General features: G+C 46.1%; 10 protein-coding genes and 2 non-coding genes across 28 annotated transcripts in view; 7 read left to right on the forward strand and 5 right to left on the reverse strand.

The window, feature by feature from the left end:
- The first annotated feature begins 8,547 nt into the window (after window positions 1–8,547).
- Window positions 8,548–21,229, forward strand: trpa1a (transient receptor potential cation channel, subfamily A, member 1a). The gene is made up of 26 exons (XM_072711704.1): window positions 8,548–8,693; window positions 9,074–9,249; window positions 9,920–10,027; window positions 10,165–10,273; window positions 10,432–10,577; window positions 11,246–11,382; window positions 12,089–12,137; window positions 12,781–12,880; window positions 13,420–13,520; window positions 13,691–13,860; window positions 14,365–14,529; window positions 14,846–14,960; window positions 15,313–15,479; window positions 15,781–15,871; window positions 15,970–16,029; window positions 16,127–16,225; window positions 16,788–16,858; window positions 17,052–17,208; window positions 17,661–17,747; window positions 17,919–18,088; window positions 18,273–18,402; window positions 18,643–18,825; window positions 20,086–20,154; window positions 20,518–20,616; window positions 20,863–20,903; window positions 21,001–21,229. Exons 1-26 carry the CDS (start codon window positions 8,597–8,599, stop codon window positions 21,227–21,229), a joined length of 3,126 nt encoding a protein of 1,041 aa, XP_072567805.1. The 5' UTR covers window positions 8,548–8,596.
- Window positions 21,230–21,608: 379 nt separating this feature from the next.
- Window positions 21,609–28,363, forward strand: lactb2 (lactamase, beta 2). The gene is made up of 7 exons (XM_072710986.1): window positions 21,609–21,806; window positions 22,206–22,369; window positions 22,644–22,767; window positions 22,857–23,035; window positions 23,750–23,898; window positions 24,537–24,624; window positions 24,934–28,363. Exons 1-7 carry the CDS (start codon window positions 21,685–21,687, stop codon window positions 24,975–24,977), a joined length of 870 nt encoding a protein of 289 aa, XP_072567087.1. The 5' UTR covers window positions 21,609–21,684; the 3' UTR covers window positions 24,978–28,363.
- On the reverse strand, window positions 26,502–41,351 carry LOC111861137 (uncharacterized protein C8orf34 homolog). Of its 6 annotated transcripts, none has more exons than XM_023845485.2 (15): window positions 38,938–39,266; window positions 38,683–38,830; window positions 36,994–37,116; window positions 34,074–34,202; window positions 33,589–33,617; window positions 33,240–33,382; window positions 32,928–33,088; window positions 32,653–32,788; window positions 32,360–32,433; window positions 32,065–32,129; window positions 31,299–31,401; window positions 29,741–31,023; window positions 27,847–27,941; window positions 26,967–27,034; window positions 26,502–26,584 (listed from the first exon to the last, which is right to left on the reverse strand). In XM_023845485.2, exons 1-14 carry the CDS (start codon window positions 39,052–39,054, stop codon window positions 27,001–27,003), a joined length of 2,640 nt encoding a protein of 879 aa, XP_023701253.2. In that variant the 5' UTR covers window positions 39,055–39,266; the 3' UTR covers window positions 26,502–26,584; window positions 26,967–27,000. The 6 variants fall into 6 exon arrangements, 5 of the variants coding, with proteins under 5 accessions (XP_023701253.2, XP_023701254.2, XP_023701257.2 ...); XM_023845486.2 differs by lacking the exon at window positions 26,502–26,584 and adding an exon at window positions 40,472–41,351 and having other exon boundaries at window positions 26,966–27,034; window positions 38,938–38,982; XM_023845489.2 differs by lacking the exons at window positions 26,502–26,584; window positions 38,938–39,266 and adding an exon at window positions 40,472–41,351 and having other exon boundaries at window positions 26,966–27,034.
- A 986-nt stretch (window positions 41,352–42,337) lies between these two features.
- LOC111861136 (centrosome and spindle pole associated protein 1-like) lies at window positions 42,338–54,101 on the reverse strand. 4 transcript variants are annotated; one of them, XM_072710984.1, is made up of 26 exons: window positions 53,966–54,101; window positions 52,486–52,609; window positions 52,179–52,260; window positions 51,809–51,927; window positions 51,057–51,391; window positions 50,621–50,704; window positions 49,852–49,931; window positions 49,531–49,627; window positions 49,201–49,258; window positions 48,677–48,948; window positions 48,462–48,571; window positions 48,247–48,331; window positions 47,960–48,026; window positions 47,741–47,882; window positions 47,361–47,486; window positions 47,103–47,215; window positions 46,832–46,981; window positions 46,602–46,745; window positions 46,265–46,372; window positions 45,883–45,949; window positions 45,572–45,698; window positions 45,315–45,454; window positions 45,086–45,129; window positions 44,771–44,834; window positions 44,599–44,693; window positions 42,338–44,421 (listed from the first exon to the last, which is right to left on the reverse strand). In XM_072710984.1, the coding sequence occupies exons 2-26, from the start codon at window positions 52,588–52,590 to the stop codon at window positions 44,209–44,211; spliced, it is 3,027 nt and encodes a 1,008-aa protein (XP_072567085.1). In that variant the 5' UTR covers window positions 52,591–52,609; window positions 53,966–54,101; the 3' UTR covers window positions 42,338–44,208. The 4 variants fall into 4 exon arrangements, with proteins under 4 accessions (XP_072567085.1, XP_023701250.2, XP_072567084.1 ...); XM_023845482.2 differs by having other exon boundaries at window positions 47,319–47,486; XM_072710983.1 differs by lacking the exon at window positions 53,966–54,101 and adding an exon at window positions 53,676–53,928 and having other exon boundaries at window positions 47,319–47,486.
- Window positions 54,102–54,460: 359 nt separating this feature from the next.
- On the forward strand, window positions 54,461–54,543 carry trnal-uaa (transfer RNA leucine (anticodon UAA)). The gene has a single exon. It is a non-coding gene; the product is annotated as a tRNA-Leu (tRNA).
- A 9,054-nt stretch (window positions 54,544–63,597) lies between these two features.
- LOC111861148 (serine/threonine-protein kinase Sgk3) lies at window positions 63,598–72,761 on the reverse strand. Of its 2 annotated transcripts, none has more exons than XM_023845504.2 (17): window positions 72,537–72,761; window positions 70,743–70,920; window positions 70,170–70,253; window positions 69,585–69,657; window positions 68,893–68,968; window positions 68,576–68,651; window positions 68,450–68,496; window positions 68,114–68,171; window positions 67,759–67,842; window positions 67,600–67,659; window positions 67,198–67,310; window positions 66,734–66,770; window positions 66,106–66,192; window positions 65,772–65,867; window positions 65,241–65,396; window positions 64,721–64,810; window positions 63,598–64,532 (listed from the first exon to the last, which is right to left on the reverse strand). In XM_023845504.2, the coding sequence occupies exons 2-17, from the start codon at window positions 70,818–70,820 to the stop codon at window positions 64,362–64,364; spliced, it is 1,386 nt and encodes a 461-aa protein (XP_023701272.1). In that variant the 5' UTR covers window positions 70,821–70,920; window positions 72,537–72,761; the 3' UTR covers window positions 63,598–64,361. The 2 variants fall into 2 exon arrangements, with proteins under 2 accessions (XP_023701272.1, XP_023701271.1); XM_023845503.2 differs by having other exon boundaries at window positions 67,528–67,659; window positions 72,537–72,759.
- Window positions 72,762–77,101: 4,340 nt separating this feature from the next.
- Window positions 77,102–84,743, reverse strand: adhfe1 (alcohol dehydrogenase iron containing 1). The gene is made up of 14 exons (XM_023845460.2): window positions 84,595–84,743; window positions 84,379–84,416; window positions 84,175–84,221; window positions 84,041–84,094; window positions 83,494–83,648; window positions 83,211–83,407; window positions 82,863–82,940; window positions 82,492–82,597; window positions 79,860–80,012; window positions 79,614–79,712; window positions 79,454–79,532; window positions 77,813–77,909; window positions 77,578–77,735; window positions 77,102–77,468 (listed from the first exon to the last, which is right to left on the reverse strand). The coding sequence occupies exons 1-14, from the start codon at window positions 84,645–84,647 to the stop codon at window positions 77,385–77,387; spliced, it is 1,398 nt and encodes a 465-aa protein (XP_023701228.1). The 5' UTR covers window positions 84,648–84,743; the 3' UTR covers window positions 77,102–77,384.
- Window positions 84,744–99,897: 15,154 nt separating this feature from the next.
- trim55a (tripartite motif containing 55a) lies at window positions 99,898–118,708 on the reverse strand. Of its 4 annotated transcripts, none has more exons than XR_002842172.2 (10): window positions 118,254–118,707; window positions 117,821–117,993; window positions 113,194–113,377; window positions 111,051–111,146; window positions 110,363–110,596; window positions 110,158–110,180; window positions 109,552–109,676; window positions 107,205–107,459; window positions 104,123–104,189; window positions 99,898–100,118 (listed from the first exon to the last, which is right to left on the reverse strand). XR_002842172.2 is itself a non-coding variant. In XM_023845495.2 (10 exons), exons 1-10 carry the CDS (start codon window positions 118,416–118,418, stop codon window positions 100,111–100,113), a joined length of 1,356 nt encoding a protein of 451 aa, XP_023701263.1. In that variant the 5' UTR covers window positions 118,419–118,708; the 3' UTR covers window positions 99,898–100,110. The 4 variants fall into 4 exon arrangements, 3 of the variants coding, with proteins under 3 accessions (XP_023701263.1, XP_023701262.1, XP_023701265.1); XM_023845495.2 differs by having other exon boundaries at window positions 107,179–107,459; window positions 118,254–118,708; XM_023845494.2 differs by lacking the exon at window positions 99,898–100,118 and having other exon boundaries at window positions 103,743–104,189; window positions 107,179–107,459; window positions 118,254–118,708.
- Window positions 102,959–103,453, forward strand: LOC111861145 (corticoliberin-like). The gene has a single exon (XM_023845498.2). It carries the CDS (start codon window positions 102,959–102,961, stop codon window positions 103,451–103,453), a length of 495 nt encoding a protein of 164 aa, XP_023701266.1.
- A 1,006-nt stretch (window positions 118,709–119,714) lies between the features above and the next one.
- On the forward strand, window positions 119,715–119,800 carry trnay-gua (transfer RNA tyrosine (anticodon GUA)). Its single transcript is given in 2 exon segments — window positions 119,715–119,751; window positions 119,765–119,800. It is a non-coding gene; the product is annotated as a tRNA-Tyr (tRNA).
- A 2,764-nt stretch (window positions 119,801–122,564) lies between these two features.
- Window positions 122,565–136,397, forward strand: LOC111861152 (high affinity 3',5'-cyclic-AMP phosphodiesterase 7A-like). Its single transcript, XM_023845509.2, has 14 exons — window positions 122,565–123,259; window positions 123,420–123,570; window positions 130,117–130,177; window positions 130,939–131,028; window positions 132,707–132,858; window positions 132,943–133,006; window positions 133,123–133,218; window positions 133,374–133,474; window positions 133,560–133,691; window positions 133,889–133,980; window positions 134,097–134,241; window positions 134,417–134,513; window positions 134,637–134,717; window positions 134,845–136,397. The coding sequence occupies exons 1-14, from the start codon at window positions 123,219–123,221 to the stop codon at window positions 135,003–135,005; spliced, it is 1,464 nt and encodes a 487-aa protein (XP_023701277.1). The 5' UTR covers window positions 122,565–123,218; the 3' UTR covers window positions 135,006–136,397.
- Window positions 136,398–137,820: 1,423 nt separating this feature from the next.
- Window positions 137,821–139,359, forward strand: part of LOC111861123 (armadillo repeat-containing protein 1-like) — a 4,620-nt gene continuing 3,081 nt past the window's right edge. Inside the window, exons 1-4 of one of the 5 annotated variants that reach the window (XM_023845456.2) lie at window positions 137,821–138,020; window positions 138,558–138,787; window positions 139,003–139,094; window positions 139,247–139,359. The exon at window positions 139,247–139,359 is cut by the window's right edge and continues 74 nt beyond it. In XM_023845456.2, coding sequence (XP_023701224.1) covers window positions 138,626–138,787; window positions 139,003–139,094; window positions 139,247–139,359 — 367 coding nt within the window. In that variant the 5' untranslated portion in view covers window positions 137,821–138,020; window positions 138,558–138,625. The other 4 variants (XM_023845454.2, XM_023845455.2, XM_023845458.2 and 1 more) reach the window with 4 other exon arrangements.

A 139,359-nucleotide genomic window follows, 5' to 3' on the forward strand; every position in this document is an offset into this window, starting at 1 on the left:
GAGTGAGTAAGTTCTAGAACGATGGAGCTGCTTAGGTCCTCTGTTTCTGGGGGTTTAGGTTCGATCACTTGGGGCAGTAGCCCTCAGTATTTTAGCCCTGAAGCCGATCTTCCTTCAAAAACACAAAAAAATAAGTTAAGGCCCAGTTAGCCCCTGATCTTTTCAATAGCTAGAAACTCCCCCGCTCTGTTTTACGCCCATCCCAGGTGGTGCATGACCCTAACTGGCTTATTTTTGCAAAAGTGGGAAGGAGTATTGTCTGAGTAAAGAAAGATCTATTGATTATCTGCCAGGTGGAGGGAAAATTATAAGGAATTATTGTCTTTCCATTTGATACTGCAAGGCAATATGGGCTGGACATGCAAATTCTCCCTCTGCCTCCTGGTCGGGCTGTGAGGATGTTCCAGGAGCATCTGGGAGGGAGGGAGGGCTTGCAGTGCTCATATTCCCCCCCCCCTAATGGCTTTGCTGGCAGGGAGCAAAGAATGGATTATTCCGAGTATCCAGTTTCCCTCCGGAGTATCCTCTCCATCCTATCTGACACTCAGCAAAGGGGATCAGAACGGAGGCTTGCTCTCCATTCAGTTCTCATGTTGACGAATTGGCTCTCAGGCTGAGACTCGTCCTTGTTTTTGACAGATTCAGTCACTTAAACAGTTTTTCAATTCACTCCTGCAGCATCCTTTTCTTGCTCAAGAAAGCGTCATTCTGAAGGCTATTACCGTAGCTATCGCCTGTGGGTTGAGCCCGTGGAGAAGAGAGAGCTGGGCGTGCACACATTGCCCAGAGATGTGAAGTGCGCCCTCTTTTGGAGAGCATGGGTAGACGCTTGTGTCAGCATCGACCCAAAGGTTCTAAATGCAAACTGTCCAAAAAACGCTTTTCCGAATTGCAATGGAAAACTTGAAAACTTGAAATCACACTGATCAATGACAAATGTCATTTGTCAGAGTTTATGAAATGTTCTGGCACTCATTGAAACTATCAACTTTAGAAGTAATGTCCATAGATTTAATAAAGGATATGAAATGCACATTTACAGGAACAAAAACAAGGCCTTTTGATAGTGTCAGTCTACACAAAGGATTTTGGTACAGCATATGTTGAGTTAGCGTTAAAAATCGGTTTGCATTACAGTATTTGGTCAATCTGAGAAATAACCATTTTCCATTTTACTACTGGATTAGTTTAAAATATGAATCATTGAAAAAAATAGAAGCTCCCGATATTTGCATTCCTGCAGTAGCTGCATTTCCCACTAGATGGAGACTGGTAGCGCAGTGACCGCTTAGAGACAATATCTAATTATTCCACAAGTGCCTTATGGAATATTAAAACATATATATGCTGTAGATATAGAATACGCAGCTTCCTATCTACTTATAAACCCATCTGTGCAGGTGAGACTTGACATGTTAATACATGATTTTATGGACTGCAGGGCAGCCTGATTTTAATGTTAATGACACAGGCCTTATATTAATGCACGATTTTATGGATTGCAGGGTAGCCTGATTTTAATGTTAATGAGACAGGCCTTATATTAATGCACGATTTTATGGACTGCAGGGCAGTCTGATTTTAATGTTAATGAGACAGGCCTTATATTAATGCACGATTTTATGGACTGCAGGGCAGCCTGATTTTAATGTTAATGAGACAGGCCTTATATTAATGCACGGTTTTATGGACTGCAGGGTAGCCTGATTTTAATGTTAATGAGACGCCTTATATTAATGCACGATTTTATGGACTGCAGGGCAGTCTGATTTTAATGTTAATGAGATAGGCCTTATATTAATGCACGATTTTATGGACTGCAGGGCAGCCTGATTTTAATGTTAATGAGACAGGCCTTATATTAATGCACGATTTTATGGACTGCAGGGCAGCCTGATTTTAATGTTAATGAGACAGGCCTTATATTAATGCACGGTTTTATGGACTGCAGGGCAGCCTGATTTTAATGTTAATGAGACAGGCCTTATATTAATGCACGATTTTATGGACTGCAGGGCAGCCTGATTTTAATGTTAATGAGACAGGACTTATATTAATGCATGATTTTATGGACTGCAAGGCAGCCTGATTTTAATGTTAATGAGACAGGCCTTATATTAATGAATGATTTTATGGACTGCAGGGCAGCCTGATTTTAATGTTAATGAGACAGGACTTATATTAATGCATGATTTTATGGACTGCAGGGCAGCCTGATTTTAATGTTAATGAGACAGGCCTTATATTAATGCATGATTTTATGGACTGCAGGGCAGCCTGATATTAATGTTAATGAGACAGACCTTATATTAATGCATGATTTTATGGACTGCAGGGCAGTCTGATTTTAATGTTAATGAGACAGGCCTTATATTAATGCACGATTTTATGAACTGCAGGGCAGCCTGATTTTAATGTTAATGAGACAGGCCTTATATTAATGCACGATTTTATGAACTGCAGGGCAGCCTGAGTTTAATGTTAATGAGACAGGACTTATATTAATGCACGATTTTATGAACTGCAGGGCAGCCTGATTTTAATGTTAATGAGTCAGGCCTTATATTAATGCACGATTTTATGAACTGCAGGGCAGCCTGATTTTAATGTTAATGAGACAGGCCTTATATTAATGCACGATTTTATGGACTGCAGGGCAGCCTGATTTTAATGTTAATGAGACAGGACTTATATTAATGCATGATTTTATGGACTGCAGGGCAGCCTGATTTTAATGTTAATGAGACAGGACTTATATTAATGCATGATTTTATGGACTGCAGGGCAGCCTGATTTTAATGTTAATGAGACAGGCCTTATATTAATGCATGATTTTATGGACTGCAGGGCAGCCTGATTTTAATGTTAATGAGACAGGCCTTATATTAATGCATGATTTTATGGACTGCAGGGCAGCCTGATTTTAATGTTAATGAGACAGGCCTTATATTAATGCATGATTTTATGGACTGCAGGGCAGCCTGATTTTAATGTTAATGAGTCAGGCCTTATAGCTGCCTTACATCTGTTTTTGTTCATAGAGCTTAAGGGAAATTAGCCACAGTAAGTACTGAACTTTAGCCTTAAATCTCTGTATAAAGCCAAGTGACAACAGCCACTGAGGATTTGGTTGTTTCTCAGCAGAGAGGGGCATTTCCTATTTCCTAAAATAACGAATAGACATAATCAACAGACATTATGAGCAGAAACACAGAATTGCTGTGAGCTAACAGTGTTAGTCATCGTGCCGCCCTTCAATGTACATAATTGAAGATATTTATAGCGTTTATTGAAGAACACCAATTACTGAGCTACTGATAAACGTAATAGCTGTAAGCGCAGGGCTCTGTTGTGCACATAGTGCAGTGCAGGTGTGACCCCATAAAAATCAGCCCATTCAGGAGCTGATGACATCTGCTGCCTGTTCCTTGGACTCCACAACAAAAATGATCTGAACATGTTTGGTGCATTACGGTAGAACAGGGGTGCGGAACCTGCACCCACACTGGCCCGCCATGGAACAGGTTCCCCACCCCTGCAGTAGAACAACCACTTGGACTCTCTGAAACTCAGAGAGCATTGTACCGACAATGCATAGGTTGTGGGTTCAAATCCCAGGGAGTGCATATAAATTGTAAGCCTTCTCTCTACTCTAAGTCACTTTGCCTAAAAGTGTCAGAGAAATAAATGAAATATAAATGATTTCTAATACATTTGAGTCAGATCCAGTAGAGAATAACCTTTTGAGTTAACCTTAATAGCCACACTCACCTTGACGAGGTTCAGTCTGTAATCAGTCTATTTGAACTTTCTGAGTATGGTTTCTTGCTCGGTCTTGATGTTTGGTTATTCCTCCTATCTTTTGGTGGCTTTCTGTGTGTGAATCCGTGCTGTTTGGATTGGCAGCTTGGATTTGCTCGCGTGCTGACTTGTGGTGCTCTCTCTGTGTTCAGCTTTACTCCCTAAGTGTCTTGCCTCCCGTTCGCCGCTTGCCTGATCCCGTTTATTTGTGTGACCTTGTCACCAGCTATGCCCGTTTCAGCTTGAGTGCTGCTCTACTCCCTCGGCTGCGTAAGTCACAGTCCAAGGCCCCAGTTCTGTCAGAGCTGAGGACTCATAAGTTTGCAGAAGAGGGGAAGTCTGACAGGCAGCACACTTGGACGCGTGGGAGGTGCAGTTTGAGGTGTGATGTTTTTACCTGTGTCCGTACTCCCTGTTTTGTAACTTACACATTTATGTATTCTAACTCTGTACCATTGTCAGAACAGGTTTCTTGTCATGCTTATCATTTACTAAACAACTTTTAACTCGTTTAATCTCAATAATAAGACTATTATGTCACTTTATCTCATAATTTCCAGTCCACAAACCAATTGGTTCATTTAGCCAGATGACATTGTTGCTATTGTTGCTATGTATTGTGTTTTTATGTGGAGAAATAGAGATTAAGATGGTCCCCAAAAGCAGGAGTTTCTTGGTGAAATATTTCACCTGGAACTTGAATTAGGAATGACATTTTGTACTACGAGCCTGGTGATGGACTGGCATTCAATCCAGGTGATGGACTGGCATTCAATAATGGCTTCTAGGTTCATTACGATCTTGTGCTTTATACGCTGGTTGGAAGACATTTACCATCGTCAGTTGCTCTTTCAGTGGCTTTATAAAAAGTGAGATATGTGACTGCAAGACATCAGTCTCAATCTATAAAAAACTTCCCCCAAGCGAATCTCCTTCCCATGGGTGGAGAAATTCCCGCTGTGTGCAGTTCATCTCCATGTGATCTTTTTCTGTGCTGCTTTTCTCCTGTTCCATGGGGTAAAAAGCATCCTCAGCATTACAGCATTACAAGGACCCCAAAGCGAAAAGGTGCTGATATTCTGGAGAGAGGTCAAAATGGAACAGTTAGTTAAATCGGCAGCACCGGAGCGACCATTTTCATGTCAGCCCAGGCTCCCCAGATATGACAATCTGCCCCTGAATATGGGGACATATAATCTTCATTTCCGTTCTCAGATTTGCACTTAAAGTGCATAAAACACGCGTAATATGTTATAATACATCAGGAGGTTAAAAGAACCGGTGAGGGTGGAAGAATCAGAACATCAGCAGAGAAACAATTGAGGAGGGTTAAGACTCTTAATGTGTGATGGTTTCTGGCAAGTTACCATAAACCCCTGATGGTACAGACTTTTATGTTAATTCCACAGCCAAAGATAGGAACCCGATGCCACAGTCTCAGTGGGGGGGGGGGGGGGGGGGTACCTCTACGTAAATAACATTCATACCGCTAATGCATTTGCTCAAAGAAGAGGTATCATTAACAAATTAAATATTCCACGACCGAATCAAGCCGCTTCATGGCTCATTTCTTGCAAAGTGGCCATCAGCATTGCTCTGTCTGCCGGGGCTGGCTGGGGGACACAATGCAGCTCTTCCGCTCGCCCATGCAGTGCGTACACTGCCTGCCGCTATAAAAGCTCCCTCCCACTGCACAGTTGATCCCTGACTCCTCAGCCACCGACTCTCAGAGGTAAGCCCCGTCTCCCTGTCACACATGCTGCTGTCTTCACGGCTGTATAGTCGGGGAAGAAACTTGTTTTAAAACTTTTAACTTAGGTACTGGGTTGCACTTTATGAATTCATGCCCAGTCTTCATATTGTTCCTTCATTCCTTTGTTCCTTATTTTCCCCTCCTCTTTTGCACATTTTCTGGTCTTGAGGACACAGTTCCATCCCACTCTGTCTTAGATATGGCTGGAATGAAAAATTAACTGAGCTTGAATTCGAGCTCCATATATCGTGCCGTTTCCGTCAATGACATTGTCTGCTGGACTCCATCTTGTCCTTAGTGAAATTCCGAATCAGTCTCTTTAATTAAGTTGCCAGCTCAGACTGGAGCGGCTCTTTGGGTAACTTTCCTGTATACTGAGATCTGTCTGCATGTAGTAAAGCGGCAGCTCAAGATCAAACCGATGTCCCTTCATGTCGTATCTGCAGGAGTAAACAGCCGATCTTCTGTTACTGTCACGAGACCAAGGCTCCATCAGCTGAATGCCTGGCTGTAGACCTCAGAGCCTTGGAAGGTGTGGTGAGAGGGATGTTCTGTGTCTACGTTGTCACCTGCAACGTTGTCAACTTCATGACTTCCTGTGTTTGTCAGGTTAATGTTGTGAAACTAATTCATGCACGCTGAGAGAGGTGGGTTTCCGTGGGGCTGTTCTGTAGATCGTCAAAACATTCTGCCAGATAAGATTGATTTGCACTCTAAAGTATAACCACCTAATGATGACGGCCTAAATATTTACTGCTACTGACGTGTCTTATGGTAAAAAATTATTCTGTATGATAACTTTCCTTCTTCATTCACGGCTCTGTTTTCATTTCTCCTGAAACAATAACATTTTTATTGACACAAATGACCCAGTCTCCTTACAATGTCAAAGTAAATGTAATTTAGACAATCAACTGATTTCATGTAAGGGCCAAAATCAGTTTATCTCTGATAAGAAACTTCCTGTGCGCTGGCTGATTTGTAAGCCTCTGGAGAGCCCTTGGCTGTCGTTGGATTACGAGGGAGTTGGTTCGAATCGCAGGATGATTCTTGCCCCAACACAGCTCCAGAACTGCTTCAGCGGCAAAGATTAAAAATACACAAATGCTTTGGATAAAGTCATCATTTACACTAGTGGCCAAAATTGTGGAAACACCTTGCATTTTTGGCATTACGCTTCAAAAATTACTGCAGGAATATTGGCAGTAATGTTTATAAAATATTAAAGAATGTTAATAATATCATACATTGGACAATTAAATAAGTAACTGGAGCTCAATAAAGTTCTGCTATCTCTAAAAATTGGAAGAGTTTCCACAATTTTGGCCAGTTTCCACAATTTTGGTGTAAGTAGCTATATGTATTGACAGTTGACAGCTGCAACTGTGTTTATGGTCACTTCCGCGACCAAAAAGCTGCAATTAAAGCACGCATCTGTATTTGTTTCAAAGCGGAAAAACAAACCATGACTTTTCACTTGATTTAACCTGGAAAGCAATGCAGACTGTTGCTTTGGCGATGACTTTGATGGCCATTTCATCTATAAGCCACATCTCAGTGCATGATGCTACTGTCTATTATACTTAATGATTATGCGACCAAAGTAATGGATGTGATCCTTAACATGCGATGCCTCTAGACCCCAAGTAGACCCAATGGACCCCAGCTACCAATGTGTAGGAGATGAGGAAGATCCAGCTCAGCCTTCCAGTCATGTCTTTGAAGTAAGTACAGATGTTCCTCAACGTATGATAAGCTTATCTCCTGATGAACCCATCAAAGTTGAAAACATCATAAGCCAAATATGAATATGATATGACAAATAAATAACTAAATGATATGTTGTTAAACACTGTGAGATGTTTATGCTCACAATCATAACACTGAACGTAGATGCGGCCATCGCCCCGCATCGGCAGAAAGTCTTTTACGGCATATTAATAGACAGGGAACAGATCAAAATTCAGAAGTTTTCTCTGGTGGCTACTGAGTGTGGATCTTTATTGCACCATCGTGAAATTAAGAACATAAGAACATAAGAACTATACAAACGAGAAGAGGCCATTTGGCCCATCGAGCTCGCTTGGGGAGAACTTAACTAATAGCTCAGAGTTGTTAAAATCTTATCTAGCTCTGATTTAAAGGAGCTCAAAGATTCAGCTTGCACTACGTTATCAGGAAGACTATTCCATACTCTGACTACACGCTGTGTAAAGAAGTGCTTCCTTAAATCCAGTTTGAAATGTTCTCCCGCTAATTTCCACCTATGGCCACGAGTTCTTGTATTTGAACTAATGCTGAAGTAACTATTCGGTTGAACAGCATCCAAACCTGTTAGAATCTTATAGACCTGGATCATGTCCCCCCTCAGTCTCCTTTGCTTGAAGCTGAACCGATTTAGCTCAACTAACCTTTCCTCGTATGACATTCCTCTAAGACCAGGAACTGAAATATCATAAGTTCATTGTCATCATAAAGCGAATACCACCTGTAGTATCAGGCATCAGGGAAAGCAGTGTTTAATGACAGTCAAAAGACTTTAATGTTCAACAGGGTTAGGGTTAGGGTTGGGGTTGGGGTTAGGGTTAGGGTTGGGGTTAGGGTTAGGGAGATGCTGCTGGAGCTCTGGTTGTGGCTCCCCAATAAATATCAAGTTGAATGAAATTAAAAACCCATGCTGGTAGATTTGTCAGTGTTGTTGATTTTGTCAATGTTGACTTGGAGTAGAATCTTTATAGCATCTTCTAAGTACCTAAAAGAGTCCCTTTTCTAATAGTTTCTTGCATGAAGAGACATGTCTCTGTCACAGCAGCCTTGGTCTGTAATGCAGTTTAACCTCCACGCCACCAGTGGGCCCTGTCAGGGAACACAGCAGCCTTGGTCTGTAATGCAGTTTAACCTCCACGCCACCAGTGAGCCCTGTCAGGAAACACAGCAGTCTTGGTCTGTAATGCAGTTTAACCTCCACGCCACCAGTGGGCCCTGTCAGGGAACACAGCAGCCTTGGAGCACCTGGGCAGGCTGTACCCCAAACAGCTGTCCATGCGGGATGTGGGCGGGGCCAGCGCCATGCACTACGCCACCGTGGGACGATGTCAGCGTGCCATGCAGCTCATCGTCAAGGCAGCCGGGGCACAAGGTGAGAGGTGACATCATAGCATGGGGGAGGGGGGAGAAGTTAAAAGGCAGTGTCCGTTCCCAGGGGCGCCGTAAGGGCATGGATGCCCGGCAGATGCAGGGGGCCCGATATTTTACAGAAGCCCGATATTTAACGGGTGGGGCGTCCATCCCATATATGGCATGAATGAAATTAAAGAGCCACATGTGGCTTCTAAGGACCATTCTGAGAAACTGTATGGGCTGTAAATTGTGCAACAAATGAAATACTCAAGGACTATCAGGAAAATGTTCCGTTTCAATGTGACTTCACAATGATAAGAAGGAATGAACTTTGCACACTTCCCTCCTGGGTTTACTGGGGGCAGACAAAACTTTTTTGTCGCTCCCCTTTCCTCCCAGAGCTGGATGCGCAGGATGTTGAAGGCAGCACATCGCTACACTGGGCTGTGGACCGGAACCTTCTAGAGAGCTGTGAGGCTCTGCTCAGCCTAGGGGCCAACCCCAACATCCTCAACGCCACCCTCATGTCGCCACTGCACCTGGCTGTCAGCCTGAAACACAACACCCTGCTAAGTGTGAGTGTGTGGAGAGTGGTGTATCTCATATCCACATCACCCTGCTAAGCGTGAGTGTGTGGAGAGTGGTGTATCTCATATCCACATCACCCTGCTAAGCGTGAGTGTGTGGAGAGTGGTGTATCTCATATCCACATCACCCTGCTAAGCGTGAGTGTGTGGAGAGTGGTGTATCTCATATCCACATCACCCTGCTAAGCGTGAGTGTGTGGAGAGTGGTGTATCTCATATCCACATCACCCTGCTAAGCGTGAGTGTGTGGAGAGTGGTGTATCTCATATCCACATCACCCTGCTAAGCGTGAGTGTGTGGAGAGTGGTGTATCTCATATCCACATCACCCTGCTAAGCGTGAGTGTGTGGAGAGTGGTGTATCTCATACCCACAAGACCTGGCTGAGTACGAGTCTGTGGGTGAAGTCATGTATCTCCTACCCACTATACCTTAATATGTGATATGGGTCATTTTTTTTATTCATTTATGGGATTATGCAATTGATAGGAAGATAGAAGTGGCTGCAGATTGATGTTGAGATGCGATTAGAAGCAGTGAAAGATATGGAGCAGGACTGGCATCCTGCCGACCCACGGAGATTCATCTCATCAGTGTCATTAAGAAGCCGACGGACCTTCAAAGCCGGAATGTTAACATTTCTATCACTTTTGTTCAAGGTGCTACTTTCTAACAAGAATATAGACATCAACCTTCAGGGTAACCATGGAAACACGGCTGTGATGTTGGCTTGCTCTATCGACAACTGTGAGGCACTAAGTATACTGGTGAGCAGTGAGAATTCTGGGTAGAATGCTATGAAAAGCATGTTCTGGGATGCCTTATGTATATTGGCAGCCCAGTATGTAATAAATATACTGGTGAATGATGGGAGGAAGACCAGTGCTGCTGCCGTCCTCTCCAGTTCAGGCACGGAGCGGTCATGTGCCGGCAGAACAAGCTGGGACATTTTGCCATCCACGCGGCCGCCTTTGCTGGGTCTCAGAGGGCCATGGAGGCGATTCTGAAAAGAGGTGAGATACCTTCAGAAACCCACATAGAAACAGGACCACAGAGGGGTCCTGATAGCCTAGGATACCAGTTACAACATGCCTGCAAGTTTTTGTGAATACTGACATTCACCCATCGGCTCCACTGATGTCACTTCCTGTGGTTTTCTGCTCACACGCAGGTGAGGAGATGGGCCACACAGTGCAGGCGCACATAAACTATGCAGACAAGTCCTTCAGCAGCCCTCTTCACTTAGCTGTGCGTGGAGGAAACATCGACGTCATAAATCTGTGTATCGCTAAAGGAGCAAAAATTGATCAGCAGCAGGTAAACTGTTTTCCTGGAGTTCTTCACTTTATATATCCAGTGTTCACTGGAAGTGGCAATATTTCCTCTTATAACAGATGGGAACCACCATGTGTAATATCGATAAAGTCGCTTCGTCTCTGTAATGCAGTGTAACAGACCCACTTCTAGTCTGCAATGCAGTGTGACAGACCCACTTCCTCTCTATAATTCTCTGTAACAATCTCTTCCTTTCTGTAATGCAGTGTGACAGGAGCCACTTCCTCTATAAAATGCAGTGTACCAAACCCACTTCTAGTCTGTAATGCAGTGTAACAGACCCACTTCTAGTCTGCAATGCAGTGTGACAGACCCACTTCCTCTCTATAATTCTCTGTAACAATCTCTTCCTTTCTGTAATGCAGTGTGACAGGAGCCACTTCCTCTATAAAATGCAGTGTACCAAACCCACTTCTAGTCTGCAATGCAGTGTGACAGACCCTCTTCCTGTCTGTAATTCTGTGTAACGGAGCCACTTCCTTATTGTAATACAGTGTGACAGATCCACTTCCCGTAATTCTTTGTAACAGAGCCATGTCCTCACTGTAATGCAGTGTGACAGACCCACTTCCTGTCTGTAATTCTGTGTAATAGAAGTGCTTCCATTCTGTAACACAGTGTGACAGACCCACTTCTTCCTCCTGAAACAGAGTGACAAATCTACAGCCCTCCACCTGGCCTGCACACAGGGGGCACTGGAGGTGGTCAAGCTCATGTTGTCGGCGTACGACAGGGTTGAGGACATTATCAACATCACTGACGGGGCACTGCACACACCCCTGCACAGGTGGCCAGCACTGTCCCTTTTGGCCGCATGACTGATGAATTACTGGCAAAGTTGAATATTCAACATACTTCTTGGTTTTGATAGAGCACTGACACTGACTCATATCTCATCTTTCACAAACTACTCTATTCTAGACTATTCTGCATCACACTGATTCATCTAACTTGGCTGTTGTTATTATAATGTCTTTTTAGTTAACATTCAGAACACAGCTAAACATTTTTACAGATTTCTGAGCAACCTTGTTAAGCCAGATATGTGTCTTATAAATAGACAACTGTCCTTAATTATAAGACCTTACATCACTCTGTGTAGTTCCACAGCCAAGAGCCGTCTAAATGAGTCCAGGTCAATAATTACCACTTTTTACGAGTCTTAAACATACTCTTCATTTCCTGCTGTGCAGTTTATCTTGTCCAGTGTCACAGTGTAAAGGGGAAATACTCTCCAGCACTATTAATGTCTTATCACTCAAACACACTGTTCTATTTTCCATTTAATAAGACAAGTACAGCTAGGCCAGCCGCAGTGTTATGATTCATAATGCTTTGTATCATAAAGTTAAATAAGCAGTGCAGTTCATTATGCTTTATGGTCATGTTTATTAAAATCACTGTCTGTGTCTCTCCTACTAAATCCACACCGGTAGCATTAAAACAAACCTTAATGATCCAGTGTCTTCTCTGTCTGGTGGTTCTGCTCCCAGGGCGACCATTTTTGATCACATGGAGTTGGCAGAGTTCCTCATTCTGAAGGTACAGTGACCTGCATGCACTACAGTTCACCGTGTAAATAGTCCTGCACCAGTACACTCATTCTGAAGATACAGTGACCTGCATGCACAACAGTCCACCGTGCAAATAGTCCTGCACCAGTACACTCATTCTGAAGGTACAGTGACCTGCATGCACAACAGTCCACCGTGCAAATGGTCCTGCATGCACAACAGTCCACCGTGCAAATAGTCCTGCACCAGTACACTCATTCTGAAGGTACAGTGACCTGCTTGCACAACAGTCCACCGTGCAAATAGTCCTGCACCAGTACACTCATTCTGAAGGTACAGTGACCTGCATGCACAACAGTCCACCGTGCAAATGGTCCTGCACCAGTACACTCATTCTGAAGGTACAGTGACCTGCATGCACAACAGTTCACTGTGCAAATGGTCCTGCACCAGTACACTCATTCTGAAGGTACAGTGACCTGCATGCACAACAGTTCACCATGCAAATGGTCCTGCACCAGTACATCCCCTTTGAATCAGATCTCAGGCCAAATTTAAATGCATAACAGAAAGAAATACAGGAAATATATGAAGTGAAAATTGTTTGGCATTAATAGAGAGGCTCAGGATGATGTCTGCTTGCACAGTGATTGGATAACGCCTTTCCACAGGGCGCAGATATCAACTGCATTGACTGTAAAGGAAACTCCCCCTTGCTTCTGGCTACCAGCTGTCAAGCTTGGAGAACTGTGAATGTTCTACTGTCACATGGTGAGTTAAACATAGAGAACTGTAGCCTCCTACAGTCACTGGGTGAGTGGAACATAAAGGACCTTAACTGTCTGCTGTCACATGATGAATGGATCCTAGAGAACCTTAACCTCCTACTATCACTTGGTGAGTGGAACTTAGAAAACTTTAACCTACTGCTATTACTTTGAGAGTTAAATGTAGAGAACCCTAAACCTCCTTGGTGAATGGAAAGTAGAGAAGCCTAAGCGTCATATTGCCATTGGGTGAGTAATACATGGACAATCTTATCCTTCTGCTTTTACTGGGTGAGTGTAACGTAGAGAACCACAAACCTCCTACTATCACTTTGTATCATTAAGTTAAAGAGGACATAAGTTTGACCCAGAGGACCATCTCACTAAGGGCCACAAACGGATTTCCAGCCTTTCAGTCATGGACCTGTGATCTGTCCTCGTGTTAAGGATTCGAATACTCTTCATGATGTCTAGACCGAGAGATTGATTGTTTCGTGTGAATTCCAAGGGAGATTGTCAGTGTCACGTATTTGTGTGCTTCAGGAGCAGATCTGAAAATTAAGGACAATTCTGGCTGCAACTTCTTGCATTTGGCTGTTTTGCAACCAAAAGGACTGAAAAATCTTTCAGAAGATATTCTGCAGGTAATGACAGTGCTGTAGTCCCATCTGTAAGCTGATGTCACTCCTGGAAACGGCCACCACACCTGTCTATAGTCAAATAAATATGGTGAAGAACAGTCAAGGCCTAACTAGACTGTGATGACATTGGTGGTAGCTGTCAGGTCTGGTAGCTTCTGGTTGCTTCTTCATAGCTGGACGATGTCAAGGCCCTGCTGAGTGAGGAGGATCAAGATGGCTGTACCCCCCTGCACTACGCTTGCAGACTCGGCATCCTGGATTCTGTCAAAAACATGCTGGGTCTCAACGTCTCGCTGGGCCACAAGTCCAAAGAGAAGAAGTCCGCACTTCACTTTGCAGCCGAGTACGTAGAAGCCAGAGGACTGTCTGTACCAGGGGTGGGCAGTCTTATCCAGAAAGGGCCGCAGCCAGAGGACTGTCTGTACCAGGGGTGGGCAGTCTTATCCAGAAAGGGCCGCAGCCAGAGGACTGTCTGTACCAGGGGTGGGCAGTCTTATCCAGGAAGGGCCGCAGCCAGAGGACTGTCTGTACCAGGGGTGGGCAGTCTTATCCAGGAAGGGCCGCAGCCAGAGGACTGTCTGTACCAGGGGTGGGCAGTCTTATCCAGAAAGGGCCGCAGCCAGAGGACTGTCTGTACCAGGGGTGGGCAGTCTTATCCAGAAAGGGCCGCAGCCAGAGGACTGTCTGTACCAGGGGTGGGCAGTCTTATCCAGAAAGGGCCGCAGCCAGAGGACTGTCTGTACCAGGGGTGGGCAGTCTTATCCAGAAAGGGCCGCAGCAGCCTTTTTGTACAGAATCCAATCACCAGATCAGCTAAACGAACATGTTTGATGTTTACACACCAAAGGTACGGACGGATCAACACATGCCAAAGGCTTCTGGAGAACATGACTGACACAAAGCTGCTGAACGAGGGAGATGAGAGCGGCATGACACCCCTACACCTGGCTTCTCGTGGCGGACACTTCAAGGTCGTGCAGCTTCTGCTCAGGAAGGGGGCCTTGTTTCACAGGTGGGTGTTACCCTATTTTCATGGTTCAATAAGGGGGATCAATTTATGTGGATAAAAATGGGGAGGAGCCTAGGTACACCCTATCCCAGACATGGTCACAGTCATGCAGATAACACTGCAGTGGTTAGTGGCACTCTATATCACCACTCAAATCACGCATTTTTGTGGGGCCCCCTATTGGCCACAAAGTGCCACTACACTAGTGAAAATGAGGTACCCCAAATGACTTGTAATGTCGGCAGATATGTAGTAACCCATAGTTTTGGCTGTCCCATTCACCAGTCATTCTGGCCTGTTTTTTCACTGCGCTTCTTAGCGATTATAAAGGTTGGACTTGCTTGCATCATGCTGCAGCAGAAGGATACACGCAGACCATGACTGTTCTCCTGGGCTCGAATATCAAGCTGCTGGACAGGGTGGATGAGGATGGGGTATGAGCCAGCGTACACAGACCTTAATATGCTAAAACACATAATATGACTTCACCAGTATTAGAGTATGATGCTCAAATTAGTAGCGTTTGGTCTTGGTGACACATTGACTACAAGATGGGTGCCATGTAACCAAATGGGTTTGATATCGGTGCCAGTATTTTGAAAGTTGTGGGTTCAAATCCTATAATCATATCATTGTTGGGCCCCTGAGCAGGTGCGTTCAACCCCAACTGCTCCAGAGACACTGGCCAGTTTTGCTCTCCGACTGCAAGGTTCCCCTGACTTGTACGTTGCTTTGGATGTCAGTAAATGCGATGTTCCCTGTTGGCCCGATGGGCCGTTGGGACAGAGCACAGCCCTGCATGTGGCCGCCAGGGGAGGCCAAGCCCAGGCGGTCAAGCTGCTGCTGAATATGGGGGCCCAGATGACACTCAACAAGAGCGACGCTTCCTTCCTGCATGAAGCAGTGCATCATGGGAGAAAGGAGGTGACCAATGTCACGATCGAGAGTGACAGGTTGGTGCAATGCAGCGTGGGAAACAGAGCATCATGTGCCCAGGCAACTTGTCAGTCACAAACAGAGAGGACTGTACCCTGAGCTTTCAGTATGGTTTATTAGGCATATAAACACAACCATCTGTGGCCCGAGGTGAATCAGGGGGACATTCGCTCCTGACAGCTTAGACAAAGCAGGGAAGATTGATGCTAGACACTCTGAAAATCATAGCAGTAGAAACGACAGTCCTGGTCTGCAGACTGAAGGTCCTATAACACAAGGGGAGCAGAAGAGACGTTTGATGAAATCTCGGTGTTGCAGATGTGAAGAAGCCCTCACCACGTTTAAGCTGGACTCGACTAAAGGCTACCCTGTGATTAGCCTGATAGAGAACCTACCAGAGTCTTTCAAGGTTTGTTCACATTACAGAGATCATACACGGGATTGACATGAGCCCTTATTGGCATTTGCTTGACAATCAAAAGCTAAAAAGTTCAGTATTTATTTCAGTTCCTTCTAGACACATGTGTCAAGGAATCGGAAGACGACCCCAACAGTCACAATTATTCTGTAAGTTTGCATTTCCTGTGTGGGAGTTGAGACCTTACTTACTGAAACCTTCACTCTACGAGTATGCTGAGTCCTTCGGGTTTCTCTTCACCCACAGATCGAGTATGATTTCCAGTGGCTGCAAGCTCCAGTGAAATTTGTAAAGCAAGACAAACAAAATAAGGCCAGAGCAATTCAGCCGCTTTGGGCCCTCAATGTAAGTGGAGATGTCAGTGATTTTTTTCAAGAAATATGTAACCATTGCAACAAAATATTATTTGGATATAAATAAAATGCTTTGAAATTGATGAATAAGCAGAGGAGCTTCCACCCATCCAGCAGATAGAGTTTCCTTTTCCATATCAACAAATTAGTCAGAAACCTTTATTTATGTCTTGATTTTTTTTCTGAAAGCTGAATCTGTTTGGTCACCTTTGGTTTTCAGGTATTGTGTCTATTTTCTATAGCCAATTTAATCCCAAAAATGTGTTCAAAATATTAAGTCACCATTACTATTTTTCTCCCTCAATCTCTGCTGGAAACCAGTTTGTGCACCAGTGATTGTAGGATTTATGCTGCAAGTATGACCAAAGGACCAGACAGCTGCCTGTCAGTACAGATAGTGCTGGGAGAAGTATTACACAGATCAGAAGTTAGCAAAGTTAGCATCATTATTAGTTATAATGACCATATCTGTAATTATTGCATGTATGTAACTGCAGAGACCATAATCTGCTTATAAAGCTGCATCCCTTTGTGTTTGTTTGTTCCTTTGCCAGACGATGGTGCACTTTAATCGCATAGAACTGCTCACTCATCCCGTCTGCAAAAAATATTTGGAAATGAAATGGTGAGTATAAAGTCTGCACTTCATCATCTTCGCAGATCGACTGTATCTGCAGATTCCAGGTTCTCCACCGATGAAATGTACATTTACATGGCTATTCAAGAGAACCTGAATGACGTGGCATGTGATAAGTCACTCCATCTGTAGAAAGGTTGTGCTTGATGTAATGAGTGTGGGCTCCTTTAATCTGCCACAGGAATGCTTATGGCATCAAAGCACATCTACTCAACCTGTCTGTCTACTGCCTGGGTCTGCTGCCTCTGTCCTACCTCATTGTGACCATGAAGCCCACTTACCAAACATCACCCACTGCCAATGGAACCAACGTCACCATGACCTTTAACTCGAACAAGGTAGCGTCTTTAGCTTTTCAAAGTCCTGACGACAGTCCTCCGTACATTCAGAATCTACCTGCCACGTCTCGTGGTGGTACTGTCCAAGGTAGCCCAGATGTCTCCCCCATAAATTGGACCACTCCTTGCCCAATCAAGAAGCTAAACGCCAAATCTATTAGACATCATTGCAACCAAGCTACACATTTACAAGGGCACACACATCATGGCTGATGCCAAACCACTTCTCAAATCATTCATTTTGTATTTTCCAATTCGTCCAAATTAATTTAATACATTGAAGATTCGTTAATTATGACTCACAATGATTAGAACCTCATTATTATAGGGCCTTATGTCCTTGTGACGCTTTAAATGATGGTCATCAATCAGCCATTACCTGTAGTTTTACAGAAAATCTACCCGAGCATCTTTTCCAGACCTAAACACTATGATACATCTGCTTCCCACAGTCTTTCTTTGCCACCATCTGCATGTTCCTGGTCCTGGCCATGAACCTGTATGTAGTCGGCAAGGAGGTGATACAGATAAGTCGGCAGGTACCAGCCCTCCCATGAGTTTTGGGGTTCTGTGAGTTTTAGGAATCTGTGAGTTAGGGTTTCTGTGCTGTTCGTATCCTTCCCTTTGTGTCTGTACTGTCTGTGAGTCTTTTGCTGCCTGGGTCCCTTGCTGTTTAAGTACCATGATGTTTTTGCTTCCTTGTCCTACAGCGTTGCAAAATCATCCAAGAGATCTGCAATGGCCTTGACTGGCAGTCCGCCATCTTCTCCCTAGTCTTTGTGATTGCTCTTCTTCTGAACAGCCAAGGGACATTTCACTGGAGAGCAGGGGCTTGGGGAGTCCTCACATCCTGGATCAATTTCCTGCTCTACTTGCAGAGGTGTGACTTCCCTTCACTGTTACGTGTCGTCGGCTCACCGAAGTCCATGTCATTGAACATCACTGGCTTGACTACATCATTGCTGTCAATCTCCTTGATTACATTATTGCTGTTAGTTATTATCATATTAGTCATATGGACCTCTAACTATTTGCAGTGTCCTCCGATCTCTGCTTTTGTACAGATTTGAACATTTTGGGATCTATGTGGTGATGTTCAGAGAGATCATGCGCACCTTCATCAGCATCATCATCCTCTTCTTTTTCCTGATGCTCGCCTTCGCTCTTGCATTTTATGCCCTCATGGTCGGACAGGTATCCACACATACAAGGCACATTGTGCAAGTGTTTACTCACACGTCTTGGTGTTTATCTCTTCCATTGTTTCCGAACCCAGTCCTCAGGGACTCACAGATGGTGGAAGCTGGGAGGAAGCTAAAACGTGGACTGTCTGCGGGTCCCCGAGGACTGGATTGAGAAACACTGATCTACTCGATTGTACTAAAGGTAATAGCAAGTATGTGCAGAATTCATGGGGTTTCTTCTGTTTTGCAGAAATATTTTAACAGGCTGGAGCTCTCCGTGATGCAGACCTTCGTCATGATGGCAGGGGAGATAAACTACCAGGACAACTTCCTGGAGCCATACCTCAAGGGCAACCTGCCCTTCCCCTATGATTCCTACATTCTCTTTGTCTGGTTTCTCCTCATGATGCCCATCCTGCTCATGAATCTACTAGTATGTACTATTCTTTTGTCTGGTTTTTTCCTCATGATGTCCATCCTGCTCATGAATCTCCTAGTATGTACTATTCTTTCGTCTGGTTTCTCCTCATGATGCCCATCCTGCTCATGAATCTACTAGTATGTACTATTCTTTTGTCTGGTTTCTCCTCATGATGCCCATCCTGCTCATGAATCTACTAGTATGTACTATTCTTTTGTCTGGTTTCTCCTCATGATGCCCATCCTGCTCATGAATCTACTAGTATGTACTATTCTTAACCCTCTGGAGTCTGAGGTCTCTCAGGCACTTTCAGGGTAGTCTGACATGCCTGGACATTTTTAAACACCTATCTAAAAAATATTTATCCCAAGCGCTACAAATGTTTTTAATCAGCACAAACTCAACACCAATAATCTGAGACTATGTTATTATTCTATTCTTTGTTAAAATCAACTTTAAACATACACTTGTCAAAAGCCTACTTTCAGAGGTGCTGGGAAATTGTAAAAAAATCACATTATACATTTTTTTAGCAGAGACTTTTGAGCTCTGAAGCGTATGGACATAGGTGAATGCGACATCCTGAAATGTTATGTGGTTTAATTACTAAAATGTTAGAACTTTGGAGTGACACTATTTTTTTTTCAGTCAGTGTCCTACACAATGAATATCGATGAGATAGGTGTCATCACACCTGTAATAGTTTGCATACTGTCCATCAGTCTGGAACGTCATTGTCACTGCCCCCCACAGCCATCACTTTGTAAAGGCAGGGTAAATTTTACGAAAAGAGACAATAATAGCCTTTTTACAGTTTATAACATGCAACAGATTAAATGTCGATGAATACAAAGTGCAATCACATTATCTTACTGAAATAATACAAAACAATAACAGTATAATCGCATGATAAATTGTCAGTCCTGATCAGGACGCCAGACTTCAAAACAGTTCCTGTCTGGTTGAAGCCAAAGGTGCACATCATACGCTTTTCACTTCCCAAGAGTTTCTGATTGTCTAATAATATTGCAGCATAGCGGAGCCTATCAGCATATCCTAGCATGCTCGGCTACCAGCATATCCCAGCATGCTCGGCTACCAGCATATCCCAGCATGCTCGGCAGCCGTGTACATAGCCATGTTCGTATTTGGCGTTGTAAATACTTAGGCTGTGTCTTCGGTTTAAGGCTCGAGTTAAACCACATGGCTCATTCACAGAACTGTACTTCACAAAGAGGCCGTACTGCTTCAGTGTCTCTTTGTGCCTAACAGATTGGTCTGGCCGTTGGAGACATTGCAGAGGTACAGAAGGACGCTGTTTTGAAGCGCATAGCTATGCAGGTGAAGCATAATCCGTTGAAGTTTAACTTTATTTCCATATGGGTACAAAATAATTCTTACAGAAAGCTACTGCAGAAATACAATATGAAGTTGTGCATTTAGACCAGGGGGGGGGCGATCTTATCCACAAAGGGCCGCTGTGTATGTGGGTTTTCTCTGCAACTCTCTAATTAGGTCACTAATTAGAGGACTGATTGGCTGAAGAGTCCCCACATCTGGGTTTGAAAAGCTGACCTACAGGTTATCCCAAAAACCTGCATACACACCGGCCCTTTGCGGATAAGATTGCCCACCCCTGATTTAGACAATACACAAATGAAACTGTTTTCATGGCTGTACTGTAAAATTCTGTACTGTTTCCAGATTGACCTTCACACCAATCTGGAGGAGAAAATGCCAAACTGGTTCATGAAGCGTGTCGACAAGGACTCGATCATAGTCTACCCAAACAGAACATGCAAAGTAAAGGCATGTAACCGAAATACTGAGAGAACAAACATCATTGAACCCCTGAACTGAACTGACGCCATTATAGACCTTTACTAGGATATCACATTTATGTATCTCAGCTGAACTCTTACCTAATAAGCCAAAATGACACCATCATATGTAGAGAAATAATGCAATTTCTTTAAACAGAACAAAGCTTTCTGGTTGTGGGGGAAATACAGTGAGGCCCACAGTCCTGTGAGCATATCCCGCTGTCAGCTAAACCCCGTGGAACAGGAGTTAAATAAGCAGAAGAACAGGTGAGGGATTCTTTTGTAGCCGTAACCAAGCCCTTCGGCCCACGTGAGTTTTGAGTACCCCCTGGTGTTCACTGTGGGAAATGTTCGTGTTTTCTAGGCTAAAGCAAATGTCACGGGTGTTGGAGAATCAGCACAGCCTTCTAAAGCTGATCATCCAGAAAATGGAGATCGTCTCGGAGGCTGAAGAATCAGATGGACCGCAGCAGTTCCGTGATGGGCCCGCTAAGAATAAAGTTTCTAAATCTAGACGGTGGGGGCCGGTGCTGAAGGCTGTGATGAAAAGAAATGACGTCGCACACGCAGAGCGTGCAATGAATCGGATGTGACGTCACATGGCAGGGATCACAAGAGTATCTTAGTGATACAACACATCCATACGTATTTAAATTGGACAATGTTATATTTACGAATACGGTGTTGCAATTTTAATTTTAACGTATCTTGTGAAACTTCATGTCAGTGCAAGTAATATGTTTGGTCTTGGTGTCACAGTCGTTCATCGTTTCTGTAATTTCATGCACCTGTCTCAATTGTGATACAAATAAATGCAACGGAAATCTCCAAAACGAGTCGTGTTTATTACATTAACGCATTTTTATTAATGAACTGAAATTGAAACAGACGTGTCGCTGAAAACGTAACTGAACTGTACTTTCCTTGTGTAATGGTAAGCGGATCACATTGGTGGCCACTGGGCGGCGCTAGTGCATCATCGCAAACCTGCCATTTTTCATGCCGTGATCACCCAATACTGACCATTTCTGTCGGACAGCGGCTGAAAATGAGCAGCTTCATTCCTCGGATAGAGCAGCTGTCTTCCCGGGTGGTGCGGGTTTTGGGGTGCAACCCTGGGCCCATGACACTCCAGGGAACCAACACGTATTTGGTGGGGACGGGGAAGAGGTACACAGTCAGCTAGCATTTCGGATAGCTGTGTAGTAAAGAAGTCATTTGTTTTATTCTCTTTTTTTTTGCAAGGAAATGCTTATCTGCTGTATGTATCTTTAATACCGAAGTGTGGGAAACCCGGGGGTGCATCCGGGACACATATAATTGTTTTTGAGTTAATTCCTGAAACTCGCTAACTTGGCTAATCCAGGCTAACGTCTGTTTGTTTTTCTTACGAGATCAAAGTGCGACTTTGCTACGGCATGACTTTACATGTTAGATCGCAGGACCTCCTACAAGATCTAGGCTTAATGTCTGCCAGATCGCACAGCTTACACAATGTGCATGTTCTCTTCCGTACAGAGGTATGCAGCCCCTGCGTTTATTGTACTTGTGCGTTTTCGTCTTGCTCAGACGCGTCCTGATAGACACAGGCGAAGCTGCCGTACCGGAGTACCTGAGCTGCCTGCAGCAGGCGCTGACCCAGGCTGACGCGGCCATCCAGGAGATCGTGGTCACTCACTGGCACCACGACCATACGGGGGGGGTCGCCGACATCTGCAGGGAGTTTGCCCGAGGTGAGCCGGCAAGCCCCCCCAGCTTGGCCCCGGGACGGGTTCACTACACTTTAAACAAGACTCCATGTACACTTGTGGCCAAAATTGTCGAAGCCCCTAGCATTTTTGGCATCACACTTTAAAATCACTACTCGAATATTGCCGGTAACGTTTATAAACAATTAAAGAATGTTACGAATATCATACGCTGGACGATTAACTACTGGAGCAAATTGGAAGTGTTTACACAATTTTGGCCACTAGTGTATACATTTCTTTTTTAAAACCCGTGCAGATTCCGACATGCGCATTAGCAAGCTCCCCCGCACACCCTTCATGGAGGAAGCACTTGGGAATGAGAGGAGATACACCTATCTGAAGGACGGAGATGTTATAGAAACGGAAGGAGCCACCCTCAGGTTAGTCGCTACTCAATGCCCGGTAGATGCCTGCCTGGGGGGTCCTTGGAGGTTGGAGGAGACCAGACGCTCGGATCTTTCTCCCACAGGATCCTGTTCACTCCCGGGCACACAGATGACCACATGGCCCTAATGCTGGAGGAAGAGGGGGCTATTTTTTCTGGAGACTGCATTCTGGGTGAGGGTACGGCTGTGTTTGAGGACCTGTACCTCTACATGAAGTCACTGCAGCGGCTGCTTACCTGCAAGGCCGACCTCATCTACCCAGGTTAGATACCCCGTGCCACGGTGGATCAGGCTGCTGTGTCCAGGACACGCCTGTGTGTGTGTGTGTGTGTGTGTGTGTGTGTGTGTGTGACACAGACTATCCATGGGCTTATGTGGTCACGGACTCTGTGTGGGATATATACACATGCTACAAAAACAGCTTCTTCCCTTAAGCAGTTGAACTCATCAACAAGTCCCCTGACCCCCCTAACCCCACCCTCCCCCCCCCCCGCCGCTGAAAAGTCCCTGCCTCTGTCACACCCCCCCCCCCCCTCTGCTTGCAATCTTTTTTCATCTGCTGGACATCCATGTATTTTCATACTTTTATATTCCAATATTCAGTATAATTCTCTTCCCTGTACAGTAAACAGCTATATCATGTATTATTCTGCTGCTCTGTGCTGTTTTATCCCTTCATTCTATAACTTTTTTTCCACCTTTCCGTCCATCGTCTGAAACCGCCTGTCCTATTCAGGGTGGCGGGGGGTCTACGGGCACGAGGCAGGGAACGACCCAGGGTGGGGCGCCAACCCATCACAGGGCACAGTCTACTTATATATTTTTCTTAATTTATGTTCTTTGTTCTTACATGTTGTCTGTGAATGTACACACCAGGGCTGCCAAAACGAATCCCTAGTACATGCAGTCGTTCCTGCCCTGTGTGTAGCTGTGAGACTGACTGACCGTCTGTGTGTGTTTCTGCTCGTGTCTCCAGGTCACGGCCCCGTGGTCCAGGATGCTCTCGGTAAGATCCAGCAGTACATCGCGCACAGGCAGCTCCGTGAGCAGCAGATCCTGGCTGCCCTGCAGGCGGGAGCCGGCAAATCTTTTACCGCCGCTGAGCTTGTCAAGCTGATCTATAAGGTACAGGCATGCACAGGAAGCGCCGCCCTTTCGACATGCAGCTCATCCACGCAGCTCATCCACGCAGCTCATCCACGCAGCTCATCCACACAGTACCTCTGCAGTGAAAACGCTGCACTGAAATCTGCCTAATTAATAACAGCTTATTGCCTTTTGAATCTATGAGCTGCTGGCTTTCCATGCGGACTTCAGCTTGATGGAACAGTGTAATATCCTGATGGCTCTAAGGCAGAATTATGGAGTTTAATTCAAGATCATTTATAATCATTATTCACAAGGCATAACCAGGCTTTATAAATCCAGATTTTAATGTCAACAAAGGCATGACCCCCTACCAACGTCATATGTAAGTTGAAAGATATAAATTGAGCAGATTGTCTGTGGATAGTGAACAGTAAAGCCTTTGGTGACCGTCGTCAGTTTCTGTAATTGTGTGCGTCAGCATAAACACTCATAAGCACAAGCACAGCAGAGCCTGGTAATGAGGGACTAACGAAGCCATTGTTCCTCCGTCTCTCTCTCCCTCTCTCTCTCCCCCTCTCTCTCTCTCGTTCTCTCCCCCTCTCTCTCTCTCGTTCTCTCCCCCTCTCTCTCTCTCGTTCTCTCCCTCTCTCCCTCTCTCTCTCCCTCTCTCTCAGGAGACACCTCCACATCTACACGGGGCGGCCGAGGTGAACCTCCTGCATCACCTAAATAAGTTGGAGAAGGAGGGCAAGATTGGCCGTGGTGGGTGAAGCCTTGGTGTCTGTGGCATTTTAAGGGGCAGTTTATAGGGTTAATTATAGTTAGTTTGTAGGCATTCGTGTGTTTATATGCAATGTTTTATGTGGTGTTTCATGGTGTGGATGGATTTAGGTGGATGTGCGCTTTATACCTCCATCTAAATGCATCCAGATTAAGAGGTTGGAGGATGGATGGGTTGTTTATAGCATGTTAGGCTCCGCCCCCTGTGAGCCAACATAAGGATGGATTGAATGTGTGGTTTATAGAGTGTGTTTATCCAGAGTGTCCTCCTGACTCCTCTCCTCTGCACAGCGAGCGGCGCGTCCGAAAGCTGCAGGTGGAGGAGCAGTTTGTGAGCACTTCAGCAGCGTCTGCAGCAGTCTACGTCAGTTCCAGGGAGCGTCCATCTTCAGGCCTGTCACCCTCTGCTAAAGCACATCACCTACTGGGCATCTTTCCATTCGGGTTCAGGCAGATGTTTGCCGTTTAGCCTGGATGGTTGATGACTTTACTCCACTGTGGTCTGATGTTCGCTTTGCTCCTGCGAGTGTTTGTCAGAAGGTCTGATGCCACAGGATAATTTTTAAACACAAAGTATGACCTTTATAATATTAACCCGGTATTTTCATAGGTCAGGTTCACTTGGCTCACATGACATGAAAAGATGCATCTCTTTATGGATTTCAGCCCTTTTTTTAGACAGGATGGGATCAGATTGTTTAATAAACATGGTAATTGGTAAATAATCCTCAGAGCTGTAAATCCACTAATAATTTTTTGAAGGTAAAGGAAGTTCAACAGTCAAAAACACTTGTAAATCCTAAAATGACGGACTTGTTCCGGTTTGTTCTGAGCATGTCTGCACCAGTCTGTCTGGCGCACCGTTGCCTGGCTACATTTAAACACGAGACGTGATTGCTCGATAATGGTAGTCTGGGCTGAATGTAAGTGAATGGAGAAAGTACATTTAAACCGGGGCACCCTGAACTAAGCACAGAACTTGGGCCTGTATGGATTTCATGCTTAGTCGCTTAACCTTTTGTATTTCAGGTTCCCCAGTTTAAATGGACTTTTTCTTCGTTCACTTACATTTAGCCCAGACTGCCTTAATTATCCATCTTAGGTTAATTCTAGGTTATTTTCCAGGCTCTGACTGACAGCTATAGGCTAGTAAATAGCTGAGACCCTCCTTCCTAGTTCCGGGAAAATGGCGGCATGTTTATAATCCCCAAGCGGCGTCTCTGAGGGCGTCAGTCCGAGCCAGCCACAGGATAGGAGGACTCAGACAAATGGAATATCATTGAAAGAAAACAAATTCCAGAGACTACAGAATATAGATATGTTTTTAGGATTTCAGAGCCCAAAACCAAACCGAAGCTAAATTCATATAATAAACGTTAGCGGTTATCATTAGCTTCCGCTAAATAATTTTTAGTGGTTTACCAGTTTATCGAATTAAACTTTGGAGATAGCGGTTATCAAAACTGTGCCCACCACTGATATTCTGTACACCCACAGTAAATACATCTTATTGGGGTACAGTGCACTAATGCACTGCAGATAGCCTGGGCCATAGGCCAGCCAGGGACCCCCGACAACTTTTCAGTGCTCAGACCTTTTATTGTTCCTGCACTGGAGCTTGAATTAATGGAGGCAGAAAAATCATATGTTTGCATAGATATGGAAATCACTGCATCGGTGCATTAGTAATGACCATTTAAACATGTATATTTTTGTAAATTGAGTCTGTTTATGTGATATGACAAATATAATGTATGATATTAAAGATATCAAAATGTGTGTTTTTCATGAAAAACACTGGAGTGGAGAAACAACAAAAAATCGTTTCCTTTTTTTTTCTTTTATTGCAGTAAATAAAACCATGCTTTGTCCCCTGATCTGCGAGCTTGACATGCTCAGCTGCTCACAGTGGAGTTAGTGGATCAGTTGGCCCTCCGGTTTCCTGTAGAGGGGATAAAAATGTTAAACACCAAAATGGTGTGATGGCAAGAGCAGAGGAGCCTGCTTCAGCAGGGGTTAGACGGCTGAAATAGCAATGACACCTCCGGACCAGTTTCAGCAAGTCCAACGGCGTTTTATAAATCAGGTTTAAGGGACTTCATAAGCTCTGGGAGTCCGATTCATCTTCAAAGTGCACATTCAGACCCCACTAGTCCCATTTTCGGAGGGAATCTGGGCACGTCTGGTTCAGAGGACACTCAGGGTTTAATGCTACTGAAGCTGCGGCCGTCCCAGGGATTCCGGGCAGCTCTCACTCTCGGCTACAGGGGTCTCTGTGAACTCGGACTCTGGGTTCATGGGCTTGTGAAATGGAAGAGGCTCACCTGAGACAGAATGAGAGGGAATCTGCAAATCCCGCTACCGCCACCCCTGACTGCTACCCAGAGAAGAGCTGCATGCCAAAAATGCAAATATGTGTTTCTGTTTGGTTAAACATTTATGCAAACATTTAAGTGGCTCAAATATTAACTCTCAATAAGACTATTTGCATAGCAAAAAATGTATACACAATTATATAAATCCCCAAAAAAGCAAATGTATTTTTATGTGCATAAATAAGACTGAGGATTTTACTTCCTAGCAGGAAAGAATTTACCCTGCAAATATTTTTCTGTTTATATTTTAATATAAACCAGACAGAAATGGAATTAAACAGAAAATCAATAACTACTTTTCTATAAACCTTGTAATCTTCAGAATGCACTGCAAACCTGCTGTCTGTCTGCACTGAAAAAATGTAAAAGTAACACTTCAGATGTCAACCCACATAAACCTCTTTTTAATTAATCATTTTTGATTTCCTGTTTTAGTCTGATAAATGAAATATGGAAGAAATATTCCGCCTGCTGTCAGGCAAATGTCTATTTCAAATATTTAATAATTCATGTACTTCACATACTTCAAAATGCCTTTTGTAAGTTTCAGTATTCCATGTTTTCAAGCTAATACTGATGGTTTTCAAAAGACCTGTTTTGCACGTACACCTGCAAACACATTTCGGTGTAGAAATTCACCTCCCTGGCTTTTTTAAAGGGCCCAGTGTACACAGACAAACACGGAACATTTCCACAGAGGATGACAAAAACAGAGACACCAGCTATTCAAACCCTGCGTCTTGGGAGCTGAGAGTTGACAGTGTCACCCGCTGTGTAAAACCCAGGAGAGCCGTCTGCATGAGTCTGGAAGTCGAGCGCACAAACTCACGCTGGTCCGGGGCCCGTCATGCCGTCCTCGCTCTCCGTGTCACTGGGCAAAATCCAGGGTTGCTTCATGGCCTGTAGCTGCTGGTAGAATTCAGCCTGTAGGGGGGCAGCATGAGAGCGTGGGGTGGGGGTCCAGCTTTTACATGGCACTCTCGGACGTCTCGGGGAGAGAATACCCCAGAGACCGTTTTGGGAAGACTGTCTTTGGGTTAACACTGGACAGAGTGTCTAGAAAACAGCACAGCACAACCCAATGACTTTGGAATAAATAAATATAAATATAATAAAGAAATAAATATAAAATCTCTAAAAGCAAACTCTCCCAGCTTGTCTTTCAAGATGCTGTAAGCTGTCCCATTTAAATCCCCCTGAGTCCCCACCCATTCATTTATGTCCATTGTAGTGGACGTGTTGTTTTTGCATCTATCTTTTCACTGATGTAAGGAAACATATTTATTCCTGTTGTGCACTAAAGAGGACATGCTTTGAAATTTAAAATAAATTTGAAAAAATCTCAATTGTAAGATGTCTTATTTCCTCCAAAGACAAATGACCTAAAATTGAAAGACACTTTTTTCCTTGGGTCTCAGGCCCTGAACTACATCCATCACAAGATCATAAGAAGCCTACACCCGCTCTCGGTCAACAGAGGGTATATGTTATGGGATGCTAATCATACAGCACACACATATATACACACTGTGGGTCATTTAGAGAACAAAAAACATCCATGTGAACTTCCCACCTAGGACTATTCAGACCTGACCCTAGACCAGGGGTGTCAGACTCCCGTCCTGGGGGGCCAGAGTCCTGCACATTTTTGGGTTTCCCCTCATTTAACACACCTGATTCAACTCCTTGTGCTAATTACCACGCAGCTCTTGAGCTGAATGATTTGTGGTGGAACAGGGAAAGAACTAAAGGCGCTTTTCCACCGCACAAAGTACGGTACTTTTGGTGCTTTCGCTTTTCCATTGACTTCCGGTCGAGTACCAGTATCGAAAGTTCCAGTACCGAAAATGCCAAACCAGCTGGGGTACTTCTTTGGTATTTCAGTACTTAGGGGTGGGACTTGCAAACGTAGTTGCTGTCGATTGGTTAAGAAAATAGCCCGCCGCTGAAACACAAAATACAACCGCCATCTTTTGAAACACAGCAAACGGCGAGAAACAAAATAAAAAGCAGTAGAAACAAAAATATTAAAAAAGTCAAATGGAAGGATGGACAAACGAGGAAACACAGGCTTTAATCGCCATATGGTCGGATGAACAGATCCAGCGGGACTTGGATGACACGACTCGGCATAAATAAGTATTTGCCGTAATAGCAAGCCGCTTGGAAGAAATGGGGCACACGCGAAACACCGAACAATGCTGCTTGAAAATCAAAAAACTTAAGCAGGACTACAGGAAAGTAAAGGATCATAACATGTTTGAATTCAGCAAAAGAAATACCGCGTCGCGCTTTGTGATGATGTCAGTCAGGGGCGGTCACTAATGATGTCACTTGGTGCCGGTACCAGTTTTTACGGCAAGTGGAAAACCGACACAAAAGAAGTACCATACTTTTGGTACTTTATGGAAGTACCGAAAGTACGGTACCTGGTGCTGTGGAAAAGCACCCTAAGCTACACTGGGCTCCGGCCCCCCAGGACTGGAGTTTGACACCCCTGCCCATTAGGTTTCGGATGGGACTCAGTCAGGAAGCTTAATCCCACAGATGTTCATCATCACCAAATATAGCAAGCTTATCCTTGATGGAGACATACTGAGTGTTTACTATTTGTTTACTGTTACTTATAGTATATTTAAAAAAATGTATTAATAAACGTATTGCCAAGTTATTTCCTCCAGAGACATTACCAAGTATGCAATATTGAGCGGTCCACTAATTACCTCTGAAAGAATGGAGTTTGGACTGTCAGTCGGCCATAAGACCTCATTGTTGGTACCTGCTGGAGTAATCAGGCCAGTTGGATCAGTGGGCGTAACACATCTGTTCCTCCCAGTCTGATTGGTTGGTGTGATGGAGCCCCTCCTCCCAGTCTGATTGGTTGGTGTGATGGAGCCTCTCCTCCCAGTCTGATTGGTTGGTGTGACCGATCTGCTTCTCCCAGTCTGATTGGTTGGTGTCACAGATCGGCTCCGCCCAGCTTGATTGGTAGGTGTGACTGACCGGCTCCTCCCAGGCTTATCGGTGGGAGTTGTTGGTATGTTCCACCCACCCTGATTGGTGGGTGTACTAGGAATGCTCCATCCAACGTGTTTTGAGGGTGCTGTAGGAAGGCTCCACCCAACTTGTTTGGTAGGTGTGTTTGATATACTCCACCCAGCTTGTTTAGTAGGCGTGCTGGGTACGCTCCATCCAGCATGTTTGGTGGGTGTGTTAGGTACGCTCCACCCAACATGTTTGGTGGGTGTGTTAGGTACGCTCCACCCAGCATGTTTGGTGGGTGTGCTTGATACGCTCCACCCAACTTGTTTAGTGGGCGTGTTAGGTACGCTCCATCCAACTTGTTTAGTGGGCGTGTTGGGTACGCTCCATCCAGATTGCTTGATGGGTGTCATTGGAATGTTCCACCCGCCTTGACTGGTAGGTGTGCTAGGAATGCTCCATCCAGTTTGTTTGAGGGGTGTGGTAGGAATGTCCCATCCAGATTGTTTAGGGGGTGTGGCAGGAATACCCCATACAGATTGTTTGGGGGGTGTGGCAGGAATACCCCATACAGATTGTTTAGGGGGTGTGGTAGGTCTGCTCCACCCAGCCTGATTTGTGGGTGTGGTAGGTCTGCTTCGCTGAATCTGACTGGTTGACCCCAGAGTTCTGCCCCACCCTGAGTGACTGGTGGGTGTGACAGTCCTGCTCTTCTGCAGAAAGGCATCTGGACTTCCGCCCTGGCTGAGGAGGCCGGCGGGCGTACCCGGGGGCAGGACCGGGCACCCGCTTGGCGTCCTCGCTCTGTTGCTGCTGTTGGTGGGCATGTGCAGAGGCCCTAGGAGCAGGGAGGTGGGCTTGTTTCCCAGAATGGGCAGGGGACTTGCCAGCTTGGACAGTTGTTCTGACAGGGGCAAATTTTGGAGGGCGAGGGGGGGTGGCAGGAGCAAACTGCTCAGGGGACTGCGGGGACCCCTCCCTGGCTTCTCCTCCATCGCCTTGGCAACATATTTCTCCAGATCTGCTGAAAGCACAATGAGGGTCTATCAAACAATAACTGCACTGACGTTACCTTCACTGCACTGGTAATTCACCAAATCACTGTTGTATGATAGTTAGAATCTCTCCACGCCATTAGGGGTTAGAGAACGTAGGTAAGAATGTGTATTATTTTAAGTGCTATACTTGCATGAAGAGGGTGCAACAATGTAAAATTGTTGAGACGGTGTCATTGTAAATGATTGGTGTTGGACTGAATGGAGGCCTGTACTCAGGGTTTGGCCATGATGTGGGAATTACCTGCAGTGTGTCCACCCCCGTTTGCCATTTCCCCCAGCTGGCTCAGCCCCATAGAACTCCAGTCCCTGATTGGTGCAAACCCAGAAGACCAGCCAGGTGCACCCTGGGTAAAGTATAGAGACACGTTACAAAATATAAGATGTATTCAGGGCCCTTCTGTTATAATGAGAACATAAATAATCTTATGACGATATTAAAACTGTCCACTCTATTTTCTGCAATGTAGTGCCTTGCTTCTCAGTAAAAAAAAAAAAAAAATTGATATAATGAAAATCAAAGCTATCTGTGATTAATTCAATAACCAATAAAGAACCACCATCCATCTTCTAACCATTTATTCTGCTCAGGGTCACCTGGAGACTCTCAGCCAGCATAAGGGTGCACACACAGTCAAACTCTATGAGCATGAATACTGCAGGAGGAAGTCCACGTCACACGGGGTGAACATGCAACCTCCAAACAGAATGGGGGTGAGATTCGAGGCAAACGTGCAACCTGACTCAGTCACGATGCACACAACTGCCAACAAACCGTAACTATCAAGATTTGCAATCAAGTTGGTCACACGGATATTGCAATTAGGCCATGCAATTTCAATCCCATTCTCCCCCAAGACTGTATTTGCATGCTGAGGTAAACAACTCGAAAGAAACGAAGACCACTGAACATTAAGACCATAAAAGCAGGGCAGTATGGAAGAGCTGACTGAAGGTTATACGGAGATATCTCAGATCAGAATAGATAAGGAGATCGGGATTTTACTCACTGGTCTTGTGACTTGAGACACACTCTCACCTTCCTCCACAGACGTCCTCAGATCTGGAACTGGGTCTGTTGAAGACAGCAGCCATTCACACGTTTACAACGACACACTATTCCTAACTTTCACATTCTCCAGGCTGCATTTCCTGAACTTTCTCATGGTTTCTCTGTCACCAACAGGCCTTTGTGAGCCACCCAGTGAGAAATGAGTGCAGATGATTAAAGATCTAAAATGTTCAAGACCAAATGAGGATGAATCCATCTGTTGGTGCTGCATGCAGCATGATGTCACTACTCACACTGGACTTCAGGTACTTCCTGGACACAAGACTCCTCTTCTTCTCTTGTGTCTGCAAGGCCGTCCCCCTGAAGTCTGGACCGGAAGGAAGACGGGAGCTAGTGGATACAGTATCACTTCTGGGACAATAAACGTTGGCATTTTGCTTCGAGGAAATAGCTCTGTCAGGATAGAGACCTAGCTATACATCAGACCGTGGAGAAGAACATAGTTGTCAGGGACAGGCAGGTCAGACGTTCAGGGGCATCTAAAGGATACAGGCTCAGAGGTGTTAAGCCATTGGGTCACACACACCTGGCACACCTGGAGCAGATGTTGAGGGTTAGCTTGGCCTGGGGTTGGGGGCTATGGGAGCCACGCCCGTGGCTGGCCTTGGTGCGGCTTGGCATTAGGTTGGTCACGCCCTCCATCCGTAGATCATCCAGGTCCTCTGCGGGACAGAGGCAGGAGCAGGCAGCAGGTGGCGTAGAGGTTATGGAACTGTCCTTGAGACCAAAAGGTGACAGGTTTATGTCCCAGGAGAGGCTCTCGTGTGAGAGAGAAAGAGAGTTTCTTTCCTCTGTTCTTACCCATCAGTTCCATGGCTTCATCTTCATCATCAATGTCTGAGTCTGAGACATAGAGGCTACCTGTTGAGTCGAAGGACTCCTGAGCCAACATGGCCGCCAGCTGTTTCTTGTGATACAGCTGCTGCTGTTTCAGGCTCCTGCTTTTCGTTACCATCTTCAGGCTGGGGGCGGAAGTGTGGGTTTAGCCAGAGAGATGCTTTTAGGCCAACATTTAAGTTCTTTCAGGAGTTACTATATTTGTATAAACCTTTTCTCAGATATACCGTGATAGTGAAAAAAGCGCATGCTGAGGACTCAGACATACACACAGACCTCACTATTGGCTCACTGGTCTCTCTGTAGCCCCTGGGTAAAGGTGGATGAAGCATCTCTGAAGCCAGGGGATCGGCATCACTGTCTGCGCGGCCAGTCCACCGGCCAATCACTCGAGGCCGTTGCAAGGCGGAGTTAAAGGCCTTGATCGGACGAGCATTGGTTAGGCCTGTCACTCAGATCCATCACAGAGGTTGCGTGTGGTCAACCAGAGCCGACCACCAATCATTAGCCGAAAGATCCGCGTGTGAGAAACGCCGATTTCTGAGGCTCACGAGCTAAAAAACTCACACCAATCAATAAAAGGCAAATTGGTTTTCAAGAAGAATTTCAAAAAAGCCCTCTTTACCTGGTCAAGTTCATCTGAGGCTGCCAAGCCTGTAAAACAAAGATCTTGCCTGTAAGCTAAATCGCCAGAAGTTTCTTACACTACATCAGTAAGTCCATATTTCTTAAAATATCCATCCTTCTTCTGTAACCATTCATCCATACAGCATTGCACGATATTTTTCGCACTCTTCATTTTAATTATATGAAGCACTATGTTATCCCTCTGTCCTGGTTCTCAGTACGGGCTCCAACTCCGGTCCTGGACAGCTACTCTCCAGTAGGTTTTCTATCTTCTTCTGATGAGCCACACCTGACCTCAGGTAAATATCAGGAGCAGGTGTGGCTCATCAGAAGCCAGGTAGGATAGGAAACCTACTGGATGGTAGGTCTCCAGGACCGGAGTTGGAGGCCCATGCTGTTGGCTCTCCAGGAGGGCAGTGGCTGAGGTGGTGCCTTCAGGCTGCCCTACGGCCCAGAACCTCCAGACACGCTCACCACACTTACTGCGCGAGAGGCTCTCCAGGGCTTTTCCCAACTTCTTGCTTTCCAGCAGGATGTGACTGAGCTCATCAAAGTCATGGCTGTCAGATCGGGACCAGGAATCCTGGGAAGGTCGCTCTCCCAACCTCGACACTGAAATCATCAAAGCAGCAGCACTTTGCAAACACCTTCACACACAGTAAAACTAGCCATCCAAAACCTACAGAGACCTACATTGACCTACACAGCAAAGATAATGGTGCTGTGTGACTATATTTCCATGTTCAGAAGCTTGTTGGTTTGAAACCCATGACTAACAGGACGATATCACTACTGAGTCCCCAAACAAGGCCCATAACCCCAAAACTGCCGAGAGGTGCAGGATAAGTGGCTGACCCTATGCTCTGACGTGAGGCATTACTCTCACCTGTATCTGTTTATTTCTGGAGAGCATGATGGGATACATGCAACACAAAGAATTCCTATGCACCTGCACTCACACTTGTGCAAATAGAAAATAAGCATCATCAGTATAAAATGTAGGTAAAACATTCAGGTACTTTCAGATACTCCCAAATCTTATCTATAAAAAGAAAATGTATTTAAAGTGCATGGAAGAAAGAAATATGCAAAGAAGCCTTATAGCCAATTCTATAAGTTCTGGGATAACCAAAATAAGGTGCGATAAACAAGATACAGATCTTAAGTAACATCCATCTGGTATGCAGATCAGATTATTTACTGTGCATGTGTGGCATGTGATTAAAACATAGGAAAAATGTATATTGATGCTAAACAATTACTACAGATTATTCAAAACACAAACGCATGTCTGATAATTATTCAGCCTAGACGTTCTGGCTAATAGGTCCCTCAATGGACAGGCAGCCATCTCCATCAAAATTCTCCTCAAGACCAATGTCCCATCTCGCCCCCTTCGGCCAGCAAACCAACACTGCTTGGAGCTCCTTCCACCATGTGAGAAGTGTCACTCCAGACGGGTCTCCTGTGGGCTTCCCCGATGGTGGAATGAGCTGGTGAACCACATCCGGTCACCAGACTCCCTCTCCACCTTCAAGAAACACCTCGAGACCCATCCGTTCCATGAATTCCCCCACTAGACCGATGCCTCTTCACGGTGCCTGAATGTTCTTAGGTTGCACTTCTGGTTATCGAATAGTCTAATAAGGTTCTTCCTTTGTTAGAAGTAATTCTGTAGCTCTTGCTGCAATACTGAATACAGCAGTATCTGGGATGCTCACCCTCACTGTACTAGCTGACTCCTTGACAGTATGCAGTTTGCCTCACTTGTAGGTCGCTTTGGACAAAAGTGTCTGCTAAATATGTAAATGCCGGGGCGCAGCAAATGGGGGGGAGGGGGGCCTCCCCCCAGATATCGACATGCCAGAGCATGAGGACAAAACATATACCGAACAAAGATCGCCATGAAAAATAAATCATTGTATCATATGGATCAGTTACGTTATGTTTACTTGTGAAACTGCACCCTAAACAGTGTTAATCTTATTCTAAATGAAACTGTTATTTTAAAATGTTAAAATCTGTCTTATAGTGCATTCCTTCACGTTGTTACTGTCGCATGTGTACCCATTGCCACGATATACAGCTCTGGAAAAAATTAAGAGACCTATATTTTTAAAAATCTGCATTTTTAAATCCTGGTTTAATCCCGGTTCTGCTGGCAGAAGGCCACACTGAGCGGCAGGCTGCTACCAGGTTCAACATTTCTAAGACAGCAGTACACAAGAACAAGGTGAAGCAGGAGACACTGGGAACGACCAGAAGCCAGCCAGGTAGAGGATGGAAGGGACTTCATTGATGGGAAACAGGGGAGAACCAGGCTGCAGCTTGTGGAAAAAAAAATTAAAAATCTTATTCACAGACACACACCCATAAAGTGAATAATGAGTGAAACAAAAAACTTTGATGTGGTCTCTTAAAATTTTCACAGTACATCGCACCTACCACTGGGGCAAATTCAGTCCCCCCCCCCACTCCAATATCAAACTCCTTTTTTTTTCCCACTGTGGGAACGTAAACGAATTAATTGCATCGCATTGCAGTGCTGTCATCTTTGAGAGCTACTGCCTTTATTCAGTTTGTCAGTATAGCTACACTGCTGGGTTAGTGCAGCCCCACAGCCTCCCGTTATAAGCTGCCACGACAGATAGCAGATATGAACAGCTGATTTGGTAATGATCAACCACAGGTTTAAATTCTTACCACGCGGACGGAAGTAAGTTAAGAGGAAAAGATGTGAATCACGTTGACGTTACCGAAATATTTAACGACGTCTGGAGTACTGAAGCCGTTTTTCTGCATTGTAATTTCACATTGGAAAAAAAAAAATGACTGGGGAAGAGCTAATTTTATACAACTCATGCGGCGGAAACACGGAAGCACGTTCCATTTCTTTTCAATTGGCCTTACGCTCCCCCAAGTAATTTGTTACAATGTTCCACCATTAGTGCCATTTCTTCGTTCAGTTATCTGGGGTATGCTTAGTGCCCCGTGTTTCTAACACGACGGCAGCCCAAATGAGGCCTGCTGTTCACCGCTGGGTCTCACGTAAGCGTGCAAAAATAGTCGCACACAGAGCACGACTTCCAGACTCAAGCACGGGGTGAGAGAAGCTTATTATTCGCTCCCTTTACACATCTGTAACGTGAATGAGTTCAGCGCGGGGGCGATATCGATCACCCAGGAAAACAGCCCAGTCCCCGGGGACCTCCAAACGGCCCACGTTTTAGCTCCCTCTCAGCCAATCGAGAACAGAGACTGCCTGAAACAGTTACAACGGGAGCTGGGAGGGAGCGAAAACGTGGACTGGCTGGGGATCCCCAAGGACTGGGTTGGGTTTGTACACAGAAATGTGACGCGGTCCTCTGATCCTCCCATTGAACCCCCCGCCCCCGGGACTCACGGGACTTGGAGTCAGGCGAAGGGGGTGACAGAGTGCACATCTCCAGGTCACTCTTGGACTTCTTGGGCTTTCTGGGATGCTCCTGCCATGGTTTCTCGTGCCCCTTCAGGTCACGTCGTGCCCCTTTGGGGAACGCAAAAGCAAACAAAACACTTACAAATATATACGCAAAACAGACACCACTGTTATTGTAATTAATTTAGGTTTAGTCTTAGTCTTTCGGAGAAAATGCGATTCAGTCTTAGTCATATTTTTCTCATTTTTTTTTTTTAAAGCTTTGGTCTAGTTTTAGTTTGATGAAAATTAAATCAATTTCATCAATCTACATTAGATTCAGTCAACTAAATCTGCAGAATAGCTTTAGTCATAATACAAAATATTCACATTTCTTTGAACGTTTCGTTTTATTTTCTGTGTACACACACACACTGGGCTACCGCTGTCCTCGCTACACATTCCTGAAGGAAACATCTGTAAACTCTTTTATTATGGCATAGCATTAGCTTTGAACATGCGGTCGTTAAGGACACAGATTGAATTGAACAGCTGTTGCAATTATGAAAACACTGCTAATTTGAAACATGGCACTATTTCTAAAATGGCTTTATATGAACTTGTAATTAAATCAAATAAAACCAAAATTTAGTCTCATACAAAAAATTTCCATGACGCATCTTCATTCATATTAATCCGACACACAAAAAAAACACCAGAGAACGCAACTTTAATACAGAAAACTCAAGTGAACTCTCTCAAAAAACATAAACAGGTACAGTATCAGACTAGCGAAACCCAACTGATTCAGTTCATGACAGTGAACGTTTCAAACACATCAGAGAAAAACAACCGTTTGTTCCTGTTTGTTTCATGGCGCTTCAGTTATCGGTGTTTTAACCCGTTACTGCTGCCTCTCACAATTTGTCATGCCAAATGTGAAATTTATCCATATGTTAGCATGTTTTTTTTTCTTACTTAAATTCCATGGAGAGACAGTGCCTGCGTTCACCCGCTCGTACACACATTTGGTTGATGATAACTCAAACTAGTTAGCATGTTGGATGTGTTTTTAGCAACAAATCTGAGTTCACTATGATAACTAAGCCGACAGTAAGTCTTAGTCTTAACCACTTTTTCTCGAGTGCTGGTGTAATTTATTGTGAAACCAAAATGTTCCCAATCCACCAGGTATGACTGACTGTTACAAGCATTAGCCATGAACTCTCAGCCACAATTAGTGTAATGTTTTTAGCGTAATGTGAATTTAGAGTCTGCTGTATCCAAAAATGTGTTTGTTTCATTGTGCATACCGAACTGAAAATAACGTACCAAACTGTACACAACAAAAGCTCACTCCTGTAATTTCTACTTGTCAGATGGATGTATGGATTACGTGCTTGAAATCAATTAGATCAATTTTTTCCAATAATGTCCAAATTTCAAATTTGTCTCTTCCTTACATTTTTGTTCACTGACGAATGCATCAGAACATTTTGTCACAGTTTTTGGCATCATAGATTAAATTTTACTATCGTCCCATTTTCATCAATGAAAAATCTTCGCTGCCGTTTCTGGGATGCCCCTTAAAATGTCACCCTGCCAATGTCTGGACCATTTGTGACCAGCAGGGGGCTCCACGCAAACATGTGCTATGAGAGATAGCAAACACTGCCAATGTCCGTAGGGACTTACCAGCGCTGGGCGACTGGGCCCAGAGCGCAGCTGGACCGAGCAGGACCCTATGTAGCGACGCGGAACCACCCTGCCTGCCCTCCAGGTGGTTTATCAGGAATGGAACCGGATGGTCCGGCGTCTCGCTGATCAGCCTGGTCATCATCTCCTACAGGGACACCAGGAGAGCCAGAGCAGAGCCAGGGTTAGGAGTCAGGCACTCTGGGCTGGTATGAAGAAGAGGGCGAGGTAAGCTCCTGTCCACAGGTTCCCTACCTGGTACAGGTGACGGCTGGTCACATCTAGAACTGAAGGGAGCTCCTGGTGGATTAGACAGAACCAAACAGGACCTCTGACCTTCAGATCCTGAGATCTACTATTGTTATGGCACATTGTCTCGCTCAGCAGTGCCACGGTGGGAGCAGAGCAGCGTAGATATCCGGACCATTACCCCCACTTGGGTTTTCACATCTACCAACAATGAACCATCTCTAAGTGTTGAGGCTTCACTCCTCAACCTTCTGACAGTTACAGCAAACCGCTGCTGGTCAGACGGTTAATGCAACTCGACTGGGGTTGTGCTCAGTGGGAAAGCCCCCATTTGGAACAGATTCCCCAAGTTAGTGCTGAACCCCCTGGAAGGACAGGCTGAGTGTCTCACTACAGGGATACCAGCCCCCCCCCCCCCCCCCCCGTAAGATGGCTAAGCTACAGCAACACCAGCCTTTCGGTTATGACGTGCAGTCGCAGGGCTGTCCGTTATGGTAATGGGGGGGGGGGGGCGGGGCGGGGGGACAGTCCAGTACAGAGCCAACGGGAGGCAAAATGGCCACAGCTGCAAAGTCATATTGTGGGAGCATTCAGAGATACAATCACAGCCTCACCTTTGGTCACCTCCCCCTTCCCACGGGATGCAAGAGACCTTTAATAGGTATTTTCACTCAAATCAGCCAAAAATGAGAGAGAGAACTTGACCAACAAGAAAGACTTAACCAATTTAACACAGCAAAGCTTGAATATCTTGATTCCAAACAATCACCAAATCAGCAGTTTTGCGTTGGGTCCCCTAGTGTCTTTCTAAGATTTATAACTGAGTATGCGAAGCCACGCGCCAGCAGTGAGCAGTGCGCGTCAACCGCGCGCATACATCACGAGGGAAATTCTCCATCAAATTGTACAAGCAGGCAATGACAATGTCGTCGGTCGTATTAAAGTCTCAAAGTGTTTCAGGCGAGAGTGAAATCAAAATATCAAAGTCTTTTATGACTGTAACGCTTAATAATCATCAATCGTCAATGTAGGCAGTCCAGTTCCTTGAAATGTATTACGCACAAGTGTGCAAAATCCTGTACACTACATAGTATTGATCCTGTAACAAACACGCCCATCGCGAACCGACACTCGCTGGGTGAGTTAATTGGAAGGAGTGGTACCAGACAGTGTAACAGTAGTAATAATTACTAATAGGCCTACTACTAGTAGTAGCTACTACTACTATACTACTAATGGTATTAATAATATAGTGATAGTTTATTATTTATTATTATTAGTTTTTATCATCATCATCTGACATTTTTAACTTAATATAAAACTTGTGCTAAATAAACGTCCAGGTAATAATATACTTACTAATTACTGAAAAAAAAAAACAGTGTACATCGTAGATTCTTAAATAGTTTCTTCAACTAACCCTGGAAAATTAAGTATTTCTAATGAACTCTGCCTACTAACTGGCGGATGGGGTACAGTCCGGAAGCCCTAATCTGTAAGCGAGGCACCGTCTCTATCCAAATATGCGCGTTACACCTACCTCGAAGAGTGGACCGATTTTATTCTTTTCCAGGTATGCTTCAATCCTCGACTGCTGACAAGATGCCATAGCCTAATAAATTCGCGTGACGTTATAAAACAGTGAGGCGAGAGATCCCGGACTCGCGGCCCCTTACGGAATATGCAGCAGAAACTGGAAGATGGTCTTAAAGGCGAATGTAACCTCTGTGTGGTTACATGCGGAAAGTGTCTGGGGGAGATTTCGGGGGCAGTAAGTTTGACTGGGTGAGCAGCCCGCTGGAGAAAAGAGCGTCCCCGCAACGTCGCGCGCGCCCGCCACTGGAGAAAAGCGCGTCCCCGCGACGCCGCGCGCCCCAGCCGCTGGACTGGTCCGTCCCTAATTGCTTTTGTGCGGTCGCTCCGGAGCCGCAGCTCCGCTCCTTAGACCGGCGGGAAACATGTATTTAGCTTCATGAATTTCTGCTTGCGTGCGCCATCGACTGAAGCCTGCAAGTTCTCCGTGTTACACTTATAAATACGTGTTTGAGCGTTCTTCATGAACTAGCTCAGTACAGTATGTCTCTGGTGAACGATTTAAATCAAAGCGCTCAATGTGACAGAAGACCGCTAATGTTAGAATTAGGGCGCCAGTCCACCTGTTTTATTGCTAGTATATAGCTCGTTCGCAAATTTATAACACTGCTAAGTTATTTATATATTCTGACTTAATCGAGATCATTTATAATGCTTTAATGTCCGAAAAAAAGTCTTGGGTTTTCCCTGCTCCACCTAAAGTCGTACAAAAGTGATTTTAATCTGTACTTTTAACCGGTGTGTTGCGGAGTTACAGCAGTGGCATGCCAGTGGCGACATTGAGGAGTCCTACGCCAGGGATCCTCGGCTCTGAGCGCCGCTCCAGCCAGACGTCCTTAATGGGGAGACTGGAAGCGAGCCAAGGAGGGAGAGCATCCTCCGTCAGCCAGCGGCCCTTTCAGTCACTTTGCCTGATTAGTGTGGAGCGGAGGGCGCTCGAGGAGCCCGGCACGGGATGCTTAATTACCAGGATTTATTTCACTCAGGTAGGGCCCTTAGCCAGCATACAAAAGCCACCGAGCAGCCCTGTCAACGGACCCCTTTCCAGTGCGTCACCGCAAGCATCGCCCAGTATTTGTACAAATAAAATATACCCAGCCGCTAAGTTAATAAATCATTACATCTGGGCTATATACGTTTCCATTTAATATTCATACCACCCACCTACAGTTATTTTGCAGTAAAGGATAAGATGGTATGAAGATTACAATCGAAATTTGTTTATAATATAAACGTTTTTCATACGACCGTTTACTAACCATCACAACGTGATAAGGTTATATAAATTACACGTTATTGCATTTTACCAGGCTACAGAAGAAGACCCTTTAATTAAAAACTGGGTACCACGGGGAATAGGATGATTCAGCAATACAAGGCTTTGTGAGGAAGATAAAGGACCCTTTCCAGGCAGTGTACCTCCGTGCATTTCCACTCCCTCACCTGTACGGCAGCAGTTAGCGGCTGTCTAAATATAACCTAATTGTAGCAGGTGTTCAGACGTATGGGGCGCATAGAGATGAGCGCTGCTGTTCAGCGCTTCCTTAAAAAACGGTTTTCTAGACTTTTTTTTGACGACGACGTGAGCAGCGTTCGACTTAACTTCCCATAATGACAGTCCGTATTCCAGTACCACTAACAGCACAACTAAATCACTCGTTTTAAAACTACTCCGCAGCCTTGCAATCTCAGTATATCCAGCAGTCGCCCAAACAGCCTTCTCTCTCCCGAAGCAAACGACTGTGATCACGAGTAAATGATCTACGAACATGCAAATGTAAATTTGCACTTAGATTGAACCAGCCCATGCAGGTAAGAAAATATCCGTTTATTGGCTGGGATACTTATACCAGAATATTATCTTTTTTACCAAAGACATTCGTACTGAGAAGATTATGACGTAGTGTCTTACTTAGTAGTTTGAAGGCTGCCGTTAATGTGAGGAAGTAAATGTTCTGCTTCTTCACACCGAGTGAGATGTAACATCCATCAGGAGAATGTCTGGAATTACTCCTTTAATACATTTTGTGGAAGACAATTGCCTTCTGGAGTTTTCACCCTTTTTCCAGTTGAATCATTTAGGAAATCACATTTAAACACAACAGACATGGTGTTTTGATCTAAAGTATAGATTTCATGCGGCCCCGTTGACCTCACTGACCCGCAGAGCTGGGATCACGCTTAGCGTACCTGCAGTTTGAGATCTGGGGTGAATGAGGTGCGTTCTTGGTCTGCCAATTGTAGCAGCAAAAGTAAGCCTAAATAATGAACATAGCTGACTCAGCGTGCAGCCAAAATCATATTAAAAGATGCAATATAGTTATGTGCTGCGGGGGAACATTTTAACTTGCATTTTGGACCATACTCAATATTGCATGGTGTTCTGCGTTAATTGAGTAATAACAGAAGTCAGTGGGCGGAATTAGTGCATACTGGCTCTTCCTGTTGGGTTAAACCCTGTGGTCGACATCACACAGCATGTCACACGCTGTGGGATATAAAACCTCACTTATGCCATTACTATTGTTTATCCTGTGGCTCCTAACCTTGCTCAGTTTTGTAACGATACTGCGTCACTCAGTGGGATAGGCGACGACCCGTGAAGGTCAGGCGAAGGAAAACGACAGAGCTGCGCCTTTGTGGGGCTGACCCGGTCCAAACGGGCGTTACAAGCTCTTGGGGAAGTAATCTTTCAATCTAGCTAATTTAGCTGAGTGCAGCAGTAATGGGTTGGTAAAGACGTAGTGCGGGGAGACAAAGCCAGAGTATGATAAACGAGCATCAAAACACTGTGTTAAAATATTTTTAGTCAAATATTCTATGGAGAAAACAAATTATGCTAAAATTTCAAACTATACACCTAAAAGGGTGCATATGGAAAAACTACGTTACCAAATACAGCATCTTTGGATTTGAGACCAAATAACCATAATAACCAAATGTTCTTGAAAAAATACTGCACTATCTACCCGTTTTTCATCCATTGATCTCATCGGCCTCCACATCTGCACCAGACAGAAACCTCAGGCCCGCGTCTACGCTCAGGCCACTTAACAGTACGGCTTTTCAGAGCAGTGGCCTGTACTACGAAGTGGGGTTACTGGCTTGTCCGGGTAACTTGTCGGATTTAAGGAACCACAGTTTAAATGGACTTCGTTCACTTACATTTTGCCCAGACTACCTTAAATCCGACAAGTTACCCCCGATAAGCCAGTAACCCTGCTTCGTAGTACAGGCCACTGGAGGATAAAAGAAAGTAAAACTGCAGCATGAGGCTTAGTGCCTCCTGCTGGACAGATGATCTAACTACAGTTTAACCTTTGGCACAGAGCTCCAGCCTCAGTACAAGGTAGCATTGTGGGTAATAATGTTTCTCATACGCCCGTCTTCTGCAGAATCTCCTTCATGCTCTTGATTGTCTTGACGTTCACTAAAAACTTTTGTTAAAACCATCGGAGCACCTTCAAATATTTATCTATCCTTCAAGATTTTCTTCAGCTGGGGGTTACGACAGTACTGATCCAGCATTCTTTAAAATGAACGAGAGGTAGTGAACATTTTCGCTGGGGTGTCTGAGCCAGTTTTAAGGTGCTGGAACTTGCAATACTCCCTTCATGGGAAGATCCAAGCACGGCCTGAGGCTGGGATGAGTGTGCGGACAGGTCGTGCAGGGGTGAGGTGCGATTAGCCGTGGTAGGTGGATGGGCCCTCCCAGGTAGGCCCCAGGGCCCTTCCTGCTGGGCTCTCCCCTTGATCCTGATCCGTCAGCAAACTCTTCAGCGTATCCGAGGTACTGGGTCTCATCCAAGTCTCGCCGCCAATCAAGCCGGCTTCAGAGCGCATGCAGGAACTGTTGGTTCGTTCCGTGGGCTGCCTGCTCCCTCTGGATCTCGTCTCCTACACAGAGCGCAGATGGTTCGGGGTCAGTCAGCCGTGCGGCACCTTTCAGTGGGAAAGGCTGACGAGTCTCGCCAGCGGAGGCTTGGTGGTTATGAGTGTGTGTGCACGAGTGCGACCAGTGAATGGATGCATGTCTTTCTAAACCGCGAAGTGGGAACAAGGGTGATGACTTGCATTGTGGAAGTCTGTCTTCCGCGCCATCCTCCGTCGCTCCCGTGCTGAGAGGAGTTGGGTGTCTGGCGGGACCGAGATCGCCTGGCCGCCTGGACCTGAGTGACAAACTTAGCTCAGGACACACGGTGGACACACGCCAAGATACTAATATCACGACCTGCCTGGGCCTTACCAATAAACGAGCTCTCCGATTCCAGGAGCGAACTCCTCTCCGGACGCTCCATGCGGTTTGTCCGCTGGAACGGGAAACACACACCAGGTTTAGGACGATGTCATACCGATGGAGCGCTAGTGACTTCGGAAAAGAGCCCAGCAAATCTGGCTGGGAAAGCTAAGCCGAAACTGGTAAATGCTGGAGGAGGGAAAGAACAAACGCTGGCTTGAAAATATAGAGGTAACAGCAGGTCGGCTCTGCAGCCTCATGCCGGCAAGAGGCCGTGGATTTGCTTTGGCGACGGTGTCGAACCATGGGCCGGACGCCACTCACAGAGCCGTGGGTCTGCCGGGCCGGATCTGACAGCTGGCCCGCACCTACAGAGAGAGACGGCGTCAGAGGAGGTATGGCTTTCCAAGATGTGCCATGGAGGATGTGATCAGAGAGCATGCTCGAGAAGCCGTTATTCGAAGAGGAGCAGCATAGCGAGGGATAGTATCAGTGTTGTGAGTGAGTCTGTGATCCCACCCACTCCAGGCGGTTGGCCAATCCCTGGACTTGCCTCTGTTTCTGGATTGGCCGAGCCCGGGGCTGTTCTGGATGTTAATTGATTCTTCAGTCTTAGTTGAGGGTCTCTTGACCGGTGCCTGGAGGCGCAGTCTGGCCATGTCAAACACATCCAGCAGGGGGCGCTCCCTGCTTCTAGAAATTAAATGGAATTGTCTTACTGCCAGAACACAATGCAACCCCCCCACCATACACAAACACCTGAGAGCTCTGCACTAGCACAGACATCCGGAGCTGCAGGCTTCCTCGTACCCGACACTCGGGGGCGTGTCCAGCTCCTCCATGTCCACCTGCAGCAGCTGCTCCTCCAGGCGTCGCTGTTCACTGCGCAGCTGTCTGCGCAAAGCAGACAGCTCGCTGAGGATGCCCCGTCTCTCTTCTGGCGCAGGCAGGCACAGACAGACAAACATCAGCTTGGACCAGTTGGGAGACCACAGGTGACACGGAACATGCCGGCTGACGCGGAACATGCCGGCTGACGCGGAACATGCCGGCTGACGCGGAACATGCCGGCTGACGCGGAACATGCCGGCTGACGCGGAACATGCCGGCTGACACTATACCTGCGGCCCTCAGCTGGTTCCTCCTGGCAGGAACGGGTGGGGACTGGGATCCAGAGAGCTGGTGTTCCTGGGGGGGGGGCACCACAGCCATCAAGCCCTAATCGCTACCATCATCCCCATAGACTAACTGAATCCTGCAACACTGACAATCAATTACCCCTCAACCATTTATAACCGACTTTCAGCTCTAATGATGGACCCCTGGGCTACAAGATATGCAGCAACAGTATAATAGGCTACAGCAGTGCTTCCCAATCCGGTCCTCAGGTTCCCACAGGCAGTCCACGTTTTTGCTCCCTCCCAGCTATGCAGGCTGTCTGGTAGGGGGCTTGGAGGGAGCAAAAACGTGGACCGACCGGGAAGCACTAGGCTAGAGACTCACAGGCTGCAGAGGCGCAGGATGTCCACTGTTGCTCGGAGGGCGTGGCTTGTACTGGGAGGTGGGTCTCTTCTGCAGGGTGGGGATTGGCGGAGAGGGCTCTCTGGGCACCTGGCCACGGCATGGGGGGGCTGTTAATGAGGTCATCTGACTACGTGAACCCCCCCCATCCAGTTTAAACCTATAATCTACCTCAACACATAGAATGAGATTTTAGTTCTTTTTGGTTCCCGTAATGAGCCTGTGACATCACCCTGCCCCAGTGTATTCTGGGACAGGCTCCAGCTGCCTCCTAGTGGGCAGATCAGGAGCATTAGGGGTTTAATCGTGTGCGCAGCACCTCCTCCAGCCGGGCCCGCCGCTCCATCTCGTACTGCCTCCTCTGGCTCTCGCTCTCCCGGTTCTCACGCTCCTGCTTTGTGTGCTGCTCCTCCCGCCGCCGCACCTCTGCCTGCCGGAACAGCTCCTCATTTTTGGCCCTTTGCTGCCGGAGAAGGGGGGGGCCATGAGCTCCGGGACCTGCGGCACTGTCATGGGGAGCCCGCGGTTTTCCCTGCTCAGGACACTGACCTCCATCTCCTTCCTCCTCCTTTTCTCCTGCTCCTCCTCATACTCCCGCCGGATCTGCGCCCTCTGCTCCTCCAGCCTCCGCTCCTCCATCTCCTCCTCCACCCTCAGCCGCACTCGCTCCTCAGCCTGGCGTCGGCGCTTCTCCTCAATCTGGGGGGGGGGACCCCTCAGGAACATGGGCTACCTCACGGAACATGGGCTACCTCACGGAACATGGGCTACCTCACAGCAAGCAGGGCCCACAAGAGAAGAATCACAGGTGCGCCCTCACCTGCTGTTTCAGGTAGTCCTTATAGCTGTCTTGCTGGTGAGCTGGCGAGGGTGTGGACAGTCCTACTGAGGCGCCACCAGGGGGCGCTGAAGACGCATCAGCCAATGCACCATCTGAGAGCCGCAGAGAGGTCGAGCTCAGGCGTGGGAAGCGGAACACTCAAGAGCCAGAGAGGTACAACGATCCATTCAGAGGGGCCGTGCGGGGGACGAGTACCTGGGACCCTGAGGTCAGAGGGGCCGTGCGGGGGACGAGTACCTGGGACCCTGAGGTCAGAGGGGTTTGCTTCACTCTTCCTGTCCAGGGGCCCCATCCCACGACGGCCCAGTGATTCGGGGTGTAGGTATGCCACCTGGTTGGACTTGTGCATCTGGTTCAGGTCAGCTGGTGAAACACAGCAACAGTTTCTCACAAACGGGTTAGACTACTAACCACAGACCAGCATTAGTAACGTGACGCGCGAGAAACACAGCCGGTTCCAGGCAGTTAAGAAATCCATCCATCAGGGTCACTGCTTTTATAATAAACGACTCCATCAGCCATGAATTGTATGTAAACACTCTAAGCTTTATAAAATGTTCACGGTCGCCCGTATTGTGAGCATCTCCGCCTCTCAGGCGAGGTTGACGGAAACGCACTGATGAGGTTGCCCAGATGATCTCTGAGGGGTGCACCGCCACCTCCCCGCCCCCAGGGGGTGTAAGCTTCCCTCTCCAGCCTGGCTTCGTACTGCTCCTTCTCTTGCAGCTCCTTTCTCCGGCGTTCCTGCCTTTCCTGGATCTGGAGGGTGGAGGACACTGTAACACCAGGTGGGGAGACGAGGGGGCACTGTAATGGACTTCATGTTTCCACCATACCTGCTTCTTCAGGGCCTCTTGGTAGGTCAGCGTGGGTCTCTCCATAGGTGTGGCTGTCATCCCTGGCCTGGAGAGGGGTGTTAGCATTAGCGGTGGCTAAAGTTAGCCTAGCATTTTAGCCTAGTTGAGCTATCCCTTGTGTAGATGGATCAGTGCGCAGGAGCCTGATCCCAGAGGTGGCGATCAGATGCCGGTGTAGCTCTCCCTCTTTCAAAGTGGACCCACCCACACTCTGGCTTATGGGATCAACCCTGCTGCCAACCTCCAGAGCACCATGTGACACTCACGTTAACTGGCTGGCTCGCTGTGTCCGTGATGGGGACGGACAGCAGTCCTGGGATGGGGCAAAGACAGGAAAGTCTGGCTCTCCCCCTGGAGGACAGACATGCCAATAGCATCAGCTTGTCCTTCCAATTACCCATCTGGCTGCCCGACCCAGACCATGCATAATACCTAGCATCCACTAGGGGCGCCGAGGCTGCTATACGTTTGGGCTACTTACAGTGGGCCGAGCTGGGCCGCTGGGCCTTCCTGGACCCCTGGCAGAAACAGGCCTGCTCACTCAAGGTCCTGTAGACATCAGTCAATGTGGATGGCTGGGGAGGAGGGACACTAAGCACCAAGAAAATAAGCAAATGACAAAGAATAGTACAGTAAAAAACACACTCGTGGGTGTATTACTCAGTTTGGGAAACTAGACCTTTAGTGACACTATACCTGTGGAGGGCCTCGTCCCTCATCGCACTCCAGACACCCCTGCTGAAGGTCTCTTTCACCGGAGAGAGCCTGTTGTCCCCGATGGACTCTAGCGCCCCCAGCAGGGGGGAAGGAAAGGCGACGCGTGGCCGTTCCGGGGGCATCTTATCCAGGAGCGGACTGCAGGGGGACCTCCTCAGGCTGCTTCCCCAGCGGGGACCCTCCGCCCCCTCCCAGGGCCGCTGCAGCACAGCCCCGCCCCCCATGGTCCAGAGCTGCGGAATTCGACCCGGCTGGCAGGTGAAACAGACTCACATCACCCCTCTGCTGAAATACGGAGGTGCTGGAGATTCTGGGCCAGCATGCAGGGATGGGACCGGTTACTGTAAAGGTAACATCTGAGCGGATCCATATAAACACGGAGGACTTTCCAAATGCAAAATCAAAAGATTTAAAAGAACCAAAAATGGAAAAACCATCAAAATAAGGATGAACCCTCCCATTGAGCCCTGTTTTTTGTGTTATCAGAAGAGCAGAAAAATGACCTGTTTCTCAGGGTCGGTGGCCCCAGTAGCGGCTACATCGAGCTCCAGGTCCTTCTCCCTGCAGAGGGAAATGGGGGCAGAGTTAAAAGAAATACTTCACCAGCCGCCGAATACCTCAGAGCAGGAACAGCCGCTCTGTGGCCACACACATACTAACAAGCGCACGCTAACATGCTAATGCTAACAAGCGCACGCTAACAAGCTAATGCTAACAAGCGCACGCTAACAAGCTAATGCTAACAAGCGCACGCTAACATGCTAATGCTAACATGCTAATGCTAAAGTACCATCTTTTTGCCCAGGATGCGAAACACTCCGCTAACCCCTGACCTCCTTCTGTTCTTCCTCTGCTGGGCAATCTGCTCCTCCAGCTCCTGCCGGTAGTGCTCCTTCCTCCTCCGTTGCTCTGCTGCAGCCTCCTGGTGGCCTGTGGACCCAGGTGTCAAGGTACATCTTCCCCATACTGCAGTCACGCAATCTTAGAGAACACTTTACATTTAGACGACACCACACCAGCACGGGCCCAGACGAACCACCACGGGCCCAGAAGAACCACCACAGCCAGTTCATGGAAGCATTTCAAACTTACTGCCATAAAAAAAAAAAATCCACATATGTTTCATTTGCAAACACCGAAGGCAGAGATCTTACCGATCATTAATCCAGAGGGGTACTGTAGCCTGTCATCATCGAGACCTAATCTGGACCGAACTGGGACCAGTGTCTGTACCCTGGGACAAATGAAGTCGGGTCAAGTACTGGCAAATCACCTGCCTCTCCTAAAGCTAACCCAACAGCCACCCCCATGACCCCACAGGCTAAAGCATGTTGGTGTTTATTTTTAGCCCAGACAAATCTGCCCGATTCCTGCCTGCATCCTGCCATTCCCTCCAGAGAGGCCAGTCCCAAACCAGGCCGGGTGACACGGGCCAGACGCTCAGCCAGCCAAGGGACCAAATCAATTCACACTGGTGATGTTTGCTTTCAACACTGCAGCTGCTGTTATCTCACTAGTAAACCTTTAAAAAGCATAATATTGGTTTTCTACATGTCCGTTTTCAGCTGATTTTTTTTTTTGCCCAGTTATATGAAAAGAATATTTAGTCCTGAGACTAAAACCAAAGTCAGGTTTAAACTTCAAACACTATTCAAACAGGTTAAGCATGAAAGACTGCGAACTTTTATAAGTTTGTACCACAACCTTGAAACCACAATAACAGCCAATCACAAAGACTCTCAGTGTTTCCTTGGGGAGGCCCAGACAGCCCAAGTTTTTGCTCTCCCCCAATTCCCTGGGAGTTTGGAGGGAGCAAAAACACGGACTGTCTGGATCCCCCAGGACTGGATTGAGAAACACTGTCCCACAGTGCTGTCAACAGCACAGTGATGAATTTCTCAATGAAATAACTGAACATACTACCTGGGTATCGCGGTCCCTTGTCTTCTGTGTCTATAGTCCTCCGGGACTGCAGGGGGCTCCACCACCCTCTTCTGCCTGAGCAGTCTGTCAGAGACAGCGATTCCATTGTTTTAGCTTTGTGATATCACAGAACGTGGCACGAAAATAAATGCGTTAATGAAATTTATGAAAGCGATTTCATTATGTTAATAAAGGGTATCAAATTGAAAAAGGGAAAAGCATGTTACTCTACAAGCAAGGAGCTTAATGAACATTTTTCAGATTTTCTAAGCAGTTTCATTTACAGACGCGACTGGAACCTGGCAGAGAGAATAAACATGGACTGTCTATTGCCCCCCCAGGACTGGACTGAGAAACACTGTATTAGAAGACATGTGCCAGACTGTTCTTTAGTGACATTAAGGTGCTACAGGATTCTGCAGTGAAGTATATTTACCTGTCTATTCCATAGTATTTCTGCTGCCGTCTTCTGTCTGAACTTCTAAGCTCCTGTTGGCGCCTGATGCGTCTCCTGCCATCCCGGTCCCAATCCAGGAGGTCCACCTCCTCGCTGGAGCAGTCCAGCCCAGAGTCCACTCCTACATCCCTCGACCTGCTTCCCCGGTCAGTCTCCGCCTCCGTCCCCTGACCTCTGGATGGCCAAGGCACCTCCTCTGTTGAAGTGGCCGCGTCTCTCTTAGGCCGACACTCTTGAAGTACTTCTGGTTTTGGGTTGAAGGGAACCTCAGAATGTTCTGGAGCAGTTCTGGAGGCACGGCTGGGTCCCCGCATCTGGTATGACAGGAAGACAGACCGGTTTGTCTTATGGGTCAGATGTTACTGGTGCGTCCAGTGGATTTCATGACAGTGCCATTACCTCAGATACATCACATCATGTCAAGCTTGAATAGCATCTACTGACTGAGCCTGGCCGGTTTACCTGAAAGCTTAGATCACCCAGCACAGCTACTCTGATTTATACTTAACTTAACAGGCATATTCCTGGGTTCGGGGAGCAGAGCAGACCAGAGTCGCTGGAGTACTTGGGTTTAAGAGGCTTGCTCAAGGGTCCAACAGTGATATTACTCTACCCACATTCGAACCCATGACCTTCTGGTCCCATGCGCAGATACCAAACCCAGTGAGCCATTCCCTGTTTATCAGGAGTGTCCAGCCCCAGTGTCAGACTGCTAGCCCTGATTTTCATACCTTAGCTGGTTTGACCTGAGCCATGTAGCGTCTGTAATCCAGACGCAGCTCCTGCTGAAGCCTCTGCTTCTTCCACTCATACTCCTCCCCCAGGGGCAAACTCAGACCGGGGCCTTCTTCTGCGGAGCAGAGAGCATGGTACAAAGTTAGCAGCTAACCAACCACTCCCCCCTGCCCCGTAGATCAGGCTGCAGCTTCATAAACACTCAAGGCAGAAAACTGCAACACTGACAGTCTGGCCAGGTTTGAGAAAGAAAAATCACTCTGTGTTTGATTTTTGCTCTCCTGTTACTAACTGTCATTCGCTTTGCCATTCCTGGTGTACCAGGTGTTCCTGGGGACGAACAGGATTGGTCACCTCTAGCTGTACCTTTTGATTGGCTGTGACGTGGCCCAGGGGCCAATGGGATGTTCTCTTTCCCAGTGGAGTCACGCTCACTCTGAGGCCTGGTCTGTGGAAAAAACAACCCACACACAATAATCTCATACTGCATCTCCCATACCTTTAACACACAGGACAACCTGGAACAACCAAGTCCCCTACATAAGGCCAAAAGGGCCTCAGTCTGAGCCCTCACAACCTGTCTAATAATTGAAATATTTGATATCTCTGTGAAATGAAATCGACAGTTTTATTCCCTCAATCCTTTAAGCGTGGCTCTAGTTGACGGACGTACCCGTATCTCCATATAGGGAGGGTCCTGCTCCAGACTAGCCTTGTCTTCAGCCACTTTAGCCCTCTGTTCCTCCAGAAAGCTCTCAAGATCATCATCCATCTCCATTCACCAGTTGAAAGGTAGTCTGAAGACAAGACACACGGTAATCCAAGACTTAATGCAGTTTCTCGGTTAAATCTGTTAATATTCCAATATTATTGCTCATTTTAAACAACAGAGTAGTACTGTTTTGAGAAACATTTTTGTAAGAAATGAGCTGCAGGTATGAATAGGACAGAGTAGATTTAGGTCAGCAGAAATCATCCCAACCTGACACCATTAGGATTCCTGTTTGTAAGAGTTAAATCTGAGCTGTCCATGCAAACTGTGTTGCAGATATTTTCCATCCAGCTTTCAGCTAATAAAACTCTTTTTGGAGCAAATACAACATCACCTGACTTCAACTAGTAAACAAAAAATGGCTCAAGCATATACAATGGTCCAGTCAGTACATTGTTCACACCTGGAGAATACAGATACATCACTGGTTTTACAGTCAGCACAAAAAACACCCCACATAGGACAATTCTGGGTCTAGAGGCTGCCCCCCCCTCACAGACTATACCTGAACTGACATGCACCGGTCACGTGCATGAATTGTGACTCTCCTTCCCATTCTGCCCAAAACACTCATCACTGCCAGCTGTCACTGTGCCAAAAGCCAATTTAATCACAATGCATCGCCAACATTCGATCTGGCAACTTCTCAGACTAATGTTTACCTCTAGCTCTATCTAGGGATTAAATGTGTATAATGAACTGCATTCGTGTCATATTCTCTTTTGCAAAATATTTATACATGATTGTTTTCTTTCCATTGGATTATACGATCTTTATAAGAAATAGTTTGTATTAGTGACTACGAATTCTATGTGTAAAACACAGCCCAGAGAGAGCATAACTAAACGCTGTCAAGTAAAGAAAATGTGTCAGTTTAATCGGCGCCTTTTCTATTTATGTAATCTGTAAAAAGTGTTCGGCGCGGTCCGGCACCAGCGTCACAGTGGTCGATGCATCTTTTCCATCCAAAACATACGCTCGTCTTTTATTACTCAACAATCTCCACAAACTGTGGACTGCAGTGCCGTCCTTTCTCAGCCACACAAGCAGATTCCCAAAATGCATTTTCGTAATTAAGGCGGTAAACACACGTGTTACGGGAGCCCCGGCCAGCGATCTGGGTAACTGGGTCCGTTACACACCAGCCATCATTAGCTAAACTGACACCGCTGCTAAACGAAAACATACAAATCCAAATAATGCCGAATATCTCGGCTGCTTGGTCTATGCTGACCGGCGGAAAGAAATGATTTTCGTTATTTAAAAAAAATCCAGTCAGAGCAAGATCTGGGACACAAAGTACAACTAACTACTCATCTAAATGGGTCGTTAGTCTAGCGCTCAGATGATCTGCGAAAAATGTTTTAAACAGACGGCTCACAATGCTGGCGAATCCCGCGAAAAGCCCTTGGAAGCGGCCCGTCCAGCGGACGGCAACAGATGCGGAGAAAGTTGCAGAAGCGACGGATCCCGGAGCGCCAGTAAATCAGAGGAAGCGGGTAACCGGAAACCACATTCAGAGCGACCCCTGGTGGTCCGGAGTAGGCTGCGCACCCTCATTCGGGATGTGTGTCTGGATCAGATCAGTTTCCGTTCGTTGTTTATTAGTGTAGAATTAATCTAAAGCATTCTCAGGCGCTCAGTCATTCACATGATTACAGGTGTGATATTTTACAGGCATGCATATTTTTCATTAATGCATAAAAAGCAACATTAATCACTAAGCAACGAACCGTTGGCTCCATCGAAGTCTCCGTGGGAACCATCAGCTGGTTTCGTAAACAATGCCGTAAAAACATTCTTTTAAGGCTTTTCGTGCAGTTATTAGGGAATGTAGCTCAGGGGTTTCCTGCAGTTATTAATTTATAGTCTATGTACCAGGATGGCCGAGTGGTTAAGGCGTTGGACTTAAGTTCCAATGGATTGTTGTCCTCGTGGGTTCAAACCCCACTCCTGGTAATAATCATTGTTATGGGAAATGCATTTATACGTAGGCTGTGTGAGACCTTGGCTTATTGTTGTACTCAGCATTTAATGAACACTATAGAACAAGGTGCTTAAATTTCATACGGGAGGTGTGTGGTTCAGGGGTGTGTCCTGAATCTATAACCAGAATATTGCTGGTTCAAATCCCATGGTGAGCAGAACGATTTTGTTGCTAAACAAGGTCCTTAACCCCCACTTTTGTCCATGGATTCACTGACTCTGCTCTCAATTGTACTTCACTTTAAATAAAACCATTGTATTGTTTTATTCAGCCGGCAGCAGACCTACCATAAGGCAGGATCCAGGGGCCCATGAAGAAATTTCCAGAAGTTATACTTATGAATACAAGACAAGCAACATGTCTGTTATTTGCATTTTTAGCGACAGCTTTCAGAATAGACAACGTTGTCCCCCGCCCCAGCTGTAATAGACTATTTCTACCAACAGGAGTTGGACAATGAAACTGAAAGTCCTTGTTATAAACCAGCATTATTTACTAGTGTGGTGTACGGGCTCCTTTTGCAACCAGTACAGCATCAATTTATCTTGGGAATGACAGATAAAAGTCCTGCACAGTGAGCAGTGGGATTTTCAGCCGTTCCTCTTGCAGATCAGTGGCCAGGTCACTAGGTGATGCTGGTGGATGAAGACGTTTCCTGACTCGCTCCTCCAAAACACCCCAAAGCGGATCAATAATATTCAGATCTGGTGACTGTACAGGCCATGGGAGATGTTCAGCTTCACTTTCATGTGCATCAAACCTCTCTGCCACCAGTATTTCTGCGTGTATTGGTGCATTATCATCCTGATACATGTCACCGACTTCAGGGTACAATAATTGAACTGTGGGTGAACATGGTCCTCCAGAATGGTTTAGTTGTCCTTGGCAGTGACACACATCTAGAACAAGTCGTGGGCTTAGGGAATGCCATGATATTGCAGTGCAGACCATCACTGGTCCCCCCCGTGCTGCACTCTGGGTATGCAGCAGTCCGTGCGGTAACCCTCATTGGGGCTTTTCCACACTGTAACTGTAGGAAAGACAGTGAAGGGGGACTCATCAGAGAACAATACATGTTTCACACACACACACACACTGATAACGAAGACTAACATAAGGCAGGTGTGAATCATTAAAAACAGCCAATCAACAAGGGCAGAGGGCAACAAGATGCAGGTGAAGCAACTAAAACTGATGAACACAAAACTAAGGAATTAGAGACCTGAAACTAAGGAAACAGGGAAATTCTACACTAGGGAAATAAACAAGAAAACAAAGTACAACATAAAACCAGAACAGAACACAAGAAGGGCAAACCTAGAACAGGAAACATGAAATGCTGGGGAACAGAAACTCATATACAAAGAGAGAGATAAGAGTGGTCATTAGCCAGCCTTGAACCCATGACTGGGGGAATGCAGTCCCTAACCCACCCACTCAACCAACTGCACCATGCAGCAAGCCAGGGACTTAGCGGAGCACACTGGGGCTGAAGGACAAGAGACAGGGTGGGGAACAGGATGGCCAACAGCACCTGCTGGCCAATCAGGGAGGAGTCACAAAGGGCAGGGTGGGACGGGTGCTGAGCCTGACAGGAATGTGCAGGGCAGGGTTGGACGGGTGCTGAGCCTGACAGGGATGTGCAGGGCAGGGTTGGACGGGTGCTGAGCCTGACAGGGATGTGCAGGGTTGGACGGGTGCTGAGCCTGACAGGGATGTGCAGGGCAGGGTTGGACGGGTGCTGAGCCTGACAGGGATGTGCAGGGCAGGGTTGGACGGGTGCTGAGCCTGACAGGAATGTGCAGTCACTTGGCTGCCAGGCTGCGCTTATGCAGGCATGAAACCTCAAACACTATTTTGACAAGGGTTTCAGTTTCATTATCCATCCCCTGTAGCCTTTTTTCACACTGAAGTCTAATGCTAGGCTACTGGTTGTTTTACTGCCAAGCAAACCGGCAAAAATTAGCCTAAAAGAAGAAGAAAACGATACAGGACTAATATTACATCCCCTGTGTGTTTGAAACTAGGAGTGGTGGAGTGGTAGACAAATTGTGAAGAGATGCAGAGACACAATTAAACGAATGAGTGAAAAATCCAAGAGTAAGTTTAGCATCAGGGGCAGAGTAAAGTAAAAAAGGCTAAACTCTGAGCGAACGAGCTGCCGGCGTGATCCCCTCTCCCCTGGTTTGCGAATTTTACCCACAGCATTCCCACCCCCACCCTGAGCGGTAAATTTCACCGCTGGTACCTCGCTGATTGACATATTATTGAAGTGACCAATTCCCTCGCATTTCTCTTTCAGCTCCAAAAAATAGCTTAAATGGCCCACTTAGGAGGCCCCTGACCCGTCCTGGCATGTTCCTGGCATGTTCCTGGCATGTTCCTGGCATGTTCCATTCCAGATTGGCACGGTGGAATGGATTGTGTCACTAAGAACAAACTACAGCAAATTGTCACAAAGGCCTGAAAGGTGCCGCCTCTCCGTCTGAACACCTCTACATCTAACGCACCAGTAAATGTGCCGAGCGGATTACGGGGACCCCCTCACACCCCGAGCGTGATCCGTCTCTGCTGCCCCCTTCAGCTAAAGGACTCACATCGCTCACACCAAAAAAAAAAAACACTCTTCAAAAACAGCTTCTTCCTCAGTGCTATCAGACTTTTCAGCAGCTCCTCCCGTTTCTAATCATATTCAAGAAAACAACATCCTCACCTTCTGAATGTTTACATTTGCATCTGCACAGACCTGTGAATCTTTATGCACAGTAAAACTGCACATTGCATGCGGTGTATGATGATCGTGCGTCATACATGTATAGATGAATGTTGTCTGTATTGTGTCTCTGTCAACCTTCCGCATTATACTACTTGAATATGCACAAACTATATGTATGAAATCCTTTGCATTTACTCCTCTCTGTTGTGTATCCTGCATCTTGCATATATTCTCTGTCAGCTTTATGCTCTAAGAGTCTGTCGTCATGGTGCCTCTTACAGTAGCAAACTGTGCCAACAAAAATTTCCACCAGCCTTGGTCATGTAGCAATAGAGATCCTGATTCTGCTTCATCAACCAAGAACACTGGGCCGTCTTTAGTACTTTTCCTTACAATTACCATCGTCATTGTCTGGTAATCTCCCTTTATGACATGTAGAAATGTGTCATCCTCTGAAGTACTTATAATACTTATAATACGTATAATATTTATCACAGTAAAACTTCCGCTTTCGGTCTGTATTCGGTTTCACAAACGGGTCATTTTGCCTGTTTGCACACGGGAACCACTTGATATACTGTTTAACTCAAAGTCTCTTGATCTGTGGAATGTCTCCCGTTTTTGGGCTTAATAATGGCAACAGCAGTGCATGGTAAGTAAGATATAACAGTTACTGAGCTGTGTGACACGGAATTTGTTTACTAGGCTACTATACATATACTCCTTGTAATAGGAAAAAGTCGGCCTGCATTATCTATCACGGAAAGCTCAATCCAAAATGCATTAAGTCATGCTGCTAATGGTGGTTTCTCCTTGAGGGAAAGTCTGTACAACTCGGTAAAGAGAGATATATAGCACAGAAAGCTTTTAAAATGGGGGGAAAAGGAAGGAATGCAGGAAGCTGCATTACAAGACGTCCCCATAAAGAAACAGTAGCCTTAATAATTAACACACTTTTTAAAATAAAAATATTTACATAATATACAATTTATTGTCACCAAATATTGAATTATGACAATCAAAGCTTAAAAGAAGCACAAAGGAACCTGGTTACTCAATGTTATAACGGAATGTTATATGTTATATGTTAATGCTTTTAAACGTAAAATAGCACTGTTGCATATTGCTAAACTGACTTTGAAAGAATAATCAAATGCAATTCAATCAAATTAATCAAGTAGGTATTAAGCTAAAAAGAAAGGTTTCATTTTCAGGAAGCTGGCTAGTTGTGTGTTAGCAGAGTTGAGAAGAGATCATTGGAATTATAAGTTCAGGTATTACAGTGGAAACGTCTGCCTTTGCATAAGGAAAAGACCAAAATGGAGCCCTGTGGCAAAGCACGTTGTTGTACTGCTTACAGAAAACAAAAACGAAGCCTTAGAACAAGAACACAACCCTTATGGTCAAACATGGTGGAGGTTCACAGATATTTTAAGGTTGCTTTGTCGCTTCTGAAACTGGGTGCTCTGCCTGTGTGCATGACATCATGAAATCTGAAGACTACTAAAGAATTTTGGGGCGCAATGCAGGGTCCAGTGTCAGAAAGCTGGGTGTCCCTCAGAGGTTGTGGGGCTTCCAGCAGGAGAATGACCCAAAACGCACTTCAAAAAGCACCCAGAAATGGTTAAGACAAAGCACAGGATCATTTTGAAGTGGACATCAATGAGTTCAGACCGAGGTCGAATGTCAATCCCATAGAACACCTGTGGAAAGATCTCAAAACAGCAGTTGCGAGAAGACGTCCTTCAAAGCTGAGAGACCTGGAGCAGCTGACAAAAGAAGAGTGGTCCAGAATTCCAGTAGAGAGGTGTAAGGAAGTCATCCATGGTTATAGGAAGAGATCACCTTCAGTTATTGTTTTCAACAGGTGTGCTGATAATAATTTCTATTTGAAATTTCAGACTTTTTCTCTATGCTTTTTATTTTTCTGGTTCCAATGCATGCAAAAGAAATAAACAAGTGAATAACAAATTCATACATTTTTAATTGCAACAATTTTCTGGTAGAAGTAGTGCATGTTCTGAAGGGAATGCAGGGGTGCCAATATTTTTGGCCATTACTGTATGTGTTTTTTCCTAGCGAGCGTCAAACCCTGTCAATACCACCTCCCTGCAAAATGCCGGGCAATTGTCCCCCCAAGATAAACATAATCAAAAGAAACAGAATATAAGGGTTTTGTTTTAGGACAAATTTTATCAGGGTAGAAGCAAGGAAGGGTATTAATTTAGGATGATTTTTCCAGACATGAAGCAGTTTGATTTAGGATAACCTGTATTAGATGTAAAGCAAAGCAGGTAGAGTACCATTAATCATTGACCTGGGATGACATTTTGGGTTTAGCATGTAGCCCTAGATACGGAGACAGTGTCAGTTACGGTGCATTGAGGCTGGAGGAATGGAGGCTAGTGAGATGGGATTATACTTTGTGTGTCACGTGCCAGGCTTCATGAACTACATTTCCCAAGTCTCCATCCCTGAGAACGTTTCAGTCGATTGCCTCGTTGTCTAGTGATTTTGACTGCTCTTAATTTCAGCTCCATCCTATTTGTACTCCATCCCCAGTTGCCAGTGGTCAGGTTGTTAGTTTGGTTTGCCTTCTACATTGTGTTTTATTTTTTTTATATTTCTGTTGTGTGTTTGAACTTTATTTAGACTGGAAAAGCTGGATAACTAAGGTGTGATTGAGTCATATTGTTGAGAAAAACTTAAGTCTCTTGAATTGTAGAAGTCTTTCATTGCATATTGATTCAAACTGCTGCTGATATTTACAGAATTAAGACATTTATCTAACTCCTACTTAAAATTAAACCATAACCATGATATATACTATATATGTGAATCCATAATACAACGTGTGTCCATCTGTGGATGTATGGACAAGCAAGTCTAATGTAGATGCTTATAATTTACACAACAAGAAGAAAGTTAAAACGTAACAAATGAGCTGAACACAATAAGGTGGCTCGTACATCACAGACCACTGCAGTAATTCAAAGCTGACAGCATCATATCGACCATATGGTACCTTTTAGTGTCCTAACAAACACATCCATGCACTGTCTTCCCAGCTAGCAATTGTTCATTCTGCCAACTCAATAAAATGTCTTTAAAAATTCTTTGCAGGACATTTCTGTGCCTGGACATTTCTTACACCAACAGAAAACAGAAAAATAAATAAAATATTTGGGGGGGGGGGGCATCATATTACTGCTGTTTTTGATGGGTAAAAGATGCCTTCGAAGCGCATTACATAATAGTGCGTTAGCATGTTACAGTATACCTCCCCGGATCGGAAGGCTGCTGGTTCAAATCTCATGGTTGACAGAGTCATTTCATCGTTGTGCTGTTGAGTAAAAGTCTTAACCCCAGCTGGTCCAGGGACTGGCTGACCAACTTAAGTAAATGTAATGTAAATTGTAAGCAAATAATTAAATAAGCATTTTCAGATTAATATTATCAGCAGTAGTCGCCGCTTCATCATGCAGTACGTCTTTACTAATACACTATGTGGACTATGTCGGGAGCAGCGGAAACGTGTTCTGAGGAGTAAGAAATCATACTTTTTTGTCTGCCAGTCTGATGGACGAGTCTGGGTTTGGCAGATGCCAGGAGAACGTTACCTGTCTGACTGCACTGTGCCAACTGTAAATTTTGGTGGAGGAGGGATAATGGTGAGGGGCTGTTTTTCAGGGGTTGGGCTAGACCCCTTAGTTCCAGTGAAGGGAACTTTTTTTTTTTTTTTTTTTTTTTATATTCCCTCCTCCACCCCCCCTCTGCGGGGGACTCTATCTATCTATCTATCTATCTATCTATCTATCTATTTATTTATTTATTTTTTAAAATTATTATTTATTTATTTATTTTTAATTTTATTTTATATTTTTATTTACTTCCTCAAAAGAAGGAGAGGGAGGGGGGGACAAAGGAGAAGGAGGGAAGAGAGAGAGAGGGAGAGAGAGGAATGGAAAGAAAACAGAAAAAAAAAACAAAAGAAAAAAAAAAAAAAAAAAAAACAAGAAAAAAACAAAACAGATAATCTGCTTCCATGTCTGTTGAAAAGAGAAAGACAACATACAACATCTGTACTAATCACAACGACCATCAAACGTTAAATGTTGTTGAACAGCACACACAACCAGCCTTACAACCCATGCCCAGTAACAACAGCCGATCAAGACAGTGTGTGTCCGTGAGCACGTGTCCGTGAGCACCTGTGTGCACACCTGTGTGTCAGCGCGCTGGTGTTCCTAAGGTTTCTCCAAGTAATTGTCTAGTAGTGTGTGTGGGGAGCCACAGCCCCACCCACCCAGGACATGAAGTCGACCCGGGGGAGACCCGGGCCCCAGATATCCAGAGGCCCCCCAGGGCACGGGAACCCCAGGAGGACCAACGCAGGGACAATTGCAGCCCCCACCGAGAAAAGGGCAGAGGAGCGCTCCGGAGGGGGGCCATCCGGCAGCCACATCACAGGAGCCCCAGGGGGCCGTGGCAGCGAGCACGCAGGCCCCGCCGGCGGCCGGCCACACCAGGGCAGACCGGACCCCGGGCCCAGAGATCCAAGGGCCCCCCCACCCCCCAGCCAGGGCCCCGACAGAGCCGGAAGGGCCAGGCCCCGGCAGGCAACCGCCGAGAGTGAGCCAGCACGCACCAGAGCATCCAGCCCCGGACATCGAGAACCACCAACGCATCGGCGGCCGGGGGCCTCATCCACCAGCAGGGAGTGTGGCGGGGGGTAATAGAGCCTGAGATGTTATTTCAGGTGGAGTCTAAGACCCAACCTGACACATACGTATAGACAGACAGGCACACACATACACAAGCATACGTTCCCACCCTCATGCACACATAAACAAATATTCACCCATTCGCCCAACATGAAGACACAGAAATGAACGCCGTACACACACTCACACTCCCCATATATACTCTATACTCCGAGATCTAGGCACCACCGCCCCCAGAGGGGCAATCCGCCACCAGACCTCGGAGATGGATCCCTTTTTTCCTCTGGCATGGGGACAAGAAGACCACCCCGGACCCCACAGCAGCCGAGAAGCCCACCAGCCCAGACCCCGACCGGACGGCCAGCTCCTCCCAGCCCCCGGCCCCAGATGGTGAACAGAGAACGGGGGCGTGAAAAGACCCCATGCTTCCCTCCGCCCGCTCATATGTGGTGTTGGTGCGTGTTGTTCTAAAGTGCTTTAAAACAGGGGAAGGGCATGGTGCTAACCACCCTCTGCCAATCAGCAGCTGGTGTCAGCTCGGCCCCTCCCCAGAACCCTCAATGTCTATATGCAACTTAAAATTGAGAAGGGAACTCTTAATGCTTCAGCATACCAAGACATTTCAGACAATTCTATACTTCCAACTTTGTGGGGACAGTTTGGGGAAGGACCTTTTCTGTTCCAGCATGACTGTGCCCCAGTGCACAAAGCAAGGTCTATAAATACATGGTTGGGTGAGTTTGGTGTGGAAGAACTTGACTGGCCCACACAGAGCCCTGACCTCAACCCCATCAAACACCTTTGGGATGAACTAGAACAGAGATTGTGAGCCAGGCCTTCATATCCAACATCAGTACCTGACCTCACTGTTGTTCTTCTGGTTGAATGGGCAAAAATTCCCACACACTCCAAAATCTTGTGGAAAACCTTCATAATCAAAGGCGCTGCTAGAGATATTGGGGTCCCAACCCACACCAATCCAATTATGATCCAAATTTTTTAGGGGGCCTTTGGAATCCTTGAAACCTCTCTCTTCTTCTGTCGTCTGACCACTCACCCAACAAAGGATTAAGGGTTAGTGTTTCTGAATGAAAATTACAGAACGTGGGGAACAGATGCAAACTCCACACACACAGCAAGGCTGGCACTCGAACCTCAACCCCGCAGGTGTGAGGCAACAGTGAAGCACAGTGCCACTCAGGATGACGTCATCTTTAATTACTTTAATAAACAGTCCCCATCCTGGAAAGCCTGTTGGGAATAAGTGTTGTTCGCTGACATCTGAAGCTGCTCTGTTCAAAGCCCTTTAGATTCTTTTAAAAAGCAATTGGCCTTTTGCTTTTCATTAAAGCACAATCTAGTAGCACTTGGTTGCACGCACATAGACTTTACTATATATGACGTGGATGAAAACTATTGACGGTTTCAGAATACTAGTTTCCAGAAACCTAAGAAATGTAAATGGAACAGAAACCAGCATCTGTATAAGGTAAAGAAGAAACTCCCAGTTGGAATTGTAAGTCCACAGCCCTCCTACACAATACTTAAGTTAGTCCCACCATTAAAAAGACAATGACCATAATTAATTATAATTATTATTAATATGTTTAATTACCCACTACATTTCACAAAGACTGTACATTGGTAAACAGTGCCTCATTTGTGTCACATGACTGAGGTCAACACATTGCTGCACTGAGCCACATCACAGGTAATGTGTAAAATAAACCCAGTGCTCAGCACAGGTTAGCAGGTGATCAACACTAACACACTCTATGGGACACAAATACGGCAAATGGGTGGGCCAATAGCCATTAAAAATGTTGTATTTATAATGGAGCTCTGAGTATAGTTCAGTTAGCTTTACAGAAACAGTTCCAATAATCTCTAGCATAATTTGGAGTTACAATTAAATGACATAATTACATCTTATTTACAGTACTACGCACAAGACGTGGTCGCCGTCAGGTGTTTATTGTTCTCAACGAAATACAGAAACAGTAAGACTTAGTACAAAAAAGGGTGTTTTGTGGTCAGTGACTGTTTGATCACGTTTAGACTTTGGCATCTGGATCCCGACTTTTTTCCCTCTACTTCCTGTTTCTCTTTAAGTGCCAGCTGTAGAAAAACACTGAAAACTGGCGACTGAGAAATGATTCATCTTCCACAGCAAACACTTTTGCTTATGACCCAGCAGAGACGCACTTTCCCAAATGAATTTTTTGGATTTTTGAATATACAAATATTTTGGCTTGTTGTAGAACTAGGTTTGACCCCAGGAAAGTAACACTTCCCTTTTTTTAAAACAGTGTTTGTCACTTAAGCCATTTGTAGATCCTGTTTGAAACTTTTAAAGGAAGAAGTCATCTGAAGGTGGAGCATAAGAAAATCCCAAAAATGCATCATCGGGTTCCAGAACACTGGCATTGACCACAGATTGCTCCCCAGAATAGCAAATGGAATTGGGAACGGTCTCATCTGTGAATTCTGGATCAAAGTTGTTTATGTCACACGGAGAGTTCTGGAAGGTAAAGTCAGAGTTAGCTCGATAAACATATCAAAAGTTTATATCAAAAATTACTCTCACGGACTAGATAGACACTCCACCATTAATTTTTGAAAAGATAAATTTGATGGTAAACAAAAGTTTATCTGCAACAAGCTTTAGTCAAAAATCAACCTTTAATCAATACTACTACTACTACGTACCACGTTGGGTTTGAACGGTGGTGGAATTTTTTTCTGCTCCAGGTCCTCCCAACTTATTGAAGAAAAGAAGGGGTGTTTCTGAATCTCATTCTAAAACAAAGAAAATCCTCATAAACATACAACAAAATAGACATATAAAGAAAATGATCAATTTGGGTTCCGGCTGTTATTAACCCAGAGGACTGAGAATGCAGCACTCGTGCACTGAAATCAGGTGGGTTTCCTTCAGGTCCACATGACACAGAGGAAGGACACACTAGTAGTGCACACTACTGACAGCTAAATGAAGTTTCATGAACCATTTGCTGTATTTTCTGCCACCACTAGATGGTCTCTTGATTTGTGTTGGGCCATGCTTTGAGCCTTTTTTTGAACAGAGAGCACCATCTAGTGATGTTAGAAAATACGGCAAATGGTTCATGAAGCTTCATTTGGGCATCACTAGCGCACACACAGTGACAGAGTGGCAGCACGGCCTCCCACCGGCTCTCTGTGCCTCTCTACACTGAACCTTACTCACAAAGTCCCCAGCAGCACCCAGCCTAAGCCTGCAGTCCTTCTCCAGCAGTCCCTGCAGGATTGATGAAGCATTGGAAGACGCCCCCTGGTGGACAGGAACTGGCTTATGAAGGATGTTCTCATACATCTCCTGGGTGTCCCTGCTGTAGAAGGGGGGCTTCTCACACACACACACACACACACCGTGCGCACACACACACAGTTTATTAACACTAGCATTTACTTCTCTCCAAAGGGGCCCCTACCCTAGGCTGCAAATTAAAATTATGATCATTCAACTGAAAATATTAACTCTGAACAAAATGTTCAATAGCAATAGCCTGGCTGTAAAATTGTGCTACACAGAATGACATTTTGACTGAATGTGGATAACAGTATTGGCTTGTCTCGGCACTTAAACCTGAAATAGTTCCATAAAAGTTTCACACATTAAGATGTTTTCACCCTTTGTTTCATGCAAGCAACTCTGACAATAGAGGACACTCATCTTAATGGGTAAACATTTGGGTGGGGGGGGGGGGTTATTGCTCACCAGGCCATAAAGCATCTCGTAGAGTACAGAGCCCAGACACCACCAGTCCACTGTGCTGTCATAGGGCTGTTTCTTCAGCACCTCAGGGGCCAGGTACTGTAGGGGGGGGGATTCACACACATGAACATGCACTAGCTTCAAAAACACGGACATCATTCTGACTGAACAGCTGCAGAGGGCAGGCGGTGAGAAACATCCTCACGATGCCCTTTCACAGCCCTGCCTCCCTACTGGACTCCTGCAGCAAACTGGATTCCATGGTGGGGAAATCAGCAGCCCTCAAGCGAAACTCCCCCCCCCCCGATTTATCGATGATTCCGGACCGATCTCTCACCTCCGGGGTGCCACAGAAAGTGTTTGTGGTCTCATCGCGGGAAATGCCCTCTTTGCACAGTCCAAAGTCAGTCAACACAACGTGCCCCTTTGAAAAACAGCAACACAGAGACATTTCAGGCACAGAGCGCTCATTATCCGCGGGTTTAAAGGAGTCTTTGTCGCTCAGGAATGCTGGCCGGGAGCTCGTGTCGTGTGCTTATTCTCGTCACGTTCATCAGGGCGTGATCCTTGTTAGAATTCGAGGTTAGCTGTATCCCTCCGACGGTATCGTCGTCCCCGATTACACCATAATCATACCGTTTTTATAAAATATCATTAATACTGCTGCAGAATTCAAGTAAAAGGACATACTTTCTATTCAAGCACACAGTTCTATCACCATCATCTTGCCATGACTTGTAAGTCACAAAGCAAAAAATATATTAACCTAATGTTAGAAACAGCAAAAGCCATAAGACCTTATACGCTTTTTCCGCATCCGGTTTAAACTTACGTCTAACGTGTATAAATTATACAAACATTTGCACAAGCGAAAAATGTTAAATACAGAAGACATTGATAACTATTTTTCACACGTTAATTCAAAGCCACTCTCTCCAGACAAAAGACAAGCACACTTCACTTACTTCAAAGTCCAGGAGAAGATTTTCTGGTTTCAAATCCCTATAAACAATGGAACAGATTGGCAGTTGTATGCAAACATTTCACAATATGTTTTCATATTTTTTATTTGGAATCTTATAATCTGTATTTCCTTAACACGAGCGGGATGTTCTCTTCACCAAACATAATACTTTGAACTCGAGAAAGGCATTTTAGAAAACATTAAAGCAACCATCAAAGCTAAATTAGGAACATATTGCTCTGTCAAATGGTGCCTTATAACGAATCAGATGCCCCCGCGACTTTATGAAAGCACTTATTTTGCGTCTGATGACATTGGCGAGCCGCCATCCACTGTCCAATTCACTTTGCAGACCAGGAAACATCGGCCTCACTGACTGCCCTTCAGACTCCGAAGGGGTGACTGGGACACGGGAACCCAGAGGCTCTTAGATACCACAAGGGACATTCAAATAATGTCACCTACCTGTAAACAATATTCAGTGAATGCAAGTAGCCCAGAGCGCATCCCATTTCCGCTACATAGAACCTGGCTCGAGGTTCTGGGAAAGTCCGCTCTCTTTGGAGGTGAAAGAACAGCTAGAATGACAAAATTAATACCAGTATAAATGTACTAATATAATAAACATAATAATAATAATACCTCAGCTTCTATCATTTTTAGGCGTCTACTAAGATGCCAGATGGCAAAGTCACTATGGAAATTGTGCTCACAGATTTTGCTTAGTATTTATATACGTTGTTCCATACAAGTAGATGATTTTGGGCAGTCAGCCAGCTAAAAGACAGGGTTCACCTCTCCACCATTGACGAAGTCCAAAACGAAATAGAGCTTGTCTGTGGTCTGGAAGGAATAGTGCAGACTGACCAGGAAGGGGTGCTGGAGGCTCTTCAGAAGCACGTTCCGCTCGGCCATGATGTGCTTTTGCTGGGACATAATGCCGGAGAACGTGGGGAAGGTGTGAGACACCAGGAAAGCAGAACGTACACCAACGCCATCAAACATCACCGAACACCTGACCCTCACCTCCCTCCTGTTCACTATGATTCGTTTCTGCAGGACTTTGACGGCGTAATACCTCCCGTCCAGCTTCCGCTTGGCAAGGAGAACCTAAGTATTGGGAGAACATCAAGAAGATCATGACGGCTGGCTCCAAAAGGACAACAAAGCTGAACACCAACCCAAACATCTTCTGAAACAGGCAACCGATCAACTAACAAAACTGAAATGCAGGTACGTTACAGGTCAAAGTTTCCTCTGGGACCCCCTTCCCTCCTTCCCTCCATTCATCCATCCATCCATCCATCGCACAGAGCAGCAGCCCTGAGCACACGCATGTAGAGTGGAGGCCACCGCATGGAGAGCTTCCCTGAGGACGTACCTTGCCAAAACTGCCCTTCCCAATGACTGTCAGAAAGTCAAAGTCTGTCGGTTTGGCGCTATAAAGTTCAGAACAAATAATTACATTTTTCTTTACTCAGAAGTGGAAAAACCCGGAATAAAATGTAAGATACTTTCCCAGTAATTCTTCATATGCCATCAGTAAAAAAAAAAAAACAGGGGAGATGCTTCTGCAGTTACTTTCTCCTCCTATTCACAATATGAAGGGTAGTAAAATTGATACATTTGCGACAATGGATACAACAGCCAGTCACTAGTCTAGACCCCCAATTCCTGTCCATATTGGCAAAAAAGGGGGTAAGAGGGATGAACTCACTGAGGATTGGCGGAGGGACCCAGATTGACGTCTCTGGGGGAGCTATTCTGTAAGACACATGACAGCCCAGCTCAGTGTGACACCTCCGAGGCTTGAGAGAACCACCTGAAGGTCAGCATACCGTACCTTATCATCATCATCCTCAGAGCCATCGGAGAAGTTTTTGGGTTTATCCATCTGGAGGAAGGCTCTGACTTCCGGGCTTGAAACAGGAGGTTAACCGTCACACCAGAGAACAACACCCGAGCTCCCAGGATGGGTCACATGACCAAATGACGCAAAATTCTACCCACTACAGTATTACAGTATAATTACGGCAAGTAATGTTTGTTTGGAGTGCCGGTTTAATTAAGGGCTTGTACACAGTGCTCCTTGTCAATTTAGTGGACTGTTTACACGGCATGTCGTGCGAGTGACAGCTTTAGGGTCTTCAAGATACTTACTGGATACAAAGTTGAGGGTGAGAGACGATGCTCTGAATGAATTCATGGAGTCCATTCCTCCTCTGCTTTATAAACTCTGTCGAAGGACATCGGCACCAATACATCTAGTCCCTTACATCTGGATTAAACAGGCTACCACACACACTTATATCATATGATTAAAATACATTAACAACAGACAAGAAACTATTTTGGATGTAAAATTACTGAACAGATGCAATCTAATAATAATAATAATAATAATAATAATAATAAATGAACAGCTCTGGAAAAATTTAAGAGACCACAGCAAAATTTCTCAATTTATGGGTGTGCAACTGTAAGTTCTATTTTTTATTTTCTGCAGACTCCAGCCTGGCTCTTCTCCGTTTCTCATTAATGAAGGGCTTCTTCCTCACTTTATGGGACTCCAGTCTTGCTTGTAGGATCCTGTTACGAACTAGCACTGCACTTCACACCACTTAATGCTTCCCATTCTTATTAAAGGTCACTTGAGGTCATCCTCCGATTTATGAGAAACTGTTGGATAAGTTGACGGTCGTCTCTGGCACTAGAAAGTTTTTTCTGCCCTCTACCTGGCTGGTTTCTGGTCATTCTCAGTGTCTCCTGCTTCACCACCGTACTGGTCCTGATTATTACATAATATTTGTTTGCGACGCACTTTGGGTGTGAATTTGCCCAGGAATACATACCAGGATCAAAATTGTCCCCAAATATCCTCTTGGCCGGGATCCTCAGGTTTAGTGCGGGAAACTGCTTCCGTAACTGTAAAGAGAGAGTGCAGGGTGTGGGGGGGAGCTCAGCCTCTCAGAGCCTCGGGGAGACAGTCGGGGTGTCTCATCTCATTACCCAAGTGTCTGTCCTGAAGTATCTGAACTGAGATCAGTATGAAAAGGGAGATTAAATGTGATATATGTCAAGCGAATACTCCGGAGAGAAGGTTTGCGATATCAGTGAAATCACGTGTGCTGTGGAGATCTGTCTGCAGATTACTGGCCAGTATTAGGCTCCCATATTCTTGAGTGGAATCTGAGAGCGCAGTCAAAGGAACTTGAGTTTGCACACTGTTAACAGACTTTAGCTTCAAGGAGCCCACAAAGCATCAGCTTATGTATGGTCATCTAAGAGATGGAGGGTTTCTGTCTAAATTCCTGGTGAAACCAGGCAACCTATAACAAGGTAAGTCTTTCGTTGTATAAGCTACTGGGGGGCGATGTCTGGGGGGGGGGGGGGGGCGATGTCTGGATAAGCATCAGTGAAGACATTCCATTACCTACCGTGTTATAAAGTTTGTCAAATTCTGTGTATCTCCTGAACACAAACCATTCCCTCCGTCCTACTCTGACCATCACTTTGTAGACCTAGGAAAAAAAATAAATCAGGACAAAGTTGAGTTTTGAGGACAAATTAGCAAGACAGGCTTTAACTCTTCCGTGCAAGTTATACAAGGCTTTGATGCACATCGCTTACTAAGTGTGAGTATGTAGAAGAGTAATATTACAGAATCAGTGCAATGAGATAAGTTCATAAAGAATACTTCGCGGTCACTGTCTGCAGTACTACTCGGACCATTCGGTGACACAGGCAGCCGTCGAGGACACCATCTCCTGACCGAGTGCTGACTTAGCAAACTGTTGGCACTACCGCCCCCCCCCCCCCCCCCCCCCCAGGGGGGACACTGGTGGTGAAACCTTCCTAGGTCTCTGACTGGCATATACACTATAATAATACACCTAAACACACCTAAAGCCAAACAGTTACTGTACAAGTTACTGTTCTGATTCAGCTTTGGCGTAGTACTCGGTGTACTCTGAGTACTCAGACTGAACCCTCCCGTCCAGGTTACTCACAGTGTAGCGCTTCTTCTTGTCCCTCTGCTCATTGTGGCAGGGGATGCTGACGTCAGGCCAGGCCGTCTGTCCCTCCATGAGTCCGGCAGTAAGTCAGGCTCCTACCTGCGCGCAGGCACCTCCTCAGATCCCAGTCCCAGCTGGTCCCACATTTGCCAGAAGGCCGATTCTTTCGTGCCTAGGAAGACAGAAACCAACAAAATTACAAGTAGCGTCCCGTGACAGTCCAGCTGGTTTTTGCAGAAAATCTGCTCTTCATTTCTGTATTGAGGTAATTGTATAAAAAATTCTGGGGGCCAATAGGATACAAAATTTAATCCAAGAGCTACAGAACCGGCTTTGAGACACATTATATTTGTTTATGTCTAGAGTTGCAGGCAACTTCTTCATGGAGGTTGTTTGAATTCCAGTTTCCAACCACAAACCCAAAACATAGTGCTGATGGCACTGAATTGTTGTGCATGTGCATGTGCATGTTCCTGTCCAGTGTACCACACCGTCCTGAGGAAACTCTGAATAACCATGAGCTGGACCGAGTACGTGGTCATTAACAAATTAATGGATTCATGAGACAGGCCTTGCTCAAGGACTTGAACCCACAACCTCCTGTTAACAAGTGCAGATACACCTGCCTCTTCTCAGGGCACGAGACTGACATCCCCACCAGGCACAACCTGAAACCTTCACCGAGAGCCATTTCACAACAACTGGAAAGACACTGGAGTGGAACTTCCTGCTCTGCCAGTGTGCGAATAAGACACAATTAAAAATCAAGCAGAGTCTTGTGCAGTCTTGTCCCAGCCTGCCCAAAAGCCCGAGTAAGACTCTTCCAAGAACATGGGTCAGTCAGAACTCGCTGAGATGTCAAGGTCATCACAACATGCTGTACAAAAACTATAACTAAGCAATAACTATACATAAGTTCTCAGTCCTCGCATTTATCTGTAGTTCAAAAAAATAACGCGGACAATACAAATAATTAAGAATCCAGAATTAGCAAAAAAAAATAACACGATCTTTTCATTTAATAGGTTTCATGAAATTGATACAATCTGATTTTTTTTAAAAAGGAAAAAACAAACACCGTCGCTGCCCCCCCCCCCTTCCATGGCACAGACAGTGATGACATTGTTGAATATTACAGTAAAGGGAAAACAGACGAACGGATGAACAAGAGTGGCATTCATCGGCTATTCAGCCAGTTCAAGCAAACAAATTTTCAAACTGGTTTAGTTCATGACCAATGTTAAGCCTTGTTTTCTGCTGAGAGGAACCATATGTTAAACGCTAAATAAAAAATGTGCAAAGACATAATTACAAGCGCGCCTGTAAAGCGACACACTGCTAGCTTTGCAGTCAGCTCTGCGCAAGTCGTCAGTTGGTCTGAAATTAAAAGATACAAATAAAAAATAACCATAAGTTAAACTAGATTTGTTCAGGAACCAAAAGAAACTTTCAGATATAATAAAATACATGAGACAATAAACTACAGCTCGGGGACAAATGGCAGGTTAACAAACGATACGAGCGACATTTCGCAACAAAACTCCTTTATTACCAATTATGATTAAAGTTCAGTCATTCTTTGTAAGACTGGTACTGTATTATCTTAGGTGTTGGCATGAAGAGACAAAGTTACTGATTTATGCTGAATACTTTTCAGCGTCAGCAACACTTTCAACAACCAACTATGCAAAAATATATTTCAGTGCAGATATGGAAAAAAGCCAGAATCACACATCCGATTTACTACTTGCCGCCGCAAACTGACAAAGAAGCTCGAACTCAACTTACATTTTTCACTTTGGTAGGCTTCTGAAACCGATGAACTGCACTTGGCAAAAATCGATATTAGAGAGATATATTAGTTCAGCTAAAGTCGAGCACGCACGATCGGTGGTCTCCTCTGACAGCCGACACCATATATCCCATTAGACATACTGACAAATTCCACGCAAGGCAGGAAACGCCGAAAAAGTTTATTCTGCGCGTTCCGGTGCAATTAGTCACGCGACTTCAGGGAAAGGCCCCAAAAACGGCGTGACGGCGTCCCCTAGTGGCCATCGGGCGCATTCTCAGGCGGTCACCGGGACAGCGAATGGCGCACGTTTCCGCACACGTGGGAGAGGATAGAAATGCAGCATACCGTCAACAGAAAGCATCTTGAAATCAGCGTTTGTGTTTATGCTCCGTGCCTGACAGTGGTCATTCAATAAAATTACGCAGCGAAGATTTGAGGACCGTGGTAGCATTTTATTTTGCGGAAATGCACTGAAAGAGGATAAGTTAAGCCTTGCTGAACGCACAAATGCCACTGTGGTGGTCTGCTTGAATATGTTCCTTCGCTTAATAGGCTACGTTTCACGCAGTGCTGCCCACTGAGCCACTCATTGTCAAAGTGTGTGAATTTCACAGATTAATATTTTGCCACCTGGAACTTACATACATTGTATATTCTTAAGAGGGGAACTGATTTCCAGGGGCTTGTAGATTTGATATGAAAGCATCTACGTGCCCTATTGCAATTCAGTCATTCTAATAATAGAGAACCGGTTACTTCCTTTTGTGACATTAGGTTCTTCACTTGCTTTCATGTGCATACATGTATGCGAGTGATTTTTATCTCCGGACGTCAATGATAAAAGAAAAACACTGTCCTGATGAGCATATTGTAGAAAGACGTCAGACACACCAGTCACAAGAATGTACCAATGTCTGCAAATGAATAACCAAGACGGTCTCCTCGGATCATTCTCTAAATTTGTGCTGACTGCTAATTTTTGCACGATGTAGATCTCCAGTCTGCACTATTGTCATTGCATTTTGTATCATTTCTCTAGCATTATAATTCCCCCCGTACTTCGAAAAGGATGCATGGAATTCTTAACGAAATTGATTTTAATGGGATGTAGTATAAATTATATTTCCATAGAAAATGCACATTTGACGATGTATCTTTAAACATAAACATTAAAAAGGACTTATAATACAAATGTAAATATATACACCGTGAGATAATGAACATTTATCATTAAAACAATTTAATCCAGATCTTCTCACAAGCAGATTCTAAGATTTGACGATCTTTCTTATCTTTCTTAATCTAATTACAGTACTGCTGGTGATGTAGGCAGGATTACTAATTGACCGTACCTAGTGAGTAACTGACAACACTGTTCAACCAATCAGCCCCCTGGATCACAGTTGGTAGCCGCCCATTTCTCTGCGTCCCACCCCCTACTGTTCATTGGCTGGCGACAGCCTTGTCAGACGGACTCGAATGCCTCGTTTTCAGCTGAATGAAGAGACCCCCCCCCCCCCGACTCCCTGCCCCAGGCACCTGGGTATGTATCCACTGGGTCATCAAGGAGGAGTTGAATCGGGACAGATATGCAGTGATTTGCCCCAGCTGGCAAATGTGAATGAGGGCACTGTAGAGAAAGCCTCGTCCCGGCCAATGAGGGGGGCTGCGCACTTAAGGCTGGGGCATCGCGTGATGTCATAGGCTGGGGATCGATGCTGATCAACTATTTAGTGGATTAGCTAATTAATCCAAAGGTACTTCGTGTGTACCTTCACTAAGAATACTGTAACAGAGCTTCTACTGGGACCTGATTTTCAGTCACAATTATTTCAGCCTGTCGCTGACGTTTTGTCCACTCACCTGGGACTGGCATCAACAACATCCCAGCGTGCCCCAAACTCTGTGCAGGACTTGCACCCCTTACTGCTTCATTATCCTACCAAATAATATAATAATAATAATATGTGCCAGCACCCCTGAACGCACCGTCTTAAAACGGTGATCTAATACCCTGACAATAAAATAATAACTATAACTATACCAGCCGTGGACACGTTGTGGACCAGTTGGAGGGATTATAATGGACTGAACCTGGATGGCTTTGCGCTGTCATCTCCGTTTATAGGGCTCCGCCATTCTAACGGGGCTTTATATGAGACCCAGTCCTGGCACGGGCGCATGACACAGGCTGCAGGGAAATGCGACCCCCGCCCGCCCGCACCACCAGCTCGCCTGGTTTTCATCAGGACACGGACCACCTCTCCTTGACACCGCTCCAACCGGCCAGTGTGGTCTGTAGTTGGCTACTACCACCATCTACAGGGCGAAGGAATTTGTTGCAGTTATTTATATTACAGCTTAGTAGACCGTTTTATCCAAAGCGTATGTAAGTAATAGTTTCACGCGCGTGCAAAACTATTCTGGTGGTTATATTTATATAGGCAATCTGAAACATGACAGAAGCGTTTCTAAATGCTGCAAATACCTTGAACAAGATGCAGATACACTTTGGGATCATCGTGCCGCTCGGTAACACCTTCGCAATCACGCAATCATTACCACAGTGACCAAAGCAGCTTGATTCTACACCTCCGTGACTCATTCACGTCTTATGCTACCTTAATAGACACCAGATCGGCCGCTCCATTATGCAGCACCACGAAATAAAACACGCAGTAATCTGTGCCATTCGACCATTTCTTACCAGTCTTTCCAATTTGAATTAGTTTGACTTTCAAAATAGTTTTGCTTGCCAAGAAATTCTATATGCCAAGTTCAAAATTGATAAATGAAGTGTTAACTCTTTTTTTATATTGAGTTTTGATGCAAATCACAGTTGCTTTTAACAAAAACTAATATTAACCAGTCACATTTTAGTAAGGAGAGACAGGTACTGTACACTCAGTTAAATCATGTCACATATATAGTTATGTCTGAATTAAATGGATCAGATTCCAGGAGCCCGCAGTCCATGTTCCCCAAGCACAAGGGCAGGACTGACAAATTAGGCCAGTGCTTCCCAACCCGGTCCTCGGGGACCCCAGACAGTCCACATTTTTGCTCCTCCCCCAGCTCTCAGCCAATCAAGAACACTAAACACCTGCTACAGGTGTGCTGGGAGCTGGAAGGTGAAAAAACATGGACTGGAGATCCCCGGGGACCGGATTCGGAAACACTGAGCTAGACAGGCTGTAGCGGCTACCTTCCACCTACCATCTCTGTTTTGCCACATGTTCGTCGGGTCCTGGCTCAGTGCACTGCAATCAGAAAACACTGCAGTGTGACTGGATGGCCAGTGACATCATGGGTTCTCCTGTTCTTCACTCTAAAGGTCTTATTTGAGATGACAGGGAGATGTTTCTATGTGCCATGTGTAAACCGGATTCTCTTTGTGGGAGCAAACAGTGGTGACGACTTTGAGGTGCTCAGATCTATTGCATTCTGGGAGGTTCTGTCACAAAGATCCAGTGAGTGTAGACCGAGTGCTTTAAATATGTACACACACACACACACACACACACACGTGCGCTACCTTAAATATACCTGGCATCTTTAATTCCAAGAACACACAAGCTGCTTAAGTACCGCATGTGCCAGTAATCTTCTGTGGGTCATGTCTCTCTCGTAATCCATTTCATTTCATTTTCCTACTTTGGAACATTTGCACTCAAATCTGTTTTGAAAAAAGCATATCAAAGCCACAGACCTGACATACTGTCAGCATGGCACACCAGAGCCAACACACTAAAGCGCACATCTACACGCAGTCAAAATATCCTCGCAACAGAGATACTGAGTCACACAAACCAATGAAAGGCAAAACATTTAGCCTTTTATTCAACCAAAAGTACCCATAACTGTGTATGTAGCATGTAGCTGGCAGGAGATTGAATGTATCTCAGCGAAAGCTCAATGCCTAAGAGGCAGATCCATCAGGTGCAGGGGACTCCAAAAATCAGGTCCAGAGAATCACAGCTTGCCAGCAGTCAGCCATCTTTCGCAGCGTCCAAATGACTGAAAGCGAAGCTGTTTAAAGGCAGTAAGGTGAACAGCCTAAGCCCCTCTTTACATGACTGATCTGTACTGGAACCCAGAACAAAGTTCCTGCTTTATTTTTAGATTGCAATAAACCTCTGTGGAACTTCTCCAGCAGCGTCTGTATTAAAAAGATGGTTGAATTTAAAGATATTTCATATTTTTAAAGTAAAGCCAAGGTCCCTCCATAATCAGATAGAGGAAAGATGCCTGAATCAGTCTCCCCTATGAACAATGCGCATTTATTGAAGTTTAATAAAATAACTTGAACAAAAAAAGGTCTTGAAATTTAGAAATTACACATGTAGTTGTACTTCTTTGCTGTGAAGGACAGAGATGTTCGTGGCTGGAAAAGGAGAGGCTCTGGTGAGGCCTGTGACCTTTCAGGGTGCACATTCAGCAACCCAGGTCTGCTTACAGCCCATAATGCAGGACACATGTTACTTCTCTCCCTACTTTAACCCTTAAAAAAATATCCTCCATTAAATCCAGAAGAATGAAGGAATCTGCAGGAAGCTCACAGCGGGAAAGAAGTTTTTAATAACGAGAACTGGCAAAACATCTGAGACAAGGGCGATGTTCAAAAATAAACACGTCACACGTCCTCAGCCAAATCCCCATAGCAACGTAAACACAACGTGCACTACCAGCATCGCCGCTCATGTTACGGACTTGTGATCGGAATACGATGTACTTAAGGTGATGAGCAACAGCGAGAGCACAACAAGTTACGGTCTTGGTGAGAACACCACAGTAAAGAAGACGGCGAGGGAGAAGACGGCGAGGGAGAAGACGGCTTGTTCTCAGTAGAGCTTCAGCGAGGCCTCGAACAGCTGGGCCAGGTCGTCTTCTGTGTGAGTCCGGGGAGCTAGTTTGGTGACCCTCTCCTGCAATGATGCGACCCTCTCAGACACAGATGTGTGTGACCTCAGTCAGACCTTAGAAACATTTCCCTTACTGCATGCCACTGCAGTGGACTCAGACAGCCCCCCCCACCTGTGGTATGGTGCCCTTCACAAGCGCAGGGATATCAGCTTGGGTGTAGCCAATGGCCCCCAGGCCGTCCTCCACCTGCAGGTCCTGCAGGATGTCCCTCAGGGTATCTGCCAGCACCGATCCCGCATCCTTCCGCTTGACACGCCGCACGTCAGCCCCTACGAAGATGCCAGGTCACACTCTGCTTTTTCCCCAAAGGAGTTCTGCTTCCGGCTCACCGTTTTTCAAATCTCACCTAATATCTGTGCCGCCTCAAGGTGGCGCTCTGGACACATGGGTCCAGTGAAGGCAAAGACCGCAGGGGAAGTCAACACAACCGAAAGGCCGTGGGGCTGAGGGAGTAGCATGAGACAAGACAACGGGACAAATTAACCTATGTGAGACTGCCCCCTGGTGGTAATGTAAAGACACAGTTGGGCAATATACTTTGGAAAAAGGAGTGATGGGTGAATACAGCGCCCTAAATGTATTCGATAATGTATTCTGTCACAGTACATTAAAAGTAACTCAGGGCTGCCAATTCACGCATCTGGCGTAACTCTCGCGGTCACGCAAGAAATCTTACAGCAAATTTATATTACGTTATAAACCTAAAATTAGCTACATCAGAAGCATTGGGGTAGTTTCCAAACCCCACAGACGATTTACAAGGTAATTAAACTGTTACATACATGAAAAATGAGCGTGCAGACTTATCGCAAATTGAAAATCTCACGCCAGCCAGCTGAACAAAGTCAGCAACACTAGTAATGTATTCAGCATACTTTAAGAATGGATTTAGATAAACATTTTTAAAATTCTGCATTTGTTTGACCAAAGGATGTCGTGAGAGCTCAGGTAGGCTAAGCTGTTTTGTGTGACAACAGAGGGCATTCTGTCCTGTTTACCCACAACATTCCGGAAAAAGCAGGTCCGGCGTCATTTTATCTTTATTAATATTCGTGGTTCAAGTTGCAGTCGGCTTGAATTAAAGTACAGGACGAGTTCGGGTCGCTCGTGAACGGACCGCACGCATCGCTAGCTAGCTTCAGTTTCAACTTGAAAATGCTGCTTTCATTGAGAGGCGTTATTAAATTAGAACTGGAATCTTACAGTGCAGATGGAGTTTTTACAATCGGCAGGCACAACTGGCATTTCATAGTAACTACTTGAAAAAGTGATGTGTGTTTCAATTGTATTGTCTTTAGTATGTGTCACTTATTTTTGGTGATATACGGTAATTGCCACAGGAGTAGCTGGTCGAAAATCACAATATAGTCACTTAACTGGTGTAGCGGTTAGTGGGGGTGGGTAAGGAGAATGTTTTTTTTGTTGTCTGCAGTCGCAGTTGCTGGTGCTACAATTATTACAGCAAACGTATTTTATAAGATTTTTTTAAGCTGGACATGGAAGATTTTTTCTTCTTCTTTCTCTTTCCTTTTTTTCTCCTTTTCCCCTCTTTTTTCCCTTTTTTTAATAGAATAAAGAACGAAATGTAAATGGCATTATCGGGTTCCGTCTTCTTTCATTTTAACGGTCACATCGTACGGCGCGTCGCCTTCTTGCTCAGTTCTCAGCGACATTCGGTTTATTTAAGTTGTCGCTAAACACCGGTGTTTGTATTTCCACGACAGGAAAGTGACACAGTCAGTCATGGCTGTTGTGCTGATCTAGGACTCATTACTGCCCTCAGCTGGGCAAAGGGAAAAGTGTGCACTTGATGATTAAAAAAAATAAAAAATAAAAAATGTTTGCTTTAACACTTTTAAATAGTGCCTTTTGGACTTTATCTTTGTATTCTGAATATGTTCCGCCATTACTGGTATGCTGTCACATCCCAAGAATAGCAGAAAGAGAAAAACAAATAGCAGAAAAAGAGAAAATCAGGAAGTCATACCACTATAGGGTGATCGACATCATAATCCTTTGCTCTGAAGATTTTCACATTGCCTGCGATGGGGTAGGACATTCCATGGCTAGATGACAGAGAACATGGTGTTACTGATTAGCTTATTATGATGGGGAGTTTAAGTTGAGGACAGAGTGTACTGATTTACCACAAATGAACGCCGGCGTTTCCAAATCCAATCCCGGCAAACACACTGGCGAGGTGCATGCTGGACCTCGCCTCCACGTCCCCAGGGTCTCTCACGGCTCTAGGGAAGCGTGCAAGACATCAGAGGGGCCAGAGGTCAGGAACTGTGACACGTCAGTCAGCTGACCTTACTCCACCCAATCAGCAGTCAGATAAACGGCTGGCATATTAAGCATTAACAGGGCTGCAGGACAGACGCAGGACCTACCGCTTCATGTACTTAGCTACTACGTGCAGGGCGTGACGGGACCACACATCACTGATTGGGTTGCTGCCCTGGTAGGCGGGCCGGTTGATGGGGTTGGTAGGACAGGGCTGACGCTGGCTGTAGGGAAGCGCGGTGTAGGACTCCAGGGCATGGCTGAGGAAGAGGGTACAACGTCAGCTGGGTCCCCCCATTCAGACAGGCTACTACTTATAGAGAAAACTAAGTGCTCCCTCTCTGCAGAAAGACATACTGTGTTTCTGTAGTTAAAATTTTCAACTCAAGTTTGTGCATTAGCTACGTATGTAGATTGGGGTCAGCAACCCTGATCTCTGAGTTCCAGTATCCGGAAGGTTTTCTATTCTACCAGGTCGACGATGAACCACACCTAATTTCAGGCACACAGTAACTCGTCAGGTAGGATAGAAAACCCGCTGATATGAGGACTCCGGGATCAGGGTTGCCTACCCATGATCAGCGATTCTCAGCCCATGGGTCGCGACCCAAATTTGGGTGGTGGCAAGTTCTGAAAGGGTCGTGAGGGAGAATTGGAAATGTAAGTATTTTAAAACGATCAGATTTCCCAGCCCCAATCCAAGAATTAACCTATATAAACGGGTCTCAAGTCTGCAAATGTTTAGTGCAAAACTAGTAAACACTCAACCAATCCAAGAAGGCAAATCACAGATGCTTAATTTAAAATTCACTGGCACATCCAATCAGATTTGTGCGTTAATTGGCGTAAATTGCAGAGTCCGCTGCACGCTTGATCATAGCGTTAATTCAGACCTATACCTGATATAGGGTCGCGACTGAGCTGGGATGGTAAAAAAGGTTGAGAACTACTGATGTAGATGATACCTGCAAGCTGCATACATCTACATGAAATTCATAAAGCTGAAGGGTGAAGGAGAGAAAAGAGATACTGATGTGGGAAGCTACCACAAGTTAGCTACAGGAAGGCTAAGGTAACACTTACCACAGCACGTCAATACTGATGTGGGAAGCTACCACAAGTTAGCTACAGGGAGGCTAAGGTAACACGTACCACAGCACGTCAATACTGATGTGGGAAGCTACCACAAGTTAGCTACAGGGAGGCTAAGTTAACACGTACCACAGCACGTCAATACTGATGTGGGAAGCTACCACAAGTTAGCTACAGGGAGGCTAAGGCAACACGTACCACAGCACGTCAATACTGATGTGGGAAGCTACCACAAGTTAGCTACAGGGAGGCTAAGGTAACACGTACCACAGCACGTCAATACTGATGTGGGAAGCTACCACAAGTTAGCTACAGGAAGGCTAAGGTAACACGTACCACAGCACGTCAATACTGATGTGGGAAGCTACCACAAGTTAGCTACAGGGAGGCTAAGTTAACACGTACCACAGCACGTCAATACTGATGTGGGAAGCTACCACAAGTTAGCTACAGGGAGGCTAAGTTAACACGTACCACAGCACGTCAATACTGATGTGGGAAGCTACCACAAGTTAGCTACAGGAAGGCTAAGGTAACACGTACCACAGCACGTCAATACTGATGTGGGAAGCTACCACAAGTTAGCTACAGGGAGGCTAAGTTAACACGTACCACAGCACGTCAATACTGATGTGGGAAGCTACCACAAGTTAGCTACAGGGAGGCTAAGTTAACACGTACCACAGCACGTCAATACTGATGTGGGAAGCTACCACAAGTTAGCTACAGGAAGGCTAAGGTAACACGTACCACAGCACGTCAATACTGATGTGGGAAGCTACCACAAGTTAGCTACAGGGAGGCTAAGGCAACACGTACCACAGCACGTCAATACTGATGTGGGAAGCTACCACAAGTTAGCTACAGGGAGGCTAAGGTAACACGTACCACAGCACGTCAATACTGATGTGGGAAGCTACCACAAGTTAGCTACAGGAAGGCTAAGGTAACACGTACCACAGCACGTCAATACTGATGTGGGAAGCTACCACAAGTTAGCTACAGGGAGGCTAAGTTAACACGTACCACAGCACGTCAATACTGATGTGGGAAGCTACCACAAGTTAGCTACAGGGAGGCTAAGTTAACACGTACCACAGCACGTCAATACTGATGTGGGAAGCTACCACAAGTTAGCTACAGGAAGGCTAAGGTAACACGTACCACAGCACGTCAATACTGATGTGGGAAGCTACCACAAGTTAGCTACAGGGAGGCTAAGTTAACACGTACCACAGCACGTCAATACTGATGTGGGAAGCTACCACAAGTTAGCTACAGGGAGGCTAAGTTAACACGTACCACAGCACGTCAATACTGATGTGGGAAGCTACCACAAGTTAGCTACAGGGAGGCTAAGGTAACACGTACCACAGCACGTCAATACTGATGTGGGAAGCTACCACAAGTTAGCTACAGGGAGGCTAAGGCAACACGTACCACAGCACGTCAATACTGATGTGGGAAGCTACCACAAGTTAGCTACAGGGAGGCTAAGGCAACACGTACCACAGCACGTCAATACTGATGTGGGAAGCTACCACAAGTTAGCTACAGGGAGGCTAAGGTAACACGTACCACAGCACGTCAATACTGATGTGGGAAGCTACCACAAGTTAGCTACAGGGAGGCTAAGGCAACACGTACCACAGCACGTCAAACCCACTGTTGGCGGCCACTCGCTCAGGCATGTGCAGCGTGTGGAGGGGATCTACCATCCCTAACGTTGGCCTCAGGGCTCGGCTAGCTATGCCTGAACATACACACAATACAAATACACAGATACAGTATATATCCTATATTAACAAAATTAATATTCATTTTGCTTATAGTGGCATATTGGTAGAGAGTGAAAGGCAGCCAGGTTAAAATGAAATGGTAAAGCGCCAAATAAGGCCTGACTCTGATATCAGACTGAAACTCAAAAGCAGCTTTTCAGGCCAGCTGAAAGTGTACCTTACATAAACCGTATAACCCCTAATATGTGCGACCAAAAAAATTCAGGATTTTCTGTTTACCTGTTTTAGCTTTTAAAGGCTCATAGTCAAAAATAGCCACACCGGTGGTCTCACTTCCTGTTCCGGCAGTCGTAGGTACTATAAACACAAAGGCAAAAAAACAAGAAGGTTATGCAAATAAGACATCATTCACAATATGGTAAATTATAACAGCAACACACAGAAACAAGTATGTTTTCAAAAGCAAAACGGTGATAAATTGTATTTGGTCCCTTCTTTAAAGAGATACTAAGAACTTGTTGACCTTAACATTTATTGCTACCTGCTGTCCCCAAAATCCCCATCAACAGTTCAACCGACACAGTTGGATGACCATCCCTGCCTGGACAGCCATCTTCCTCGATTTACCTGCTATTAGGGGCTTAAGGGTCTGTGTTACCGGCTGCCCCTTGCCGATTGGAGCATTCACAAAGTCCAGGAAGTCTGCCTCTGGGTGACAGGCATACAGATTGGCTGCCTTGCAGGTGTCAATCACAGAGCCTCCGCCCACCGCCACATACGCATCGAAGTCTCCACGCTTTGCGAAGTCGATGGCGTCCCTGAAGCTGCATGCAGGAGTGGAGGGTGACCGCAGAGCTTTGGCCTGACAGACACGGGGGTGTGAGAGAGAGATGGAGGCGGCGGCGCTGACCTGGAATTCGTGGGCTCCACCCGCACTCGGTCATAGCACCTGAAAGTGACGTCATGTTTGGCCAGTGAGTCCAGCACCGCTGTGAGAGGCGGGAGGCGGGACACTGTCCTGTCCGTCATCAGACACACATTCCGCGCTCCCAGATTCCGTAAGTCCTGCACCCCAGTTACAGTAAATAAAACAGTGAAATAAATAACCTTTCTTATGAAATGGGTAACTTCTGTTACAATTATTCTTTCAAGGACATTTTAGTGCACAAAACAAGATATACAGTGTCACAGTCTGCAAACACATTTACATGCACGTGACAGTTTTATTAACTTGTAAATAGTCTGTAGGTTTTGCAAACTACCCCAGCTCACTTGATGCGGCTATTTTAAATTTTATAATGGAATAATATAAATTTGCCGTAAGATTTCTTGCATGAGCTTCAGAGCCTGAAAGCAAGAGTGTCACGTCAGATGCTAGGCAGTTGGCAACCATGAATATATTATGCTCTTTATTTCAAATTACTGCATTAAAAACAGATATAACAGACAACCATTACCATGCCAATTTCTGTAGTAACGCCTTCTCCATATCTAATGTTTGAGCTCGCCATCTGCAAGACACGGAGCAAAGTTGTGGATCCTGTACTTTTCCATAGGGGCTGAGCAGGCGGTGCGCACTTCGGAGCGGTACCTCAAAAGCATAATCGGTGGTTCGGCTTCCCGACCCATGAGCTGAAACTATAAAACAACTTAAAATCAGCGTCTAGCCAGGTAACAATAACTGCAGGAATACTTAAATGCGCGAATGCAGCTCAACTATTATAACAAAACTATTATAACAAAAAAAAATGTTTTGGGAAAAGGTATATAGAGACATGATGTGCAGGACTCCTACCTTGATGGTATGTCTGTGAATGAGCAGGACATCTACACCTGGGGGGAAAAGCAAGAAAAACAAACAGGCTACAAATCGAAATTTACAGCTCGCAGTAACTACGCTGCCCAGTAACCGTCCTTTCACTGCCAAGTTTTCCATTCCAGTTTACATCTTACAGTAGAGCAGGGAACTTGTAAAAAAAAAAAATGAACGATTTATTGCAATTCAACTTACGCAGCTCTCTCGAGTTGCCTAAGCAAATTGACCACACGATCGCGTCCTGCCATTGCAAATCGCCCTTTGCTTATGACTGAAACCGCTGCGGGGGATTGTGGGAAAACGAGTTTCTGGAGCTGCTCCTGTACATGTCACTGTAGGTCACTGCCAGTGCTGCGTCAAAAAAGCTAATAATAAACACAAATTTTGCGGCTTTTTGGATAATTCTTAGCTGACAATAGAAACAGAAATACATGTAAATGAGAACAGCTTTATTGATAATTCCGTACTATACTGTATTATAAAACAGTGTACGTGAGCACACGGAGTAGGAAAGAAACAAACAGACACCATCTGACACTAGGCAGAATGCAAATACGATGAGATGACGTCACAAATACGCATGCGTCATCTAGAGACTTTTCGAGCAGTCTTTAGCTACTTTCCATTGGAAGCAGTTGGCAGCACTGTCTGAACTGGATGAACAGGCAAGACACTTGTCAAGCAACAGCATGCATGCTGTCCTGCATGGGAAGTTGGCCGGGTCATCTATAGCTGTTCATCTTCTGCAGGTCATCTATGGCTGTTCATCTTCTGCAGGTCATCTATAGCTGTTCACCTCCTGCTGGTCATCTATAGCTGTTCACCTCCTGCTGGTCATCTATAGCTGTTCATCTTCTGCAGGTCATCTATAGCTGTTCATCTTCTGCAGATCATCTATAGCTGTTCATCTCCTGCAGGTCATCTATAGCTGTTCATCTTCTGCAAGTCATCTATAGCTGTTCATCTTCTGCAAGTCATCTATAGCTGTTCATCTCCTGCAGTTCATCTATGCATAAAAAGTGACTTTGTAGTGGCGTGACATTGTTCCAAATTCATCTATGGGAAGTTTGGAGCAGCACAAATGTAACCAGGACTCGATAAATGGATCCGTTGTTAAATGTTTGTTTTTTTTCTGCTTGAATTGCGTGATTCAACAGTCCAATATATTGCAGGGTGAGAAGACAAACATGCAATATCCAGAACTATGTATCATCTAGCATTTTAACGGTGTAATTGCTGAGCGACACAAACACACCAACTCAGAAGTAAAAATGCTCATGACATAATACACCACTTGTGCAGGTCATGGCGTAGGCTTGATGCAGAATAATAATTCAGGCTTTAGATAGAGATATGGTTATGTATGTACTGACTTACGGTATTTATTTGTTTGTTTGTTTGTTTGCTTATTCAGCCTATCCCCCCCCGCCCCCATCAGCTCTCGCTTTACCCAAACAGAAATGTACAGTGTTCTCATTACTACTGACGCTGCCTGTCGATCTCTCACTCCCGTATCGCTCTCCTATTCCCTCAGGACTTCTTTAACTCCCCCACTTAAGGCAGTAACTCATCCCCAACCATGAGAGGGCAATTCATGCTTTTCCAGTAGAGAATCATGGCCTCAGACTTGGAGGTGCTGATCCTTATCACAGCCGCCTCACACTCAGCTGCAAGCTGCCCCAGTGCATAAGGCAGGTCACACCCCGATGGAGCCAACAGGACCACTTCATCTACAAAAGCAAAGACATAATCCTGAGGGCACCAAACTGCACCCACTACACTACATCTACACTACATGTTGTACTTGTTATAACTATGTATGTGACGAATAAAGAATCTTGAATCTTGAATCTTGAACCCCTTCTGCCCCTTGGTTACACCTAGAAATTCTGTCCATAAATACAGAACAGAATCAGTGAAAAAGAGCAGCTCTGGCAGAGTCCATTACCCACTGGGAACGAGTCTGACTTTCTGCGGGCAATGAAAACCAAAATCTCGCTCCAGTTATACAGGGACCTAATGACCATAACAACAGACCCCATATCCCATACACCAGGGTTATTCAAATCACGGTCCTTGAGGTCCGAGCACTGCTGGTTTTCCAGCCTGCCTTTACCTGTCAGTCAGGTGTGAAGCCTCTGACCAATCAGAATCAGTAATTATTAAACTAACTACCTGGGAGAACTGAAAACACTACATACACCGTTCCTCTGCCAGGACGGAATCCATGTTGTTCCTCCTGGATCTGAGGTTCAACCAACAGACCTTCCTCTTCAGGACCTTGACATAGATCTTCCCAGGGAAGCTGAGGAGTGTGATCCCCCTGAAATTGGAACATATCCTCCGGTCCCCTTTTTTAAAGATTGGGACCCAATCTGTCAATCCAAAGCCACTGTCCCCAACCTCCATACAATGTTGAAGAGGCATGTCAACCGAGGAAGCCTAACAATATCAAGAGCTTTCAGGAACTCAGGGCAAATCTCATCCAGCTCCAGAACCTTACCACCAAAGAGTGTAGTGATGGATAGGCCCACTTCCGAGTTTTCCAGCTCTACTTCTTCCAAGGAAGACTTGTCAGTGGGATTCAGGAGGTCCTTGAAGTACTGCCTCACAATAAAACCTTTCTTAGAGCTGTGGTTTGATTAGTGAAATCCCAGAGTGCACCAAGGGCCAAACAGAGGATGACCAACAAAATAAGTTTGTCTTTCTCACCTTAATCTTAGCAGAAAAGCCCCCCATGTCCTGTTCATTCCGGTATAGACTTCAGGCTCCCTGTGAATTTCGTAATGATATTTACTTACATTCATTGTTATAGATCTGAGGGGGGGGTCATTAGACACTTTGGGCCCTATGAAAGCATGATATTGGGCCCCCAACTCAGACCAATCATACGATGTTCCAAATTTTTTAGGGACCCCGTCGTGCGGGGGCTTGGCTTGTTGAAGCTGCCATATAATCAATAAATCACCCTGTTTCTTACTGTAGTGTAGATGTCATGTGGGTTTGTTTGGAATCACAAAGACCCACGTCCCATTTCTAAGGGAGTTTTCAGTAATGGAACCCACTGTTTGTTAAAGTCGAGTTGGCCACCCTTGAGGCAATCCTCAGCTCACCATCCCAGCATGTTTGGTCGACACATTATTTATCGCATGTTTATAACATGCTTGTCTTTGTGTTTCATATCAATATAAATGTTTGTATCAGATAAACATAATCATCCATTTTGTTTGAACCAGTGAGAGAAGAGGGGAAGATAAATATATTTCTTTTTTTTTTGAACAAATAAAACATGCCCCCCTTTGTTTGTGTTCAACTGGAAATACGTTTACGATGTTTTGTTTTGCAGAAACAACTGTATCAAGAAGTGAACCAATTTCGACACAATTCCTGCTTTGGAGGGAAGACAGTGTTTTCACTGAAAATTTTGTAATTAATTTAGACTTTAGTTTAGGCAGTAAAGACTGTTATGGACATAATAAAAAAAAGCCATTTCACCTCTGTATTTTGATTGGCTCAGGCTGTTTTTAACCATTAAAAACTAGAACCATTCACCCATCCAGCCACCGAATGCTTACGAGATACAGGGTCATGAGTTCTTGGAACTCTGAGTCATTTCTGAAGACACATCTCCCCACTGACCACAACCCTAAACAAGGGATTGGCACTTATGCGAAATGGATGCATGGATTATTTTTAATTTTGCACTCATCTGCTTTTTATCCCTGGATGTATTCCTAGTCAAAATAACCTAAACCCTTAAATAACATGCAGAAATAATACATTATAAGAGAATAAAGAGAATTAATGGTTGGGAGGTAGATGGATGGATCAATGCAATGTCAGTAAATTCTTTTAAATATTGCACCTATATATAATTGTGCTGGTTTTCATAACAGTATCCATGAAACATTGTGTTGCAGGGTTGCGGCCGTTCCGGAATGCATTGATCAATTCCAGTCCAAATCAGGAAATGGAACTGGAGTTGGAACTTAAATCTCCCTGAAATTCAAATTCAACTCCAATTCTGTTCCCCGTAGTTTTTTTCCAATCCCAGCTCCAGTTCCATTTCCTGATTTGGACTGGAATTGATCAATGCATTCCGGAACGGCCCCAACCCTGTTGTGTTGCAAGTTATTGAAAATGACTGAACTTGAACTTGTTAAAGGTTCCCTGCACATAGGTAGAATGCTGATCGGTCACATCGGATAGCCGCGCATAAGCTACTCAGACAGCCGTTTTCTCAATGGCATTTTCCATCATGCATTGAAAACTTATGGAGTAAACATGAACAATGTCAGTGCTGTTTGAGGGAATTATGTACCTATATACGATTAGCGTAACAGTTCAGAAATGCTACACGCCGCCAAATTTTCCTGTGGCTCTTAATGTTATTTAAGAAAATCAATCATCAAGCTTCCAAAATGCTTATTGAAACATATAGTTTGTGTAACGTTATTCATCTTGTTGAACTTGCCTATCTTCAGTCTTATTCTTGCACAATATTCTGTAAACACTCAAAGCACAGCTTTGGAACCTGAAGCAAATGTCATACGTTGTATAAGGTTTGAAAGATGTTGTATCGTTCTAGGTTGTTCTCTTTCCATTGTGTAGATGTCTTCAAATGGCAGCACTGCCCAGCAATCAATTCACACCAAGTCAGTTTAGTGCAGCGTATTTAGTCAGTTAGCCAGATAACAGTGTGCAACAATAGCTGAGCGATAATGTGACTTGTGTTGCGTATCAAGGGAAAGACACATGACTCAGATGCAGCTTTTAACTGAAGAGAAACGGGGTTTATTTAATAACACACTACATATCCATGACACTCCACACTGAACGTGATTAACAGACTAGAGACAGGTGTGGATGGTTGAGACATGAGAGCTGGGACTGAGGGTTGACCGGCGACATCTTCTGGCCAAACGGGGACAAGATGGAGGCGGATCATGACAGCTGGGAGTCAATGCGTTTTAGCCAAGCTGTACTCTGGTATGTTAGCCTAGTGCTAACCAAGCCGCAGTGTCCGAAGCAACAGATGTGGGGTGGCTTCAAACCAGAGGTCCCAGGTTTTTCCTCAGGTTCCCTCCCCCTTCCTACTGCCTCTGCTTTGCATATAAATCCATGGATATTCCACAAGGGGCTGCGTGAGTAAGCGAGCCCCGACGTCCGGCTGCAGTCCTGCTTTGAGCAGCCGCTAATTGGCTTAACATTAAGCGGACGTCGGCAGATCGGCGAGCGGGCCCTCATTAAGATCTGGCCTTCCTCTTCACATTACCCCATATTCCTTCCTAAGCAGAAACTTCATTATAGCGGAACAATTAGGCCGAACTCTGCCAATGGGAACTTCTCAAGGTGTGAGTCATGTAGTGAAAACGGGGCTGTATGAGCTGCTCCTGTACGCCTGAAATAGGGGGAAGAGTTTTATGTTAACTTGAGAAGCATAAGACTGCAACATATTCATCGGCAATGTCGAACAACTCATTGTTTTTGACAGGAGAAACATTAACTTTAGCTTCCTCACTTTAAAGAATACCGATGTTGTTTTATTCATAAGTTTTATAAATATACTTAAATATTAACTAAATTAGTCTTGTTACTGCTTCACTCACATAATGTTTATAATAGGCTGAAGGATGCAGTATTTGTTGTGAATATTAAGATGAGGATATGTTATTAATTGCATCTTAATCAAAACTTCTCCCCCCAGATCATTATCTAATCTTAACTTCAAAGGGAAGCTCTGAAGTCCTGGGGGCTGAAGGTGAAGGCAGTCCATATCCTGGAAGTGACTGCCGCAGCCCAGGGTGGATGACGCCGGCCTGGGGGCTGAAGGTGAAGGCAGTCCATATCCTGGAAGTGACTGCCGCAGCCCAGGGTGGATGACGCCGGCCTGGGGGCTGAAGGTGAAGGCAGTCCATATCCTGGAAGTGACTGCCGGAGCCCAGGGTGGATGACGCCGGCCTGGGGGCTGAAGGTGAAGGCAGTCCATATCCTGGAAGTGACTGCCGGAGCCCAGGGTGGATGACGCCGGCCTGGGGGCTGAAGGTGAAGGCAGTCCATATCCTGGAAGTGACTGCCGCAGCCCAGGGTGGATGACGCCGGCCTGGGGGCTGAAGGTGAAGGCAGTCCATATCCTGGAAGTGACTGCCGCAGCCCAGGGTGGATGACGCCGGCCTGGGGGCTGAAGGTGAAGGCAGTCCATATCCTGGAAGTGACTGCCGCAGCCCAGGGTGGATGACGCCGGCCTGGGGGCTGAAGGTGAAGGCAGTCCATATCCTGGAAGTGACTGCCGCAGCCCAGGGTGGATGACGCCGGCCTGGGGGCTGAAGGTGAAGGCAGTCCATATCCTGGAAGTGACTGTCGCAGCCCAGGGTGGATGACGCCGGCCTGGGGGCTGAAGGTGAAGGCAGTCCATATCCTGGAAGTGACTGCCGCAGCCCAGGGTGGATGACGCCGGCCTGGGGGATGAAGGTGAAGGCAGTCCATATCCTGGAAGTGACTGCCGGAGCCCAGGGTGGATGACGCCGGCCTGGGGGATGAAGGTGAAGGCAGTCCATATCCTGGAAGTGACTGCCGCAGCCCAGGGTGGATGACGCCGGCCTGGGGGCTGAAGGTGAAGGCAGTCCATATCCTGGAAGTGACTGCCGCAGCCCAGGGTGGATGACGCCGGCCTGGGGGCTGAAGGTGAAGGCAGTCCATATCCTGGAAGTGACTGCCGCAGCCCAGGGTGGATGACGCCGGCCTGGGGGCTGAAGGTGAAGGCAGTCCATATCCTGGAAGTGACTGCCGCAGCCCAGGGTGGATGACGCCGGCCTGGGGGCTGAAGGTGAAGGCAGTCCATATCCTGGAAGTGACTGCCGCAGCCCAGGGTGGATGACGCCGGCCTGGGGGCTGAAGGTGAAGGCAGTCCATATCCTGGAAGTGACTGCCGCAGCCCAGGGTGGATGACGCCGGCCTGGGGGATGAAGGTGAAGGCAGTCCATATCCTGGAAGTGACTGCCGGAGCCCAGGGTGGATGACGCCGGCCTGGGGGATGAAGGTGAAGGCAGTCCATATCCTGGAAGTGACTGCCGGAGCCCAGGGTGGATGACGCCGGCCTGGGGGATGAAGGTGAAGGCAGTCCATATCCTGGAAGTGACTGCCGGAGCCCAGGGTGGATGACGCCGGCCTGGGGGATGAAGGTGAAGGCAGTCCATATCCTGGAAGTGACTGCCGGAGCCCAGGGTGGATGACGCCGGCCTGGGGGCTGAAGGTGAAGGCAGTCCATATCCTGGAAGTGACTGCCGGAGCCCAGGGTGGATGACGCCGGCCTGGGGGCTGAAGGTGAAGGCAGTCCATATCCTGGAAGTGACTGCCGGAGCCCAGGGTGGATGACGCCGGCCTGGGGGCTGAAGGTGAAGGCAGTCCATATCCTGGAAGTGATTGCCGCAGCCCAGGGTGGATGACGCCGGCCTGGGGGCTGAAGGTGAAGGCAGTCCATATCCTGGAAGTGACTGCCGCAGCCCAGGGTGGATGACGCCGGCCTGGGGGCTGAAGGTGAAGGCAGTCCATATCCTGGAAGTGACTGCCGGAGCCCAGGGTGGATGACACAGGCCTGGGGGCTGAAGGTGAAGGCAGTCCATATCCTGGAAGTGACTGCCGGAGCCCAGGGTGGATGACGCCGGCCTGGGGGCTGAAGGTGAAGGCAGTCCATATCCTGGAAGTGACTGCCGGAGCCCAGGGTGAATGACGCAGGCCTGGGGGCTGAAGGTGAAGGCAGTCCATATCCTGGAAGTGACTGCCGGAGCCCAGGGTGGATGACGCCGGCCTGGGGGCTGAAGGTGAAGGCAGTCCATATCCTGGAAGTGACTGCCGCAGCCCAGGGTGGATGACGCCGGCCTGGGGGCTGAAGGTGAAGGCAGTCCATATCCTGGAAGTCACTGCCGGAGCCCAGGGTAGATGACGCCGGCCTGGGGGCTGAAGGTGAAGGCAGTCCATATCCTGGAAGTCACTGCCGGAGCCCAGGGTGGATGACGCCGGCCTGGGGGCTGAAGGTGAAGGCAGTCCATATCCTGGAAGTCACTGCCGGAGCCCAGGGTGGATGACGCCGGCCTGGGGGCTGAAGGTGAAGGCAGTCCATATCCTGGAAGTCACTGCCGGAGCCCAGGGTGGATGACGCCGGCCTGGGGGCTGAAGGTGAAGGCAGTCCATATCCTGGAAGTGACTGCCGCAGCCCAGGGTGGATGACGCCGGCCTGGGGGCTGAAGGTGAAGGCAGTCCATATCCTGGAAGTCACTGCCGGAGCCCAGGGTGGATGACGCCGGCCTGGGGGCTGAAGGTGAAGGCAGTCCATATCCTGGAAGTGACTGCCGGAGCCCAGGGTGAATGACGCAGGCCTGGGGGCTGAAGGTGAAGGCAGTCCATATCCTGGAAGTGACTGCCGGAGCCCAGGGTGGATGACGCCGGCCTGGGGGCTGAAGGTGAAGGCAGTCCATATCCTGGAAGTCACTGCCGGAGCCCAGGGTGGATGACGCCGGCCTGGGGGCTGAAGGTGAAGGCAGTCCATATCCTGGAAGTCACTGCCGGAGCCCAGGGTGGATGACGCCGGCCTGGGGGCTGAAGGTGAAGGCAGTCCATATCCTGGAAGTGACTGCCGGAGCCCAGGGTGGATGACGCCGGCCTGGGGGCTGAAGGTGAAGGCAGTCCATATCCTGGAAGTGACTGCCGGAGCCAAGGGTGAATGACGCAGGCCTGGGGGCTGAAGGTGAAGGCAGTCCATATTAGACAAAGGAGCTGCTTCTCTTCCTTCTGGTATCTCTGTAACACACAGGGAGGGGCTGGGGTCAATCCCTCCCCCCTAGATCCACAATTACAGCAGGAGCAGCCCAGAGACATGCATTTTTAAATTGGATTCTTACGATGGTGATAGCAGACAAGGTGAAGACCTTGGTTTGACCTAAGGGTTAGGAGACAGGTGAGTCTTAACGCTGTATCCTTTCTGTTTTAATTGCCTCTCTAGCTTCAGACTGGCTGTCACAGTGAATCTCTGGCTAATTCTTATTAGTCATTATTGGCTGCTTGACCATGTATTGATTTGAGGAGCTGCATCTGACTCCTGGGGATGTGGCAGAGGTAATGAGGAGGCGATGTGGGTTTAGTGGGATCCTTCAAGCATGGAGAAGCAGATGAGGTGTCGAGATGCACACGGTGGAGGTCTCAGTTGGGTGGGGGCGGGGGGGGGGGGGCAGCCAGAATAGATTTTGCCTCTAGAGCTCACAATTCCCTTAGCTGGATAACATCATAGTCCCTGCACTCTTGTGATCTGGTGGGTTTTTCTACCTCATGATACATTTTCTAATGTAAGTCATTACTTGGGTGGGATGTCACCCCAGCTACTGTAACTGTAAAGTAATCCAACATTCTCTAACATTCCTCTCCTCTCCTGGATCTGAGTTTTGGTTCCTCTCAGTCTAACCCAAATCCCATTAAATGCGAAACTCTTATTTTGATGTGTGATGCATGTCTTATCTCATAGAATCTGTACCATGCACATATATCAGTGATTATTTGCATTTTCATATTTCGTTTCCCAGGTTAATATTTTTGGAATGCAAATTGCCAGCTCAGTATTGGTATAATTGCATTTCTGAGAACAAATTCAATGGAGGGTCATTCTCTGGGTGGCTAGGGATGTGTGTGGGGGGGTCTGCTTAGGAGACAGACAGAATATGTGTAATTTTTCCTAACACCTTTAATTAACACTTTATTAATTTATTTTCCTGAGAAAACTAATCCCTGATTCCTCACTCCTGTGATATTTCCAGTGACACAGTCCATCAAACCAAAGCCCAGTGTCAAAGGTTGCTTCATGCAGTTTAAAAAAGATTTTTTTCTTGATAATTATCATAAGTGCTCGGCTATTAAATGTCATTAGACAAAAATTGACAGCTTCCTTTAAGTTAGCGTCCTCGTTCCTCTCAGTAGATATTCACACAGTGATTGGTGTGTCACCTGACCACAGCAATATCCAAGATCCGTGCATTAAAGAAGATTATCTGTTCCGCCTGCTTTCAAGTTTAACTTGTCACGTATACAATACACTGTACCACTGTGTGGTGAAAAGCTTTTCCATCTGCTTTCTGGATTGCGAAGTATGTAGTGAAGAGGAAAGCACAATACCAATGATGTTTTATCCATATAAGAATAAATAAGAGTAATGTAACAATAAAATAAAATGAGAATAACATAATAATAAAAATAACAATCAGGATAATATGACTACAAAATAGAGAAGAGATATACAGAACAACAATAAAATCCATCCATCCATTTTCTGTAACCACTTGTCCTATTCCGGGTCACAAGGCAGGGAACAAGCTAGGGTGGGGAGCCAATCAATCACAGGGCACAATCACACACCAACCAATCACAGGACACAATCACACACCAGTCACTCACACCTATGGGCACAAGGCAGGGAACAAGCTAGGGTGGGGAGCCAATCAATCACAGGGCACAATCACACACCAACCAATCACAGGACACAATCACACACCAGTCACTCACACCTATGGGCACAAGGCAGGGAACAAGCTAGGGTGGGGAGCCAATCAATCACAGGGCACAATCACACACCAACCAATCACAGGGCACAATCACACACCAGTCACTCACACATGTGAACCTACAGGCAATTTAGTAACTCCAATTAGTCTCAGCATGTGTTTGGGGGGAAACCACAGGACCCAGAGGAAGCCCCACGACGACACGGGGAGAACATGCTAACTCCACACACATGGAACCCAGGCATGTGATGCTAACCACTGTGCCACCCCAGCAGTAAAAAGCTGTGCAATTACATTTTAATATGATAAAATTTCATAAAGTGACTTCTTACTGCAGAACTGTTCTTGTTCAGGATATTAAAAGGCTTTTTCTCAGAATCTTAATTTTATATGATTTTTTGATCTTGGTTCTTCATTAATTTTGCAATGAAGCTGTTTATAGGAAGTGTTCATTTCACTTCATTAAATATATTCAATGTCATATTATCATATGTTTTTACATCCGCTTCCTGGGCGGCACAGGAAGCACGAGGCTGGACGACCGGCGCTGGTCCGTCGCACAGGAAGCACGAGGCTGGACGACCGACGCTGGTCCGTCGCACAGGAAGCACGAGGCTGGACGACCGGCGCTGGTCCGTCGCAGGGCTGACACGCGTACATGTGTGCTTATCAAGACAGTCACTTGTCACATGTCATTCACTGTGCTTGAAATGCAGACCCCCCAACCGCCACCTCCCCGGGGTGATGCTCATACCGTCAGGCCCCTGGTGACGCCGAGGGGGGGGGGCTTTGGAGTGGGTCTGCTAATCAGAATAACCGCAGAAATGGTGCCAAATTCACAGTTAAAGAGACGTTCCATTAGAAACAGCCTCAAGAGTGTTTGTCTGAATGAATCATTACGGCTAATTATTATGTTAATTGAATTATGAAAAATGTAAACATTGATTATGTCATGACAATGTGGTACCTGAGTCTGTTTGATTAGAGATTGTTAGGATTCTGACACCTTGTTCCGGCACGATAGCTAACAAGGACACCTTCTACACCTACAGCCTCATACCGCCCCCATACAGTCTTACCCCCCTAGTTCCTTAAATAGCCCCATGTAGCACCCTATAACCCCCCCCCCCCCCCATTAAGGTGTAATCGGCATCTACAGCCCCTTTGTTACCACAAATCAGCCTGCAAAACTGCATGTTACTCCCCTGTTACATTGCATCAGCATAAAACCACAAACAAAAATCACATTGTCTGAAGCAGCAACTGAGAACCATGAATAGACAAAATTCGATTGGTGAAGCCGAAAATAATTAATACCAAGTAGAATTATTCTAAATGTACTCATGGAATAGAGAAAAATAATGAATCAAATGAATTAACATTTGTAAAAATGTTAATGTCATCCATTAATGCTTCATTATATGTCAATAAAGCAGCACCATCGACTTCCAGTGCTGCTATTGGGTAAAACTGACCAGCTCATCATTCTCTTGTCAAAGCATTAAAAAGAGTGACAGGGGGAGAATTGGTGAGACTCCCAGTGGGATTGTCTTCACGTACAACACACTAAACAAACTGTCTCTTCTAATCACTGCTGATAAACCGGTTCCTAAAAGGCGAGGGGTTCCCCTGATTGTCCAGGAGCAGCAAGTGGTCTGGAAGACAAGAACATCCCCTCCAAGGTCTACTAGGCTGACATCCAGATCACTGGTAGATGGCAGGCGAGCCGAGACTCACTCTGCTGAAGGTATGACTAGATGTTCATCAGCCTTTAATAAAGTTTTGTGTGTTTTTATGTGGTACAACTGGTTGGCTAAAGTCAACATTACATGGTGAGTCTACTATTACTTATGGCATTAACCCAAAAATCACAGCAAAATGCACCATCACAGAGTGCACATGTGTCCTGTGTTCTACTGGAAGCCATTTCCACTGTCTGACTGATGGGATTATGCACAAGTTTTCCTATTCCCATATCTGCGCGGATAGAGAAGTCAGCAGTGGATGTGATTTGTATTCTTCAGCCAGCTGTGCGATTGGTCTGTCGGCACAGACAGTGACAGCACACCTGGTGACTGCACACCTGGTGACTGCACACCTGGTGACTGAACGGGATGACCTGCAAACATGAATGAGACAACGCCAGTGAGTCCTGTGACACTCGTACTCTGACAAATGCAGATGGATTCCTGGGTCATGTGACAGTATCTCACAGCACATTCTCGATAGGCCATCAGTTTTTCGGCCTGTATCACCCCAGGCGTTACATTTTATATTAAAAATATCGCAATGAGCAGTAATAAAGTTTTACTCTGAATTTTGCATATATTCCGAATGCTTCAAAGAAGAAGTCCTGCAGGTTCTTCAGTTCATTTAAGAAGAACTTAATGAATGCTATAAATTTGACTTTCAGATTCATCACATTTCAGTCATGCGGAATAATTACAGCTGTCCGCCTAATTTAGCCTTGCCAATTACCCTGAGTACTTTCTGGACAGTAGGCTGAAAAGGAGAACAATAGGCATTGAAACCAGACGGACGAGAGACCTTAAATCTATTTCTGGTTTGAAGGTGCATCTTCCTGGAACATCTATGTCAACACGGACGCAGGGGGCTTAATGAGCGAAGGCTGGTGAAATGTCGAAGGGCACAGCCACACAAACACAAAACACAGAAGCAGCTCGGCGACACGCCACTGCATCGTCTCTCTGCTTGCTTTTAATCATGGATTCCCTGACATCTTCAGAGAACAGCACTTGTGGCAACGGGAAGAGGTTCGACACATAATGATGGAAGCCGCAAACTGGACAACGACTGGCACATACTTGTTATTTTGGGCAACATCAGGCTTGGTTGTGTTAGCTCCTCCTAGCCAATCATAACGTAAGTGAGATCAATTAAAAAGGGGTGGGGTCTAGTTAAACGTACAGGATTGGACGCTGAGCACAGATGTCATGCTCTCATGCTCTAGTAGAAAACAAGATATAATGGGGCATCAATAGCACTGGTCTAACAGGAATTTTGATCATTCTAAACTAAAATATGACTAAATGTTGCTTTTATCTACAGTTAAATTACATATCATATATCTATCCATTTTCCAAACTGCTTATCGTTGTGGGGGCCCAGGGCCCATCCTGGAAACTATGGGCATGAGGTGGGAGCAACCCAGGATGGGGGGGCCAGCCCATCACAGGGCACACTCACACACCGTTCACTCACACACCGTTCACTCACACATGCCCACCTATGGGCAATTTAGTTACTCCAATTAGACTCAGCATGTCTTTGGAATGGGGGGGTGGGGTGGAACCCCATGATGACATGGGGAGAACATAGAAACTCCACACACATGTAACCAAGGCAGAGACTCGAACCCGGGTGCCAGAGGTGTGAGGCAACAGTGCTAATCACTGCACCACCATACCACCCCATATCATAGCACAATAAAACTAAAAGAACATAATGCGTCTTTAAACACAATACCTTCCTGAAAGTTGAGAGCATATAACCCAAATTTCCATCCATCCATCCATTCATCCTTGCATCCTTGCATCCATCCATTGTCTGTAACTGCAACTTAATCTTAATTCCATCCATTTCCCTATAACAGTGATGCCACCCCCCGCTGAATATTCGCAGGCTTTAAGCTACCAGTTTCACTTTCTAATTTGAACATTAAGTGGAATGTGCAGGACCACTCGAGCTGGTGAGAGCGCCCCCAGCAGGCCCGAAATTAGCAAGCGAGAACGGCTCCATCTCTGACATGACTAAGAGTCCACATGTGCGTGGTACAGGCGACATGCGAGCGCATGCACAGGGAATCAGTGGTGGCCGTCCATCTCTGCGCTAATGCTGGAAAAGTCCATCTTCAATCCGAGATTCAAACAGCGAGGGCTGGTACAGACTGACCCCTGATACCTATGTCAAGCATTTTGGCAAAGTCCTGCAGACTCTAGTTGATGGGACTTAATTGACCATAATGGCCTGTTATTTTCCATACTGACATACTGTTCCTACAGTAAATGTTTACTGCTTCTGCCTGCAGGAATAGATGCATTACCTGGGACAACCAACAGATGGTGTCCTGCTGTTGGTAATTATCAGCCTGTGTCATGGCACAGTCGCCGCTTCGGCTAGCCTGTGACACTGTGTTTCATTCCTTTTACAAGACCTCTGTAAAGACATTCATCCTTCAGCCTGTAATGCAGCCTCCCAGTGGCCCCTTCTGCCTCCTACAGGTCAGCAAATGTACTGCACCTCCTTCGGGAGCTTGAGTGAGATTTTCTGTGCAAGTTTGGGATACAAACACAGGACTGCGCTAAAGTGTAGCTGGAGAAACGAACAGGTGGAGAGAAATGTTACTTGTTGGCAGGAAGTGTGAATTGGCGAATGGGTCACCACAGAATTTATCAAACAAGAGAGCTGAGGGCTACAGAGCAGTGTGGGAGGCACAAGGCATGCGAGTGGAGGAACTTCTGGTAACGGCCAAAAAGGTGACACCTACTTTATACACGACGTGTTATGCTAAAGGTTCCTGGGCTCTTTCTCTGTTGGTGATTTGTAATAATAACATTAGTCCTGGATCTACCCTTCATAAATATCTATAATCCCAGCACTAAATCGGCATTAACCTAACGTCATGAAGGACATGCTAGCAACATGCTAATCCTGTGCAAAAATTACGGTAGCATGAGTCAAAGTGTGCTGGATGGCATCATACTTCCAGACAACATCTCCACAGCCATCGAAACTACAGTTGGGACAGTCAAACCATCACAGAGGGTTGAACTTGATGACTGTCTATCATTCTCGATCCTTTTTGAGAACTAACAGCACAAAATGTACATGGTGCATATGGTCTCGACATATTGGTAAATAAAGTGTTCTACGTACATGTCACATCTGACTGCTACAGCCGGCTACAACCACACTGAATTACGGAAAGATGCAATTTTGTTGCAGAATTCTTTATTTTCTTTCTTATGGTGAAAGAGTTGTCTTGTAATTTTCCCCTGGCAGTATCGAACTGCACCTGATAATTTAATACATGACGTAATTGTTAAGTTAAACTGAAAACAATCACAATGACAGCACCACCCGTAGGACATGTGACCAGCAGGAGTGTTAGATCGAAGAAGTCAGCTGGAAACAGTCGATGGCACATTTAGGTATCTGCAAAATAAACACAAAGGGGAGTATAAGACGAAGACCTGGGAAAAAGATAAAACCAGGAGCCGGATTCTGGACGGGGGATTCACTACAGTTTTGCTGGTGTTGTCTTCTGGCCCAGTCTGCCCAATGCTAAGTGTCCCTCCACCCATCGCAGGTGGAGCCAGCAGAGCTGTGAGTCATCACTGCAGGACTACAGCCCTCGCCGGGTTGCAGACGGCGCAGCGCAGCGCAGCTTCTCCGGCTCCTGCGTCTCCTCCGCACGCCGATCAGACACGGCAGCGCCGTGCAGCTTGTTGCGGCTGCTCCCACATGCAGGAGCCTGACAGCCGCGAGCTACAGCGCATGCCGTGCTGGCGCTAAGCCGTCCCAGAATGACGCGGATGATTTCCGGCTCAGATATTGGGCACACAAATCACACTTATGTTTCAGGGTCTGAAATACAATCAGGCCTCCAGTTCGATAGCTGCTAGGGGTGAAAAAAACATAAAATATATTGCAATATGTGCAAAATACAGAGAATAAAGGCACATGTGGGAGAAATCATTACAGATCATCAAAGCTGCCTCCCAAAAGCTGATTCCATCTCTCTCACACACGCCAGTCTATCAGCTAAGAGAACATGCTATTAAGGTGTGTAAGGTGAACATTACTCTGGATGGACTTCTTAGAAACAAGTCAGTCTGTTAATTTGATCTAATTAAAGATCAGATAACCCAAACAGAATGCGGATAATGACTGGGTCGAGATGCTTGTCGGTCACGGGGCAATTTGAAATGCCAATTAGTCTGTTTTTGTGTGTTTGGACCGTGACACAGGGAGAACATGCAAACGCCACACAGAGCGGAGATGGGATTCAAATCCATTTTCCATTTCAAAGCCAAATTTCGAAAGAAATTATGAACTACAGCTTTTTTGCTGTTGTTGTTTTTAGCTTGAGCTGTTGCTCGGCAGTAATTTCACGATTTAATTACATTTGTTATCATTAACTAAAAATAATGGATGGATAATGGAGGATAATGCCAAACCACTTTTAATATTTACCACAATAGACATAGGCCTAATATATAAACAATCGGACACATCTAGGCTGCTGCCAGACGTTTGCCACAGAGCCCACCAACCAAAAACACGGGATCTGTCTTCATGGCGTTTTGAAAAAGGATGGAGATCCGGCCCGGGAGACCAGGTTCTCTCCTGGGAGGCCGGCTGACGTGGGTGGGTAGCGGAGCCGGCTAGTACAGACAACAGTGACCTTTTCCAAGCCGAGCGGCTTTGGGTGAATCATTAACGTTTCACTGGGGACAACCACATACGTCACAGGAGGTTAGATTTTAAGTAAGTTTGTAGTGAAAGTGAACTTTTTCCAAGAAGGAAAAAAAAGAAAACATTACGCTTTAAAAAACTAAAAGTGATGAAAACCAATCATGTTAGAATATCCCTAACAAAACTGGCATTATGAAGTCATGGTAGCTTCGTTGCTCTGTCATTGATTGCATGTTCTACGTGATATACCAATAGTTTAAACAGTTCGACTCAATTCATCCTTAATGGGGTTTACAGGTGCCGTAACAGATACAAAACGGTATGTTTTACCTATATTCTATACTTTTAGAAATATGGCTCACTCATATCGATGGATTCCTTGTTATAGTGAAAAAATTATTTGCCAAACCAGCGCTGTTTTACCGAATCACTGTCCAATTATTTGTACAACCGGTTTCCAACCTTCGCTATTGTTTAATTTTCTGTAATACAAAATAGTATTACAGTGTTAAGTAATACACTTAAGACTAATCATCACTAATCACTAATGGCAAACGAAATCACGAACAACCTCCTTGCAAACAGTAACATCAGTCTCCGTAGGGGAAAAAACCAAGACAAGTATGTTGTGCAACTGAAAATATAGTGGTAGGATACTAATCAAGTTTTAAAAGTAAAACATACCGTACGTAATTAAGTGCAAATGAATTGCGTCTATATTTTGAAACACTGGGGGAATTGCCTGTCAGCTTTAATTGGACACTACATAGTTACGGTCACATATCTGAGTCCATTTAATGTAATTGGTATTCTTAACGAAGAGAAAGTGCGCAAAGCAATTATTTTATGACTCATCTATTTTAATTCCCCTTGTTCATTCAGGTATTTACCAGCGCTCGTCTGCGCAGGCGCCGAATACCAACTCAGCGCATCCTTTTTGCTACAGGTCTAAGCTATAAAAGTCAAGTAGCCACCCTTTGCTTTGAATGCGTCTTGTAAAAGGTTTCTTGATAGACCACAATCAAAACCAGGAAAAGCCACATTTCAACGAATCAACATCGCCTTCCAGGGACTAATTTACTATAACGGCGAGCTCAGGTATGGGATAAACCAACTTTGAAGTTTGTTTCATCAAGGTACTGTGACATTTTATTTCAGCTAATTTATCTGATTACAAACTATACTCTATTTATTAACTGTGAGAAACATTGCATGCGTCTTTTTTGCCATGTTTTTCATTTTCCGGTAATCAAAAATTCCTATCACCAGCACTTATTGCACATAGATGTAGAAACATGAATAATAAATATCAGTCACCAAAAGTGGATTTTAAATTACTGCTAAACTGTGAAACAGAATATCACATCTACAAACAGCAAAATTAGAATAAACTATTTAGTTGATTTATTACAAGCAACATGCAACCATAATATATAGCCTAGGCAACATTCTGCGTTTTAGGATGAATACTTCCTGATCCTTCCCGAAAAAAAGTTGGAATAGTCATGGTAATTAAACTATAAGGTGGATTATAGTCTGCAATCTTCTTTTCTCCAGATTCCCAACGACTCCTTGAAATGAAGCTCAATTTCTTTATTTCCACCGTGATTCTGCTCGTTGTCTTTCTACCACGCTATGAATGCAGAGCCGCTGAAATTCCGGGCGCTGCGCAACCGGCGCCTGGTCCTCAGTCTGATCTACAGCAGCAATCTCTTCCTATCCTTTTGCGAATAGGAGAGGAGTATTTCATTCGGCTCGGAAATCAGAACCCTCTGGTTCCGAAGCCGAAGACGCCCCTCGATTCGTCTTCACCAACCACCAACCGAGCCCTGCAGTTGAACCTCACGCAGCGTCTCTTGCGAGGAGAAGTTGGAGACATCGCTCGGTTCGTGAGCGGCTACGCAAAGCAACTTGATGACCCGATGGAGAAAGAGAAGCGGTCTGATGAAGCTCCAATTTCATTAGACCTGACCTTCCACCTCCTCCGGGAAGTGCTGGAGATGGCACGGGCTGAACAGTTAGCCCAACAAGCGCACAGCAACCGGAAAATGATGGACATTTTTGGGAAATAGACGTGACATGAAATTTGCTACCACTACACACACAGTTGCATACTGCCGCTATTTAGTTTTATTTATTACTTAAACAGGTTTTGTATTTATTTTAGAACCAGGAGGCTGTGCGGGGAATTGTATTGGGCAAATTGGTCATTACACATTTCCTTTCTCCTAATACAGGAATACCGTAATTTTATTGTGTAGCCTAACTGTTGTACTATTGCTGATTAGGAAGTTTTAAAAAAATCATAAAATTATTTTTAGTAGTAGAATTCGAGATTTTACAGACATAAGAATGCCGTACTGTACTTTAAAATGTTTGTTTAATAATAAACATGGTGTGAGCAACCAGTCATTTTTGTTGTGCAAAAGGAATATCTTTCAAATATATTTTTAATAAAAGCATTAAAAGGTGCTGAGATTAACTTTATTGTTGTGTAGTTTTGCGTGCTACGTTTCCACCGCGCCTCCTACTTGTTCACACAGTCGTTGCATTCAGAGCAAAACGCGTTTTAACGTGTAAAACTTCGGCTACAGTGAGTGTCGGCGTGACTGGCCTTACGGCGCAGGGCCGCCCGCGGCTTAGCCCTCAGTCACACGACAGCGAATATTAGCCGGAAGACGAGCATTATTGGAGGGAGTTTAGCCAGGAGAAAGAGAAGACATGACGGGGTCCATCTCCACCTTTATCATCTGGGTTTTGACTGCTGCTGCTGTGCCCGGCTGCTCCGCTGGCAGAATCAGAGGGCGCCTAGAAAACAGGAATAAGGAAAATGCTACTGAGCCCAGAAAAGCCCGTCTAGTGACGCCATATCAGTACATTTCATAATTTGCAAACGTTTCTTCTCAAACCCTCCAGGCTATAGAAGCTACCGCCCACAAACAAGCGTGGTAGTAAATCTGTGGTTTTAACACATCAATATATTTTACAATAAATCAGTAAAATATAAAAATCTTCGTAAGACAAAGCTTCTGTTTGGCCAGCATTATAAACACCGTTGTTATATTTAAAATGATGCTCTACAGATGATAATTGTATCAAATCTGTGTAAAGAAACGCGTATAATGCAACGTCCCACGCCAAATACCTTTATTATTTATAGGCAAAAATCACCTTCCATATTTAATGTAGAAAAAATATCTGCAAGAAGCGCAAATATAATGACAATGAAATATACACATCGCGGATGAAAGGGGAATCTTTGTATTCAAATTAACTTAGTAACTGCGAAATGTCTTGCTAATCGCTGACAACCAACATCGAGTAATTACTCTCTTTCCCAGATGCGTACGCTGCAATTATTTTAATTATTACATTATTATTAAGACATTCACAATTTAGGCGTGACGTAATTCTAATAGCTTTGAGATTTACGCGTTTTTTAGCGCCTCTTTGCATTTCCGCCACTAAAATGGACGCATTGGTGCGTTTTAAATGCGTTAATGGGTAATGGTAATGCATTGACAATTAATTCATATTCCAGCGACTGTACTGTGGACAGAGCAGAGCAGTGACGTCACGTGACTAAGCACGCTTCTCCGCGGGAAGGTGAAATCACACTGTACCTTAGTGCTCTGGTCAGCCTTCTGTAAGTCATTATGCATTATTCTGCTTGCTCTGACTGGAGGACACTTACTGGCAGTTCTGGCGTTATACTTTGAGGATCAGCAGCACAAACACCGACAACAGAATGCAATCCACTACTTCCATCAAACCATGACTGAGACACCGTACTGTGAAGTTTATTAGGAAAGAAAGTCACCCCCTAATTGTTCTCTAAAGATTTGAAAAGGACTTGCGAAAAACTATTCTTCATACGAGTTAGATCAACAGAAAACTAGCAGGAAGTTAATAACCTGTGAAAAAATATCAGTACCACAAAATGACTCCATAGGTGTGAAACTCATTTACATCGACCTGGTAAAATTACAAAACAGCACTGCAATACAAACCTCCTACTCTAAATTTCCAAATTACTGACATGCATTAGAGACAAATTGAGCATTTAGCACATAGTAGCTTTTCTTGGAAGCAGAACGGAATGAACCCTGCATTGCTTTCATTGACGATAAATTGATGTAAAAGCTTTGTTTCCCTGTCTGTAGTGGCGTGCCTTGCTAAGATGGCAACCTAAGTCCGTCAGACAAGGAACCCCGCCGTGAATTACCCAACGGCTCAGCACCAGACCACGGCGGGACGTCAAGTAAATCCACCACTCCATTTCACAAACAAAATGCCAACGGGAAAAAAGAAAAACACGGACAAACATGGATGTCAGCTGCTTCATGTGCGAACATGTCAGTGTGTGCCCCCACCCGACTGCCGGCCTGCTCCGCCTGCGTCGGCTGCTTCATGCACGTACATGTGAGTGTGTGTCCCCCCCGACTGCCGGCCTGCTCCGCCTGCGTCAGCTGCTTCATGCGCGTACATGTGAGTGTGTGCCCCCACCCGACTGCCGGCCTGCTCCGCCTGCGTCGGCTGCTTCATGCGCGTACATGTCAGTGTGTGTCCCCACCCGGCTGCCGGCCTGCACCGCCTGCGTCAGCTGCTTCATGCGCGTACATGTGAGAGTGTGTGCCACCACCCGACTGCCGGCCTGCTCCGCCTGCGTCGGCTGCTTCATGCGCGTACATGTCAGTGTGTGCCCCCACCCGACTGCCGGCCTGCTCCGCCTGCGTCGGCTGCTTCATGCGCGTACATGTCAGTGTGTGCCCCCACCCGACTGCCGGCCTGCTCCGCCTGCGTCGGCTGCTTCATGCGCGTACATGTGAGAGTGTGTCCCCACCCGGCTGCCGGCCTGCTCCGCCTGCGTCGGCTGCTTCATGCGCGTACATGTGAGTGTGTGTCCCCACCCGGCTGCCGGCCTGCTCCGCCTGCTCTGGCTGCTTCATGCGCGTACATGTGAGTGTGTGTCCCCCCCCGACTGCCGGCCTGCTCCGCCTGCTCTGGCTGCTTCATGCGCGTACATGTGAGTGTGTGTCCCCCCCCGACTGCCGGCCTGCGCCGCCTGTTCTGGCTGCTTCATGCGCGTACATGTGAGTGTGTGTGTCCCCCCGACTGCCGGCCTGCTCCGCCTGTTCTGGCTGCTTCATGCGCGTACATGTGAGTGTGTGTCCCCACCCGACTGCCGGCCTGCTCTGGCTGCTTCATGCGCGTACATGTGAGTGTGTGTCCCCACCCGACTGCCGGCCTGCTCCGCCTGCGTCGGCTGCTTTATGCGCGTACATGTGAGTGTGTGTCCCCCCCGACTGCCGGCCTGCTCCGCCTGCGTCGGCTGCTTTATGCGCGTACATGTGAGTGTGTTTAAAGATCTGTCTTTCTGCATCTTGAATGCTATTAAGAGAGAGTGAAATCACACAGGGTGGGGGCCAAATGAAGAATATCACGTTACACACCACTTTTAACGTAGAGAGGCCCGGTGTGCCTGCTAGCCAGAGTTGGAAAGTTCAGAAAGTAAAAATCCAGACCAAGATTTTGTTTCAGCCAACCATTTGAGTATAAAGAGTCACAGTCACAGACTATTCAACTGTAGTGCTCTTAGTTTACTTTGGGGCATGCCTTGAGCATCTAGTGGTGCCAGAAAATACAGCAAATGGTTCATGAAGCTTGATTTAGTCATCCCTACTCAACTGCTTGGTTGAAACAAAATCTTGGTCTGGATTTTTACTTTCTGGATCTGAACTTTCCCACTGTGCCGCTAGCTTATCCCATGCTCCCACCACCTGGAGCTCAGTCTCACCTGCGCCGGGGTTTCAGGCAGCTGACCTGGGCTCGAGGGTGTGGCCGCGGGGGCTGTTGTGGGTGTGGCCAGGGGCGTGGCGGTAGGCGTGGTCGTGGGCGCTCCCTGGGGTGCCCCGACTGGCGCATGTGGAGCCGTTTTCTGCTTCGGCTGCGCGCCACCCCCGACGGCTGCCCCCGCCTGCGACGCACCCGCCTGACCTGCTCCTGCCGTCTCACTCTCCGCACCACCCTCTTCTGCCCCCTCCTCCTCTTCGTCATCTTCATCCTCATCCTCCTCATCTGCTCAGTTTGCAAAGCACACGAGTAACATGCAATATCAGTAACAAAGAATTTGTTATTACACATGAAATGGGTGTTCAAGAAGAATAGCAACAATACAACCTAGAGAGAAAAATACCAGTCCCCTGATCAAGACATGGACACAAATAATCAAAACTGGTCAATACAACCCCCCCCCCCCCCTCAAATAATCACAAAATGGGTGGAGTCCTCAACCCCCCCACCCCCCAATATTTAACCTAAAGTTACTCCCTTGCATCAAGAAACACATAGTTAAATAGTTGATTACGGATAAACAAATGAATTTTTAATTCACTCTCAATGAAGCTGCTTCAATTGCTTGCAAATCCTTCATTTAAAATGAATGTAACCCCTTTGTTTCTGTCCAATTCCCCTTTTGTCCCATTAAATCCCACTCAGTTCTTGTTCATTACTCTCCCTGGTATTAACACCCCAACAGCAAAGGTATTCAATCTGTGGGGGAGAGGGGGGGGGGGCAAAGGAATTGCAAGGAAGGCTGCAGGTGAGGGAAAAGAACAGAGAACGGTGTGTGTGGGGGTTTCAGGTGGGGGCAGACCTATTTCAAAACTGCAACCTTTACAGGTATTAAGAACAATGTGACCACATTATATGTCTGCAGAGTAATATGATGCTAACACACTAAAATAATTAAAATATGAAAAATAGACAAGCAGCACATACTGAATACCACAAACTTATGACTAGCAAAAAAATAAAAGTTTATGAAGGGAAAATTGCTTAGTAAATGCTTGTATACTTGGAAGAACAATTTCAGCCCTAAGGGTCCCCTGTTAAAAAAAGTTTGTATTCCACTGCCCTCCAGTCGTACCTTTGAGAAAGTCTACGTTACGGATAGCACTGCCCTCCAGTCGTACCTCTGAGAAAGTCTACGTTACGGATAGCACTGCCCTCCAGTCGTACCTCTGAGAAAGTCTACGTTACGGATAGCACTGCCCTCCAGTCGTACCTCTGAGAAAGTCTACGTTACGGATAGCACTGCCCTCCAGTCGTACCTCTGAGAAAGTCTACGTTACGGATAGCACTGCCCTCCAGTCGTACCTCTGAGAAAGTCTACGTTACGGATAGCACTGCCCTCCAGTCGTACCTCTGAGAAAGTCTACGTTACGGATAGCACTGCCCTCCAGTCGTACCTCTGAGAAAGTCTACGTTACGGATAGCACTGCCCTCCAGTCGTACCTCTGAGAAAGTCTACGTTACGGATAGCACTGCCCTCCAGTCGTACCTCTGAGAAAGTCTACGTTACGGATAGCACTGCCCTCCAGTCGTACCTTTGAGAAAGTCTACGTTACGGATAGCACTGCCCTCCAGTCGTACCTTTGAGAAAGTCTACGTTACGGATAGCACTGCCCTCCAGTCGTACCTTTGAGAAAGTCTACGTTACGGATAGCACTGCCCTCCAGTCGTACCTTTGAGAAAGTCTACGTTACGGATAGCACTGCCCTCCAGTCGTACCTTTGAGAAAGTCTACGTTACGGATAGCACTGCCCTCCAGTCGTACCTTTGAGAAAGTCTACGTTACGGATAGCACTGCCCTCCAGTCGTACCTTTGAGAAAGTCTACGTTACGGATAGCACTGCCCTCCAGTCGAACCTTTGAGAAAGTCTACGTTACGGATAGCACTGCCTTCCAGTCGTACCTTTGAGAAAGTCTACGTTACGGATAGCACTGCCCTCCAGTCGTACCTTTGAGAAAGTCTACGTTACGGATAGCACTGCCCTCCAGTCGAACCTTTGAGAAAGTCTACGTTACGGATAGCACTGCCCTCCAGTCGTACCTTTGAGAAAGTCTACGTTACGGATAGCACTGCCCTCCAGTCGAACCTTTGAGAAAGTCTACGTTACGGATAGCACTGCCCTCCAGTCGAACCTTTGAGAAAGTCTACGTTACGGATAGCACTGCCCTCCAGTCGTACCTTTGAGAAAGTCTACGTTACGGATAGCACTGCCCTCCAGTCGAACCTTTGAGAAAGTCTACGTTACGGATAGCACTGCCCTCCAGTCGAACCTTTGAGAAAGTCTACGTTACGGATAGCACTGCCCTCCAGTCGTACCTTTGAGAAAGTCTACGTTACGGATAGCACTGCCCTCTCGCTGAAAGCTGGCAGTGAAGTGATCCATATTCTCATAACCCCGCTCCACCTTTTCCAAGTGGGAGATGTCAGAGGCTTCTGTGATCCTGACCAAGGAAAAGATCACATTTCACCTAACAGTATATAGAGAAGCTTAGGAGAATTGGTGCATGCTGGTTGCTTTAAAAACCCAAAAACATTGATCAATTGGAGTTTTACTTACACAGAAATGTTTTGAGGGCAGAACAAAAAAATGATTGGTTCAGAGAGATAACCAATCAGGTTGTAGAGGAGGTGGGTCCAAGCAACTAGAGGAGGCCAGACCAAGACATCTGATTGGTTGGTCCCACCTCCTCTAGTTGCTTGAACCCATCTCCCCTACAATCTGATTGGTTATCTCTTTGAATATGACCTAGAACATTTTTTTGTGTAAGTAAATCTCCCTTGAGCTAAAACAGTGTTTGCCAAACCGATCTTTGGGGACTCACAGACAGTCCACATTTTTGCAACTGGGAGGGAGCAGAAACGTGGGCCAGATTGTGAAACACTGCTGTAAAACAAAACCCAAAACATGAAAAAGTTTCTTACTTCTGTAGAAGAGGCTTTGAATTCTGTAAAAAAAAGAGGAAAGCACATTAAAGAACACAAAGATTATGGTTTAATACATATCATGTCTTAATGAGTGATGCACATTCTGGTTGCATAAATAATAAATAAGCTCCATGCCTGCCAGAGAAGATGGGTGATCAGAATCAAAATGCTTTTATTATCCCGAAGGTTCATATCTACTTGCCTGCAGAAACAGAGCCATCTCAGGCTCATCCATAGTCTGGATACCAGTCTCCACAATCTTGGACATCATCTCCAGATGATCCCCATATTTTCTCTGCAGGCTGTGGATGTAGTCCAGCTTCTCTTCCTGCTCGGCGTTGATCTTCAGGGTCATCTCGGCCTTTCGCTCCTCCAGGATGGAGTAGAGGTTGTCGAACTTCTCACACGCTTGTGACTTCTGCCTCCGGCCGTTTTCCTACAAGAGGTGTCAGAGGTCTGTTGGGTGGGAAGAGAGGATCGGACACAACTGCAGGCTGGATGCGGGCCAGGTTTCTCCAGCCTCCACTAGGGGGTGCTCTTTAAGCTTTTACATTTTGTTATCCTGTTAACTGTAAACTTTAGCACTGTTGCGTCACTCCACCAGAGTTTGGGGCTTGAATCCTGTCTCCATTATGTGTTTGTGGAATTTTCATGTCCTCTCGCTGCAGCCAGAGTAAATGGGGTGTCTAAATTTCACAGTTAGCGACTGAAAGTATATCTGCATGTACAGTGGAATGGACCGGCATCCCAATCAAGGTGTAACCCGCCTTGTCCCTGGGAGAGGCTCCCCAGTGACACGTCCAGGTGGGCGTGGCTTCTGCTCGTGTGGGCGTGGCCTGCATGTTTTCTGGGTGTGTCCAGCTGCAGGTCTGCTTGAAAGGGAAACTCACTTCAATAGTCTTGCACATCTCTTCCAGCTGACTGATGATGCCCTGCATCCGGTCATTGTTACCCACGAGCATAGCGATGCTGTCTGAAAGCTCCGACTAAATAGGCACACAAACACATGGAGGATCATCACTGTTACACATTTAAACAGAGAAATTCACATACAGAAAGGCAAACATGTGCAAGATGTTATACATCCCAGCTTTAACGGTGTATTTAACTGATATGAATTAATATAACATCTTGTGATATGATCTATTATATCTGTCATTTCATAAGCTACAATATATGGACAGAAGTATTGGGACACCTGCCCATTTCCATCCATCCATCCATTTATGAATCCGCTTAATCCCAACTGGGGTTGCGGGGGGGATCGGAGCCTATCCCGGGAACAAGGGGCGCAGGCAGAAACCAACCCTGGGCGGGCGCCTGCCCATCTCATCTATAGGAATGTTTATGACATCCCATCCTAAATTCATACGTGTCAGTTTGATGTTGGTCCCCCTTTGGGATGGCTTTCCACAAGATTTTGGAGTGTGTCTGTGGGAATTTTTGCGCATTCATCCAGAAGAGCATTTATGAGGTCAGTCACTGACGTTGGATGTGAAGGCCTGTCTTGCAGTCTCCATTCTAGTTCATCCCAAAGGTGTTTGATGGGGTTGAGGTCAGGGCTCTGTGTCGGCCAGTCTAGTTCTCCGACAACAAACTCACTCAACTGTGTCTTTATGGACCTTGCTTTGTGCACTGGGGCACAGTCATGCTGGAACAGAAAAGGTCCTTCCCCAAACTGTTCTCACAAAGTTGGAAGTATAGAATTGTCCAAAATGTCTTGGTATACTGCAGCATTAAGAGTTCCCTTCACTGGAACTAAGGGACCCAGCCCAATCCCTGAAAAACAACCCCACACCATTATCCCTCCTCCACCAAACTTAACTGTACAGTTGGCACAATGCAGTCAGGCAGGTAACGTTCTCACATCCTTAGTGATGTGAGGCTTGCATGCAGCTGCTCGGCCATGGAAGCCCATTCCATGAAGCTCCCTGCACACAGTATCTGTGCTGAAGTTAGTGCCAGAGGAAGTCTGAATCTCTGCAGTTACTGAGTCAACAAAGCACAGGCGACTTTCACGCAATATACGCCTCAGCACCGCCCCCCCCACTGGCGACTTTTACGCACTATATGTCTCAGCACCCCCCCCCCCCCACTGGCGACTTTTACGCACTATACGCCTCAGCACCCCCCCCCCCCACTGGCGACTTTTACGCACTATATGCCTCAGCACCAACCCCCCCCCGCCCACCACTGGCGACTTTTACGCACTATACGCCTTAGCATCCCCCCCACTGGCGACTTTTACGCACTATACACCTCAGCACCCCCCCCCCCCCAGCGACTTTTACGCACTATACGCCTCAGCACCCCCCCCCCCCCAGCGACTTTTACGCACTATACGCCTCAGCACCCCCCCCCCCCCCAATTGGCGACTTTTACGCACTATACGCCTCAGCACTGCCCATACGCCCCCCCCCCGCGCTGTCACTTTACGTGGTCTGTCACTTCATGGCTGAGTTTCTGTTGTTCCTAAATGGTTCCACTTCAATAACACCACTTACAGGTGACACTGGAATATCTAGCAGGGAAGTCATTACATGACCTGACTTAATGCACAGGTGGCATCGTATGACAGGACCAACCTTGAGTTCACTGAGCTCTTTAGAACGACCCATTCTTTCATAAATGTGTGTAAACCTGACTGCATGGCTGGTATGCTTGATTTCATCTTGGCAATGCATCTGAATAGAACACTGGAATTCAATGACTAAGAGGTTTGTCCCAGTACTTTTGTCCATATAGTGTACTTTATCTATAAATATTTATTTAGCTGTCACTTTTACTCAAAATGTCTATTGTTTTGGGGAAAGCGGGGTACGACAGTCCCAGAGCAATTGAGAGTTAAGGGTCTTGCTTGAGGGCTCAACAGCCAAATTACTCCATTGAACTTAGGATTTGAAGCGGCGATATCCGGATCAGGAGCACAGCAGCTTAACTTGATGAGCGACACATCAAGTCTAATATTACAAATGATTCAGTCAACAAAGGTCTATGTGCGTGTCTTGGTGTGTGTGTGTGAGGGAGACTCACCTTCTGTGTCTGGTAGACGCTGTTGAGAGGAGCCACCTGACAGTCCTTGTGAGAGCCGAACACCTTGCACAGAGAGCAGGTGGGCTTGGCGCAGGTCACACAGTAGATGTTAATCCTCTCATCTTCGTGCTCCTCGCACAAGGGCTGCTCACTCTTCCTCTCCGGACTGGGCTTGGTGCCTCCGCTGCCAACGTTCACAAACACAGTCAAGGTTGCTTTGAGGTTGTGACTCAAACTATTTATATACAGCTCTCAATTAATTATTACTAGTATTCTCATAATATAGTCTTTCATCAGCAGTCAAGAAGAAATTGCTGACAGCCATGCTGAATGTTCAATGAATGGATGAGATTTCAGGTCCAGAGAGTACCAATCCAGACCAAGATTTTGTTTCAACCAACAAGTTGAGTATAAAGAGTCACAGACACAGAGCACACAACTGGTTGACTGAAACAAAATCTTGGTCTGGATTTGTACTCTCCAGACCTGAAATCTCCACCTCTGGTAATAAGGAGACAATCTTTTGCAGCTTCAGGCGCTTGGTTACTGTCTTTCTTTGGTTAAATCCTGGTGTTCCGCCAGACACTGCAATGATCTCGCAGGCGTGCAAGATGGAGCCCACCATGGCAGACTTGTTCAATGACTATCACTTTTTGTTGTCTAAGATTTTCACAATGACCTCTCCTTAATTGGGCTTCGTCAGCAGTAGTGATTCTGTAGATACAGCCTTCGGGGGGATATTGCTCATCGGACTTTCACTTCCTCTGCTGCCCCCTGGAGGACGGGCTCCCCCTCTGAGTCTGGTTAGGTTTAGGGCTTCCTCTGCTGCCCCCTGGAGGACGGGTTCCCCCTCTGAGTCTGGTTAGGGTCAGGGCTTCCTCTGCTGCCCCCTGGAGGATGGGCTCCCCCTCTGAGTCTGGTTAGGGTTAGGGCTTCCTCTGCTGCCCCCTGGAGGACGGGCTCCCTCTTTGGGTCTGGTTAGGGTTAGGGTTTCCTCTGCTGCCCCCTGGAGGATGGGCTGTCCCTTTGAGTCTGGTTTGGGTCAGGGCTTCCTCTGCTGCCCCCTGGAGGTTGGGCTCCCCCTTTGAGTCTGTTTAGGGTCAGGGCTTCCTCTGCTGCCCCCTGGAGGATGGGCTCCCCCTTTGAGTCTGGTTAGGGTTAGGGCTTCCTCTGCTGCTCCTTGCAGGACGGGCTCCCCCTCTGAGTCTGGTTAGGGTCAGGGCTTCCTCTGCTGCCCCCTGGAGGTTGGGCTCCCCCTTTGAGTCTGGTTAGGGTTAGGGCTTCCTCTGCTGCCCCCTGGAGGATGGGCTCCCCCTCTGAGTCTGGTTAGGGTCAGGGCTTCCTCTGCTGCCCCCTGGAGGATGGGCTCCCCCTCTGAGTCTGGTTAGGGTCAGGGCTTCCTCTGCTGCCCCCTGGAGGATGGGCTCCCCCTCTGAGTCTGGTTAGGGTCAGGGCTTCCTCTGCTGCCCCCTGGAGGATGGGCTCCCCCTTTGAGTCTGGTTAGGGTTAGGGCTTCCTCTGCTGCCCCCTGGAGGATGGGCTCCCAAGCTTTTTTCCTTCTAGGGAGTTTCTTCTTGCCATTGTTGCTCCTGGTTTGTTCACTAGGGGTTTTGGGGAGGGGTTATGTAAAGCGCTTTGAGAGAATGTAATGTTGTGAAAATGCACTATACAAGTGAAACTGAATTGAACTGAAATTTTAATTGGGCACTGTTGTTTCGACAGATGCTGTAATGAATAGGGAGATGCCATTACTGCTCCATCAGTCAGCCTGATGTTTCAGTGCTTGCATTGGACCACTGTTTATGAGGTCATGGCTCACCATGGGACTCGTTGATGTTACATCCCCTATCAGCAAGTCTGTGAGCTAATGAAAGGCCAAAGGCTTTGAAAACATATTGTTTATGAGGTCATGGCCCACCATGGGTCTCGTTGATGTTACATCCCCTATCAGCAAGTCTGTGAGCTAATAAATGGCCAAAGGCTTTGAAAACATGCAGCATCGCCGTAGCTAAAGGGAGCTTTAACACCTTGCGCCTGGATGGACTCTGGCAGCTTCTGATCTAAAAAAAACTATCCCAAATCCACAACAGTTTTGTAACCAGGGAACTTGAGAGGCCATTCAGTAAACCTCACTGGAAGTCAATGGGGTAATGAAGGCTTTTTGAAACTGGTTTATATCTGGATGGCTAAGTCATCTCCTAACAATCAGATCCTATGGTTGGTGTGTGGGTCTCTGGGTTAGGAACCCAACCGTTCTAATGCTTTACAGAAGCTTTATAGCAGGGGTCACCAACTCCGGTCCTGGAGAGCCTCTATCCAGTACGTTTTCTATCCTACCCGGTTTCTGATGAGCCACACTAGTTCTCAGGTAAATACCAAGAGCAGCTGTGGCTCATCAGAAGCCAGGTAGGATAGAAAACGTACTGGATAGAGGTTCTCCAGGACCGGAGTTGGAGACCCCTGCTTTATAGTATGTTATGGAGGTGTCCATGATGCAACATAGATGAGACCTTGAAAATAAACCAGACATATTAAGGGATACTTAAATGCTGCTTATTAATGTTGTATGAATGCAATGTAAATGCGTTATGAAGGTGCACTCAGTGTTATAGGAATGCATTAATAATGCATTATGAGGGTGCACTGAATGTAAAGCATTACCACATGTTCTGGTGGGCCAGACCTCTGACCACTGAATCCAAAACCTCAAAAGAGAAGCAGCCGTTTCATGGACAGTAAAGTCAAAACTGTGTGACAGAGGAGCAGTTGTACTTAACATGGACCTTGGCGGGGGTTTCCCCTTTGAGTTTGATTAGCTATACTCACACGCAAACACTGCAACACACCCCCGAATACAGAAATGAAGAAGTCAATTACCATAATAAACCAACATGGTAATGTAACTCCCCCCTTATCTAATGAATGATGAGATGTAGGTTATCTAGGCATGCCTCCCCTTATTAGGCAGCCTAAAAAATCATCCTCTTTAAATAAGTTAAGCTGCATATTACAGTCTTCATAAACTCTACAAAGTGCTGACGAATGCAAGCTATTAAATGAACAACTCTGCCTTTCCGTCATGGAAATGGAGATGTCAGTCTCACTTACAGCTGTTAAATTTGTGTTCTATGTTGCGGAGAAAAATAAGCTTTCATAGTTTAACAAATGATTCTGTTATTTCAACAGAGGGAGGCTGATGAATGCAGTACAAAGGGAACCACAATGCGAAAGCAACAATGGATATTCTTTAAGTGAGATGTAGTCACTGTTTGAATTGCTGGACTACAGATTCCTTTCTGAATGTGTAAACTTTAAAAATAATACATTATATTTGTCATACCTTACATAGGATGTAAGGTGAGAAGTTCGGAGTTTGAGATGTTGTTGTTGATATTCTCGCTTATATGGTCAGCTGACATTCTGGGCACATGATGGGGAAATTCACATTACTGGCCAGGTCCCAGTCACCAGCAGCCGTAGAACTTGTTTATAGTTGATGATAAAAAATACACATCAACCAAAAGTTCAAAGAGAGGAGAGCTTTAACTCTGCAGTCCTCACTGGCTAGTTGTTCACCTGCAGAGATTTATTTTCCAAAAGACATTTTCTGAATGTCATACAGTACACTAAACCAGTATCCTTTCAGGTTATTGGTCACTTTTGCATCTGCAAATAATATACTTCGGTCAGGAATTTTAACTCCAAATTTTAAATAAATAAATAACAATAAATCTGTCAGAATTAGAAAGACATTCCCAAGAGATTAAATCTCCAGTAAAATCTTCAGTTTTAAGTGCAGAGTTATAAGAAAGAACCATTTCTCTCATTAGATATAGAGTAGACTTTCTTATATTATATGTTGTGCCTGGGTCTGTCTACTTAATGACAAGGTTATAGCATTTCTGAGTATAAATGTGAGGTTTTAAGGAGTGTTTTATAGCTTTTGCCCACAACCACCCCACAGATGTTTCTGGTCAATCACTAGAAGCTCAGCCTGACATCATAAACTAGGCCCCCGACAGCTATGTACTTGCTATACATTATCTGCTTCACTTATATGTCTCTTTGGCTATATAAATGCAAACATAAATGGCCAGTCTGGCTTAGCAGAGAACCATGGCACTCTGGTATTAGTGAGATAAGGGAATGTCTCCCTGTGCGTGACAAATAGCCTGTAATTCTGTGATTAATGCTCTGCATTTCGTTCAAGGTCCCTCCCACTGTCGCCATCGTTTATGTGGACATCACTCCCTCGGAGAGGTTCGGTCCATGATTCCGTCAGCCTCAGGTCCCGTTTCTGTAAGCGTTTCTCCCTATATGTTCGGTGACCATTAAAGTCCCAGTAGTTGTTTGTACACAGGAGTATATTGTCGGCCTCCGCGGTGATGACTCATTATAACTCTCGATAATAATTACGGTGACGACAGTCCCTGTTGTTGCCTTCCCAGCTGCCCCCCCCCCCACAGGCAGGTCAATGATGCATGTGACAATATTCCCCATTCAACAGACATTTCAGCTTCATGTAAACAGCAGTTTGTGAAATTATAGCATGTGAATATGTGTATGACTGTTCATGTTAGACTGTCCAGTTTCCATTAGGCTTCGAAGGGGGAGGGGGGTGTCTCACCTGCTGCTCTCTTGCTTGTACATATCAATGATGTTCTCCACCAGCAGGTTACGCTGCAGCCCATACACACCGTGTCGGTCCAGAACAACCTCATGCCTACAGGACGGGCAGCGGAACCGGCCCCCTGATGCTACTGTGGTGCCCCCCCTGGTTGGCAGGTATGGGTTTGAGGCCTGGAAACAGCAACGGAGATCCAGTAATAATAGATAAAAACTCCACAGGAAAACAGAAAAAGTGGGCAAATCTGAACCCAAAACTGCACTTCCCGTCGTTGCATGGGTGACAATATTCACCGCAGTAAGCAGGAACATCGCAAAGAGCAGGCAAAACATATTAATTAAATGCCAGAGAATGCAAAGTGTTACCAGCAGAATCTGAACCGATATTCACATATTCATCAGCAGGGGCCGAAAAGCATTTGCTAGGAACGTACCTGGAAGATGTCGCTGGCACACTTCCGGCAGAGATTGTGCTGGCAGGGCAAGATCACCACCGGCTTGGTGAACATTTCCAAGCAAATGGGGCAGATGAGCTGCTTCTCCAGGCTGTCCATGCTGCTCTGCTTCTTGGTATATAAGTACTCCACTGAGACGCTCATCACACGGCACAAAGCCCTGGGTGGGGTGTGTGTGTGTTTTGAGGGAAAGGATTCAGCCCCCAAAAGATATGACTCGGCTAAGAGGCTGTTTTCGTCCCCCCTCAAAACAATGCCGACTTATCCAAATGACTCCTATGAGCTTCCCTTCCCAGCTGGCACTGCAGCATGGTCAAGCAGTGGGGGTCAACGCTGTTTTTAGAAGCCAGTACGTCAAAGGTTGCCATGCTCACTTGACCATATATGCAAACAGCACAGGCAACAGCAGCTGGTGTCACCCCGACACAGGAAGGGGCGGGGCTTCGCTGAGCTGGTCAGCGCGTGCCTGCAGCAGTCTGCGGGGCTGATAAGTCTGCACGCGCATGCACACGTATTGATATGTATGTAATGGTTTTATTACTATGTAAATAGCCTGTAGGGTTTGCAAACTGCCACAGCGCTTTTAATGCACCCAATTTTAGGTTTATAATGGAATAGTATAGATTTGCCGTAACATTTCTTGCGGGAGCGTGAGCAACCCTGAGTCGGATCCAGAGTCGCATTCTTCCAAAACACAACTTACTTTTGTCGTGCAACCGTTCATGATGATAAGCAAAAAAAAAAAAAAACCTCACCCCAACAGCATTTTTAAGATATTGGCAATTTTTTACGGGTATTTAACGCATTATGAGACAAATGATAAAACTGCATTACAAAAAAAAAAAAACCGTTAACACTTTGGTGATTAATCCAAACTCGTCACTGCTCCCGCATAAACATCAGTAACGTCCTGTCAGATGTAATCTGAGATTAGCTAGTATGTCGTGATCGAATTTTGAAAGGGGTATGGTCCTTTTGCTCTTTACAAACTAATCAAAAGAGTCACGGCTCGCGATTTGTTTTTTTTTTCTGACAGGCAGCATGCAGCAAAAAGTAACGGCCGATAAACTTGCTTGTCAGATTAGACCGTGTTCATACTAGTAATGTACCTCTCATTCGTTCTAACATTAGACACAACATTAGAAACAATGTTTACGACAAGCTTCCAAAGGTAAAACAGCTGGCGCCCCGGGCATCGACCCCGCTACCTCTCGCGTGCTAAGAGGGCGCTCTACCAAATTCCCCGAAGCTTACGTACTTGCTTACGTCAGAATCTGAACGTATATAACGTGTTATATACTGCGTTTAAAATGTGCCATTGTAAACTCAAACATGCAGATGTGCTAAGTAACAATGTAATAATCAAAAACACAAAAGCAAACCAAAAAGAGTAATCAGTTTGTCTATATCAGCTCAACAAGCGAAAAGTATAGCCGTGCCCCTTCGATAGCTCAGTTGGTAGAGCGGAGGACTGTAGAGGCAACGCTGACATCCTTAGGTCGCTGGTTCGAATCCGGCTCGAAGGAGGGTGAATCTTTTCTTCCGAGACCATTTAGACTCCTCATGTGTGGTATTTGAAAATTATACAGCGTGTAGTGCTGTGTAACTGTAAAATTCACTCTTAGCGGTTTATTTAGCATGCTATCCTACTATTAAACACAATTTTACATTTAATCAATATATTTTCATAACAGATATTTTACTATAACGCATATGTTAAGCTAATATTTTATTATGTTGTTACTTTAATAGCTATTTAAGGGTTTTGTTCATTGGCTCTTGTAGTCCATATAACGTTAAAATCGAGGTACTACACGCAACCAGTGGTATGCTAGCACCCTCTCGTGGATTTTATATTGTACGAATATCCGAGATCATACGCTATAAGTGCTCAAGTGTGAGAGCGATGCTTATAGTTTGATATCTGGGTTTCCATTAACTATCGAAAACTCATTTGTGACCTGCAGATTCTCGTAGTAAGGGGTTATTAATAGAAGACATAAGGCTCATTATGTACTTCTAATATTCAGGATGATGAATCTCAATTGTCTAGCTATATTCACACAGCATAGCTAAGCAAACACATTCAGTTAAATAGTTTTGTGTCCCAGACACTGAAAAATGTAACTGTCTACTACTATAGAGGCAAACAAAGCTATTCTTTGAGGAAAAAACGTATCCTTTCTGCCATTCACATATTGACATAGATAAACTGGATACATTTACCGGACACAGAAACACTGGATATGTATATAAAATATAAAAATACTGAGATTTAATGATGGAGACATCCGCTCCAGTCTCCACATCCCCTGAGGGATAATCTGTTGGCGATTACTCGCCACATTCACCTGCGCTCCTGGTTCCCATTCCCTCCCGTTTCCCCCAGGACAGTGTAGGGATCGGTGTGTGGGGGAAATCGTGAAACCTCAGGGGTCATTAATGAAATTAGTGTCTCTTGAGATGTTGTCCCTCTGAGCTTGAGTCCTATATTAAGGAGGATATATGGAAGGGAGAAATGTTGTTTGTAAATGTGACTGTAGCATCTTTTTTTTCTATGAAATAGAGCAGAAAAAAGCACAATGCATTGGGATTCAATGGGCAATGCAGTCGTTTCACGGTACCAGGGTTGTGGGTTTGAATCCTAGCTCTGCTCTCTGTGTGTTTGCACCGTATACCTGTTTTGTTTTCCTACAGTCCAAAGACATGCAGTTACATGAAGTGACATCACTGAATCACCCATACTGCTGTGTGCCCAGCAGTGAGCTGCTGTGCTGTCCTGAGTGTCCTCACGCCCTGTCCTGTCTGGGTTATTAAGCTCCAAGCCCTGTGCAACTCTGACCAAGATAAATAATCTGAAGCTAAATGACAAGCGAAACAACAGAATTAAGAACTTTGCTTTGTGCAAACAACACTTGTAATTAAAAGATGAATATTGGTTTACGGCGAGAAACTATTACCAGCATCTATATCAGTCATTAAAGACTTAGCATGTCTCTGTTTTGTCACTATTGTGATTATGCTTGAACTCAGGGGTGCACCTAGAAATTCTGGGGCCCCACACACAATTTAACATTTTTAGGGCCCCTGTCTAGTGCTGGACCCCCTATATCTGCCAGGGCATCCATGCCCCCCGATGCCCTTGCTTGGACTAGCAGTGGAATGAGGAACTCCAACCTCCTAAAAAGTGTCACAGCAATCTGAGTCCTTGTGCCAGATGCATGAAAACATCTGGAGCAGATACCAGCCACGCCATCATAGGACAGTCACACAAATTCAAACATGTAACCAGGCAGTAGCAGCAGGAACTAGAGCGATGCAGATTCGCCAGCTCACCCAAACTGTTATGGGAGATAATGAAAGTACCGGGATGATACAAGCTTGCGGAATATCTACAATCACTCATAAATGCCAATCAAAAACAGGACTAATGGATTCTAAAGTATACTGAGATAACTTTAATCAAATACAATACAGGCATTTTAACGACACGTAACTGTGTGGATTTCCAATAGGCTACCCCGCAAAGATCTCTTTTTGTCAAGAATCATGCAATTTCGATGCATTTAAAACAGCATCGGCCATTAAACAAAAGTAACTGATTTACTAGGCCCCGAGTAAATAGCTGCTGACTTAATTTTCATTTCTGTTTAACGTTATCTGCTCTCACCGCAAAACCAGCTGGGTAAGAGGTCGATGAAAACGAATGGCTTGTTTGCTCTCTTTAAATCAGAGCAGCAGCACATAGACATTATATCTCTGGAAAAGTCAGCAAACCTCGGCGCCCGCATTGATTGGGAAAAAATTAAGAACGAGAACTTAAAAACTGAATGGCTTCCGCCTTCCATTGAGCAAAATCTTTTTTTATTTCGGTATTCCATTATGTCAGTTTATCGGTTAAGTATTGTTAATAGCACTGTTTGTGTGCTACAATTCAGTTTAATCGCTTTATTCTGTTCAACGCTATCATTTGTGTAACTATAATGAATACCATTTAAGGAAAATTTGTGTTTTATATATGCAAACATACGCGTATAAGTGTTCGAATGAGTGCAACGCGAATAAGACGATTTCCTCCGTTAATGAAGACCGACCGAAGGCGAACCTCTTTGTATCGGCCCGCCTACTTCATCTGCGTGCATTAGGTTAACAACAGCATAAATGAAGTCTGCGAAATCGTCTTCCCGGCTACCCAATGAACTTTGCTGTAACATAAATACCCTGTTGTAATATCCAATCAAATTCGGCGCCATATACACCAGAACGACACAATTGGACCAAACGGAAGGGCAGCTTTTGTGAAGCAGCCCCATTCTCTGGCAGGAGGCAGTATTTAGCGAGAGAGCAGAGGTTGTGATAGGAAACAAACGTACCTCCGTGGTTCGTCTTTTGTTTTCCTTTCCTTTTTTATTTCGATTTTATTTTCATTTTTTGTGCAACAAATGGGTTTTTATTACTGCAGAATAAGCCGAAATATTGTTTGTAAACCACCAAGCCACTTTTTATTTCTGTCCAGCGGCTGCATTGAATTAGGCGGAATTACAGCTGCAATCTTTGCCTGCGATGAAAGGGACTGAATGAATTTCGATACTTTCCCCTGTGGCCGCCGCAAGCATTCAGGCAGGATGGGAAACAACGACCCCCTGTAAATGCATGCTCTTTTGTGTTACCGAGGATCATTAAAAAAGGGAAAACGAACACTAATTCAGTATTTTTAGAGATTGCGCTTTTTGTATTTTACCAGTCATTTATTCGATCGGTGAGGGCTATGAAGAATGTTTTTTAAAAATGAGGAAGCTGTTTTTGAAAGAGATATTAAAATGCACAGGCCCGGTGTGCTGTAGGCCCGGAGGATCCGGATTAAAAAGGGGGGAAAGTGTGAAAAGCGGCTGCATGAATAAAAGGGGACGGGACACGTGAGCGGAGAGGATCGCTGTTTGCTCCATGACGGCGGCCGCGCGGCGCCCCGGTCTTTCCCATCAAAAGTACTTCGGCATCTTTAAAGCTGCACATTAAACCTCTAACCGAGATTTCTTCGCAAAACAAAAGAATTGTCCTTTTATGGGGCTTCCTGTTCACTTCTGCCGACCGACTCCTCGCCTTTGTAACTTTGCTTTTTAATTGCATTTCTGTCCCCGGACTTAGCGGCGACTGTTCAATGGAAGTATGCTATCAGTTGCCGGTTCTGCCCCTGGATCGGCCGGTTCCCAAGCATGTCCTCAGCCGGAGGGGAGCCATCAGCTTCAGTTCATCCTCGTCTCTCTTCGGGGGCCCCGATCCCAGGAAACTGTCACAGGTAACGTGAGATCAGGATGCCTTTTGGCTTGTACCTTCCTGATTTATGGATTTGAGGGGGTGATTCTTGGTATTTTAAATCTGCCCATGCTGGCCTAGACCTTTGGGAATGATGCTGCATAACATGTCTGTGTTACGTTTTAGTAGAAGCACCATAAGTGTTCAGGGAATCCCTTGTAATCCCCTGATATTACAATTTGGGATGATTTTATGTATGTGCACCAGTGGGTTCAACCGACTTTATGAGACCATATTTCTTTATAATCAACTGTCAGTTTCCCAGGTTAACGCAGTGTGAAAATAAAAGGTTTGCATTTATCAGCATTTGTCAGCTAGTCCAGTTTAACGTGCTTTTTGAATGTGAGGACCAGTCCTGGGGTTACAAGTTTGGCAGCCCCTGAAAAGATGCTCTTGGCTTGCGAGTGGATGAACTGAATCTGGTGCAACCTGATCCTACTTGAGTGCAGGACCGATTAACCCGAAGCCCGGATGTATACCTCAGCGCCTACCTGTCTGTGTCCTGCATCCATTAACCGTGTGTGAAGGCCTGCACAAGGCGCTCTCACTGCACGCTCCCTGGAGCTGCATAACTTTGGGGGGAGGGGATAAGGTCTCCACCCATTTAAGGGGGTCCAGAGGGAGGTATTGGCTGGTTTTGATTATTGAGGGGATTACAACCCCCCACCCCCCTATAATTTACATCCATGCCCTGGAATATTAGGATTATCCGCTGTGTTGATTTCAGAGGGCTTCCCCCCGTGAAAATGTGACATTTTCATCTGCTTGGTGCGAGCTGACAGTAATTTTATTACTGTTGACTAACAGACGTGAGGCTTTCAGAAACCCTATTTGGTGACACATGTTTGTGTTGAGTCATTGGCAGCAAATAGCACTAGCATTAAATAAACATCGTTCATGTCCATTAGGGGGGACGTCTGTTATTCTGGTGGTATAAACAGGAATACAGCAATGCGCTGTGTCTGATATCCACTGTACCATAGTACCATCAGATGGTCATTAAGCTCATGATTTAAATGCTTTGTGTAAAATTACTGCCTCACAGTGTGTTTTTTTGGTTTTTTTTTGGGGGGGGGGGCTGTTGATAAAGTTCATGTTATAGACGTCAGTTTGTATTTGTATTTGGCATAAATGCATTTCACTACGTCTTGATTTAGTAACATAAAGTTCACTTTATGAAGGAATCTGACATCACAGTCCACTGCTGTATTTAATGTTTCATTAATTTAAGGCTTGGACTTGGCAAAATTAGTGTTTTTTTTTTCCTATTTATTTAAATGGGGGGGGGGGGGGTCTCCTGTACACCTGCAGCTCAGAGTTGAGAGTGAACCGTGATTCTCTCCCCAGCTAATCTCTTCCTGCTACTGCTGCGGGGGGTTTTGTGACGTCTCTCCCCTTGTTGAATATGTAAACCCATGCATGAGGTCATAGTTTGATCTTCCTGCTACTGCGAACGGCTGCGGGGGGTTTTGTGACGTCTCTCCTCTTGTTGAATATGTAAACCCATGCATGAGGTCATAGTTTGACTGAATTTGTCTTAACAGTATTAAAGCCTGTATATGATTCCGCTAAAACAACTTCTTCTGTTTGCTGTGTGGATGGCTGGTGATTATGACATTGACCCAATAACCAATTCTATAATTACTTTTCAATTATAAACATCTGGACACCCTGCATGCAAGATTATTGGCTTGCTGTGGAGCCTTCAGTTGACGCGAATGCCCATACAGTGGGCTGCCATTAGTGCTGTGATAGATGTGCGATGGCTGTCCATTGGGTTCCGCCTATGTGTGTATAGACCTGTGGCCTCTTGGAGGGGAAAACCAGCATTTCAGCTGCTGCTTAAGTGTCGCTCAAGGGTCCCTCGACTGATTGGAAATGACTGCAGGCCACCCATCCCCCCCCCCCCCCCAGACCTGCAACCTTTCATGCAGGGCTTTTGAATTGTCATTCACCTGGACCCCACCTGCGCATCGACGCACCGACGTAGTCTGACGGGTTGTCTCTGACGGCCGACCGGGACCTGGTTAGATCCTGTTCTCTGAGAACCGGGGACAGACTGGGACCTGGTTAGATCCTGTTCTCTGAGAACGGGGGACAGACTGGGACCTGGTTAGATCCTGTTCTCTGAGACCCGGGGACAGACCGGGACCTGGTTAGATCCTGTTCTCTGAGACCCGGGGACTGACCGGGACCTGGTTAGATCCTGTTCTCTGAGACCCGGGGACTGACCGGGACCTGGTTAGATCCTGTTCTCTGAGACCCGGGGACAGACCGGGACCTGGTTAGATCCTGTTCTCTGAGAACCGGGGACAGACTGGGACCTGGTTAGATCCTGTTCTCTGAGACCCGGGGACAGACCGGGACCTGGTTAGATCCTGTTCTCTGAGACCCGGGGACTGACCGGGACCTGGTTAGATCCTGTTCTCTGAGACCCGGGGACTGACCGGGACCTGGTTAGATCCTGTTCTCTGAGACCCGGGGACTGACCGGGACCTGGTTAGATCCTGTTCTCTGAGACCCGGGGACTGTCTGGGACCATTGTTGGAATCTCTGTATCTTGAGGCTGCCCCTGGACTCGGCCATATCTGTTGGGCAACGAGGATGGAATCTGGAAGCCCCCTTTGTGGATTGACAGAGGCCACAAAATATGCAGCATTTCGGAGAACTGCTCTCATGTCCTTTTGTCAAACAAGTGTCAGCCCTCTGTATTCAGTCCACACTGTAATTTGCTTTTCATAAATCTCTTCTTTTCTTTCGCCCCTCATTCTTGGTTGGCAGCCAGAATGTGCTTAAAGGACCCTATTAAAAATTTAGTGCTGTGCTGAAAGACACCGGTGACCTGTGTATGCAGCCCGTTACAGCAGCAGTAAGGCCGATGTGAACTTACAGCAGGTAGGCTGAAGCAGAGGGGACTCCAATCTGGTGTAGATATCTGACTTTCAGTCACATGCTGCCGGATTTCCAAAAGAGCCTCGACAGACATTCACACATACAATCACCAACTTCTGATTTAGCCATTGTGGTTCTTTAGCTGACGGGATAGAGTGTTTCATTATGACCCCAGACCTTTTGATCTCGTTATCATTCAGCCTGTCACACAGGACTTTGTAGATACTTGAGCTGCCGGGTGACCCAAAGGGAACAAGACAAGTGTTTGTGTTGGTCGGTGACCCCCTCCACCCCCCATCTGAGATTGCCCCAGCACTGGGTTGAACCTGTCCAGCTTATTGCCTATGCCATACTCTTCTGCCTGGTGTTTTTGAAGTCTGGAAGTTAATGACTGTTTGGATCACTAGGGTAATCCTCAGGTCTCTGTCCGCCGCTGGGACCTGCGTACCTCGCTACACATTTCCAGGAACATGGCAATCTTCTCCTGCCTTTTCCGACATCAGACGCCCTCTGACTCTTCAACACCAATGAGTTGTAGAGCTGTTTTTGCTGTTCTGGGATTCCTGTTCATAAACACTGGACATGTGCAACCTGAGGGGGGGTTATTCCAGTCAAATAAACCAATAAACAATGAGATAAGGGTCCGTCTTCTGGTGTGACTGATGGGGGGGGGGGGGGTAGTATGTAGTTTGGATGGTCATGAGTTCTAATCCCATGGTAGGCAGGGTGATTTCACCATTGGGCCCTTGAGCAAGCCTCTTAACTCCCTGTTGCTCCAGGAAATGGCTGCCCTCCCCCCCTGCTTTCTTGAATGTGCAAAAAAGTTTGGACACACGTATCCAATGAAAGTACTATCCTCTGCATTTTAGAATAATGATAAAGACATCAGGACTATAATGTATGAGGAATTATGCACACTGACCAGAAATGTTTTGGGGGGGGGGGGGCGGGCTGCTCTGTGGGTTGGAACTCTGAAGGTTGGTATCCTGTGGTGGGCAGAATGATCCCTTCAGCAAGGCACTTACCCCAGTTGTCCCAGCGCCTACTGGACATACTGTCTCCTGTACACCAGTTCCATGAGGCAGCCTCCTGGGATGCTTTTCCTTCGGTCCTGAAGGAGGTCACTCTTTGGCCTCCATTCACTCTGGTCAGACTCCTCCAGAACCAGTTCTGTTCGGTTTAGGTCATGTGGCTGGATCATATCATGCAAACACTGTAACACTTCTTTTGTAGGTGACTTAGTATGTCCAAACTTTTGACTTGGTACTGGATATCGCTTTAGATAAGTGTATGTTTAAGAGACTCCAGGTGAAGGAGTGGTGGTACAGGGGAGCCCCAGGCTGCCAGGGGACCTCGTAGAGGAGCCCAGCTCCGGGGAGGAGGTGCCGCTTGTATTATTAATCGGCTCCTGGATTTAGAAAGGCTGACAGCTGAAAGCAGAGCGACACTGTCACCTGCGGCGCATTCCTACCGCTTAATTGCGCGGCTTGGCAGTGGGGGGGGGGGTGAAGCTGTGGCCCGGCCGGGTGACTGACACATCGAGGCTCCATCCGCAGCTGTGAATAGCCTCTTTGTTCCCCGTGACATCGGCGCACTGCATTGTCTGCACTGGCGCTGCACTGGACAGATACCATGCGCGCCACTGCGCGTGCCGGGATGCTCGGCTGTGGGCGTGTCTCCCCCACACAGCCGCTATTGTTCTCTGCCAGGGTCGCCGGGCCACATTCCTGCGCTACCGAGGCTCCTGGAACTGCGTCAGCTGGCAGCCCAGCGCCGACCCCCCCCCACCTTGTCATTAAAGTGCCGACGTCGTGCCGTTCGGACCAGAGGCAAAATGATAATTGGATCGGGGGAGGTGATTCACCTTTACGGCGTCTGGCAGAGCTTAAAAAACGAGCGCGGCGTCAGAGGCGTTTTGGTGGCGCCGGGCTTGGCCGGCAGCTTGGGTAGCAGCAGGCTTACCCCATTGATTGACCGTATTAGCATTAGCTAGATTCTCTGGTTGAGTCCCGTCTAATGGTCATACATCTATAACTCTGCTTGGCCCAGAGGCCTTCTCATCTGATTTGCATCCCGTTTGCAAGTCTGAGCCGGGATGTCAGTTTCTTCCCTGAAAGCGAGTGATCACAGCGCTGCCTCGCATTGCCTACGATGCTGACATCCCAAGCGCACGCCAAACCCATGCTCGAGGGCAGCGCCGGACCCGTTGGTCCCACCACTGCCCTAACCGGATCACATGTCAACGCGTGGATTAGCGTGTGCACTACTTGGCTAACACGCCAACGGGCTTGTGCACCAACATGTCTACCCCGTGGGAAAAGGCTCCCTCACCGGTGTTGCGAGTCGTGCGCTGCCCTCCTGCCCAGGACCGTCGAAACCCCCCTCCCCATGCTGACTTCGAGTGTGTGGGATGTGAAGAACAGCTTGAAATTTCAATATCTTCCCACCTGCTTTGCATGCTTCCAGAACTTTGCATAGAATTTCCTGGTGGTGTCGGCCAGTTGGCCCCGAGGGAGGGAGCGAGGGAAGCTCTATAACATGCTTCTGTTCCGACTCTTGCCTTGGACACCAGGGAAGTATGTTTATCTTGGTTCACGCTAATGTGGTAAACTAGCAGGGTCGCAGCAACGTTAAATGCTTCTCTCCTCATACCAGGCTTTCTGTACCTCATTTCTTGTATCCTGTGTAACTTGAATCTGCACAGTTATGTCCTCCTTTAACGTCGTCGGGCCTTGTTGAGCGTCATAACCACTGGGAGGGGAATGCTATTTACGCAATTCCACCTGAAGCATTTTGGTGCACAGCTGATATTTGGGTGTCACTGCAGAGTGACAAGGCCAGTGGGGGGAGGACTAAACCACTGGCGAGAATGCGAACCGGTTTGCACAGCCAGGAAGCAGCCTGAGATCAAGGCTTTGGGATGCACTTCACTCTTAACAGTTCTCTGCAGAATAATTTGTCAAAACCCATTCGGGATAAATGCCATCAGTACAGAAACATACACAACCCTACGTTGGACCTTCCAGTCACGAGTCTGGCTCCTGTTTGCTGCCCTGGATTTATTTACAAACTGAATAGCGCCCCCTGCTGGCGTTACCATGCAGAGTCCTCTGCAGCTGAGTTCCAAGGTAACGAACTGAAAGCTCCTATCTGTCGGGGAAAGTGTGGGTGTTTGATGGAGGAGGGATTTCAACATGCGTACTGAACAGAGCACAGTGTAATATCTCCCTGCAGTAGCCCTTACACGCTCAAGCTAGATTTTTTTTCTAGAAACCATATTTTTGCAAAAAAAAAAAACAGAAAAGAATACTTGAAATTTTCTATGTTCCAGTTTGTGATATTGTAGCATTTTAGGTGAGGGGTGACAATTGCATTGCTTCTCTCTAAAGCAGAAATGTTAAATGGTATGATCTTATAATGGAACTCTGGTAACTGACTGGTAGGAAGATGGCTGGTCTGTTTACCTTGAATTAAGTTGTAACAGTCTGAGCGCTTGGTGTTTGGGCCCCTCCTACTGTATCTCGCTAATCTGCAGGTGATTTCTTGATTAGATGGGGTAAAACTAACCACACCTTAGGTAACCCCGGACACAGACGGGTAACATCACGTCTCACGGATGAAACGCTGTCTTCCACAGAGACGGGGCGGTATCTCCTATGACAGCTCCGACCAGACGGCGCTCTACATCCGCATGCTCGGTACGTGCCGCCCTCTTTTCTCATTGGCCTGTCCACCTGCCTGTTATGCCATGAAGTTTTTTCATTGGAAGAAACGGCTGTCTGACCGAAACCACTTTGCGTTTCGCTGTACTGTACTATAACCTGTATTTTTTGCTATCATTAACCTGTGTTTTTTTTATACAACAACTTGCAAGTATTACTCTCTTGTTGTGTATAATTACCCTGTTTGTGTTTGTTACCCATCTACGCCTCTTCATCTAATGTGATCTTTGGGGCCTTGAAAAGCGCTATACAAATAAAATGCATTAGTATTATGTTTTCTGGTAACACTTAAGGGCATGGTTTTAGTAACTTATAAACACCTTCATGATGCATTATAATACATTCAGAAAGCATTGTAAGCATGACTGTAAATATTTACAAAAAGTCGTAACACATTATAGCCATGTTTATTATGCATTATGACTGCCTTATAAAGCTGTCCTCTATAATGCACTACAAATACCTTCATAATGCAGTGCAAAGCATCCTTAATGCATTTACTGACCATTATAATGCATTATAAAGGTATCTATAGCTTTGGTTTTTATTTGGGATACAAGTGTGAAGCTGAACAGGTGCCTGAAGCTTGAACAGAAGATGAACAATGGGAGAAACCTTCAGTCAGGAGAAGCGGCTTCGATTTGGCGTTTCCTGTTTGGGGCGACGCCTGACCGAGGCGAACGGGGGGCACTTCCCGCCACGGGTGTCTTGAGGACGTGTTTGTTCATGTCCTCTAGGAGATGTGAGAATCAGAAGCCGGGTGGGTTTCGAACCAGAACCGAGATCCTCTCATCCGTACCTGCTTGTGGACTTCCGGCTTCTGCACTGTAAGTGCCAGGGGAAGCACCCCCCTCTGCTCGCTTCCTGTTTGGTTAGCCGTCTTAATTATGTAGACGTCATGCATCCTGTGTTTATCAGAATTGAAATGTTACCAGAAGCAATTAACTGCTTTGAGTTTGGGTTTTCAGTGTTACGTTTGATGTATATTGCGCATCAGGACTAGATTAACGATAAATGTTGGTTATTGTAGTTAAGGACCATTCCATTTATATTCCGGTTCACCCGTTTCCTGGTCTACAGTTGTTGAGACTCCTAAAAACATTCAGTTGTCATTTCAGTTGTCATAAATCCACTGTAAAGGACAGTTGCTATAAAAGAGGGATTTGCTTTTAACTTAAGCCTTTCTATGATCACTTCAGAAGCCTGAGCAGTTTGTCTTAGCCTGGAGTTAATCTACTCAAGTAGTTCTAGTTAAACTGTAGAGTAAAGTGCAGGTTAAAAAAAACAAAAAAAATGGCAAACTTGCCTCATATCAACGAAGTTTCAGAATTGCATGGATATGGAGATGCCGGCATGGCAGGCTGTTGTGAGCACAAGAAGCAGACTTGCTGTTTCGCCAGCATGCTTTGAAATGTACTCATCGTTTTCAAACGGGAAACATTACGTGTTTTGTTGACGAGCATTAAGATGCGTGTGATTTATAGCTGCAGCTAGCTGGAATACTTTGAACCGACCTTAGAAAAACAAACATTCCACAGGCTAACGTCACATTCGGTGTCTTGCGTTAGGAAATAAATGCCATTACTGTAAGAGGTCGAAAAACAAGTTCCGGAATGAGTGTTTGAGATCATCACATGTGCGAGGTGGAGAGAGCGAGAATGGACCTGTCTAGATTCATAAAAGTACAACTGCAAATTGCTGCTGTTTTGCTGTTGTGGTGGTAGCAGAGTGTCCCTTAACTCCGTACACAAACTGATAAATACTAGATAATGACAACTCCTGTGTCACAAGCTGTCACAAGGGTGGTGACAGACTGCAAGGCCATATTACACAGTCTGTTTTAGTAGGTAAACATAAGTATTTTTGTTCTATATATTTATAGAAGAATGCACTTGGAAAAAGTTGTGCATCTGTTCTTATTTTGGGTGAACGCTCAGGAACGACACTTTGATGTATTAGGGTTAGGAATTAATCTACAATGTTTACATCTGTGTAAATGTTGTAGATTGATGTATTAGGGTTAGGAATTAAATCTTGCTGGTGGTGCGTCAGAACACCTGTGATGGAATCAATTAAAAAATGCCACTGTTAATTAAATCCAGTGTGGGATGTTTCTCTCATTGTTGGCTTACAGCTTGACCTCTTGTTTGAAATTCAATGTCTGCTACACATGGTTGGACACCAGATGTACAGATGCAACTAATCTACACACAGATGAGATGCACCAAGTTCTCATTAGACGTGGTTTTGGTCCAGCGTTTGCCTTGCGTTTTCCATGCATATGGCAGCTATTTGTATTACATCATGTTGTTTGATTTCAGCTGTGTAGGCGTTTTCTGGAGATATTTTCCTTGCACTAAAAAATGTTGTATATATTTGTGGCTGTAATATCTTGTAGTATGTTCACGCTCCAAAAAAAGCCCCTCTTCTGAAATGCTGGGAAAGTGCATCCTTGTCCTTTGTGGGGATTGAATGGTTTCTGTGGCATGTTTTTGTGTCCTACAGACCGACCCGGGCGCGCGGGGCCGGTTTCGGCCCGGGGTGTCCGCAGGCTGCTGAGCTTCCAGAGGTACCGTCATCCGTCGCGGTCTGCGTGTCGCCAGCCGAACCGCAGCCAGCTGTGTGTCCTAGATCAGGACTACGCCGGCCAAGCTAAGGTCTCGCCCCACTCCTACTGCTCGTATATCAGCCACGCGGGAGTCACGCAAGACACTAATTCATCGAGTTCTTCCTCTTTGCAGTGCATGCTGGAAAGGGCTGGAAGCTGGAGCTTTGACATATTTCTCTTCGACCGATTAACAAACGGTACGCTCTTGATTAGTAGTGCTATGCAGTTGTTGGCTGTAGACGCTAATGTGCCCTAATAACCCCCAGTGGATTGTAACTCATGGCTTGACGCTCGTTTCGTCCCATTTTTCCAGGAAATAGCCTTGTCACCCTGACGGCTCACCTGTTCAACCATTACGGATTAATTGAGCTCTTCCAGTTAGACATGGTCAAGCTCCACAGATTTCTAGGTAAGTGCGTTTTGTTCTGTGGTGTATGTCTGTGTGTTTGTAGTTGACGTATAAACTATATAGTTGGATAACATAAACTCCTCGCGTAGATGAGTTAAGTATCATGGCCTTGGGGCAAGGCATCTGTAAACGTGTTGTGGTCTCCATGTCGCCAGTAATGATTCAGGAGGACTACCGTCGTCAGAACCCATACCACAATGCCGTTCACGCCGCCGACGTGACCCAGGCCATGTACTGTTACCTGCAGGAGCCCAAGGTGAGCTGGGCTGGGGACGGTCTGTTCTTGTGGGGAAGGCGGGATCACCTGTGGGTCTTGACTGACGGAGGGTATCGCTGTGTAGCTCGTCTCCTCTCTCACATCATTCGACATCCTTCTGGGGCTCCTGGCCGCTGCCACCCATGACCTCGACCACCCTGGGGTTAACCAGCCGTTCCTGGTCAAGACGCAGCACTACCTGGCAGCCCTGTATCAGGTGAGCGATGCGTGCGGGACCCGTGGCTTCAGGCGCGGGAAACTGGCCTGGTTGCGTAACAGCAAAACACGGGACGCTTCAGACGTTATTCTGAAGCTGTTTTGAAGTATGAGTCATCTCTGCATGCTTAAAAGCTGGCCCTCTTCATTCCTCTTACAAATCTCTCGGTTAATCCTGACCATACCTGGTACGTTCAGAACTCCTCTGTTCTTGAGAACCACCACTGGAGGTCGGCAGTGGGTCTGCTCCGTCAGTCCGGGCTGCTGGACCACCTACCAGCCGAGGACAGGTAGGACCATTGGGCCACAGTAGCTTTGGGATGTAGCTGTTGGTAAATCCCTGCCTGTCTGCTGCTTCATCTTCCTGCCGCCACGCAGTTTCAGTGCTTTCTGTCGGGGTTTGCAGGCAGAGCTTAGAGAGACGATTGGGATCCCTGATTCTAGCCACTGACATCAACCGTCAGAACGAGTACCTGTCCCAGTTCAGGAGCCACCTGGACCGTGGCGACCTCAATCTGGAGAACTCGGCCCATCGGCACCTCATCCTCCAGGTAGGAGCTCCACTGTCCTATTGGCTGGTGTGTCGCTGGAGGGCCCTCCGGTTGGCTGGTGTGTCGCTGGAGGGCCCTCCCGTTGGCTGGTGTATCGCTGGAGGGCCCTCCCATTGGCTGGGCTGGCGTGTCGCTGGGGGGCCGTCTAAAGCTGACCTGTACGCCCGTTCCACAGATGGCGTTGAAGTGTGCTGATATCTGCAACCCCTGCAGGCCCTGGGAGCTCAGCAAGCAGTGGAGTGAGAGGGTGACTCAGGAGTTCTTCCAGCAGGGTACAGCGCTCACCCATCTCCTTTGTTCTCCTCATCCATATGCAAACAAACACATTCCTGAACACCTTTGCGGTGACGTCATTCTGGCAAACGAAATGACCACGTGTGCTTATTGCTTAACAGGTGACGTAGAAAAGAAACACAATCTTGAAGTCAGCCCATTTTGTGACAGCCAGTCAAACACAATCGCCGATATCCAGACCGGTAAGACGGCATTGTCATCGCTGCCGAGTGAGAGATTGGAAATGGTTCTCCGTCTATAGGAGCCAAAGGGCAAAGGTCGTGCTTGGCTGGGTTTGGTCACCATCTAAGGCTGTGGTATCCTCCACAGGGTTCATGTCCTATGTAGTGGAACCGCTGTTCAGCGAGTGGGCCCGGTTCTCCAACACACAGCTTAGCCGCGCCATGCTACGCCACCTGGACCTGAACAAGGCCCACTGGACAGATGAGATGGACCCCAAAACACACCCTCAGGGAAACCAAGGGTCATGACCCCCCACCCAAGGGTCACGACCCCCCACCACACGCACGCAGACTCGGCCAACCACTGGGGAGGAGTTATCCATGTAGCACTGATCAGCCACTATAAGCATCCATGGGAATGGCTTTGTCGTAATTTTCAACTCCCAGCTCTGTAAAACACTGATTTATTTATTCATTTTAACCCATGTCCTTTACATAGAGCAATACATATATACCTCATGTTTCATCTGCTGTATTTTTAATTTTTAATATTTTTAATTTATTTTTACGGTTTGTTATACTAACATGCCATTCTATGAATGAAGACCTAAGGGAACACAGTGCCCCCTGCTGGCAGAAGTGCCATTTCCAAATCATTTGTTCAATCCACATCGAGAGTCATTCGAAGCACTGAGTATTGAGCACAGGCCTAAGCCTAACCCTAAGCCTAACCCTAAGCCTAACCCTAAGCCTAACCCTTTCTTCTTCCTCTTAGAAAAAAAATGTGAAAAGCCCTTTTTCTGCTGCCTCCTAAGGTTGTTTTGACTTTCATTGTTCTGCCTTGGGATTCCTGCAACGTGCCATGGAGTGCAGTGGTGAGGCTGCTTCGATATGGGCGGCCTGCAGAGAGACTAGTCAAGGCGGCTTGATTGTTGCCTGGGAAGAGGCAGCCCTGGCCCCCAGCTTGGACCGTGCTTTGTACTCCTTGTTGGGGTATATAAAAGGGGGGGGCTGCCATGGTAACCGAAACAGCATGCTCTCTGGGGGACAGGAAGCCTTCACTGCCTTCCAGTACTTGAATAAGCATTCGTTCCTCCTCAGACGGAGATCCAAGAAGAGCGACCTCAGGGGTAATCACCACGTGTGTTTTTCCTTCTATAAGGAGCTGACGGGAAGTTTGGGTTCCTTCCACAGGAGCTGCCTCTGTCTGTCTCTCCTTAAATGCTCCTGGCAGCTTGTATCAATGCTCCAAATGCCTTAAACTATGCAGAAAGCTAAGTGACCAAACCTGACCGTTCTCTCATGCAGGGTACTGCGATCTCCAAAATGCACTGTCCAATTACTTGCCTTTGACAGAGAGAAAATAACCCTGATGTCAGCATTAGTTTTAAAAAAAAAAAAAATAGTGGTTTCTGTTTTACATTCCATGTTTTGTTGTTTTTGTACAGATGATCGTTGTATTTAGTTGGGTTTTTGTTCTGAATAACAAGTGGTGCTTTTCTTACATGGCAGATCACCCCCCCCCCCCCCCCCCCCTCTGTAAGACTGTTTTAATGAACTTGTTTACAAGCTGTTGTGATAGCCATCTTGGGGATGGACTTGGGTGTGGAAACAACATTTTTATAAACTTTTTGCTGTCGTTGTTTTGATACTTGCTCAACGCGATCCCGTTCTGGGTAATAAAATGACTTTGACGTATTTGACTGGAATGCTCTGTAATTTGCCTATTTCGAGTTGGGTGTGTGTGATGTTTGATGGTTATTATTATTGTTATTATTATTATTATTATTATTATTATTTATTATTAATAATTGATACTTAATTTCTGCATGGGGATCAATGGTCTTTTTACGCCTCCCTCAGGTTGCTCTTCGTAGAGTAAGCTGTCCGCGAAGGGCAGCCACCCGGGCGCCCGGGGAGGAGCTGGGGCTTGGGGGGCGCCCGGGGAGGAGCTGGGGCTTGGGGGGCGCCCGGGGACGAGCTGGGGCTTGGGGGGCGCCCGGGGAGGAGCTGGGGCTTGGGGGGCGCCCGGGGACGTGCTGAGGCTGGGTTTGAATGGGGATTGAAAGCCAGACTGGAAAGTTCTGGAAAATTGTGCACAAGCTTAAAAAAAAAAAAATGTACAAGCCACAGCTGTACAGCCATTTGTTTTTATGCAGTATATATATCGCATGTCAGATCTTTGCATTTAAAAGGAAGTTTCCAAAATGAACTTCCTGTCGATTAGTAAGTCTGGGGTTCTGCATCTGTGCATGTGTACTATACCTATCCATTTAAATGCAACAGAAGCATAACTGGAAAGTGCTGGAACAATAGAACACCATTCAGAATTACATTTAAATATCTCTTCCTGGAACAGAAAGTCTGCATGACCCTGGAAACTATACTTTAATATTACAGGAAGCCACACCTGAAAATGCCCTAAAGGAAAAGAGTACAAAGGTGGTGCAGGTTATTCGAACAATAAAAAATAAACTGATAAAAGCCATTTATCCATCTGCTCCCAGACCGCATGTCCTGCTGCAGAGTGCAGTGGCCCAGACATCATCTCCGCAGTGATGCCTCCTGGGGGATTGCATGCATTCCTGACCCAAAAGGGGAATATTCCTCCTCGATTTGCCTCAGGGCCTCCTCCCAGTGGAAGGGCGAGGCCATCCTGACAATATGCCCAATCCCCCTCAGCTGGCTCATCTTAGTTTAAAGGAGAACCGACTGTACTCTGAGCCTCCACCGAATCGCCAGGCTCCTCAACCTGTCACTGGGGTTTAGTCCAGCCACCCTGCAGGGGAAACTGATGTCATCTTCCCTTGCATCCCGGATCCCCTTACACATTACCCACCGTTCATATCCATTCACGAGGTAATGCTTCTATAAACAACACGATGGTACATATTAATTCAAAAGGTACAGCTATTGGCAAATTATTCTGTGTTGTACTTAGTTCACAAAAATAATTTTTCGATGCCCAGCTTTCGGCTGCGGTCCTGCTGCATGTTCAGCCTCCATAGACAAAGCCGTACCTGCGATCTAGATATTTTATTGTTATGATGACGAACGTTCGCGTCTTATAAGCCTTCCTCTGATTGGCTGTTAGTGAGGCGACCTGCCATCCAATCAGAAGACCCGAAACTAGAGCGTGGTGACTGAGCCATTGACAGAAAACAGTAGACCTCTTAATAAATTGGTGTCTGTGTATTTTGTCAGTCATTTTCGGATCAATATAACAACAGTGGATTGGAAGAGTCTGTATTAAGCCCCAGTGCATGTAGGCTGGTGTATCCATTGCCTATACGTCGGATATCGTAAGAGAGGTCTCCGACCGAGGTATGCCGATTTTCAGGGTGTGTTTTAGGAGATCCCTGTGCTAAAACAATGAGCTCGTCGGCTAACAAATCACTGCTATCCATAGCGTGGCTTATAAAATTAAACTACCACTCTTACTAAACTCTGGCAGTTAACACGGCTGATTAACAGCAGCTCATCGATTACTGTAAGTTAAAGTGCATAATTAACTATGGATAGATCCAGGAGAATATTATCTAAACCGTTAGCAACATAGGCTAAGAAAACCGGTATGATCGCAGCATTTATGCCAGTGAAGAGACAAATCAGTAGCTGTGTCTGTTGATTTGCAATGAGTCCTGTGTTAAACAATTAGGCAGCAATTGCGCTTTGTTCGTATTGCACATTGTCCAGCCTTTGTCTTTTGTTGAGTACGTAGCTACCCGTACAAAGCTGGACGTAGGCAGACCAGTTTTCCCGGTTATCACTGCAAAGAATAGACGGTCATTATATTAACGTTACTAGTCTAATAAAAGAGTGCCGGTAAGCGAAATGGGGTTTTGACGTTCACTTATATAGGCTGTCATTTCCCAACGCCATTCTACGCCAGCAGCCGGTGGATGCGTCTGGAAGGTTAAGCCCGCACCATGAGCGGGGAGCCGGATGCTTTGGCCGTGGTCAACCAGCTACGGGATCTAGCCGCCGACCCCCTCAACCGAAGAGCCATCGTCCAAGACCAGGGATGCGTGCCAGGTCTCATCCTCTTCCTAGACCACTCCAACCCCCAAGTGGTGTACTCCGCACTTCTAGTAGGTGTTCATCCTCAGATCTCTGGACATCCAGATTATGCCACATCACCTGATCGTTAATGTTCCAGTTAGCAAGTGGATGAATTGTGCATCTGTGAATAAGGAATAAAGATACACATTATGTGTGATGAGGCTGCTGTTGGGTACAGCTCAGAAAGGACCGCATGCAGAGGACGGCCCCCTGCGTTCGTCTGATTCCTGTCCTGTGTTCCTAGGCTGTGCGGTACCTGGCAGAATGCCGTGCCAACAGGGAGAAGATGAGGGGAGAGCTGGGCATGATGCTAAGCCTGCAGAATGTCATCCAGAAGTAAGACGCCCCCCAGCCTGACACATTCCACCCCCCCCCCCCCCCCGCATACTGGTTTTCTTGCTCCTCAGTACTTCATATCACATGTTTTATTCTTCATTTTGTCCAACAAAATTGCCATTTATGGGACTTTTTTTTTTTCTCCTGGGAAGGACAACTACACCTGGCGAGACCAAGCTGTTGGCCTCTGAGATCTACAAGATCTTGCAAGCTTCCGGCAGTGCAGAGGACCAGCCAGATGAGGTCGCGTCCTGCCGACGGAAGG

This window comes from Paramormyrops kingsleyae, chromosome 4 (assembly GCF_048594095.1).
Source record: "Paramormyrops kingsleyae isolate MSU_618 chromosome 4, PKINGS_0.4, whole genome shotgun sequence".
Classification (NCBI taxonomy): domain Eukaryota; kingdom Metazoa; phylum Chordata; class Actinopteri; order Osteoglossiformes; family Mormyridae; genus Paramormyrops; species Paramormyrops kingsleyae.

Excerpts from the sequence above, each read along its gene's own strand:
- adhfe1 (XM_023845460.2), bottom strand. The coding sequence starts at position 84,647 with ATGGCAGGACGCGATCGTGTGGTCAATTTGCTTAGGCAACTCGAGAGA. Across the intron at positions 82,598-82,862 it reads GCCTTTAAAAGCTAAAACAG|GCATAGCTAGCCGAGCCCTG; the intron begins GTAAACAGAAAA and ends GTGTATGTTCAG. Across the intron at positions 79,713-79,859 it reads GTAGCTAAGTACATGAAGCG|AGCCGTGAGAGACCCTGGGG; the intron begins GTAGGTCCTGCG and ends ACGCTTCCCTAG.
- lactb2 (XM_072710986.1), top strand. The coding sequence starts at position 21,685 with ATGAGCAGCTTCATTCCTCGGATAGAGCAGCTGTCTTCCCGGGTGGTG. Across the intron at positions 22,768-22,856 it reads ACGGAAGGAGCCACCCTCAG|GATCCTGTTCACTCCCGGGC; the intron begins GTTAGTCGCTAC and ends TTTCTCCCACAG. Across the intron at positions 24,625-24,933 it reads GGAGGGCAAGATTGGCCGTG|CGAGCGGCGCGTCCGAAAGC; the intron begins GTGGGTGAAGCC and ends TCCTCTGCACAG.
- LOC111861145 (XM_023845498.2), top strand. The coding sequence starts at position 102,959 with ATGAAGCTCAATTTCTTTATTTCCACCGTGATTCTGCTCGTTGTCTTT.
- LOC111861152 (XM_023845509.2), top strand. The coding sequence starts at position 123,219 with ATGACGGCGGCCGCGCGGCGCCCCGGTCTTTCCCATCAAAA. Across the intron at positions 130,178-130,938 it reads GCTCTACATCCGCATGCTCG|GAGATGTGAGAATCAGAAGC; the intron begins GTACGTGCCGCC and ends CATGTCCTCTAG. Across the intron at positions 133,692-133,888 it reads ACCTGGCAGCCCTGTATCAG|AACTCCTCTGTTCTTGAGAA; the intron begins GTGAGCGATGCG and ends TGGTACGTTCAG.
- LOC111861148 (XM_023845503.2), bottom strand. The coding sequence starts at position 70,820 with ATGGAGGGACAGACGGCCTGGCCTGACGTCAGCATCCCCTGCCACAAT. Across the intron at positions 67,311-67,527 it reads ACTTCGTCAATGGTGGAGAG|CTGTTCTTTCACCTCCAAAG; the intron begins GTGAACCCTGTC and ends TTGTCATTCTAG. Across the intron at positions 66,771-67,197 it reads TCACTGAATATTGTTTACAG|GGATTTGAAACCAGAAAATC; the intron begins GTAGGTGACATT and ends CATTGTTTATAG.
- trpa1a (XM_072711704.1), top strand. The coding sequence starts at position 8,597 with ATGCGGGATGTGGGCGGGGCCAGCGCCATGCACTACGCCACCGTGGGA. Across the intron at positions 10,578-11,245 it reads CAAAAATTGATCAGCAGCAG|AGTGACAAATCTACAGCCCT; the intron begins GTAAACTGTTTT and ends CTCCTGAAACAG. Across the intron at positions 18,826-20,085 it reads TCCTGCTCATGAATCTACTA|ATTGGTCTGGCCGTTGGAGA; the intron begins GTATGTACTATT and ends TGTGCCTAACAG.
- trim55a (XM_023845494.2), bottom strand. The coding sequence starts at position 118,418 with ATGAGCGTCTCAGTGGAGTACTTATATACCAAGAAGCAGAGCAGCATG. Across the intron at positions 110,597-111,050 it reads AGATGTGCAAGACTATTGAA|GAAAACGGCCGGAGGCAGAA; the intron begins GTGAGTTTCCCT and ends CACCTCTTGTAG. Across the intron at positions 107,460-109,551 it reads TAACGTAGACTTTCTCAAAG|ATGAGGAGGATGAGGATGAA; the intron begins GTACGACTGGAG and ends CAAACTGAGCAG.
- LOC111861136 (XM_023845482.2), bottom strand. The coding sequence starts at position 52,590 with ATGGAGATGGATGATGATCTTGAGAGCTTTCTGGAGGAACAGAGGGCT. Across the intron at positions 52,261-52,485 it reads CTCCCTATATGGAGATACGG|ACCAGGCCTCAGAGTGAGCG; the intron begins GTACGTCCGTCA and ends TTTTTTCCACAG. Across the intron at positions 47,883-47,959 it reads AAGAGGCCCTGAAGAAGCAG|ATCCAGGAAAGGCAGGAACG; the intron begins GTATGGTGGAAA and ends TCCACCCTCCAG.
- LOC111861137 (XM_023845485.2), bottom strand. The coding sequence starts at position 39,054 with ATGTGCCATAACAATAGTAGATCTCAGGATCTGAAGGTCAGAGGTCCT. Across the intron at positions 33,383-33,588 it reads CCTCAGATGAACTTGACCAG|GCCTTTAACTCCGCCTTGCA; the intron begins GTAAAGAGGGCT and ends CGTCCGATCAAG. Across the intron at positions 33,089-33,239 it reads ACCAGTGAGCCAATAGTGAG|CCTGAAGATGGTAACGAAAA; the intron begins GTCTGTGTGTAT and ends TTCCGCCCCCAG.